Source organism: Pleurodeles waltl, chromosome 6, assembly GCF_031143425.1.
Source record: "Pleurodeles waltl isolate 20211129_DDA chromosome 6, aPleWal1.hap1.20221129, whole genome shotgun sequence".
NCBI classification, from domain to species: domain Eukaryota; kingdom Metazoa; phylum Chordata; class Amphibia; order Caudata; family Salamandridae; genus Pleurodeles; species Pleurodeles waltl.
In genome coordinates, this window is record NC_090445.1 from 610,184,067 (window position 1) to 610,328,245 (window position 144,179).

At 45.7% G+C, this 144,179-nt stretch overlaps 1 protein-coding gene across 1 annotated transcript; it reads left to right on the forward strand.

The window, feature by feature from the left end:
* Window positions 1-22,533: 22,533 nt before the first annotated feature.
* On the forward strand, window positions 22,534-91,982 carry LOC138300053 (golgin subfamily A member 3-like). The gene is made up of 5 exons (XM_069238895.1): window positions 22,534-23,369; window positions 36,731-37,338; window positions 38,262-38,415; window positions 60,304-60,412; window positions 88,150-91,982. Exons 1-5 carry the CDS (start codon window positions 23,043-23,045, stop codon window positions 88,407-88,409), a joined length of 1,458 nt encoding a protein of 485 aa, XP_069094996.1. The 5' UTR covers window positions 22,534-23,042; the 3' UTR covers window positions 88,410-91,982.
* The last annotated feature ends 52,197 nt before the right edge of the window (window positions 91,983-144,179 follow it).

A 144,179-nucleotide genomic window follows, 5' to 3' on the forward strand; every position in this document is an offset into this window, starting at 1 on the left:
TCCGCTGGGCCCTTCCTGTCAAGCACCGCTCCGCTGGGCCCTTCCTGTCAGGCACCGCTCCGCTGGGCCCCGCCGTCTCAAGCACCGCTCCGCTGGGCCCTTCCTGTCAGGCACCGCTCCGCTGGGCCCTTCCTGTCAAGCACCGCTCCGCTGGGCCCCGCCGTCTCAAGCACCGCTCCGCTGGGCCCTTCCTGTCAAGCACCGCTCCGCTGGGCCCTTCCTGTCAAGCACCGCTCCCTGGGCCCCGCCGTCTCAAGCACCGCTCCGCTGGGCCCTTCCTGTCAAGCACCGCTCCGCTGGGCCCCGCCGTCTCAAGCACCGCTCCGCTGGGCCCTTCCTGTCAAGCACTGCTCCGCTGGGCCCTTCCTGTCAAGCACCGCTCCGCTGGGCCCCGCCGTCTCAAGCACCGCTGGCACAATGACAGTGCCGGTTCTGTGTCGAGCTACTGTTCACGGTTCACTGTGCCCACCATGCCTCCTCCATGACCAGTGATCTCTGTAATCCACCTGATGGACTGTGGCTTTGCACTCCCCAGGATTGTACAGTGGGCAAACCACCCACTGTAGAGACTTGAGAGACTGTGGCTTTGCACTCCCCAGGATGTAACAGTGGGCAAACCACCCACTGTAGAGACATTGAGAGACTGTGGCTTTGCACTCCCCAGGATGGCACAGTGGGCAAACCACCCACTGTAGAGACATTGAGAGACTGTGGCTTTGCACTCCCCAGGATGGCACAGTGGGCAAACCACCCACTGTAGAGACATTGAGAGACTGTGGCTTTGCACTCCCCAGGATGGCACAGTGGGCATGGTGGCCCCTTCGTGGATCTGGCGTCGTGGACTCATGTGGCTGTGGCCCTTCCATTCCCCCTGAGGTGCCTGTAGTTTTATCATCAGATGCCCCAGCAGTGTTCTCTCCAACGGACTCAGGTCTCCTGTGTGGGCTTTGCCCTTGTGTTGATACACTTTGGCCCACGGACACTTGGCATTTCGTTAAATGTGCAGGACTAATTGCCTCGGTTTATCGATTGCACAAAATATTTATTTTCTTTTGTATTATTTTTATTGCTATTTGACCATGACTTAACAGAGGCTATTTTTTACGTAAATTTTGTTTCTCTATTTAATTATGTCTTTGCATTTTTCCGGGGGGTTTGGGTGGTGTCACTGTGACTTGTTGCTCTGCATTGGTGTGTACATAGTTTGGGGGGGGTGGGGGTCGCATATGTGTGTGCCGTAAGCTTTCCTTCTCCCCCCTCCCCTGTGTCGTAGGTGCAGTACTCACCGTTGTCGTCTGTGCCGGCGTTCGTACTCGTGGTAGATGAGCAGGTAGACGAGAGCAGGTAGGATGTTTAATTCGGGTTCCATGCTGTCCTCCTTCCTCGTGGAGTGCATAGAGGTGAGCGTTTTCCCGTTCGTAGTCTGTTTCCGCCGTGTTTTTATCGGCGGTGCTCCCGCCCCGGAAAAGGTGGCGGATTGGTGAGTTGTGATAGTTGGTGGTGACCGCCGCGCTGTTTGTTTGTCCCGCCGTGGCGGTCGGAGTGTTAAAGTGGCGGGCTGTGTTGGCGGTTCCCGCCAGGGTCAGAATTCCATTTTTTGGACCGCCGGCCGGTTGGCGGGTTGGCCACCGCTTTATCACCGACCGCCAGGGTTAGAATCACCCCCCTAGTGATTAATTAGCAAAACCTTAACATATAACTCTTAATACTAGTATTTATTTATTTAAATACAATCGGTCCAAAAAGTTTGGGCCATTTAAAATTGGTAAAAGTAACAATCTTACATAAGTATTTAAAATCCATTAGAAACACAATAACCCATTGTATTCCATAATAACAATCATGCAGGATACTAGTAAAATCTAGTAATCAACTACCATAAAAAATATTTCGAAAAAATCCTTATAACTGTAGATAAAATCTGACTAAAAATACAGCAATTTAACTGATTTGACGTAAAAAATATCTCTATAAGCTTATACAATCTCAATTTACTCTTACAATGGGCCACAAGTTCTTACTAAAATGCAAATGAGGTGTCGCATATAAATTAACACGTTCACAATGATAGCAAGGTGGTTAGCACGTTTAAAAAATAAGAGGAGGTGCAAAAATATATATATCTAATTGAAATCTCCCTCTATAAACAGAGGCTCACCCAACTCTAGGAGCCCTTCGCAGGATTGAGCCTACGGCGGATACACTAAGCAGCCGATAAAAATTTTGTAACTGAGGTAACTACCAGTGTGGATGTATCGTGTTTGCATATTCTAGTGGCATTTGCTCTGTCCAATAGTGATAGGCTTTTGCAGAGGGGTATAATCCACTTTCCTCTAGGGCTCTTATATGAAGGGCAAAAGAACAGTATATGCTCTATTGTTTCTTTATAGTAAGGGCAAAATATACATCTGTCAGTTGAAGGGTCGCTGGATGACCAGTGGGCCGTAAGGTTGTTGATAGGCAAGGAACCATATCTAAGCTGGAGATAAAGGGAACGAGCATAAGGTGGCATGGGGAGGTTCGTGTTTAATTTGAAGGAATTCCATTGTTAACCTGCCCATCCCATTTTGGCGCAGTATGTCTTCATTGATTTTTTCCCAATATCTTCTTTTAACAAGTTGTCTCGCATTATTGGGAATCAGCTCCGGGTGTTCCCAGAAATGAGGGAGACCTATTTTAACCCAAGCAGATTTCATCTCCTGGAGCCATTGAATTTTAGTCGGGCCCTGGGGAATGGCTATAAGTTCTCTCACCGCCATCCTGAATGGTTCGAGTTCAGCAGTTTTCCATAGACGAATCCAATAGGAAAGTGGTCTCAGGGGCGCTATGGATTTGATGCTGTTTAGTCCTAAATCGAGCCTAAGAGGAGTCATTGGAGTGCCCACCCCTAACCGGGAGACCTGTCTGAGGAAGTTGTTTTCTTTTATTTGTAAGATATCCAATCTTCTGTGCAATCCCCAAAGTTCTGCTCCATATAGGGCCACCACACGAATTTGGGTGTTATAGATCTCAGCAATTATGGTCAGAGGGGAACTCGAAGCCTTTCTTGACCTGCGCACTAGAGCCCCACCTCTTTGACTTAGGACAAGCGCCCCTTTATCAATAGCAGCCTCCCGTTTTCCTGTGGTCGATAATCTGATTCCCAGGTAGTCAAACTCGTCCACTTTCTCCTGCGGGACTGAGTTCATTTCAATTCTGCCACGTGGGTGTTTTCTTCGAGTGCTATATATCATAAGTTTCGTTTTTTTTACATTAACATGATGCCCAAAATCCCTGCAAAAAGTGCAAAATTGGTTTATCAAATTTTGGATTCCCATGGGTAATTTAGCTAACAAAATTGTATCATCCGCATAAATAAACAGGGGATTTTATCCCGAGCCAATTTTGGCGAGTCGTTTATGCAATTCTCCAAGTAGCGGATATAGTTATTGATGTAGAGCAAAAAGAGAGTAGGAGCCAGAACACACCCCTGCCAGACTCCTCTATTGATGGGTACAGGATCTGTCAGCTTGCCTACCTTGCCACATCGGATTTGTGCATAAGTATTGTCATGGAGTCGGGTGATGAGATTCAAGAGACCTGAGGGAACCCCCATGTTGGAGAGTGTTAACCATAACTTGTTCCTGGGTATCAAATCAAATGCAGCTCTCAGGTCTATGAAAACCATATACAGATCCCCCCCCCTAGGTCCACATTCTTCCATTTAATTGCCTGGAATATCAAAACTTGATCAATAGTGCTCACGGCGGGTCTGAACCCTGCTTGTAAATTAGATAAGGCATTAGATTCCGAGATCCATTCATCGAGGTGGCACAAAAGATATTTAGCATAAATCTTTTGAAAATTGTCCAGCAGACTAATCGGTCGATAGTTAGCTGGATTATTGGGGCTGCCTTTTTTTAAAGATGGGGACTATCTCAGCCCCTTTCCATGAAGGAGGGATAGGGGCTCCTGCTGCAATTGCATTGCAGATTCGATTAAAATAAGGAGCCCATACATCAGGTCGTGTCTTGTATAAGTCACCCGGAATCTTATCAGGACCTGGGGCCTTTCCCCAATTTAATGAATCTATTGCGGCACTTGTTTCAGCTAGAGTAAATGTAATCGGGGTAGCATCTTGAGTTATTAAAACTTTAGAGGTCCTGGGAGGTTCCTCGAGTGGTCCTGCGTATAATTGACTAAAATGCTCAGCCCAAGCTGCAGGAAGAATTGATGTGCCAGGTACAGAGACGGAGTCTCCACATTTTTCAGCTATTAATTTCCAGAATCTGGAGGTGTCATTTGATTTTGCGGTCTCCAGAATGGCAACCCATCTATCCTCTTCCCAATTTCTACGTGCCTTGGTACATTCGTTCATGTAGTCTAGTACAAAATCATACATTAGTACATTAATATTCCATTATTAGTCAGTTTCAATTGTCATCGTATACGTTTGTGGCCACTCCCCATGGGCACATTTCAAACACGCATTTAGTAAAAGCACATTAATATAATTTCTATGCAGCATCATTATGCAATGATTCGTAAACATTTCATGTTAATTTTGATTATAAAACTACACTCCAACAATCCCTCCTCTGATGACACTTGTCATCACACAAATCCTTTTCCTTCACAACATTTCACTTTCTTAGATCCTTCATTTCAATTTGTTCCCCCATTTTTGACTTTTCGTATTTTGCTTTGAATATTTTCTCCCTTTTCTTTTCTTCTCTCCTCATATTGCGGTTTGCCAATTTTTCTCTAATTCTTTTACTAATTTTACATGATAACCATAATCCGAATAAACAAGCTAAAATAATCAATATTCCCTCTATTATTTTTGCAAATATCCCATGCCAAATATTACTAAACCAACTTCCCACGTGAGCAAGTCCCTTTCCAACTTTTTCCCAAACTCCAGGTTCTTTCAGCTCCTTCAAATCTGCACTATCTCTTGTTAGGTTAGTAAGCATACTTCTAATCTTATTACAATTATCCGGAATATAAGCACAACAGTGGCGCTCATTAAGCATCTTACAGACTCCGCCACTTTTCGCTAAAAGAATGTTTAAAGCAAGCCTATTTTGAAGAGTCATAGCCCTATCCGCAGCAAGTTCAGTATCCATCAGGAATATAGCCCCTGTGAAGTTTGTCAGCATGTTATCCACAATAGTAGACAACTTTCGAATCTTGGTTTAAGATAACTCCCACTGAAGGAATTATTGCTCCAAATATATCACCCACGACAGCAGCAGCTGTCTCTCTTTTCAGTCTTATGATGCAATTCAGACACTTTAGGAAACTTCCTTAAGTCATCAAATTGGTAAATCTTTGGAAAAACTATTCCCAAATAACATGTCCCATACCATCCCTTTGGAAGACGGTAATAAGCATTAAGTCCACATATGTAATAGATCCCTGGGATCGCTGGATCCTGTCCATTTAACATGAACGTCCACTTACTCTGAAACAAAAACACATGTCTGCTCTCACTCGTTCCCACAAATAAAGTGTCATGTTAAGATTTTGGCCTATATATACAAAGCTTTCCTACGTGTAATGCATCTAAAGCTAATTTGCCTTGTGTCTTTATTGGACTATGAGCATGATCATTTGCAAACGTTCGCTTCTCTAATCCCTTTTCTAGCTTTTCTTTTAACGCTTTTCTTCAATCATCATTGTGATCTAAAAAGCTCTTCTCTACAGGCGTTAGTAAGCAGGTTAGATTATTGCGATGCGCATAAGCTGTACCAAATGTCAATGTGGGCTCAAAGAAACCCCTAACTATTTTTATACTATGATCTCTAGCTTCCTTACTCAAATATTCATTTATAGGCACAAAAGAAAACACTACATCTAGATTAGAATAAAAGTACTGAATAGATTCTTGATCATAAAACCTTGTTAACCGCTTGGGTGCCTTGGACGAGGTGATCTTGTCCAAGGCACCGGTTCCCGAGTGCCTTGGACGAGATCACCTCGTCCTGCACCCGGGAACTGGGGGGAGCGCTAGTGGACCCCGGTCGTGGATAGAAGGGCAATCATAGAGGCCTCCTCCCATCACGCTGGAAGCTCAGCTTCCAGAGCGATCGGAAGAGAAATGCAAAGCATTTCTCTTCCGATCACGTGGAGGAGGCCAGAGAGGCTTCAAAGGGAAGGAAATGAATTTCCTTCCCATTGAAGTCTCTCACAGCGTTTCAAAAGCCGGATTGTAAAGCAATCCGGCTTTTGACACACCCAGTAGACACCAGGGATTTCTTTATTTTTATGAAACTGGAATGAGGGACCGACCCCTTGGGCAAGGGTCGCTCCCAGGAGGGCAGAAACCTCTAGGCACCAGGGATCTTTTTTAAAAAAAAATTTTTTTGTTTTTTTAGAGGTGGGGAGCGACCCTTTAGGCAAGGGTCGCTCCCCTAGGGGGAAATTAGATTTAGGCCATTTCTGCCCCCCTTGGGGGTAGATTGGCCTATTTTTATGAGGCCAATCTGTCCCCAAGGGGGACAGAAAGCATTAGACACCAGGGAGTTTTTTTTTTCTTCGTGAATTTCACGCAAGGGAAGCAACCCCTTAGGCAAGGGTCGGTCCCCTGGGGGGCAAATTTATTTTAGGCCATTTCTGCCCCCTGGGGGGCAGATCAGCCTATTTTAATTAGGCCGATCTGCCCCCAAGGGGGGCTGAAACCACTAGGCACCGGGGATTTGTTTTTTTGTTGTTGTGTTACAGATGGTGAGCGACCCCTTAGGCACTCCCCTGGAGGGGCAAATTGTATTTAGGCCAATTCTGTCCCTTTTGGGGGCAGATCAGCCGATTTTAGGTCAATCCAGGGGCAGAAACAACTAGGCACCGGGGATCTTTTTTTGCGCCAATGTCATGCAAGGGGAGCTACCCCGTAGGCAAGGGTCGCTCCCCGGGGGGGGGGAGGCAAATTTTATTTTAGGCCATTTCTGCCCCCTCGGGGGCAGATCGGCCCATTGTTATTAGGCCGATCTGCCCCCGGGGGGGGGGAAGAAACCTCTAGGCGCCAGGGCACATATTTTTGTGTGCTTTTTTTTGTTTCTTTGTTTTTTTAGAGATGTGGAGCGACCCATTAGGCAAGGGTCGCTCCCCTGGGGGCAAATTGTATTTAGACCATTTCTGCCCCTCTTGGGGGCAGATCGGCCAATTTTTGTTAGGCCAATCTGCCCCCATGGGGGCAGAAACCACTTAGGCACCAGGGATTGGTGTGTGTGTATGCATGTGTTTTCTTTAGGGATTCAGCCCCGTGGGTAAGGGTAGCTCCCCATTTGAGCACATTACTGTTGGCCATATCTCCCCCCCATTGGGGGCAGATGGGCCTATTTTTGGAAGGCCCATCTTCCCCAAGGGGGGGGGGGGGCAGAAAGCCAACCAGAGGCCAGGGAAGTATTTTTTCCAAAAATAAGAGGGTGGGGATATGGCCATACCCCCACCCCAAATAAATGGGGCCAAAGTTGTTCTGCCCACTATTGGGCAGATGGGGTAATTACCCCTGATCCACACCCCGGGAGGCAGAAATTCTACTAGATGCCAGGGAATTTAAAAAAATAAAAAAATATTGGGGTGTTGGCTACCAACCAATAGGGGCCTGGTTACACCCCCACCTCAACTGAAGGGGATAACATTCTTTCGGCTCTCCCCCACACTCTAAAACATCTTATCCCACAGCAAGCAAGAAGACATTTGATTATTTTGGGTTTTAGTTTTACAATTGGACCATGAGAACTTGGCTTCCTCTCAAAATCATCCCACTTGGAATGGTGAGGGCTGCACTTTATGGACTTTGGGACGCTGCCATGTAGAAAAATCCACAAGAACTAGACACATCTGAAAACTAAACATCTGGGTGATTCCAGGGTGGTGTTTCACATGCACCCCGCACCATTTCTGTACCCACAATCCCCTGCAAACCTCCAACTTTGCTGGAAATCACACATTTTTCCCACGTTGTTGTGATGGAATCTTACGGAATCTGCAGGAATCCACAAAATTCCCACCACCCAGCATTGTCTCATCTATACCGATAAAAATTCTGCTGCACTTGTCAGCCTAAAAATGTTTTTTTGCAAACTGCCCTTTTGGACCCCCTTTGTTCCCCCTCAATATCGACATGTTTTTGGCTCTTTCCTTTCACAAGCACTTGGCCCACCTACACAAATGAGGTATCATTTTTACCAGGAGACTGAGGGGAACACTGGGTGGTATGAAATGTGTCCCAGTGCGGTGATCCCACACAGAAATGTGGGAAAATGTGATTTTTAGCTAAATTTGAGGTTTGCTGAGGATTCTGGGTAAGAAAACATTGGGGGATCCACGCAAGTCACACCTCACTGGACTCCCTCGGGTGTCTAGTTTTCAGAAATGTCTGGGTTTGGTAGGTTTCCCTAGAAGGCTGCTGAGCCCAGGATCAAAAACGCAGTTGCCCCCCTGCAAAAACAAGTAGTTTTGTAATTGATAATTTGGATGTGTCCAGATAGTGTTTTGGGGCATTTCCTTTCATGGGCGCTAGGCCTACCCACACAAGTGAGGTACCATTTTTATTGGGAGACTTGGGGGAATGCTGGGTGGAAGGAAATTTGTAGATCCTCTCAGATTCCAGAACTTTCTGTGACCGAAATGAGAGGAAAAGGTGTTTTTTTGGTCAAATTTTGAGGTTTGGAAAGGATTCTGGGTAACAGAACCTGGTCAGAGCCCCGCAAGTCACCCCCATCTTGGATTCCCCCAGGTATCTAGTTTTCAAAAATGCGCTGGTTTGCTAGGTTTCCCCAGGTGCCGGCTGAGCTAGAGGCCAAAATCCACAGGTAGGCACTTTGTGAAAAACACCTCTGTTTTCTGTGAAAAAATGTGATGTGTCCACATTGTGTTTTGGGCCATTTCCTTTCACGGGCGCTAGGCCTACCCACACAAGTGAGGTTCCATTTTTATCAAGAGACTTGGGGGAACGCTGGGTGGAAGGAAATTTGTGACTCCTCTCACATTCCAGAAGTTTCTGTGACCGAAATGAGAGGAAATGGTGTTTTTTGGTCAGATTTTGAGGTTTGCAAAGGATTCTGGGTAACAGAACCTGGTCAGAGCCCCGCAAGTCACCCCCATCTTGGATTTCCCCAGGTATCTAGTTTTCAAAAATGCGCTGGTTTGCTAGGTTTCCCCAGGTGCCGGCTGAGCTAAAGGCCAAAATCCACAGGTAGGCACTTTGTGAAAAACACCTCTGTTTTCTGTAAAAAAATGTGATGTGTCAACATTGTGTTTTGGGCCATTTCCTTTCACGGGCGCTAGGCCTACCCACACAAGTGAGGTACCATTTTTATCGGGAGGCTTGGGGGAACGCTGGGTGGAAGGAAATTTGTGACTCCTCTCAGATTCCAGAAGTTTCTGTGACCGAAATGAGAGGAAATGGTGTTTTTTGGTCAGATTTTGAGGTTTGCAAAGGATTCTGGGTAACAGAACCTGGTCAGAGCCCCACAAGTCACCCCATCTTGGATTCCCCTAGGTGTCTAGTTTTCAAAAATGTGCTGGTTTTCTAGGTTTCCCCAGGTGCCGGCTGAGCTAGAGGCCAAAATCCACAGGTAGGCACTTCGTAAAAAACACCTCTGTTTTCTGTGAAAATTGTGATGAGTCCACGTTGTGTTTTGGGCCATTTCCTTTCGTGGGTGCTAGGCCTACCCACTCAAGTGAGGTACCATTTCTATCGGGAGACTTGGGGGAACGCTGGGTGGAAGGAAATTTGTGGCTCCTCTCAGATTCCAGAACTTTCTGTCACCGAAATGAGAGGAAAAAATGTTTTTTTGGTCACATTTTGAGGTTTGCAAAGGATTCTGGGTAACAGAACCTGGTCAGATCCCCACAAGTCACCCCATCTTGGATTCCCCTAGGTGTCTTGTGTTAAAAAATGCGCTGGTTTGCTAGGTTTCCCCAGGTGCCGACTGAGCTAGAGGCCAAAATCCACAGGTAGGCACTTTGCAAAAAACACCTCTGTTTTCTGTGAAAAAATGTGATGTGTCCACATTGTGTTTTGAGACATTTCCTTTAGTGGGCGCTAGGCCTACCCACACAAGTGAGGTACCGTTTTTGTCGGGAGACTTGGGGGAAAACAGAATAGCAAAACAAGTGTTATTGCCCCTTGTCTTTCTCTACATTTTTATCTTCCAAATGTAAGGCAGTGTGTAAAAAAGACGTCTATTTGAGAAATGCCCTGTAATTCACATGCTAGTATGGGCACCCCAGAATTCTGAGATGTGCACATAACCACTGCTTCTCAACACCTTATCTTGTGGCAATTTTGGAAATACAAAGGTTTTCTTGATACCTATTTTTCACTTTTTATATTTCAGCAAATGAATTGCTGTATACCCGTTATAGAATAAAAACCCATTGCAAGGTGCAGCTCATTTATTGGCTCTGGGTACCTAGAGTTCTTGATGAACCTACAAGCCCTATATATCCCCGCAAGCAGAAGAGTCCAGCTGACGTAATGGTATATTGTTTTCAAAAATCTGACATCGCAGGAAAAAGTTACAGAGTAAAATGTGGAGAAAAATGGCTGTTTTTTTCACCTCAATTTCAATATTTATTTATTTCAGCTGTTATTTTCTGTAGGAAACACTTGTAGGATCTACACAAATGACCCATTGCTGAATTCAGAATTTTGTCTACTTTACAGACATGTTTAGGTGTCTGGGATCCAGCATTGGTTTCTCACCCATTTTGGTCACTAACTGGAAGGAGGCTGAAAGCACAAAAATAGTAAAAATGTGTCATGTCCCAGTAAAATGTCAAATTTGTATTGAAAAATTGGGTTTTCCAATTCAAGTGTGTGTGTTCCTGAAAGCTGGGAAGGTGGTGCTCTTGCCAAGGCAAGCCCTTTGTTGATGCCATTTTCAGGGAAAAAACCACAAGCTTCCTTCTGCAGCCCTTGGAAAAAAAAAAAAACTTTTCACTGTATTTTGGCTAATTTCTTGGTCTCCTTCAGGGGAACCCACAAAGTCTGGGTACCTCTAGAATCCCTAGGATGATGGAAAAAAAGGACGCAAATTTGGCGTGGGTAGCTTATTTGAACAAAAACTTAGGAGGGCCTAAGCGCGAACTGCCCCAAATAGCCAAAAAAAGGCTCGGCACAGGAGAGGGAAAAGGCCTGGCAGCAAAGGGGTTAATAATAAACTACAACTTATCCCGTAAGTTAATGGCAAACTATGATAGGTAACCCCTTCTTGTACTGACGAAGGAATTTTTGTGCACAGATAACAATTCTTCGCATCCATTGTTTCAACATACTCATTCAACAAGCGATAGAAAACATTAGTAGATAGTTTCCCTTTTGTGTTAGTTCCCTCATGCAAATATTTTGTATCCTGCTCAAATCTCTCCCATGGTGTTAGTGTAGCAGTCCCAGGAATTGTTGCATTTTTAGTCTCACTCTTATCCACCAATGGCATTCCCACAATCACAGCTATGATTACTATCTCACACACAACACCCAAAATAATACCCAACCACCTACAAATCCTACTTCCCTTATTATTATTTCTAGTGTTAATCATGATCTGTAAAGAATCAGAAAGCAGAACAATATAAAGGCAAACAATCAACTGAGGAAGGTCTAAAGTTCTTTTTTTTTTTCATCTCTCAAGTAAAGTCTTTCTTTAGCAAGTGTTTACAGCGTTTCACTCACTCCCAGGATCCTTGTCAAATCAGGTTAGCAGCTTGTCAAAATCGCGTTTTCAAGTCAATTCAGGTTAACAGTGTCACATCTGGTAATTTATCAGTCTCTTTTTCTCTCAGCTTTTCAGCTTTACTTCAATTTCAGCTTAACACAGTCTCTTATTTGTGGGCAACTTCAGGTACCATAATATTGACCTGGAACTTCATGATCAAAACAGAATGCCAAGAATTCTTGTTCCCACTCAGCTGATGTTGCATATGCCCACTCAGGACCTCTTTCTTTTCAGCTTTCGGTCACCCTGCAACTCTCCTTCACTCAGATCTTCCTTCCTTGTGGTATTGACCTCTTCCTCTAGTGTTTCATTTATGACCACTTTCTCTTTTGCAGCTTGGGGCTCGGGCCACTTATCTCCTTTCAGTGACCTTTTTGCTTTTTGGCTTTTCAGGTTGCTGTTCAACACCCTCCTCTTGTGCTATGGTGTTTTCTCTTGATGGACCTGCAATTTGCTCAGGAGGAGTCTGAACACCTTGACTTCCTTCTATTTCGCCTCCTTCGCCTTCCGGGTCTGTCAGGGGTTCAACTTCAAACCAGTATCCGTCTGCTTCTGGGAGAACCTCTCTTTGTGTCGGTTCCCCTAGTGCCTCAGTTGAGATAGGCTCACCGTCAACCTTTGGGATCTTGTTTGCTGTTTGAGTGACCAGGCCGTCCTCAACGGGCTCTCCTCCAGTCTCAGTTCCCCTTTGATTACTCTCCGGCCCTGAAACTTTCTTTTTCTGTAGCTGTTATTTTCGACAACTCAAGTTCCTCATCAGTTGGACACGTCACCTTCTTTGTGTGACTGGCATGGATCCAGTTTGGAATTCCCGTATATTTCACAGCAGTAGTAGTTGTCAGTATCACTTGATACGGCCACTTCCAACGTGGCTCCAAACACGACTTCCTCAAGTGTTTCTTGACAACAACCCAATCACCTGCTTTCAAATTGTGACCTGGATCATTTATCGGTGGCAGTGTGGTGGCTTCCACCTGGTGAGAGAAAGAGCGGACCACGTCAGCCAGACCCTTACAGTAGTCCAACACCATATCATTTGTTATATTCACAAGAGCATTTGCAGGCAGTACGGGCAATCTCATGGCTCGGCCCATGAGAACTTCATGAGGAGACAGTCCTGTTTTCTTGTTGGGTGTATTTCTCATTGACATTAGCACTAAAGACAATGCATCTGGCCATTTCAGATTCGTAGCTGCGCACATTTTCGCCATTCTCGACTTCAAGGTACCATTCATCTGTACCACTAGTCCTGAGGCTTCGGGACGGTAGCTACAATGCAACTTCTGCTCAATGTTCAGTGCGGCACACAAGAGCTTAACCACCTCGTTGTTGAAGTGACTTCCTCTATCTGATTCTAAGGAGATCGGAAACCCGAAACGTGGTATCAACTCCCTAAGCAGCAACTTTGCTACTGTGAGACTGTCATTCCTACGTGTAGGGTAAGCTTCAATCCAGCGACTGAAAATGCACACAATCACCAACACGTACCTCAGACCTCCACACACAGGCATCTCAATAAAATCCATCTGCATCCTGCTAAATGGACCTCCTGCTCTCCCAATGTGGCTCAAATTCACCACAGTCCCTTTCCCCGCATTCATCTGTTGACAGATGATGCACCTGTGACAGATTACTTCTGCTGCTTGTCTGAATTTTGGATTGAACCAATCGACTTTGAACAACTTGATCATGGCGTCTCTCCCAATATGTGCTTGACCATGGTAAAACCTTGCAACCTGTGACAAAAGACTGTTTGGCAGAACCATTTTCCCTTCATCCGAAACCCACAAATAATCAGGTCTTTGTACACATTGCATTTTAAGCCAAGAACATTTCTCCTCTTTGCTGGCACGTCCCTGCAACAATTTTAACTCTTCCAATTTTAACTCCTTGTGTCAACCACCCTCAATGCATAACCTGTGCATGTCTCATTTTCAGTTTCCGGTAACAATTCCCACTGATCTTTGAAAGATATACAGTTTAATGCACAAAACCTTGCGACTTGATCTGCATATCCGTTTCCCATTGACACAAAATCTTAGGATTTCACATGAGCATTGCATTTCACCACGGCAATTTCAAGAGGTAACTGAATAGCGTGCAACAACTCCTTAATTATTTCACCATTTTTCACTCAAGAACCAGAAGAGGTCATGAAACCCCTCTGTGACCATAGCTGGCCAAGATCATGGACAATTCCAAATCTGTATCTGCTATCAGTATAGATAGTGACTTTCAATTTGTCAGCGGCATGGCATGCCCTAGTAAGAGCAACCAATTCAGCCACTTGGGCAGAGTATACTCGTTTGAGCCAAGATGCTTCTAGAATACCAGTTATTGTACATACAGCGTATCCGGCCCTCAGTACTCCCACTGAATCTCTCAGGCATGAACCATCAACAAAGATAATATAATCATTTTCTTCCAAATTGGGTATCTTTAATGTCAGGTCTTGGTTTGGTGCACAGTTCTGTTACCTTAAGGCAATCATGTTCTACTTCCTCAGCATCATCAATATCTGTATTCGCATTGGGAAGCAAAGTTGCCGGGTTTAACACAGTACAGTGCTTCAAAGACACATTAGGCGACCCCAGTATAATCGTCTCGTATTTGGTCAGACGGGCATTTGTCATATGCTGGGTCTTAGTACGAGTCAACAAGATCTCGACTGAGTGAGGGACCATTACTGTTAATGGATGTCCCATCACTATACCTTCACATTGAGTGAGGCTCTGAACAACTGCTGCAACTGCACGCAGACAACCCGGTAAGGCAGCTGCGACTGGGTCCAAGGTAGCTGAAAAGTATGCTACTGGGCGGTTTGCACCTCCATGGACCTGTGTCAAGACAGACAGAGAACAAGCATCACGTTCGTGACAATTTAGGACAAAAGGCTTTGTGTAGTCAGGCATACCTAAGGCTGGAGCCCAGCACATGCACTCTCTCAATTCAATGAATGCCCTCATTTCTTTCTCTGACATAGTTAGGGTACCTGGGCCATCCTTAATCTCCTTGACAGTCAACCTCACCAAAGGCTTAGAGATAATCGAGAAGTTGAGAATCCACTGGCAACAGTAGCCCACCATTCCCAAAAACATCCTCACGTCTCCTTTAGATGTCGGGGTACTCATCTGTAATATGGCTGTCACTCTTTCTTTGGAGATTCTCCTTGACCCTTTCTCAATTATATGGCCTAAGTACTTCACCTCTTTCTGACAGTACTGCAGCTTCTTTGGGGACACTTTATGTCCATTCTTTCACAAATGATTCAGTAGGGCAATAGTATCATACCTGCAGTTATCTTTCGTTTTGGATGCAATCAGCAAGTCATCAATGTACTGTACTAGAGTCGAATTAAAAGGCAGTTCCAATGATTCCAAATCCTTCTTCAATATCTGATTGAAGATGGAAAGTGATTCCGAAAACCCTTGAGAAATTCAACACCAACTGTAAACCTTGTCCAAGAATTTGAAACTGAAGAGAAACTGGCTGTCCTCATGAAGAGGCACAGAAAAGAACGCTTGGGACGAATTCACAACCGCGAACCACTCTGCATCACAGGGAACTTGGAACATGATCATGGCTGGATTTGGCACTATGGGGCAACATTTTACCACTATCTCATTAATTTTTCTCAGGTCTTGGACAATTCGAACTTTCCCACAAGGCTTTCTCAGTCCCATTATTGGCAAATTACATGGGCTGCTCATCACTTCTTTTAAGACCCCTTGCTTCACAAAGTCTGCAATTATCTGTGTCACTTGTATGAGGACATCTTGTGCCATGTGGTACTGTAGTACCTGGGGAAACACGGAATTTGGCTTCACATCTACTTTGACTGGTTCTACTCCTTTTATCAGTCCCACTTCCTTTCCTGTCAAGTCCCACACCTTCTCTGTCACTGTTCCCTGTAATTTTGTTGGCAAATCAGTCACTGTGAACATCGGGAAGAAGCTTATCAAAGGGTACTCCTCATCTGTGGTCTCCGTCTCTGGCTCTGAGATCTGACCATCATCTCCTTCATCATCACTGTTTGTCTGCACCTCAATCCCTTCATTGGAACAGGTGATTGAACACCTCGTCTTACACAGTAAGTCTCTTCCCAGTAGGGATACAGGACTCGAATCACAGACTACAAACCTATGTAATCCCTGGAAGGTACCAATCTCAACCTGCACCAGATCTGTAATCTGATTCCTCAGGAGCTGATTTGCTACTCCTACCACCTTTATGGTATGCCCCGAAAGCGGCAATTCCGGAACCTCTGCACTTCTGACTGTAGAGCGTGTAGCTCCTGTATCAACCAGAAACGAAACCTTGTGACCCATCAACTTCACTTGCACGTAAGGACCCCTCTGATCTACTTCTAGGGACGCTGCAAGCCTGCACTCCTCACTATCTGAACAATCATCCAACCATTCATCGTTTATTCCATTCTCACCACGCAATGGGAACTGTTGTACTGCATTATTTTGACTCATTGTTTGGCCTGTGAACTGTTGAGGAAGCATCACCTGTTGCTGTCCCATCGGATCTAAAGGCAACTGCATTTGCTGTCTAGGTACCATGGGAATCTGCTGTTGTATTTGCTGCAACTGCGCTGGTTGGACACGTGGCATTTGCATTTGTTGGATAGGCTGGAGACCCTGCATCTGAACCATATTATTCTGGAAGTTCAGATTTGGACCCCTCATTCTTGGACCCCTCACATTTTGAAATGTACCAACATCATTGCCTTGTTGAACAACACCATCCTGCACCATCATTGGGCACTACCGCTTCCAGTGTCCCACACCCCTGCACGCATGGCATGGTGACATCTTTTTCATCCCTTGCACGTCAGTTTGAACCACAACAGTATTCAAGTCTGGACCACGGTTCATAAAACCTCCCTGACCTCCGCCTCTTTGCGGTTGGAACATTCCATTCCCTTGAGGTTGCTGCTGTACCATCTTCTGTACTCCATTTCCCTGCATCCCTACCTGAGCTGCCTTAATTTGCATCACCATCACCTTCTCTTTCAGCTTTCTCTGTTTCAATTCAATCTCATCGCTACAGTACTTCGCATACTGCAACACTTCATCAATCAGTTTCGCTTGCCAACAGATCAAATGATTCTTAATCATATGGCTTATCTCTGGCCTCAATCCTTTAACGAACCTGAACACAAGGTGATTCATATCTTTCGGTTCTATGACCTCTGTGCCACTGTAGTGTTTGAATGCCTTTAACAACCTCTCATAGTAAGCACGTATCGACTCTTTGCATCTTGTGCTGTTCGATCAATTTTCTGCCAAACAATATTCTGCAGTGACACCTTCTGCTTCAAGTACTCAGTCCCCTTAAAATAGTACCTCATCACCTCAGGGGACGGTGCACCAGTAACCTTATCCCTCGCCGGTTCTTCTGTCAGCCAATCCACACTTCTCTTGCACTCAAGCCACAAATCAGCTGGGACTATAATGTCAAACAATGTGTTCAAGTCTTCCCAAAGACATTTCGCAAGCTTCACAAACCTATCCGTTTGCTGATACCACTCTATTGGCTTTTCCCTCAACCTGGGATAATCATTTGTGAATGACAAAATGTCACCTCTAGACTATGGTACATGGACTACGACCCCTCCAGCTGTCACCCTCATCGGTAACATCTTTATTGTTCCCGTGTCTGGTGCAGCTTTCGCCTGCTGCGGTTCCAGGCAGTCACTTTTCCTCTTATCTCTCTTCTTTGCCCATCTGCCTTCCCACTTCTCTAATGCTCCCCAAACCTGAGCAGTCTGTAGAATTTCTTTAAGGTGTGCCTTCATTCCAGTGGATCTCATATGATCAAAATCTTTAGGTTCGAAGTCTAACCTATAACTCCTCTTTAGATCCTTTGTATTGTCTAAGTCTATGCCGTATTTGTCTGCCACATTCGCTAAGCTCTGGTGCACCTTAGTCACTTCTTTAGTTATTTTGGGGCACAAAATATCTTAATTCTGCTTCAGTGTATGATTCTAATCTGTTCACTCCCATAGTCCCTTCAACTAGCTCAGCTGCTTCCACTCCCTACCTCAGAAAATTCAGGTATTCCTCTCTCTCTGACCGCTCTGCTGTCGCAGGAGTAGTCTGTGGAGTGTTACGCTTGTCTAACCACTCAGTCAACTGTTGCACGGTTAAGCCTTTCAACAAGATATTTCCAGCCTGCATCATTGGTGTCTGTGACGTATTTTCTCCCAATACCTGTGGTGTCAGTAGATCCAAACCTCCTTGTCTCATTGTCTGTAAAGGAACCCCAATCGGACTGAAGTCCAACAAGGATCTAGATCCCTCAACTGTCTGTTCTCCCGGTATCATCCCTTGGGGACTTCCCGTGAACCCTCCTCTTATCACCTCTTGAGTCAATACTCCTTGATCACACACTAGGTTTTGCCTGTGCATATAACGGTACTGGCGGACCAATGGTAATCGGCAATGATATAGCGGCTGGTGCCTGTCCGTTTCCCAATCCCGGTGGAGCATTAACTCCCATAGCTTGATTCATTATAGGTGCTGTAACTGACTGCGGTCCTGCGACCCAAGTGTAATTCGGGACCACCTGTTGCTGCGGCAGCAATTGTGGAGTTGGCTCAATCTGCACTAATTTTGATCTTGTGTATACCGGATCAGGCGGCACCATCAAATTCAAAGTCGTTTTTAATACTGGGACATCAGGGTAGAGCCTCTGAATTGGTGCAGGCTGCAACTGTATCTGCGTCTCTGGTGCGGTGGATACACTAGCACCATTCTGTATCGGAGCTGATGTAATAACATTATTTGCGTGTGCTGCGCTTGTGGTTCCCTGATTTTGTGTTGGATTTACAGGACCTGCACTAGTCCTCGGTCTATTGTCGTCCATGGCATATGGTAGCGGTCGATCATGTAACAACTGATTAAGAAATTCATCATCATCTTAATAGTCAGCATCTGCCCAAGACTTCTGAATCTCCTTCTGCTTGCTAGAGCCCGTCTCTGTTTTACAAGTGGCCTTTCTTCCCTGTGTTTCAGCTTCTTGAGTTATTGCCGGAAACATCCGAACTCCGTCTATTATTTCCCTTCTCCACATCCTGGTCTCACTATCCCATCTAGCTTCTGCTAAGGTCTTTTCTGCTTTTCTCATTCTCCTCTCGAATTTCTGTTGCCTCTGTCGTATGGCCATTAATTCCCAAATTGCTAACGCCTCAAACTGAGCTGGTCTCGGAGGCGGCTTCTGCTCATTTAACGCTTTCCGCAAATTTTCTAGGACCCCTATATTAAAGGTTCCATTCTCTGGAAACGCCAAACACCCATCTTTCTCTGTTAATTTGCACCAATACTTTAGCCAAAGACATGGTGCGACTCCCTTCTCCTCCTTTACGACATAAGCTGGAGTATCCTCTGGCAGTGTAGGCTCCCCCACACTCGCAGTAATGTACGCATCTCCCCTCAAAGCACTCTTTAAAGCCTTGAAAACTTAATTTTTGCGTCTTTTATTTTGTTTAGAATCTAGTCGAAGTGACTTTAGTTCCCAGAACACTCTTCGCCTACCTTCTCAACCAATTGCCTCACACGGAAGGCTGCCAATCCGCGTGCAACCCCTCTCGGCAACTAACCTATCCCAGCACGGCTCCAATGACGTCACACTCACAAACTGCGGCTGACAAAGTCTTGTGGCTTGTCTTCCTCACTCCAAATCCACACAAAAACAAATGCAATATATTGCAAGCACTTTAACAACAAAACCCAAATTTGCCGGTTTACTACAGGAAGGGTAACACAATTGCTTCAGAACTTTACAGAGATTTCACTTGAAGCCTCGGCCGCTACTCTCTCCTTCTCAGATCCCACACTCGCAAGCAGAATTCAACCCGCAAATTCTACTCTCGACTTGTCAATGGTTCGTTCTAGTGCACTTTAGAACTTGCCAAATCTCCATCGAAGGTTTCACTCACACACTTTGACTCAAACTCGACTCGTCAACCACACCCGATTGACCTATTAAACCAAATTACAACATAAACCAAGTGTCTCATACACTTATCAATATACTCTGGAGTCTTAGACCACGCCGGGTCCGTACATTACCAACAACCGCGTGGATAATTTTTTAGCACAAAGCGCCACACTCAAATGAAGTTCGCCGACTTCCCTCCTCTCATACAGCGGAGTACGCCCACTCCTGCTAAAACATCACCTGGCCTAAAATTCTCACAAACCTCACAATTCACCTGCGATTCGCATAAGCTGAGCAAGCGCAAATTCTACGTCACACATACTTTTCACTAGAATGCCGAGAACATACCCAACTCACTTCAGCAAGCTCCGAGATTCCGGGAAAGTAATTTGGGACTTAGGGGCACATCATACCTCCAATCTGCATTATCTCAAAAACAATTCTAAAACAATGGTCCCTCATCCTAGGGCCCCAAAGGGCCTAAACCGTCCTCTGCTACCAGAACTGATAACGCGTCTCTTACTAGATGCTTTATTTAGACTGGGATTCGTTTTAGGCCAATGAATCTTTTGACCCTGATTGAAGACACTTTAGGACGAGACAATTAATCAACATGTCAATCAATAGTTCAATAACCTCATCAATATTCACAATAGCAAATCAATCAAATTAATCAATGACATCAATAAGAATTGAAGCACACCATGACCTTTCAGTCATGAATAACGACGCCAGATTTAGAAAATGTTATGATGTTTATTCCCTATTGATTACACTTCTACTAGCAAATTTATTCGTCTTAAAACTAGAAAACACATTAACACGGTTATAATATGACAACTCGAATAAGATTTCATCAAAGCAAGAACCATAAACATTAGAACAAAGCATAACGTCATCATGGATTAATCTTAGCAGAGCATCATTAGCGCATTATTTAACAGAGCATAAATTCCATCATTTGTCTATTTGCGTCCGTTTAGTGAATTCCTTATCTAACCTCAAATCAGCATTAGCATGTTGGGCTTCATGCAAAACAATGTAGCAACACAAATTTCGAAAACATCTATCTATGGTCTCTATCAAAAGAAGCAGTTGGTACCTAGAAAGAAAAGGAAAACAGACAATTACAATTTCATCATCATATAGTTACCCTCCGTAATGGGTCAGCTTACAGAGTCAGTCTTCGTCCTCAGGACAGCAGTTGATTCGCCATCAGCCAAGTAACACAGCAAAGTTCAGTAAGACGGGCAATAAGGGACACTTCCCTCATATGGAGAAAAAGTATGGAAAGGGTAAGGCAAGGGTGAGGATGGTTTGAAGAGTCAAACAGCAAAGTCTTTAAGACAGAGAATCATAGTAACAGCATGCAATAGCAAAATGGCTAGGAATGGCTTATTTCTCCTCGTGTTCAAGAATTATATCGATCTTGTTGTACAGTCCCATAATTTCCAATTGGGCAAGTTTTAGTGCACCACTATCTCCATCCAATGGTTTACTTGTCGCCTCATTAAAATTGTCACCTCATAACAGTTCTCACATAGTTGATTGGCTTCTGTAATTGACGTCTCTAACGGGTAGAATGTCAGGTACAAACTTGTAGTCTCTCATTCAGTAGTTCCATTGTCTTTACCAGTTCAGGGGACCTTGTACCTGTTGCAAGTTTACACTGTTGCATTCGGCAAGAATGTCTCCTTGAGCAAGTCGAGTCTCATGAGAAAGAATCTACTATGGTTACACACATCTTCTAGCTTCTGGAAAAGTACAACTACATGTCCTTCAGCAAGTCAGCACATTGCAAGTTAGAAAATCACATTTAATATGAAACCGGGCAGCTAGGCCCCGACTCATGCTAACTAAGGCCTAGTGATTAATTAGCAAAACCTTAACATATAACTCTTAATACTAGTACAAAATCATACATTAGTACATTAATATTTCATTATTAGTCAGTTTCAATTATCATTGTACACATTGTTGGCCACTCCCCGTGGGCACATTTCAAACACACGTTTAGAAAAAGCACATTAATATAATTTCTATGGCGCATCATTATGCATTAATTCGTAAACATTTCATGTTAATTATGATTATAAAACTACACTCCAACAGAAGTATGCTGCAAAGTTCAGCATCTTAAAGCTCTGACAAAGAGCTCCCTGCCTCCCTTCAAATGCGAAATAGCTTCTTGGGAGATGATTATTGTGTTAAAAATGTCAAAAGCGGACAGATGCCAATACCTAAAATATCACATCATCAAATAGATTTATTTTTTTGGGCCAGCACCCCTTCATTTTCATAGCCCACCCATGCTTCTGTACGGTCCTCCCAAACAAAAAATCCTAGAGCCTGGCCTGCACACAATAAATTTGGAATTGTCGGCATTGCATTGTTTAGAAGTTCATTCTTCAACTGCCTTTTACAACTTTGATCCCCAGTTAACTTAGATCCCCATTTCTATTTTGAAACAATAAAGTCGTTTTGATTTAATTGTAGTAACTCCCATGCAAACACAGAGATAAAAGAAGAGACCGTGCTAAAATGGCTGTACGATTGCCATTACAATGTGTCTTCTACTTTGATAGACGCCGGTGTCCTTCTTTTGTTTCCAACATCAAACTTTAATTAAAATGTAACCTGCAGTCTAAATACCGCATCAACCAATCCCGTGCAAGTCCGGAAGAGCCCAGGGGCGTATGGGTTGAGCTTTCCACTCAAGCCCCCGTCTCCTCCGTGTGGCTTCTCCTCCTTGCATGCCTCGCCACGTAGCCCTAAATCGGCCCCGCGCTATTGGTGGAGAACTGAGGGCTTGACAACCAATAAGTATTGCGTTTTGGTTTTTACCCTCTATGCCCGCCTCTCTTCACGTTTCCTTATTTCCTTTTTTGGCAGATCCATGGAGTAATTGGTGCGCGCGGAGCAAACTGTGCTCCACATTCGAAAACTTTGGACATCTTTATTATTAATTGTTTTGCTCGCACTTTATCTTGAAACAGATTACGGTGCAGAATCAGACGCCCTGTGTTACAAAGAACGGAGTGTATTAGCCGCATGATGCATGCACTGGTAACATTTTATCTGGCATTTTAGTTTGAACCTGGACATTTAGATTTATTTTCGCCGTTGCATCGCTGAATGGCAACTATTTTCTGGGATGCAGATGAGGCATTACTTTACATGAAAAAGAGTCGCAAGGCACTTTTAACATTTTCGATTTAATTTTTGTACAAAAAACCGTGTTGGATCTGTTTTTCCATCCTCTCTCTTGGTTTTATTGCTTAACTTCACGCGCAAATTGCATACTCCGTTGCTTAAGGTGTCAAGACCAGACGGTGCATTTTTTTAAGAGACAGCTTGACTCGGGTGCCAGTAGTCGTACCCATCATGTCATCACGGCAGAGGAAGGGAAAAGGTGGCCATGGGACACCCTACACGCGTAGTAGTGAGGAAGTTAACTCTACCCCGCAGCCTCTCCGTGAGTCTCGGAGCCCCTCGTCTCGGATTGCCGCTTCCTCTTCCTCTCGGGTTCAGGTATTGCTATGGCCTCTCCTGGCTCTGCTTGCAGGGGCCCTCGGGACACTTGCCTGGCTGCACCTGGCACAACGGGATGGGCTGCGGGAATTGCAACAAGAGCTGCTGTCGTTGCGGAACAGGCTTCCCCGGGAGCTGGAAGGACTGAAAGAGCAGATGCTGCGAGAGCAAGAGGACAAGGTATGTTTTAGGAATAATTCCGATTTATCCGTCAATACCTTAGATCGTTTGCATGTTTAGCTCTCCTTTCTCACCCTTCCTTACGTAAGTCCTCCCAGACTCTTCTGCACATGTTCTCCACCTGTCCAGAAAAGTTCCATCTCACGCCTTCTTTTCCGTAAAAGGCATATACACGTTGTTTCTTATTTATGCTCGTCCTCCCTTTTCTAGGCGTGTATGTACTGTGAACTGGTTCTGATTTTTTTCTGCCAGCAACATTAAACAGGATGGAACTTGTAGGTTTGTGTTTTCAACTGTGACATCCAAACGACAAGTCCGAGCATGCACATTCCTATTGGCTAAGTAATTAGGACTAGCAGAAATTCACTTTCATGGCAATGGTCCACTGAATAGCCAGGACAGTTTGTATTCATGTATTCAAGCACAATCATAAGTCATGTATGAGATACTAATTGTACATGGCTATCATATGCTCTGTAAAGAAATATATTCAGCTCTATAATGAACTTTAGGGGCGATGGAGAAAGCTGGAGGTGCGAAGGGCTTCTGTTCAGATTCTGTGCTAGGGCCCAAGTTGAGAAGAAAGACCTTCTTACTGCCGGTATGTGCCACATACACTGGTTGTGAATGGTTATGATATTGATGAGCCTAATCAGTAGGGGTTAAGTCCATGGAATATTTAATCTCTCCGCTCAAGTTTTCATTCAAACACGTTAAAAAAGGGCTGTGTGGTAGCCAAATATAGTACTTAACTGAGAATAGACACTCACTCACTGTTTGGTGCAGGAGTTGGCAATAGGGTTTCTGCAGGAGATGGCGATGGGGCTTAAGGTAGCAGGCATCAAAAAGTAGATCCTGAAGACTCATTGAGGGATTGACATCAATGTAGGTTTAGAGACACAGCTCAAGCAATTTCTGCTCTCAGCAAAGCCTACCAATTTGGATGTATGTTGTTCACCATGAACCAGAAGACATGCAATCTCATCTGGTGTGTTTGAGGGAAGAAATATATTTTTTTTAAAAATGAGGTATATGACCATGATACATAAATTAATGTTTCCTCACCAGCCCAGTACTCCACATGCCTACCCCAAAGTACTCGTATGGGTAGTTACAGTCATTGGAACCTGTTTATTTTTTTAGTATGATAGTGTTGGAACTTGTTTTGCTCAATGAATTACTCATAATGAGTTAATATAAGCTAAAATTGCACTGAAATGTTAAGGAGTAAAACTTGTTAATCGTCAGCCAGGTTCAGGATTAGCCAAGTCCTAGTTCCGACCACAAGTAGGGTTGCTAGGGTGCATTATTCAGATAGTGCTGTGTCACTAGTCTTCACTCGGCTGGGTGCTGAAATCAAGGAAGGGGTATCAAGTGTGGGTCTTGTGCACAAAATCCAATGTGTCTGCAGCCCACAAAGCCTACGTCAAGCTTCCCAAGGCATACCTAAATTGGGGACAACCAGTTGCTGTGCTCCATGTCTCACCTCCTGCTCTTGCTTCTCCAATGTATTAATTGGGCATGGTCTTCTCTCTTAGCTTACCTTCCTGAGAGCGCTTCTGGCTACTGCATCTGTCTATAGTCAGTCTTCAGTGTGCGCAGGATGAGAACTTTGGTCAGGCCGTGCATCATCACCCTATTCCTTCTACTAGTGTCTTCATTTGGCATTTGGTAAAGCCCCCAGAAGATGCTAAGCAGATTCTAGATACAAGGCCTGTTTTTTTCCTTCTCTGTGATAACTGCTGAAGCCACATATCCTGCTGAGCACAGCCTTTGGCACTGACCTTTAAACACCTGGATCTCTTTGCCAGGCATGCATACAGAAGCAAGGTTATATTTACACTGCCAGTCCGCTGACTTGTAACGGAACGGTCAGTTGCAGTTTCTGTGACGTCATTAATGTCAGTTGCAAAATGTCATCTATGGCATTGTGGGGGTGGTCGTAATCTGTGTATTGGAGGATATGGCTGCATATCTCTACAACGCTAGTGAATCTCAGTAGTTTTTATGTTGCATTATAACCATAGAATAATTTTAACTCATGCTTATTAGGGGAATGTGTATTTTTTATAACCTATGTAAGTTTCTTATGTGAGAAAATAACACCTTTAATCAGGTTCTTATCTTACGAATTTCTTTGGTTGTGTTATGATACAATTTCACGCTTGAGCAAAGTATCCAGTGGGTGTGTGTGTGTGTGTACAGGCTTTTGGTCATTGTCTCTAACATGTTTCCCTCCCCCTACAAACCTACAAAATGACTGCAACCTTTTACCTTCTGTACAGAGCCTTTAGCGCCTTGCTTTTGCAAGGCACTGAACCCATGAGTCTGTGGAAATCGAACCCCAGTAATCAACTGAACCTCAATAATTCAAAATCCCGAAATTTGTCTCTGATTGTGTCTCAGGGTCTCCTGTAGATATAGCGGGAATAGAGACACCACCCTCCAAAACATTGATCAATTAGCAGAGTAAATCCTAATAGTAGGCTGGACCACTCATTAATGGAGTTCAAGATCAATAATAGTTTTAAGGATTTATTACAGAGTTCTTAATATAAGTGATACAGGAAATTGTGGTAAATGCCATGTAGGCCTAGATACAAAACAAAAAAAATAGAATTCTGAATATTAATAATCCATATTCAAGCAGTTAAATCTCCTAAACTTTTAAGAAAAAAACTCAAGTAGAGTATTGATAGTATCTTAAAGAGAGGAGAAAATTCTCAAGCAAATTTGACAGTGTCTCGGGAGGAAAATGAGAATTCGCCCATGAACCCCCAAAACCAGGGCATTTTATACATCCATTATGCATAATAATTATTAAACCCGCAGATTCAGAATGACATGATTATTGGTAGAGCACATCGCATAAACCAAAAACAGAATCATCATTATAATACTCCTTGACAATAATGAATTTTCTAATGTAGAATACTTTTTCCATTCTCTTCCTCAGCAACTGCAGTCTAGAGATGTAAAATACACTATGAAACATTCTCAAACAAAGGCTCCTACATCATTATTCTTAAGCAGGCCTACATCGGAACTTCCCAAGGAAGTATTTCAATATGATACATCAGAAACGCATTTGAGAGCTTAATTCACAGTAGACACACTCTGTGGAAAGTTACTAACCACGTTAGCATTCCATGCTCCTCTGAATCTGTAGGAAGAGAAAGATTGTAATGGGACACTGACTGGGAGAGTGAATGAGCGGGGTGAACAGAAATCATCAGAAAATCACATTCATTTAATGTGGCATAAATATACCACCAGGGGTGTGGAATTTAATAAAATATCTGCTTGTCAGTGGGACAGGTTGCTTCTTAAATCTAATTGTCGTGTAAAAAAAATCTACTTGTCCCCTTGGTGCCAAGTAGTGCGGCATCAAATTAGGGCAGCATTGTCTTTATGTGAGAGCTCTGATAATAGCCTCTCTGATTATGCCACGGCTACTACTATAGCAGGGCTTGAATACTTACAATTTCAATCACTACTTTTCTTACTTTGCCACTTTTCCACAGATCTACAAACTGGGGCTGGAGGAAGCATTAAGTAATAGTTCCAGGGCAGGAAAGCCTTTAAGTCTGAAAACCTATTAATTTTCATGTTTTAAGGATTTTCACCAGCTCTTCTCTAATCTTTACCCATTATGAGAAAGGTCGGAAATTTACTCCTGACAAGGGCAGAAGTAGAAGTTCTTTCAGGGCTAGGAAAAAAGCGGTTAGCGGGAAAGTGAACTTATAAACTATCATTAGATTTTCACATGAGCAGATCTACACATGCACATTCGCTTGTGCTAAAATCCAGTTCACAAATATTTTTTAGAAGTGTAATTTCCTGGTCTACTTCTGTAAGTTCTTGTGAATTCATGAAAGCCACTAATTCAAAGACATATACCATGGGTGCACTTTTGTGACTTTCTTTAAAAATAGAGTCCTTAATTAGGTCTGGCGTTAACAAAGACATTCTGTTTTTATTAAACTTCTATTTCTCTATCTATCGGCTGGCTTTACTGTGAGAGATTGCATTTGCTCTTCCACAAGGAGCATATTGGCACACAAGGTAGTTTGTTCAGTGCCAGGAACTACTACGGCAATCAGTGGCGTAATGAAACGGGAGGGGGACCCCCTGCAAAGAACATGCCTCCCCCAGCCTCACTCAGGGCAGGTGCTGTGCTGAGGGGGCTCCTTCGAGGGGGGGCTGCGGGCCCTTTGTTACGCCACTGGTGGTAATGAGTGCTTTTTGAGACCAAAAACTTTTTTTTTTTTTTTCAGTGTTTGGAACAATGGTGAGGGCCTGGCAGCGCCAACAATCATAAAGTGTTACAAAACCCATGTTAAAACAAGACATGCATTGACGAAAGCAAAAGACTCATAAGAAATGTCGGATTGGTTGGCTTTGCCAGTGCTTGTTTATTTCCATGCTTCTAATAATCTTGTTGAAAATGGGTACACTGATTTTCCATTAGTAATATTTTTTTGGAAATACTAGCATAAATCAATACAATTGACTAAGTGACGCTTCAAAAAAATAGCACCTAAAATTTCCTACTTGCATTTTTTTCTGAACATTTTATTTTGAAAGCAAGGAGTCGTAACTCTTGCTCAAAAGATTCTGCAAATATTTGCATCTAATCAGAGAGCATTCTGGGAGCATTATACTACTTAGCCTCATATTGTTAAACTTTTCAAATGTGTGTACACTTTTTTTTTTTTTTTTACTGGAACCATTGTCAGTAGTGCACTGTGACCTTAAAACAATTATTTACAGCGCTCACCCTACTAATGAAGGCTTTTCATTAATGAACCTTAAGTACAAGTCGAAAATGGGCACACATATTACCTCACCTGCAGATAGCTCCCTTTTCTTTAAACTGGCAGCCAAAGGGTTTGTGCTGCAAGGGGTTGGGCCTACTTGTCCCAAGGACAAAATAAACATAAAAACTTGTTGTCATGGACCACAAACAATATGTCCCGTGCGCAACTATTTTCATCATCACAATGACTAATTCACAAAAATTATTTACCACCCAAAATCACAGATTTGAAATAGCTTCCACTCGTCCATCACGTTAGTGCCTGCTAGTCTTGTCCTTTACATACATACTTGTAGGGCTCTGGGTTTCAGGCCATATGCCCAACTAATTCTCACTTGAAAGCCTACAAAACTTGTCCTGCAGCAGAGGCCAGTGGAGCTAACTCCTTGTCCTGTCAGGTTCAGCACTCCGCTGCATGAAAGTGGTTTCAGCTGTGTCCATTTGGCCCTCTGTCAGGCACTGGTCCACCTTAGCCTCACTACGAAATTTTACAGTATTTACATTTGTATGACAGGCATCTACCTCAATTGTGGCCTTGCAGCACTTGTTCCTTGTATGATTAGTTGCATGTCAGAGAATTCATGGTTTGCTGAATATTCAATTCATAGCCTCTGTGTCTTGGCTGATCACGTGGACCAGATCCTACATGAAAAATGGAAGAGTAAGTGGATGAAGGTGAGTTGCAATGGGATAAGTATGCTTTCTTGGGTAAGGCCACAGTGTGTCCTTGGATAAGTATGGATGAAGAATATTCCTCATCATACTTGAATTGAGAGGATAGACCACATGCATAACTACCTTAAATATCTACTGGCCAGATGAATCCTGTCTGGCATATCAATAATAACACCCATATTCTGAAGTGGAGCAGAAGAAATATTTGTTGGGATCAAATACGATTCTGTGAGGGAAGTGGATAATACATTTGGAGGTAGGGAGACTGAGGAGTGACAGTGAGAGTAAACGAGATATGACAGAGTTGAAAATTATGATACACTGCTGGAGTGATTGTAGGTTGGCTCAGATAGACCCCTCCCCCTTTCTCCCCCCCCCCACCTGTCCATTCTCCTCGATGTCTGAAGTCAGACCTCTCCTGCAACCTTTTCCTACTATAATCCATTACCTGTGTGTCCGCGGCTCAATGGGAGTAGGAGGAAGGCAACACTGGGGACCTCCATGTTTACTCATTTCTTCACGCTCAAACTTGTGGGGTGCCTGAAGCAGCTATAAGATGCTGAAGGTTTGGTGCTAGCGCATGCCTAAACTATTTTAGCCTGGACTGGGCTTTGAGCACTCAGGACAATATCCTATGTTGTCTCGCTGGGTGCTTCGGTGACGTCCCTGTGCTATTTTTATAGCCAGGCATGTGGCCACACGTGTGGTTTGTTTGTAACGAATGTAAGCTGCAAAGTGTAGAACGGTGTCCCCTTGCCCCTTTGCTCCAATATTTCCAGGACAGCTGCAGCTGGACAGATTTGTAGTAGGAGCTTAACTTTGCTTGTACTGCCCTTGTTTTAGGCTCTGCTTCCAGTGCCTTAGGTCTTAGGCTGTGGGTCAAACATGAAAAGGAGTACAATCACTAAGTGATGCAACGGGATAGCAGCAGGACTTCGTTTATATGATCTTTGTGGAAAGGAACAGTATATTTTTCTGTTCCAGAGCCATAAAGCTTACCAAGAAAATTTCTGACTATGCCTAGTGGCTACTGGTTGCAAGATGTGACCTTTGGCCATGCCATAAACAGTCTCCCCATTCCTAGCATCATCTTAGCATATGCTTTGCCTGTCATGCACAGGTTTAAGGGTGTGCCCATTGGGTGTTTTCTTCGGGCATTCTGCTGCCATCAGTAACCACTAGGCATTTTGTTTGGAAATGTTTTTGTATCCTCCTTTAGCTATAATTTCTTATAGGTATTCAGTGGTGAATGCAGTTTTGAGACCCTCTATAAATGCCCCCCACTTGATCATAAAGCACATAAGTGAACATATTATGTTACCACAAAGTTTGATGAAAGAAATCATCTGCTCACCCAACAGAACTGAAAAACTATTGGCCCATCTCCCTGCTTTACTTTCCAGCGACGTTTCTCAAAAAGGCAGTCACCCAAATACCTGGAACACAACAACCTCCTGCTCTACCGTTGCTGAAAAATGCAATTTAGGAAAACGGTGAGGTGCCCTTTACCGAAACAGGTGTCTCACCTACAGTCAGAATAAGTAATGCATAACAATTAAACAGAGCACATGTGCCAAGAGGATATGCAGCCCTGGCTAGAATGTTTTTTTAGCAATGCAATTTGAAAGCAGCACAACTGAAGGGGAAACTAATTGGAATGTATGACCAAGCACATCTACCGCTGCACTTGAAAAATGGAATTTTACGCAGAGGACTTGCTATGTCTCTACTATAGTGGCAGCTATATCATTTGCTGATGAGTTCGTGAATCAAGAAGAATAATGTAATATGCCGCACACGTAATAATTTACAAAACTCTAGTAACAGGGAAATTCACAACATTTGCAATTATTTTCTTCCACAAAGCCTAGGAAAATGAAGCCCTCCCGTGATCGCCACTTTGACTGCCTGGATCGAGGTACCGTTATTTTAGTATTTCAGATTTGTGGGTTAGTTGATTAATAAAAGCACATTATCAAGGGCCGTAGGCATTAGGTTAGACCTCTGCGTGCATACAACGTCTTTAGCTATGGGAGTCCCCTGTTAGACCAGTTTCGGAACTGATATTTCAGGCTAATGCAGTTTAGAAAGTAGCCTTTTAACAGTTCGGTGGTGCCTCATGTAAATGAGGATTAGCCGACTGTGAAAATGTAGCTTAAATCTAGTTTACGTTATTGTCAGACAACCTTGGGGAAGCGCTAATTGACGGGTGTGCACCCGCCTGAGTAGGGTTCCCTTTGTCTATCTGACTTTCCGGCTACCGTGATAACACCTCAGTGTCCCCATTTCATGTCTCGGGGGAAAACAAAATCATAAAAATGTTACCAGACCTGCAGGTCTAGTGACTTGAATAATCTACCTGATCTAACAGTAATGCTCCTGACCCATAAACTGGTCTCAAATTGTGTAATCCTAGGCAACTATTTTATTTTTACTGAGCCGCCATTTTCTTCATTATGAAATATGTGTACAAAAACCATTTTGTTTGATTTAAAAGACTAATCTTTTGCTCCCTGCATATTACGAATCTAACCCTCATATATGGTACACTTTACCCCTTGCTTTGCCTCTTAGTTTACTAACAGCATTGTAATCAGCGGTGGGGATAGGAATGTTTCTTAGTTTGTGTTCCATTTTTAATAAATATATTACTAAAGTATGATGTGGTAAGGCTCTGCTATTTACAGGTAGAATATTTTCTATTAAAATGGCCACATAATTCACCACTGATCTGCAGTTGTACTGATAGAACTATGTAGCTTACAAACAATAGAGTTTGGAAATCTGGTTTCAAAAAATATTTATCATTTACACATCACTAAGTAAAGTGTTGTGATTTATTTTGATCCTATTTAAATCTTTGTTTCCATTACACTTCTGAATGACAGACAGTTGCTTTCCTGTCTGCTGATATATTTCAGAATATTTGTACTGTTCCTTTACAAGCTATTTAGATGTGCGTTTGGAGAAAACAGACATCCTACAACTAGGAAAGAAAAGTAAACGCAAATCTCCAGCTATTTGTAAGAAGTCATAAGTTGACATTTAAAGTCTCTGTTTGAATGTACATCAAATGTGACTAGGTAAAAAAATGTAAATGCATCTTTATTGTTTATTGAATGCATGAATTGAGCACTTGTTCTTTGCTAGCTCAAGCTTTCTCGACATACTGGGTCAGTAGGCCCTAAAAATACCTCACTCTGATAAATTCTGACTCGTCATAATAAATGGGCAGTAGATTTTTTTGGAGGCATGCATTTTCCTGAGCTTGATTTGTGAACAGCATTGTGTCCCCTCTTTGCCATTAAATTCATAATCTATTTCCAGCAAACAGATAACACAATTTTTAAAGGAGGGTAAGATACCAAACAATTACCCGGTTAAGGCACAACTAAATGAATATATTGAGGATCGGACAATTCATTCTCTGCGCTAGTCAGCTAACTAAACAAACACTGGCAATGGCATGGGTTTACAAGAATGTTATATGGCAATGTAAAGCATTACAAGTAAATAGCATGGGAATGAATATGAATTTTGTGTTTCTGTGATTGTTTTGACGTTTTTGCTGGTTGAGACAGATGGGTTGAGCAGCGGGTTCATTCTTCTTCTGGTGAGGAATGTACATTGCACCCTACCGTAGCCCGCAGAATAACTGGAGTACAGGACTTGGAAGTATACTTGGCTGTGCCTAGTTAGAAACTCCCGCCATGCCATGATTCAGTTAACCAAATAGTTCAATATAGTGTCTTCCAGTTATCTTTTATTGGCCATGTCTAGGAGGGAACAATCTGAGAAAAGTGTGTCTTGCTGGTTGAGTTATAAAAAGCTAACATGATGACTTACTACTTAGTGCTTCAGAGCACTTTGAGACTCTACAGACTCAGCAGCATTATTCATGACAATATCAGCATGTATAATTATGGTTTATTCAAGGTTTATAAAATTTTAGAAACTCACTATCCTTGTAATTAGTACAAAATGCACATTATGTTACCTTGCTTAAAACAAATTCCTAAAACTCCACTAACTTTAATAAAAACGATTATGTGTGCATGGTACGTTTATGAGATTCTATTGTATATATTGTTAATACAACTTCATTTGGTATAGTCCACATAAGCAACACATTCTCTCAGGTTGGAGTCTCTGGGCACTGCATATTACATGAGCCAATGTTTAATTCTGCGCATGACACGCTTCACCCATGGTCCTCTCTTCCAAGCCCAGTCATAAATCTGTGGTATGTAACACATGAATAGCAACATTTTGAAGCCTGTTGACAACAGCAATTAACAGAGTTTGCCTTATATTTAGAGAGTCAGGCGTGATCTTAGGTCTTGTGTCCTGAGTGACTTAGAAGCGCTTTCGATTTATGAAGACACAAGAACAGCAAAAAGTCCTTCAGTGGCCCGTCACACAGTTTGCTCATCTCTCGGCTTGTTGGAACTCGGAGAGCCTCCTATTGTCTCAATGTTACACACCCTGCAAGTCATGGTGTTCATGAAATTCTGCCACTCACCTTCTTCCCATCAGTGACTCATATGAGCTTCCATTCCTCAAGTGACTGCTTTGTCAAGTGGGATCCTACTGGGCTTTCAGTGAATGTGTGAAGGGTGGTTTGAGCCCTAGAGCTTAGACAAGAGACCTTTCTGTTGAATGGGTCATTGGCTAAAATACAGGAGCAATAAAATGTCAGTCCCATCCGGCCTATGACTTCTGCAGGACCTACACCACTGGGCAAGCCGATAATTGTATGGAGGAAGGGCTTCTAATGTACACAGAGATTGAAGCAGGGTACGGGTATGGATAGCAGAGCATCACTGAGGTTGCTGGGGAAAAGTGTTACTCCAGGGATGGAGGGTTGGTGGAAATTGGCTTTTGGAGAGGAACCAATACAGCTATTTACAGTTGTGACTTCTTCAAAAACGGCAAGTACCTTGAACCTCCTCGGAAGCTGGTATGGCCGCCGCTAGTTATCCGAATATTCTCTGCTAAACTAAATTCCCTTTTGTAATTCCGTTGGGCCTGTCTGCTTGTCATTACATGGCCTGGACGCTTAGGTTAACGCAGCTTTACTTTACAGTAAGACTGTCTCTATTAATAGTCAGTGCTATTACTAACCCCACTAAATAAAATTTCCATTGCCATTCTGGTATTATGTAAACCGCTATCGAGTATATCTAAGTATATTCAAAGTCCCACACTGTATATTTGTAAAGGACTTGTTAGTGACTTGTGATAACATTATAGTAAATAGATACCTTTAACTACTGTATAATACTTGATTGAAATGTTCGTATTACACTCTAGTTGTGGCAGCATCACTCGCCTGTGATAAGAGAGTTACATAGCCGCCTTAAGGTTTTAGTTCAGTACGGTTAAGTCGTGAAGCCTGCTGTTTGAATGATCTGAGGGCTAACTGGCCTTTCAACACCGCAGATTTCACAGTAATTAGATGATAAGAAGGCATGTATGGCAGTATATGTGTGGACTGCTCTGGTCCCTTACTAGAAAGCAGGCAGCTATCTGCAGTCTGCACACAATTTGAACTAAAAGCCCTTTTTTGAAAGCGAAAGAATCCATTCTTTAGATACCATAGATTTGCATTACGATGCTTCTTTCAACAGTACGGGTTCCACGTTGAACCTGCTCATCTTCAACAATGTCTCTTTCATAAGATGCCCAAGCAGTGCATAATTTGTAAATAAAAAGGTGCCGGTGCCCAAAGCCCTCCTCTGAAACACACGGCTGCTGCAATTACATGTGCGCACACGGAATACTGACGCAGGGTAATCCAGAAGCCATCTGGGGCCTCTTCAATCCATATAAAGCCACTCCCTGCCCCTTCAGCTCCCCTTTTCAGCCTTCTCCCTTTGTGACGCTTTTTCGTTTATCCCTTCTTCCGTCTTTCCCAAATGTGCCTTTTGCTCGCATCAAATGCTTGAGGCAGAAGAATAAGCCCGGGCCCTCAAAATGAAGTGCGGGTGCTGAGCACCGGAAACAACAAGCGCAAATTAAGCACTGTGCCCAAGCGACTAAAGAATTTAAAATACGATTAGGAAAAGCATCGTGGTGTGACAGCTGCCATTTTATTTGTTAGTTACCTTAGAGTTTGGTGACATTATTAAGTAACTCTTTTAAGCAAGTTGTCACAGAACTGAACAGAGCCCTGCTATATTCCCTATTATGATTATAATAATATTGTTGGAGGGAAGTTTATCGTGTGCAACATTTACAGCGGGCAGTTAAATGGTAGGGTATTTAGAATACCTACATTTTAACTGCCCTCTTCGAGTACATGGGTGATTTGCTATTGTGGGTGCCTGAACCCCAATAAATCACTGAACCGCAATATTTCTCCTCTGGCAGTTCGGCTCCAGCACCTGATGTCTTGACAAGTCACCGCCCTCAACGACATCAGGCCCAACAGATTAGCTGAGTAAATCACAGAGTGACTGAGACCACTCAATAACTGAGTTTCCGATCGATAAAAGGTTAATGGTGTTCTTGTAGTCCAAAAGGTCTTTGGCCCTGACACATCGCGAGTTTTCTTTCAGCACTTGGGGTATAGTGATCATTTTTATTTGTGCCTGTGTCTGCCATGCCTCGCTAAGGAGGGCGGGCATTCCGATCCATTGACCCAGCGGCCTTTGGCACTTCATTGTATTACAGATTTCCGATGGCAGAGTCTTTCCGAGACCTTGCGGACCCTAAAGCCTTCACTTGAAGATGGAATTGAAATCAAAATGCCAAAAAATCTTGATTTGGGGATCGGCCTTCTTTCCCCATTGATCTGCCTGCGCTTTGCATTCTCTCCCAGCTCAGAAATGTTCATAATTAGATTTCCGTAGTCCACTGAAGGATGGCTGTTTCCAAACACCCGAGTTACATGATATGATTATCTTGTTATGCTTGGTAATGTGCAAATGGCCATTGCATGTAGCATTTGACTGAGGAGCTCTGGCACCTCTTATTTAGTTTCCCACAGCAGTAACGCTTAAAGGAACAAACTGCACTACACACACTCACATCTACACCATGACGCACGTATTCCCTACCCTAAGCTGTCATCCGGCATCTCTTTCAGGATCTCTCTTAATACACCCCTAGCCTCTTCCATTTTCCTTCTAACCCCACAGTTTCCACTCCGCCCAACACTTTTCTGGCCTTTTTACCTTATGCAGTTCAGATCAGTCCATGAACAGCAACTTTTTACATTTCTTAACCACTGCTCTTTTTGCCTCCAGCCCAAGCTTTCTGATCAAGCTGTTCTTCAAAATTGGCAACCACTCATTACCTTATCTGTCCCGTTCATCCACAACACAGTCCCTCTGCCTTGCACTAACAATGGCATGTTCATAAGGCTATGCTTTTTTTTTATCCATTTACTCCCCCCCGTACCTTCCTTCTGGGGTTCAAATTGGAGTTAGACACCTTTTATTTAACAATAAACATTCCAAGTGACACTTGTCCCAGTCTAAGTACGACCAAATCTCTCATCCAGACGTCTGCATAGTTAAAGAGCAGATTAAATTCACCCACCTCAGCACGTGCAGCCTGCTTGATATCCTTTAATCAGGATTTTATCCTCAGTACTTACAGCCCCCTCAAAGTCCCTTGATTTCATCAGAGCAACTCATCACAGCCTTCTATGTTCTGTCATTCTTCTACATCATTCTTTGACTTTCAGCATTATGGACCACACCCGTGCCCCCTCCGATCTCTCTCCATTTACCAGCTAGTTCACTAAATCGATACATTCAAGAGATGACTCAATGATGCTACTGTATACAATCCAAGCAGAAATTCCGTTGGAACCTTTTCCTTTGACCTGAATCTAAATAGGTTATTGTTTCTTTTTCAGGTGTCTGAGTCGGTTGCTCTTGAACAGAGGCTTTCAGAGATGGAGGGAGCCTGGAAGGTGTTGGACCAGAAACTGGAGGAGGTAACAGCTGAGGTAGAGCAGACCTTGGCATCTGATGCATTTGGCAAGCTGTCTGACCTACAGTCCCAGGTAAAGAAGAGTCTTGATGATATCCGGGAAGAGTTTCCCTCCAGCGGTGACCTGGCACAGCTGGAGACCCAAGTGGAGCTCATCAGGTCCACCCACATGGAGAAATTGGCACAGGACATAGCCCAGATTCTTTCAGATCACTCTGGGATGAAGGAGAATCTCACCTCCCTGACTGCCTGGTACTCTAATTTAGTTGTCTCCATGCAAGCGAACAGCCAGAGCCTGCAGGATCTGCGCCAGGACATTGGTGCTGTGAGTGACAGCCTGGAGTCTAGTCTGGAGTTCCTGTCTGAGAGAGTGGGAGCCCTGGAAAGTGGTTCTAGCCAGGCGTTGCATGCAGTGGAGATGCTGCAGTCTCAGCTTGAGCGCAGCAAGGAGGATTTGGCTGGGCTGAGGGAGGTGGCAGCCAACCAGCGGCAGGATCAAACCACAGATTCACAGCAGCTGGAGAACATCAGGTGGGACACCCTTCTGACCACTTTCTGAAGACAGGAGGCAGTTGCATGTTGCATGTTACGTGTCTTTAGTGGCTTTTATCCAGTGTTCTGACACTTGTTGCAATTCAACCGATGTATCGCTATATTGAAGCTTTCCTCTGCTATCCAAATTCTCTGCTGTCCAAACAGCTCTTTCCTCACGCTGAGTCAACAGCACTCTATGATGTTCTAGGTACCTGTGTCATCACCTGCAGTGCCGCTTGCAGTTCCAGCACGGGCACACCCCATAGCTTATTATTTGATTTTGAATATATTAAGCAGTGTGGTATCATAGTATTCATGTCCGAATATCGTCCGCCATAAATATGGCATCCCAAGTGTTGTCTACAAAAATATTTCTCTATCGGAGTTAATAACAGAAAATCTACCCCGAGTCGGGTAATATTTTTGCAAACAGTATTTAGAGCACAATATTTATGTTAGATCACATTTCTGTACTTTATTCTAGGATGCAGCTGCTGTCTAACAGGTACTTTTCCAGTTTTTATCTGCTTGCTAAATGACCACAAGTAACTCTGTCTGAATAGAGATCCTTCCACATGTTTGCAACGACCACAAAAAGGAGTGACCATCCATCTAGGGGTGCCAGGCACCTCTTCTAGAAACTGTAGTAACTGCTAGTTCTCCAGGGCTATTACTACATTGTTCCCTACGATTGTTCTGTACACTTCATTAGTGATCCTTACTGTGCAAATACTAAAACGTGCATCTATTTTCTGCTCTCTAGAACCTACTGATAGTTGAGTGTTAAGGCATTGCTCAACTCTGCGTTTATCCCACTAAAGCTCCAGGTCACTCCTCTGTCCAAAGTTTCTTGCACCTCCATCTTGCTCTCTCAACAAAACAGCGTAGTTGTCATTATTAATACATATCTGTATTTTCAGGGAGATGATTAGGCAGCTGGATTTGGAGAAATCGCATACCGAGGAAGAGGTGAACTCCATCCGACACAGCATTGCGGACCAAAAGCGAGAAGCCCAGAATGAAGTGTCAGTGCTTAACTCTGCCCTGGGTGTGCTCCAGACCCGCATGGCACAGGTACCTGTTGCTGAATTACGCCACTAGTTAGTGTCACTGCAAACCCTTGTTGTTATTTCTATTCTCTCTTTTTTGCCCTATCCACATCCTTTTTGCAATTGCACTCTATTAATTCTTGGTGCTATCCCTTTTTATCAATACTGTTTCCTGGGTGCACTTTCTTTCTGCATCCCTTAGAGTTAACATATTCTCTGCTTTCTTATCTGACCTCTCATGTACTGTACTCTGTCATGTTCTTACCCAAGAGATGTGCTCCTTATCACCTGTTTTCCATATCCTGCTTTCAGTGCTCTTTCCTTCATATCTTTACCCTGTGCGTTGTGCCTCTTGGCTTCATACTCTAGCATTTGTGTGCGTCTCATGCATACTCCCTTTTACGGTCTTTTAGGTCTGGCAGGACAGCGCACCTGTCACTAGGTCGCACATGCTCACCAGAAAGATTTTCAAGGCACACTGTGAATAGGGTGCTTTGCACAACTCGTGTCTTTTTTTTTTTTGTACGGGACAGCCATTGCACAGAAAGAGTAGCAAAAGCAAGATGCCACCTATTATAGCCAAAGTAATCAGAAATCCCCCGAAAATTCTTGAAAATATTGAGTGTATGGCTGAAGGTATTAAGCCAAATCTAGGAGAAGGTGTGAACGAAACCAGAACCAACAGCCTTAAAGAAGTGTGCGATACCAGAAGTACTGGATGCGTTGAATATTTGTCCCACGAGTTCCTCAAAGTGTTTCCAAAAATTTGTGCTTAAAAGGGACTGAATCTCTGCCGATGACATCACAACTTGAAGTGCTTAGGTCTCGCATGCAGATGTAAGCGCCACTTGTTTTTGAAACAATAAAAGCCTTGAATCTGCTCAACTTGTCAAAATTCACATCAGAAGTAGCAATAAGAGGTCAAATGTCTGCTACTCCTCTTTGTGGTGTAGAGTGAAAAAGTACATGCCTGCAATGTGATAATTCCACAACAGCTCTCACCGTTAAGGAGCAGATAGCTGCCATTTGAGAGCACATGGAACCCAGGTCTAATCAAGGGAACTTGAACTCCCTTCAGAGAACAAGCCAAGTTCGCTTCCGAGGCATTACATGCCCCATGCAAGGACAACTGTTTACAAACCATTGAATGACCCACAGAAGTCTTGCATTAACTTCTGCTAAGAAAGACCTCTTTCCTGCCATTGAAACATTTGTAAGAAAAGGGAAGCTCCCACACCTCATGTATGTAACTATCTCCCAGCCTTTCATATCTACCTACTGGAATGTGTTTTTGACAGGATGTGAATTGAAGTGTTGAAATAGGCAGATTTATAACCCAATGTGTTAGCCATTCAGCAGATGGTATTTCAGCCACAGTAAAAGGCAACTTTTCTAATTTCTTGATGTTCAGAATGATGTTAGTCACTTCCTTCTTAGCCATTATTTGTTGTTGTCACGTTAAATTAAATGTTGAAAACAACTTTCCTTGTGCTAACGTGTTGCCAGGGTACACAACCTGCTTTCAGTGTTTGTAGTGTCCAACCTAACTGCATAATGGACCTTAGCTGACTGTGTCCGTGGTGTAAAGATATCATGTCACTCTGTACTATGCCTATTGCAGAGGATACAATGTTATTTAAAGTGCATTCCTGTCGGACAAGGTGTTAATATCATTATCTACAATAGCTAATGCGTCCTGTAAATGTTCCCAATCAATTTACCTTATCCAGGCAGCCGCTTCTGGTTGGGAACGTTTCAAAATTTCATCCTATACTGCATATTGGAAGCGTTTTCTGCGTTGTCTTCTGGGGCCTAACAGGAAATCCTGCAAATCTGTATTCTTAGACAGGACTGAGGTGTTTATTAACAGCATTTAGTGAGGAACCGTTCAATGATTGCTGGCATAATTTCCCTACACTATATGTTGTCACTATATCCAAGTGTTCCGAGGAGACATAGCTAGGGTCTGGCCTATTTGTTCTAAAACCCCCCGTGGAGTTTACAAAACGTGTATGGCACCCATTGGTGTCTATAGGCCGCAATAACCACGCACCAGGACATGAAAGTAATATGTTTAAATGTTCCATTCCAGAGCTATTCACCTAGCTGATCTTCAGAAGCATTTATATACTTTTGCCATTTAAATATTTTTGCAGGGGCAGGAAAACTGGGCACATTCAATTCCTTAATTTTTGCTAACCCTAATCAGCTCATTTGTTGTACAGTTTCATTTAAAAATATCATTTGAACATGTATCAGACATGCTGTAAATAAAGCTTCCTTTCCCCTTATTTGCCAATTTTTAGTTCCCCACACACTTTTTAAGTCTATCAACTTCAACCAGTAATCATAGCCTTTTATATCTAACCAGGAAACAAAGGAATCGGAGTAAATTAATTTTGTGTCTGTCAACAGGATATGTTGATTTTCCATCACTGGCAATTTAAAATAATACGACTCGGCATTTTTAACATTGTGCCCAGAGCAATGTGCACATTTTTCAGTATACGTTTTGGAACCCCCCACTGGTGGAGTCGGACAGTGTTCCTACTGTGTGTAATTAAAAATAGTTTTCGGGGTACATGCTCTGTAAATGAAATGATGTCCATAATAATTATAACAGAACATATCTCCATAATTTTCTTTGTATTGATACACATCTTCATTTTCAAATTCTGTATAATACTGCAAATCAGACATCATAGAATCAACTGTTTTCACCTCCCAATTATCAGAAACCACTCGGGTGTAATTACATCGTTCATGGAAAGTTAGAAAACATATGGAATGTGAATGACCTCTGTCTGGCCATATATATCAAATAATACTTTATCCCAAACAATCCCATCAGGAATTGGTATAGCAGAAATGTTCACTAGGGACAAGTCTCTGCGGACTTGGTGGGAAGAAAAATTTGGTTTTAAGATCTCATCCTCCAATTATACTGTAGAGCCTTCAGAAAGGTAATGACTATGTATAAGTAAGAAAAAAACAATGACAAACCCAATCCAAAAGACAAGAATGAAATAGTTAATTTTGAGCCAAATTATCAGGATATGTGCTCTTGACGGTTCTGTTGCAGTAGAGGCAGATGAGTCCGTAAAAGCGTCCTTGATGTCGGCAAAATATCCAGAAGCACTTCTTGCAAAAACTGGAGCCGTATTTGGAAGAGGTGAACTTGCAGAAGACTTCCTCAATGGTTAATAGTAGACTATGCCATCCATTTGTGTAGAATTTGGATAAAATCAATCAATATTATTGGTGTTATTTGTTGTAGAAGTTATTGGAACCAATGAAGGCTCATTTTCCAACCTCCCTAAGCTCGGAGAGGTGTCAGCGTTGTGGCTTAAAACCTGTAGAGGAACATCCTTGTCTGTAGTGAAAGGGATTCAGGTACTACCCAGGAGTCCCCTAGTTCTGCTGAACAGGATCGGCCATATGGTGTAGCTTGACATTGTCAATGGAGACGAAGCAAATTTCTTTAGAACCAGGCAGCGGTGGTAAAATGACAGTTCTGGAACCATGCATTTCCAGGACTGGAACTTGTGCACAGTAGGAAGGACCAAACTCCTTTTTCACAGCAATTTGTTCACGCACTAGATCCCCAACTTTTGGAATCCAGCTGGCAGATGTTACTGGTACATCTCTTATTCCCAACTGACAGATGCGTTGTTGTCACTGAACTGTTGTAAGTCCTGCAAGACAGTGAGACATTCATTTATGTCAAAAGGTGATTCTGCCACCTCCACACCAGGACCATCATGGTCTGGAACATACATTTGTGTTCTGAAAAGGCATTCGTATGAAGTACGCCCTCCCAGGGACCTTCTGGGCAGATTAAGTGCTCTCTACACCTGCTCCTTACAGGTGTGTAAGCCAACTACAACCCATGCCTAATACTCTGGCTGTTAAGGGTTGCTTTATATCTTGGTTTTGTCGCTCTGCTGCACTATTTCCCACAGGATGAAATGGAGACGAGTAATGCAGTTGGACCCCTAATGAAGCCATGGCGTCCTTGAAGGCCCTTGAGGCAAAAGCAGGGCCCTAGTCCAAGTGGAAAGCCGCAACAGCATATGTGCCGATAAAGACTTGCAAATCTTTAATAACAGTTCGAGGGTTAGCTGAGCATTGTGGCCAAACCCATAGAAATCTGGAGCATGAGTCAACAGCAACTAAGATGTATTTGTATGCACTATCAGGTGTCAGGGGACCACAGTGGTCCAGGGACACACATTGTAATGATTTGTTGGAAATTAGGAGGGGTGTCTGTGGTGGGTGTTTGACGGTGGATTCTTTTATTTGCTGGCAGAGGTCACAACAAAGAACATACTGGTTGGTCTGTTTGTAGAGACCTGGCCACCAATAACGTGCTTGTAACAGTGAAATTGTAGCCGCAACACCAGCATAGGCAGAAGCAACCCCCTCATGCGCTGCTTTGATCAATTCTGGTCTTTGATCTTTATTGGGAATAACACGATTTCCCAACCCTGGTATAACTGCTAGGGCTGTATTGAGGCATGGTATGTGGTAGGAATATTTAGCAGGATATGCTTTTGGTAAGGGTGTGCTGTCAGCCTTAGCTTTCACAGCTGCCAGTGTTTCAGCATTCACTTTCATTCTGGAACGAGTTACTGCAGCAACAGAAGCTGTAGCTACTGCTGATTTGATTGCTTCATCAGCCAAGGTGTTGCCTGCAACGTGTATGTACAACATGGACGTTGGGTAGTGTTTCTTTCAGATACACTACTTTCCCCAACAGAAGTTTGTGTTTAATTGTGTTTCCTTTTGAATCTCTGAACCCATTCTAGTGTCAGTAATGCAGATATTCATTGAAGGACTGGACACAGTAGTACGAATCACAGACAGTCAGCGTCATCTGCTCAGGATCCGTATGTTCCAGTGCCATCACCAGAGGCTTTAGCTCTGCAAGTTATGAAGTGCAGTCCCCGTGGGTCTGCATGTAAGTGTGTTGTGGATGGAACTTGACGTCTTTTATGTAGCCACTCACGACTGTGCAAGCAGCGGAATATTAATGTTTAGTGCCTATAGCTGGTTGTGCTGAACCATCAGTGTACACAATTGTCTGATATTGTTCAATAGGCAATGTGTTTGCTGGAACTGGATATTCATATTGCAAAAACTCTTGTGTTTGTAACTTTGACTCAAAAATATAGTCTACATCAGTGGCTGTCAGAGACGTTGCTCATTGGATCCAACGTGGATGTAATGCTTTCGCGTTAGGAATGCTAGCTTCAGAAACAACCTCATGGGCTGGGATGGGGGATACGACAATTATATCTTCCCCTGGGCCAGAGGTCTCTCTTTAATGACAGCCATGTGAACAGCAGTGAGAATTTTCTCAATGGTAGCAAAGCGTTGTTCACCTGTAGAGTAAAAATTTGTATACAATTGGGATGGTCTCACCCTCATTGAATGTTAAGTAGGTGAAACCAATGGCACGAGCAATTACTCTGATGACCAGGTGTTTTTTGTTGCCCCTTGTATGTAGGTGTTTTGTTTCAAGCATGTCTTTTTGTAGTGCTCTGAGAATGCATGTATGTTCAACCATCCAGTATTTGCTGGTAAAGTCAAGACTTAAGTCATATAATGGTTTAATGCGTTGTGCATAGTCTGGAATGTATGTTCTGCCCAAATTTAAAAAGCTCAATAAAGACTGGAGCTTTTTATTGTTTCGAGGTTGAAGTTGTGCACATTTTTCTAAAAATTGGGACGCGAGGCTCTTGGCTTCATCCAACAGTTCGTATCCCAAAAACAGCACACTAAGGAAGGCTATTTTTTAAATTTTTTATATTAAATTTGTAGCCATATGTGGCAAATCCTACAACAATACGGGATACCCGTCTTATATGTTGCATGAGGTCGTCATCCGTAAGGTAGATATCATCAACGTATGACAACGCTTCTGGGTAAATGTCGTGTAAAATAGATGTAACACAAGCGGAGAAGAGTCCTGGACTGTTCCTGTACACTTGTGGGAGTCAGCAGATTTTTTTCTGAGAGCCTAAGGCGCTGAAACGTGTTAAGTCCCTACTTTCAGGCCCTATGTTTTGGCAGAAGAACTTGTTGGAGATATCCAGGGTCGTTTTGCATTTTGTACGAACTATATTGTTCATAAGTGCTGTGCTGTGTGCATTTTGTAAAGCAACTGTGCGTGTATGGCTGTATCAGTGTCCGTAGTCTAAGACTATTCTATCTGAATGGTCGGGTTTAGCGACAGGGAACAATGGATTGTTCATTGGTGAGACACAGGGTTCAGTTACACCCATGTTCTCTAATTGTTTGAGGATTTCCCTCATGGGTGCTTTTGCTTAATGTTTTATTGGATATTGGGTTTGAGGTTGGGATTTAATTGGAATTACATGATGGGGGAATCTTTCTCCCACCCTATGTGGTTGCGATATAATGCAGGTGCCTGTGCCACTGCCTAATCAGTGGCGTGTATTTCCACAAGTTTTCTGGGAACAAGGGGCATGAAGGATTTTTCAATAACCTCTTCTCCATATGGGAAATCACGGAAACATTCTGGCGGCCAGTCTTTTTCAGCCAGTAAAATATCATAAATAATACCGACGCGGTCCCAAAATATAGCGTCTATTGTGCGTTCAGTGTTTCCCTTTCATTCTATATTTACTTTATACACCCTGTCGGGCGTGGAGACCTGAATGTCCACAGTCTCAACTTGTAAGAAGTCACCCGTTGCTTTCATCTCCAGATGCTCTTGAAGATCCCGGTGAACTATTATGACCTCTCCTGGACTGTCTAGCAGTGCCAGAGCCCACTTCCTGTTCTTCAGTAAAGCCCTCTTCTTGAGTGCAGGGGTGTGGAATTTATTAAAATATCTACTTGTCCACAGGACAGGTTGCTTCTCAAATCTACTTGTCCTGTAAAAAGATCTACTTGTCCCTTTGGTGCCATGTAGTGTGGCGCCAAATTATGGCAGCAATCTCATTATGTAAGAGCTCTGATAATAGCCTCTCTGATTATGCCAGGGCTACTACCATAGTAGGGCTTGAATACTTGCAGTTTCAATCCCTACTGTAGCAATTTCCTTATTTTTCCACCTTTCTGCAGATCTGCATACTGGGGCTGGAGGAAGCAGTAAGCAATAGTTCCAGGGCTGGAATGCCTTTGAGTCTGCAAACCTACTAACCTGCATGTTTTAAAGATTTTCACCAGCTTCTCTCTAATATTTTCCCATAATAAGAAAGGTTGGACATTTACTCTTGACAATGGTAGAATTAGAACTTCTTCCAGGGTTGGGAAGAAAGTGGCTGGAGGGAAAATTAACTTGCAAATGCTCAATAGATTTTCACATGAGCAAATCTACACATGCGTATTTACCCATGCTAAAATACAGTTCACAAATATTTTATAGGGGTACGACATATACCATGGGTGCACTTTTGTGACTTTCTTTAAGAATTTGGGGCCACATGTAGGTAGGTTCAGATTTGCGACCCGCAAATTGCGAGTCGCAAATCCGAATGTAGGATGGTGTCCCTGACACCATCTGTGATTCACAAGGGCTTCGCAAATGCACACGTCATGAATAATCATGAGGTGGGTCGCAATTTGCGACCCCCTTGCGAATGGCGGCCTCACAGGGATGGTGGCCTGCTGGAGACAGCAGACCATGTCTGTGACTGCTTTTCAATAAAGCAGTTTTTTTTTGTAATGCAGCCCGTTTTCCTTAAAGGAAAACGAGATGCATTACAAAAACGAAAAATTAAACGTTTTCGTTTCAGTTTTTCAGAGCAGGCAGTGGTCCGTAGGACCACTGCCTGCTCTGAAAAAATGTTTACAGTGACATTCACAATGGGGAAGGGGTCCCAGTGGGACCCCTTCCCTTTTGTGAAAGTGTTAGCACCCATTTGAAATGGGTGCAAGTTGCGATTGGTTTGCGCCCGCGTTCCCAAAACAATCCTACATTGCACTGCGAGTCGCAATTAGGAAGGGAACACCCCTTCCTAATTGCGAGTCGCGAACCCGTTTTGCGATTCGGTAACCAGGTTACCGAAACGCAAAACTGGGTTTGTGCATCGCAATGTGCTTTTTGCACGTTGCAAACAGCGAAAGTCGCTGTTTGCGACATGCAAAAAGCTACCTACATGTGGGTCTTGGTCCCTAATTAGGTCTGGTGTTAACAAAGACATTTTGTTTTTATTAAACTTCTATTTCTCTCTCTTTCGGCTGGCTTTACTGTGAGTGATCGCATTCTGCTCTTCCACAAGGAGCATATTGGCACACAAAGTAGTTTTGTTCAGTGTCAGAAACTACAGTGGCAATCAGTGACGTAACGAAACTGGAGGGTGCCCCTTTGCAAAGAACATGGAGGAGCCCCCTCTCCAGACTCACTCAGGGCAGGTGCTGTGCTGAAGGGGCCCCCTGGAGGGCGGCTGCGGGGCCTTTGTTATGCCACTGTTTTTTTTTTTGCCAGTGTCTGTTACAATGTTGAGGGCCTGGCAGCTCCCACAACAATAAAGTGTTACAAAGCCATGACAAAACAAGACACGCATTGATGAAACTAAAAGACTTATAAAAATATGTCAGATCAATTGGCTTTGTCAGTGTTTGTTTATTTTCATGCTTCCCATAATTGTGTTGAAAATGGTTACACTGATTTTCCATTAGAAATATTTTTGGGAAATACTAGCATGCATCAAAACATTTTACTAAATGACACTTCATTTGCATCTAATCAGAGAGCATTCTGGGAGCATTATACTTAGCCTCATAGCCTAAACTTTTCAAACGTGTGTATACACGTTTTTTTTTTTTTGTACTGGAGCCAACGTCAGTAGTGAAGTGTGACCTTAAAACATTTATTTACAGCACTCACCCTAATAATGAAGGCTTTCAAATAATGAACCATAAATACAAGTCCGAACAGCATTATCTTTTGGAAACGCATTACCTCAACTGCAGAGAGTTCCACTCTCTGTAAACAGGCAGCCAAAGGGTTTGTGCTGCAGAGGGTTGAGCCTACTTGTCCCAAGGCCAAAGTAAACATAAAAACTTGTTGCCCTTGACCCCAAACAAGATGTCCCGGGCGTCGGGCGATAGGAATTCCACATCCTTGTGAGTGGTATGACGTATTGCAACTGCTGCACTTTTTTCTTTTTAATTTTGGGTTTTTGCTGGGGAAGTTTCACTTTTTTCTTAACAGAAACTTTGGATGAGCGTTGTGAGTCCTTTTTTGGTTTCCCGTACTCTGTTCGCTGCTCTGACCACCCACCTCTCTCACTGAAATCCTGAAAGGAACAATATTGGCGTGTGTCAGTATATTGATACCTGTCAGGCGTTTTTATATTCTCTCTATTTCTAAGATTATATCTATTTTGAGGGGTCTCCGAATGCGGAGATTCTCCCCTTTCTTTTTTAGGTGTTTGTTTTTATCCCATTGCTTAGGTGCTTGCTTAGTAGAATCCTTATTAGATCTACCTTGTAATTGTGGTTTAATTGGCCCGGCCCCCAGACTATCTCGCCCAGTGCTGGAGTAGGTCTCAGCGATCATCTTTGGCAGCTCGCGTTCTTGATCCTGTACAGGAACGTCCCAGAGACGCATGCACACCGCTAGTGCAATTGCTTCCCCTTTAAGGTTACTTAATATAATTGAGGACACAGTGGCAAAATTGCCCATTAATTGCATCCCCAAATCCAGGGCCAGGGCAGCCCCGTATTCATCTTGAATTTGTTTTAACACCTCCAGAAGATTTACAAGTGTTGCTGTACCCTTTGCGGTAGTGTAGAGCTTGGCAAATACTGTGCCCCATGCATTGCAGTTACCTACAGTGGGAACCATCCCAAATGGCAAGCACACAGTGAGGATTCTGTGTTTATCGTGAGGACCTGTATGGGGGAAGACTGCTTCCATCGTATTTACTTTTTGAGCTAACCAAAACAAAATTTCCTCCCGCTTGGTGGGTACCTTACCAATGATCAAATGGACAGTTGCAGGTTTAATGCTTGGCGTAACTGCATGTGGTTGCAGTGGGGAGCTTGTCTTGGGTTAGTATTTAATGTTTGCACTACAAACTGTACTAACAGTCTGTATATTCAAGTGAGCTCTATATATAGTGGTGAACCTCAGCTACCGCTAAGGTTGCTGCTTCAGGATGTGGTGTGTATGTGGCCAATAAATTCCAGGTCAGGCTGTCCTTGCTCAGAGGACCTAACATGTAATATTCTATGTGGTAGCGCGCCATCAAGCCAATTATTATGGTCTTGATAAGATAAAGGTATTTCTAAATATGCATAAGCTCTTTATTGTGCAGGTATGTTTGCAGGTGTCTAGTGTGAAATGTATTTGTGTTCCCATCAACTGCTGGAAAGGTGACCCAAGAATAAAATGTTTCTGTTCTGTAGACTGGATGAGCCTCAACAGCAAATGTGACTTGATCTCCCAACCCCCCACTCCGTTAGGCCATTTGCCAATAAGTGCAGTAAGAGGCGGTCGCATGTTTACTGCAATTGCTACTCTTTTCGGGTTCGTCATGGTCATGGTAATTGTAAAAGAGTGTTTGTTCAGAGATAAGGACACCAAGTGGGGATTGATCATCTTAAGGTTCAAGCTTGAACAACCTGCAGCGTTAGATAGGTACTACCTACTTAGCTGAGGAGGAAATCCTCAATTACACGGATGTCTCCGTATATAGTATCGAGGTGTCTTTATTGAGACTGAGATACTTAGGAGGATCCGAAAAGTAGTTCCTGACCAAACGTTGGCAGCTCCATGTTGTGTTGGTTCTCATTATTCTAATGAGGCTACTGGATTTGGGTGGCAGAATCGCATAGATCGTGGGGTACTAAAGTATAATTCCACACTGTGTGACACCTGTCGGCCTAATCCGGGTTTACCGGCTAACTAGCAGCGCCTCATCTCTGCCCAAAAACAGGATGATTGTGGCAACTGGGCGCATGACAAGAAAGACTCCCCAGGGGAATCGTGGTCAATCGGATCTCACCCCTTTCTCTCAGTTACATTAGTCTTACACAGGCAAAGACAAACAGAGGCAGAGTATAATTCAATAGGGATTTGTTGAAGTAACTGCATCTTAGATAAAATGGCATGTATTGCAAGAACTAGGATGATAAAACACAAACAAATTGTGACAAGGAGAGTGAAACACAAAAACAGTCCTATCATACTGTCACTAGGAGTCATATATAGTTCTACCTAAGCTATGTTAGAGCACATCATAATAAGCCCTAATCCGCCCTTCAGTTTCCCCCCTGGGAAGACATCATCCCTCATACCTGAGTAAGGAAGCCTGTAATCTAGAGAGACACTGTCCGCATGTAGGCCAGGGGTTCAGAGGTCTAAGCAAGCAGCTTTAGCGAGGCAATCAGCATGCAGTCGTGATCATCTGGCTGGAATCTCCCTCTAACGTCTACGGGACAAAGAGTGTTTTTATAATAAAACAGGTGACATTCTAAGAAAGGTTCCCCACGTAGGAATATGTGTGTTTCTCTGAATGTTAGAGACTTCTACCGGCAACCCTATCTGACTGCAGCCTTGAGGAAAGCACAAAGTGAAATGCATGTACCATTGAGAACGTAATGCTTTCCTAGGCGAAAGAACAATTAGATAGAGAAAAATAAAACAATATCGCAAATGTGGCTATTGCTATAAAAATAAAACAATGCTACTGGGCTAAAGTGCACGATGGCACACCTAGTTTGCTAGAATAACATGTCTAAAATGTGGTTAAAATAGCTATACAACAGTATCAGCATTTGCCCGAGTTCAAGTTTAAAAATCCTAGATTGCTTACTAAGATGCATAAAGATCTACCATTACCAGGGAGCAGAAAAACAACCCAGTACAGTTGTAAGGGCTGGGTCATGTCTTCAACCTAAGGAAAATGTCAACTTGGATTTCCAAATCGTCAATAAGGAGTGAGAGTTATAAAAGCACCTTTAGTTCGAAGGAAGTGTTAATCATAAGAGAAAATAAGCCCATATCAGATTTGCAGCAAGGTTTGCATGGATTACTGCGGCCCTTATACCAAGAGACCATTTAGAGTGTGCCATGAGCCCCATCTAAAGGTAATGGATTAGCTAGTTAGCGAATCATTGAAATCAGTGGGGGGATAGCGCTCTTACAAGTTTACCAGCGAAAGGGCGGATGTAGTTCTTGTCTGGATTCCTTGGCACTCTCCACTGATAATTCAAGGCATATTCTGATGGAGAGGTCGAAGTACCTGAACTTGAGGCTACTGGGCTGGCCTGTGGGTAAGGAGTAATCTTAGTAGAGGGTCCCCAGGACACCAGTTGTAAATAACTTCAGTTGAAAAAAGTGGGGGGAAAGGGGCGGCAGGAACTTCTAGACGCCCTTGTAATCAATTCTTTAACATAAACATACAACATGGGCCTAGCTGTTGCTTATGACTGGATGTTTTTCCATTCTGTTCCTTTTTGCTTCTAATTTGGTGGTTTTCCCACCATTTGTTGTGTTCATCCCATCTGAGGAGCATTTAAGTTTTATCCTGCTTTTGAATGATTGAGTGTATGCTTCCATTCCTGACATCAGACTGTATTCCTTTTACATTTTTCCCTGGTATTTCAGCTTTAGCACTTGATGTACTGTTCCTTCTCTCTAACTTTCTCTCTCATACTCTCTCTCACTGCCTCCTTTCCCTCTCACACCACCTCCACTTCCTCAGTCGCCTGTTATATTTCTATTATTTTCATTATCACCTGCGATATTTCCATTACCATCCCTTCCCGCACTCCAGACATCCACATACTGCCTTTGTATCACCCTCCCCTGCAATGTTCTCCCTGCTTGCGGCAAACATCTATTAACATCGGCAAAGTCATTTGCATTAACGCGGGCATCCTGCACTGTTGTTTTGTATAGTTTCATGATGGCTACAACTTGTTATTTATCTTGGAACTGTATAACAATAACATTTTGTTTACCTATTGCTATGTCAATCCAAGATGACTGTCATGTCTACAGGCAAAGTGGTAGTCATCTTGGTACTATGTAAAATAACAATCCACAATGGTTGCATGCCACTCTTGGCTTTTCCAGTACTTGCACAGCAATTCTGTAAGCCATTGCAAAGCCAAAATAGGTAGTGAACAAATATGGGCAAAGTACGAACGTATGCCTTTGTCAATGCTTGTTTTTATTAGTCTTCCCCTCTTTCGTATCCGTCTTGGCCCCCACTTGGTTCGGCTTCGCTGTCAACAACAGGCCCCCCAGTAGAAGACCAGAAGTCTGGATCATGTCATGCACCTCTCTAAGTTTCTGCTCATGGAATGGGATACAAAGAGAAAAGAAAATCTACTTTTACAGAGGTGGGCGATGTTTTGTGCTCCACTACCAGTTATAAGCTAGCCCGAACAGTGCTAGTTTTCGTGGTGCATGCTTCATTTACAAGAGCAACCACAAGACCAGATCCATAGACTCAGAAATAGTTGAGCTGAAGTAGTTGGTCCAACTTATAGCCTAGCCATGGTGGGGAGGACAATTCTGGTTTCCAGCACATCACGCAAAACATACAATGTAGGTAGGGATGGACATATCTTTCTGTGTGTAGTATCTCATATGTCCTTCAAGTGACTTTTGTTTTGTTTCCTGTCTCAGTTTCCTTGTCATGTACTTGACTGGGTGATAGTCTCACTGGAGTGGGACTTCGAGGCACACACCTTACAATGAAATATGCAGGAGCCGATCTCAATTTCCAGTTACACATTTAGCTATTTAACGTTTGCAGTAAAGCTCAACCTTTCTAAACTTGGCAGCTCGATGCAAAGTATGATAATATTCCCCCTTTTGAGGAAATTCCATTTGCTTTTGAGATGTAATCTAGATATAAAATTGTAGTAATCATGACTACAAGCGTAAGTAAGGCTTTTAATCAATATATAGACCGCTGCGATGTCGCAGCTACCGCCTCAACCGTCCTCTTGACTCCGTGTGTCTCGAGCTCTCTCTATCACAAGCTCGAGACGTAGAACAGGAGTCACGAGGACACGGCAACACTACATTATCCTCTTCCCTTACAAATGAGTAAATAACAATTTAACCATTACTCAATAAGATAACAGTCTACAGAAAAACAATAACAACAAAATAAATAAAAATAAATTTAAAGATACAAATTATGAAGAAAGATGAAACCAAAATCATAACTCAAATACATGTCACGGAATTAATGGTATCTCAAAGGTTTCACTCTTTGTCTGCCACTCCTGCGTACATAATGTTCAAACACTACTTTATCAACATCCGTTGGATTCGTTTCATCAGTAACTGGTTCACTGTGAGATGGTTTGTTCAGACATTCCATAGAATGATCAGACTTACACATTTTATTAGGAATTTCCTTGACTTTAACTACCCTGTCAACATTCCACCAATTCCGCAAATTAACCCTAACAGCATTACCACATACTTTGTCAATTATCAAGGGTTCTGAAAATCTCTTTTCTCCTTTCTTCCTGTGAACAGGAAGTTTGATTCTAATCTTGTCCCCTACTTCAAATTCATGGGAGTAGACCCTCTTTGATAAATCAAAGTATTCCTTCTGCTTTAATTGTGCCCTCCGGACATTATTTCTGACAGTATCATCAATTACACTCAAATCACTTTGTTTCACCCACTTAGACATCCAACCGGGACAGATCCTTGAAGATGGTTTCCTTCCACGCAACAGTTCAAATGGAGAAACACCTGTAGAAGAATGGGGGGTTGTGCGATAAAACCAAAGCATAGTACGTACAGAAATTCGAACATTTGACTTGTTAGTAATAGCCCATTGTACACAATTCCCCAACACTCGATTCATGCGCTCTACAAGGCCATTGGTTTGAGGATGATATAGTGAACTCCTTATGTGTTTAACATCACCTAGTAAAAATTCTTTAAATTCCTGACTAACAAATTGCACACCATTGTCAGAAACAATGGCCGAAGGGAACCCCTCCCGTAGAAATACATCTCTCAAGAATTCAATTACATTTTTTGATGAGGGTTCACCTATAAACTTGATTTCAGGCCACTTAGAATAGTTGTCAATTAAGACTACAGCAAATCTACATGGACTTGGCAAAGCATAGAAAGGACCAATAAGATCAATTCCCAGCTTTTCCCACGGCCTAGCGGGTAGTTCAATAGGTTGTAACGGTGGAGTCCTCACCTTGAGCTCCTTTTCACAACTGTTGCAAATCACACATTCATCCACACAGACATCAACACAATGGTCCATTCCAGGCCACCAAAACATTTCACGTAATCTGCGCTTGGTAAGTGTCCTGCCCAAGTGTCCCTCATGCGCAGCAGCAACTATTCTTTTCCTCAGGCTCTCCGGGGGAACAAATCTCTCACCCCTCATCAGAACGCCATCCTCAACTGACATTTCACCTGACACCTTGACAAAAGTTTGAAATTGAATAGGTACATTTCTTTCTCTGTGCTTTCTCTGTGCTTTGCACGCGTGGGTTCAAATCCCATCCTCGTCGCCAGAAATACTTGTAGTAATCATGACTACAAGCGTAAGTAAGGTAAAGATCTTTTAATCAATATATAGACTGCTGCGATGTCGCAGCTACCGCCTCAACCGTCCTCTTGACTCAGAGTGTCTCGAGCTCTCTCTATCACGAGCTCGAGACTTAGAACAGGAGTCACGAGGACGCGGCAACACTACAAAAATGTTTTTATTTTGTGTGTACAGACTTTGGAGTTCATACTGCGTGGCCTGTGGCCAGAAAGACTCAATTGGCCTCATTATATTTGTTGCATTAATGCTCATCAGGGATGAGACTGTTGTCTCTGCACCTGACTGCACTGGTGTAGATGTGCTTTCGTGCACCGCTGTCTTGTTCAACAAAGTGATTCGATTAGTGGACAGGTCGTGTACGGATGCCCCGCAGTCATCTTGGGCACCTCATTCTCACTTCAAGGCATTTATAAGCTGCGTCTCCTTCCCAGTTGCCTGCTTGTGGGTGGCATGGATTTCCAAATAAAGGACGGTTCCCCTTATTACTTCTACTTAATTGAACATTCTGCTGTCGAGGGTGAATCTTTCAGGTGTCAGTGATACTGGAATTTCCTTCACATCAACACTATGCTCATGCACTTCACATAACTCATCAAAATACTTGTGCACATACTATTAACTCACTAAAGTGGAGGTTACGGCAACTCTAGTCTAAAACCATTTGTACTTTTAAAAATGGCAGTTGTAATTCAGGCCTGATAATGAGACTTCGGCCCTGGAGAGGTCATGAAGGCATTCCAAAGCTGAAGAATAGGGAACATAGGAAAAGGATATTTTTTCTTCAAAGGCAGGCTCGGTCTGTGAGCTTTAACAAAGATGTGTCGTGGATCTGAAAGAAAACAGGAGAGGATCTGAGCAAAACAGAAAAAGAAAGATGTTTAGAGCTCCCCTATCATGCGAGTTCTGATCATAGACCGAGCCCAGATAGTAGACCAACAGTAAAGATCTTCCCAAACAATTTGCTTTGTTTGTATTGCTGCATCAGTTTGAGATTACGCACTTCTGGCAAGGTCTATCAAATTTTTTCACAATTTCACCAAACACATTTAACTGGAATTCATTTAATACAGCAATGTTTTTTCTTGCACGAAAATCCTGTGCTAGGAATATCTTTTTTTAACCTCCTAGCTGCTGGGCCTTATTCCTCTCCCCTCCCCCCCAGCTAAGGCTGTCATAACTTTTTTGTCCACATAAGCTATCCATGCCAACGTTGCGTCCTTTTTTTCCATCATCCTTGGGATTCTAAAGGTACCCAGAGTTTGGAGGAGGAGACCAAGAAATTAGCCAAAATACAGCTAAAACTTCGTTTTTTTTCCAAAAAAATTTGAAAAAAGGTCTGCAGATAAAAGCATGTGGTTTGTTTCCCTTGAAAATGGCATCAGCAAATGGTTTGCAGTGCTAAAATCGCCATCTTCCCAGCTTTCAGGAACAGGCAGACTTGAATCAGAAAAACGCATTTTTCAACACAATGATTTGCATTTTACTGTGCCCCATGTTTACTATTTTTTGTGCCTCCTTCCAATTAGTGACAGAAATGGGTGTGAAACCAATGCTGGACATTTCTGAAAAGTAGACAAAATTCTGAATTCAGCAAGGGGTTATTTGTGTAGATCCTACAAGGTTTTCCTACAGAAAATAACAGCTGAAATAAAAAAGTATTGAAATTGAGGTGAAAAAAACAGCCATTTTTATTGACGTTTTACTTTGTGACTTTTTCCTGCGATGTCATATTTTCAAAAATAATATACTGTTACGTCTGCTGGACTCTTATGGTTGCGGGGATATATAGGGCTTGTAGGTTCATCAAGAACCCTAAGGTACCCAGAGCCAATAAAGGAGCTGCACCTTGCAATGGGTTTTCATTGTATACCGGGTGTACAGCAATTCATTTCGTGAAATATAAAGAGTGGAAAATAGGTCTCAAGAAAACCTTTCTATTTCCAAGATGGGCACAAGATAAGGTTTTGAGAAGCAGTGGTTATTTGCACATATCTGAATTCTGGGGTGGCCATACTAGCATGTGAATTACAGGGCATTTCTCAAATAGATATCTTTTTTACACACTGTCTTACATTTGAAAAAAAATGTACAGAGACACATGGGGTAATAACGGTTGTTCTGCTATTCTGTGTTCCCCCAAGTCTTTTGATAAAAATGGTACCTCACTTGCTTGGGTAGGCCGATTGCCCGCGACAGCAATAGATCACACAACGGTCAATGTTGGTCCTTACATAAGGGCAACTGTTGACCCTGGGGTGATCCATTCCTGATGCAGGCACTAGGTACAGGCACTCAAGTGAGGTAGCGTTTTTATCAGGACAGGTGGGGAAACACTGGGTGGTATGAATTTTGTGGATCCCAGCATATTACTGTAGTTTGCGTGACAGAAATGCAAGAAAAAATTTAGTTTTCATTCAACATTTCACCTTTGCAGGGTATTCTGAGTAAGAAAACTTTGGGGGATCCACACAAGTCACACCTCTGTTTCCAGAAATGTCTGGGTTTGTTAGGTTTCACTATATAGCCGCTGAGCCCAGGACCAAAAACACAGGTGCCTGCCTTACAAAACTAGGTTGTTTTGTGATAGATAATTTTGATGTCTCAACAGTACAATTTGGGCGGTGGCATTTGGAGCTGAACTAAATTGGGGAGCTCCCAAGAGAGCACTCTCTCTGTGCTTACCGCCGCATGCACCTGCTCTCTGGGTTGGGCTAACCCGCTATTATCCCTCTGCACAGGCTGTGCTTGCGAAGGGACAGCAGGACTGTCCTCATCACCTCCCTCATAATCACTGGTAGAGGAGTTATCGAATGGAACTCCGACTGAAAAATCACTCCCAGAGTCTGTGCCATTGCCCTATCCCTCAGATGCTGTCTCTGTAGCTGCTGTCTCAGTCTCTGATCCTACGTCAGAGCTGTCCTCTATATCCTGAGCGAGGGCTTGAGCAGCAGTCATCCAATGAGATGCCATCTCTGCTACTGGCTAAACTTCTGCTCTAAAACACTAGCCTACGTAGACCATCACAAAATTGCTGGTGGGTGTGTGATATGTGCAACAGTAGAGGTCACCTTACCTTTGCTTCTTCCCTCAATCAGCACGTACTTTCAAGATACAAAAAAAAAGACACACTATTACTTTACCTTGTCACATACCAATCATCACAGTCTTTAGCGCCTCTAGCGCCCAGTCCAACAATCATTATTGGTGCTCCCACTCCCATGACCTCCTCCTCAGATTCCCTCACTACCACCCAGCAAAAGCGCCCTTCATCTCTCCATAACCCCCCCGCACATACATTTCATTTGTATTATAGCGCAGGTAATGGCTGACTTTACTAATCTACTCAGCTATTTACATAAAATACAGATTTGATTTTTGCAGTAAGCATATAAACCTTCTGCCCTACTTTATGGCATCAAAACTGCCACTAGACAAAAGTCAGATCCTTTTGTAACAGAAACATAATCACAAACCTTACTTTACTTTTTTATTGCTGCCTAAAAGCTACAGTTGAAAGACGTCAGTTGAAATATGTGCTTTACTTTGAAGACTCAAGCTTTAACTGCAAGAGAACTGGTGGCAAAGAGATAGAGATATATATATATTTATAGAGAGAGAGAGATCACTTTTATATGTGGGTGTGGTTTGCAGCCCCCAGGGTAACCACACGTGTTGACAAAAGTGATATATATATATCTTTATATATCATTGACACCTCCTGCTCCGTAAGGGGCCACAGACCCTGCAGGGCGGCATGGGTTACTGGGGCGAAGCATCCCACAGAAAATATCTCCAAAAAAACGAAAAGCCCAGGCACCAGTCCATGTTAAAATCCTAGCATTTCTGAGCAGCAAGACAAAAAATCCTGACGCGTTTCGGCAACAGCATGCCTTGTTCACAGGTAAGTAAGAGCAGGTGTGAGTGAGCCAGTGCTTTTTAAATACACAGTCATGTGACTTCAATAACCAAACTCCAACTCCCATAATGCACAGTTCCATATAAATAACTTCCTGAACTGGAGCGCTTAATTTCCATATAGCTGCAATAGCGTCACAGGCACTTCAGTTCACCATATAAATGTTCTTGTGTGCATTAGGTATCCATTACTTGATAGTCCACTTGCTTTTACAGTTGCTGCCCAGCATGATAACAGCTATACAAGGAATACATGAAAAGTAAGAGGAGAGGCACACTGTCTCCCTCCTATCCCTTGCTCACCTCCATCACAATATATTTCTCGGATAAATGCCTTGTTTGCATGAAGGAGAGCGGGTCGGGCCCCTTCCATAAAACTATCATTGACACCTCCTGCTCCGTAAGGGGCCACAGACTCTGCAGGGCGGCCTGGGTTACTGGGGCGAAGCATCCCACAGAAAATATCTCCAAAAAAACGAAAAGCCCAGGCACCAGTCCATGTTAAAATCCAAGCATTTAATAGCATTTCTGAGCAGCAAGACAAAAAATCCTGACGCGTTTCGGCAACAGCATGCCTTGTTCACAGGTAAGTAAGAGCAGGTGTGAGTGAGCCAGTGCTTTTTAAATACAGTCATGTGACTTCAATAACCAAACTCCAACTCCCATAATGCACAGTTCCATATAAATAACTTCCTGAACTGGAGCGCTTAATTTCCATATAGCTGCAATAGCGTCACAGGCACTTCAGTTCACCATATAAATGTTCTTGTGTGCATTAGGTATCCATTACTTGATAGTCCACTTGCTTTTACAGTTGCTGCCCAGCATGATAACAGCTATACAAGGAATACATGAAAAGTAAGAGGAGAGGCACACTGTCTCCCTCCTATCCCTTGCTCACCTCCATCACAATATATTTCTCGGATAAATGCCTTGTTTGCATGAAGGAGAGCGGGTCGGGCCCCTTCCATAAAACTATCATTGACACCTCCTGCTCCGTAAGGGGCCACAGACTCTGCAGGGCGGCCTGGGTTACTGGGGCGAAGCATCCCACAGAAAATATCTCCAAAAAAACGAAAAGCCCAGTCACCTGTCCATGTTAAAATCCAAGCATTTAATAGCATTTCTGAGCAGCAAGACAAAAAATCCTGACGCGTTTCGGCAACAGCATGCCTTGTTCACAGGTAAGTAAGAGCAGGTGTGAGTGAGCCAGTGCTTTTTAAATACAGTCATGTGACTTCAATAACCAAACTCCAACTCACATAATGCACAGTTCCATATAAATAACTTCCTGAACTGGAGCGCTTAATTTCCATATAGCTGCAATAGCGTCACAGGCACTTCAGTTCACCATATAAATGTTCTTGTGTGCATTAGGTATCCATTACTTGATAGTCCACTTGCTTTTACAGTTGCTGCCCAGCATGATAACAGCTATACAAGGAATACATGAAAAGTAAGAGGACTTTTCGTTTTTTGGAGATATCTTTATATATATATATATATATATATATATATAGATCTTTATATATATATATATATATATATATATATATATATATATATATATATATATATATATATATATATATAGAGAGAGAGATCTATATATTTTTTTAATAGCTGTATGGTTTCCTTGGGGGCCATAGTGGCCCCCAGGAAAACCATACAACTATTAAAAACAATTAGTGTCCCCATAGTGGGTCGCCCTGCTCACGGGCGACCCGGTGTCAATTTCATTTTTTGTAAAAAAAGATTTAAACCCTGGGGGGTGGGGGAAGGGGGTGCGCCCCTCCAGGTGTAACCTACATTTAAAAAAATATATATATATGCTGTGGGGGGGATTGGGGTGTGGCCCTTTTTCAGAGGGGGCCGACCCCCCCAAGTGAAATCCCTGGTGTCCAGTGGGGTTTCCTGGCCCTTGATCGCATCTGTGAAACCGGTTCAGGAAGGCCTCATTCAAACAAGGCCTTCACGAACGTCGGGGGACCGTTTGGGTCTGTTTTCCCCACTGAAGCAGGAAGCAGCCACAGACAAAGTGACGTCAATGCACCTTGTGGCGCGCTGACGTCACAAAGGGGTGGGTGGGGGGATGGGAGAGACATGGAAGGTCTTCTGTGTCTCAGTTTTTTTTTGTTTTTTTTTACATTTGAAAAAATCCTTGGGTGCGATGCACCCAATAATTTTTTAACCCCCTCCCTTGTGTCGGCCACTTGTCGTGACCCGCACCAGGGAGGTAGTACGGGTGTCGGCCAGTGGCCGAAGGCCGCACTGAAGTGGTTAAACAAACTATTACATACATGTTGTTGCAAGACAAATAAAATATTGAGCTTTGCAAGTGCAGTTTATTTGGCGGGAGGGAACAATAGTATTAGGTACTCAATTTTGGGTTTCCTCATGCTTCTCCACATATTTATGCATTTGATCTCAACCATCCTTCGACCTCATAGTCTCTGTCTCCCTAGGTCGAGTCTGGTGCTACCAGTCAGAATGTGAAGCTGTCGGAGGCCCTGGAGCTGGAGCTGCAGAGTCTGAGGAAAGGGCTGGACAAAGTGGATAGCGGCATCCAGCAGTGTAAGTGGAGGAGGTAGTCTGGGGAGATTTATCCTCTGTAAGTAGGTGAAGTCCATCACTTGAAGGTATTGCTGAAAATGAAAAGAAGAAAAGTGCAGTTTAAGAGAGATTCTAACGCTTTCTATGGAGGTCTCTGATCGGCTCAGCCAATCTTAAAAGAAGTTGAGTTTGTCCGATGAATACTATTATTGGCCCGCCTTTTATGCTCAGTAAAAGCATACAGCAGGATCATGTAGCAGACTGATGACTTTGAGTTTGTTTACCTCCCCACGATGCCTATCAGTGGGAGAGGCCAGGCAGGTGCTGATAGTTTTACTACCCCAATAGTTTGTGTTTTAGCAGTTTTTAACAATCCATTCTCTTTAGGCTAGAATCCATAATTGTGGAGTTGGAAATTATTGGCAATTAAAACCCTACACAATGTGCAATAATGCTGACTACACTAGCAAGCATTGGCGAAGGCAGTTGGTCTCGCCTGTTGGCCCTGTTGACTTTGCCAGTGCTGTGTGGCAAAAGGCAAAATGCTCCTTTTTTTCTTGACTGATCTGGGATGTCGGACCCCACGTAGGTAGATTTATAAAAAAAAAAAAGGGCTTTAGATGTAGTAAAGAGCCTGGCAGCAAATTGCAAGTAAATAAATAAATAAATGTATAAGATTCACAGAACCATTCATTTCATTGCATCAAGTCAGAGAATATCTAAGGTTTAGTATGCATTTCCTGTCTGCAGTACCTGCTTGGCCAGCACAGTTTGCAGATGATAGTGTTGATGTAATTTTCTTCTCTTAGAATCTACGCAGCTAGCAAATACTCTTAAACTTCAAGAAGATAACACCTTAGTGACCTTAGTGATTGGTACCAAATGCCTGCTAACACCACCACTGGGTCACAAACAACAAAGGTACTATGTCCAGTTAAAATCATTCGCTCATTTCATTTAAGACCTATCATCCACTGTGTGAGAATAGGAAACAAGTCACATTGCATAGGTGTCCAAAAGCCACCTATCTGTGACACCTACTTTTGGAGGCATTATACTTTGCATTCTGGGTCCTAGAGATTTGTTTTTTTTTCTATTAGTTGTATGGACTGAAAAGTCCTATCAGTCCCATCAGTAAACCTGCTATGGGCAGACGTGCCAGGTCTGGCAGAAGCAGCCACAAGACATTGATTTTCTTGGCAACTAGGCTCATGAACTAGTAAAATGAAGCACAATCTGACTTCCAGCTAACTCTTGTGCCGTAGCAATACAAACAATGTAAAACCATCAGTGGGGAAGGGGAACGAGGAAGCAACGCGACGGGGGTGCAACAAGAACGGAAAAAGTACCTCAGTACAAATGCGAGAAGCAGAAGGACACTAATAAAGAAATTAATCAGTACTTGATCCATGCTCCATCGAACCAATGATTTTCTGTTTTCACTTGAAGGGAATACTTTTAACATAAGAATTTTATTGCCAGTAGAGATGCCGAAGTTCACATTTTAATTCCTGGTCCTGCATTCAGAAGGGCCAGTGCTGCTCCTTTTAAGAGTCTAGCCTGCGCTAGCTTGCACTAGCGCATGCGTATCACTAGTAAGAGACTGTTGTATTAGAAAAGTAATTGGAGCCCACCCATTGCTTTTCGTTTGTTGGATTGCGTGGCACTCTTCTTTACAGCTTCGTAATTGGTCACAGCTGGCATATCATCATTTCCGTTCTGTCCGTGGAGCAGGGACCAAGCACTGATTGATTCAACTCACTCAGTGCCGTCCACTGCTCTTGGCATAATTGAGGAACTATTTTCTTCTTTTAACTTCTAATGCCCTGCAAACAGAAGGTACATGACTGCAAAAACATGCCCAGCAGGACAAACAAAATTGCAAAGTTGTATTTTATAAAGGTAACTTTTTTATTTTTCCAAGTCTTCTTTTCTCACCTTGTACTCATGTTTTGTTTTGTTTTTGCTCTTCAGCGCTGTTCTCAATGGAGGACTATTATCTTGTTCTAAATATTGCAAAGTAACATTGTTTCTTATGTGTAATTTTCGAAATTATGCTTTAACATGTAATCGTGCAGTACGCCTCAATCCATCCCACTCCAATCCAATCCATCCCACTCCAATCTGCTCACACCAATCCACTCCAGTCCATCACACTCCAGTCAACCCAAACCACCCCATTCCAATCTGCCCCCCTCCAATCCAAAACAAACTGCCCTCCTCCAATTCAAAACTATCTGACCCATTCCAACTTACCATACTCCGATCCAAAACAATCTGCCCTACTCAAATCCAAAACAATCTGCCCCACTCCAATCCAAAACATGCTGCCCCCACTCCAAAACAATCTGCAGCACTCTATTCCAAAACAATGTGCCCCACTCCAATCAAAACAAGCTGCCCCATTCCAATAAAAATATCTGCCCCACTCCAAAACAATATGCCTACTCAAGTCAGCCCCACTCCAGTCCAATCTGCCATACTGCAATCCAATCCACCTTACTCCATCCCAACCCACTACTCTCCAATACTCTCCATCCACCTCACTCCAATCTGCCCCCCTTCAATCCAAAACAATCTGCCTCACTCTAATATAGCAATCTAAATCAACCTGCCCCACTCCAATCTAAATCAACCTGCCCCACTCCAATCCAAAATAGTCTGCATCACTCCAATCCGCCCCACTCCACTCCAATCTGCCCCACTCCACTCCAATCCACCCAACTCCAATTGAATCCGCCCCACTCCAATTCACCTACTCCAATCCAGTCCACCCTTCTCCAGTCTCTGATCACCCCACTCCACCCCTCTCTAATCTGCCCCACTCCAATCTAAAATAGTCTGCCCCACTCCAATCCAAAATAGTCTGCCCTACTCCAATCCAAAACAATCTGCCCCATTCCAATCCAAAACAATCTTCTCAATTACAATCCAAAACATTCTGCCCTTTCCAATCATACAATAATCTGTCACACTCCAATCCAAAACAATCCGCCAGACCCCAATCTGCCCCACTGCAAACCAAAACAATCTGCCACACTCTTATTTCAAAACAATCTGCCCAACTCCAGTCCATCCCACTCCAGACCACCCACTCTAATCCAGTCCACCTCACCCCAGTCCTGTTCACCCCACTCCATTCCAGTTCAACCCACTCCATCCCAATTCAGCACACTCCAATCCACCAAATCCACCCCACACCAATTCAGTTCACCCCTCTCCAGACCAATCCAGCCCACACTAGTCCAGCCCAATCCAGTCTATCCCTCTCCAATCCAATCTACCCCACTCAAATCCACCACAATTGAACCCACTACAGTCCAACCCACCCTACAACAGTCCAGCCCACCCCACTCCAATCCAACCTAATCCACCCCACTCCAATCCACCCACCTTTGACTCCAATCCAATCCATCTTAATCCAGCCCAGTCCAATCCAGTTCACCTTAATCCACCTCACCTCACTCCAATCCACCCCACACCAGTCCTATCCATCCAACTCCACACCAATCAAATCCACCCCAATTGAATCCAATTCATCCCACACCAGGCCATTCCACCCCACTTCAATCCAATCCACCCGTCCCAGTCCAAACCACTTCACTCAGGCCACCCCACTCAGTCCACCCCGATTAATCCAATCCACCTCACTCCATTCCTCTCCACCCCACTCCAGACCACACCGCCACAGTCCAATTCACCCCACTCCAGTTCACCCCACTCCAATCCAATTCACCCACTCAATCCACCTCACTCCAATCAAATGCAACCCACCTCAATACATTCGATCTTACTCCAATCCTCACTACCCCACCCCACTCCAATCCAGTTCACCCCATCCCACCCCACTCCAATCCAGTTCACCCCACTCAGTCCAACTCACTCCAATCCACTCCACCACACCCAGTCCAGTTCACCCAACTCCAATCCACACTATCCAGTCTACCATACCCTACTCCATTCCAGTCCACCACATCTACTCCACCCCTTTCCAATCCACCTCACCCCACTCTACACCAATGAACCCCACTCTACTCCAGTCATACCCACTCAACCCATCACACTCTACTCCAGTCCACCCCACTTCACTCTAATCCATAGCACTTCACTGGACTCTAATCCACCACACTCTACCCTAATCCACACCACCTCAGTACAGTCCACCCCACTCCATGCCAGCCTACTCCACTCTATTTCTCCTTAACCCTCCCCACTGCACCCCATTCCAAACCACTCCAATCCATCCCACGCCAACCCAGTCCACCCACACCAGTCCAATCTACCCCACCCCACACTAATAAAATCCACCCCCACTCAATCCATTTCACCCCCACTCAATCCAATCCACCCCCACTCAGTCCAATACACCCCACTCCATTCCAATACACCCCACTCCATCCCCCCTCCAATCCAACCCACTCCAGTCCAGCCTACACCACTCCAGTCCAGTCCACTACAGTCCACCCTAATCAAATCTAGTACACTCCAATCCAATCTACCCCACTAAAAAAAAACATTCCACTTCAATCCAGTCCACCACACCGCACTCCATTCCAACCAACGCGACTCCGATTCACCCCAGTTTAATCCAGTCCACCTCAATCCAATCCACCCCAACCCAGTTCAATCCACCCCACTCCACCTCACTCCAGTCCACCCCGCTCCACTCCAGTCCATTACACCCCTTCTCAATCCAGTTCACCCCACTCTAATCCAGTTCATTCCTCCCCACCCGACCCCAATCCTATCCACCCCACTCCAATCCAGTCCACCCCATTCCAGTCATCCCACTTTACTCCAGTCCACCCCAGCCCACCCCACTCCACCCCACTCCATTCCACCCACTCTAGTACAATCCACCCCAGTCCAGTTCACCGCACTCTAGTCCACCCCACTCCAACCCATCCAGCCTACTCTGCTCCAGTCCATCTACTCCAGTCCATCTACTCCAGTCCAGTCCACCCCACTCCTCTCCAATTAATCCAGTCCACCCCCCTCCAGTCCATTCCAATCCTCCCCACTCCAGTCCAGTCTAAAATGCCTCACTCCAATTAACCCCACTCAAAACCACCACAATTCAACCTACCCCACCTCAATCCAATCCATCCCACACTAGTCTTATCACTTCAGTCTGATATACCCACCCCAGTCAAGTCTAATCACCTCACTCCAATCCATTTCACCCCATTTCAATCCACCCCAAAGCATTCAATCCACCCCACTCTTCTCCAATCCAATCCACCGCACCCCACTACCTCAATCCACTCCAACCCACTCCACTCTGTTCCACGCCACCCCACTCAGTGCCATGACACTCTGCCACTGAATCATTGAACTTTACTCTCCTCCACTCAACTCTGACGCTCTACTCCCCCTACTCCACTCTACAATACTCTACCCCACCACTCCACTCTATGACACTCCATGCTACTAACTTTTAGCCATGCTGAACAGCAGCCACACTAAAGTCCAGCATGGCAAAAACACATTGTCAAAGCCAATACCTCTTGTATAGGCAAGGCCTATTGGCTTTGCCAATGCTTGTTCTGCTATTGCATATTGAAGAGAGCATGCTTATATTGCACACATTGTTTACTGACCTTAAAAAGGGTTATGTTCCATATTTCAGACAGGCCAAGCGTTTATATTGCCACTTTGTTTATGAGCGCAGTACTAGGGAACTCCCACCTTTGCTCAGTAATGCATATTTGGGTAAAACTTAAGGCTGCACCCACAGGCTTCACCTGTGGATAAGATTAATTTAAATTATGCTATATAAATCTCCCTATAAGTATGCATAACAAATATTTTGTGTTTGTGCCACAGACACCGTGTGAAGCTTTACTTGGAAAGAAGGTAGAATCCAATGCGAAATGCCAAGAACAAGCATTTAAATAGAAGAGAGGGTGCGTAACCAAGTTGGCGGCTGAATAAGTTGCTCAATGCACACCTACGTCACCCGGGCCCATTAAAACTGCACTTCCTGGAGGTTTCTGCTCACTGGCCTGATAGTCCTAGGAGATGCAACTTTTGTGGATCTGCGGGGGCAGCTTAGCAGCTGAAGGGGCTCCCGCTTTGCCGGTGCATTCTAGGATGGCAGAGAAATCCACAGCCTGTGACTTATCCAAGACACAGTGGATCTCTTAGGGGCATCTGGGGTCTGCTGCTGCCAACACCAGCACACCCTGAGGCAGCGTCCGCCGACTGTACTACTGGCGGTGTTCTGCTCTATGCAGCCTCAGAGAGGCCTTATCAGGTGAGCCATATTGACCTCATGCTGGGCGGGAAAGGCCTGGCCCCGCATTGGGGCTGCTGCCAAAGAATCTCCTGGGCTGGACGGCAAACACTCACCGACGTAGATCGCTTGCATTGCCCAAGCCAGCCACTGACTCATCTGACTCATCTGTGCCAGCTGGCTGCCACATGTTAAAAGAAGACTGCCCACCTACCGTGAGCCAGCCAGCTCCCACGTAAGACCGCACGGCTGCCCCCACGGCGCAATTTCACTTTGCATCACCGTGAGCTCGCTGCGACCTATGCACCAGCACCCTGGCACAGGGAGCGCCGTATTTCATGGGGGAGGGGCAAGAGACAAGAGACTTCCAGGCACCCCTAAGCCTTTGGCAGACCTGCAGAATTAAGGGCCTACCGAACCACCAGTAGGTCCATCCTTACACAACCTGCTGGTGGCCAGGTCCTGGAAGAGTAACCTAAGGCATTGATCTAGGGCCTGTAACCACTGTGCCCTTCTGCGTGGCTCACAACCTGAGGAGGTTTTGTTGGCAGCTGCCACACATTGACACCGCGCCAAGAGCTAGCTACCTACTACTGTGCAGGATCTCGCACACACGGTGCACGCAGCAGCCCTTCTCTTCATGATTCTAGGTGCCCAGGTGACAACTACAGCCCTACCTGGAACTGGCCAACGAACTCTTGGACCTGGGCCCGCCGCTCCAGCCTAACAGACCTCCCAAGCATCTGGGTTATTACACTATAGATATAGGGAAAGAGTGGGTTGGGGGGACTACACCCTCTTGAATTCAAATTGGGACACGCCTATGGTCTGGCTCACAATGCCCTCCACTCTTCAGACCATGGCAACCGCAAAGAACAAAAGAGACCAGTTGGCCCATGAGATGTTGACCTGCACCACTCCGTACCACGCCAGGGAGGTAATATCCTCAATCCAATCCCTCGCCTGGGAGGAACAAGAGGAAACAGCAACCTGGCCCCCGTCACGAAGGGCTTTCTGACCTACCTCTTCGACTCTCTGAAAACCTATATTCAGGACCTGAGAAGAGACCTCTCCCAAGAACTGCAAGACCTCCGGACAGACCTGACGTCAATTGGCAAAAGGGTCTTCACCTTAGATGACAACGAGAGTAACCGTGACAAAGATATAGAACTACTGCACCAGGAAATCGTTCACCTACACAAGCAACAAGACGACCTCAGGGCCCAGGCGGAGGATCTGGAAAACAGGTCGCGGAGGAACAATATCCGCCTCAGGGGGGAACCTGCTGGCGCCAAGTGGTCAGACATCAGAAGATACATGCAGGTTCTCTTTCACTCTATACTGGACTGAGAAGACAACTCTGACCTACAGTTATATTGTGTGCACAAGTTTGGCCAAGCTGGGAGGCACGGGGCTAGGGCTCCGGACATCTTAGCCTGTGTACATGACTTTCAAATGAGGAAGACATCCTGAAGGCGGCAAGGAGCAAACAACCCATCCATTATCATGACCATTTTGTTGTCCTCTTTCAGGACATTTCTCTCCTTACTCTGCAGCGCAGTAAGGACTTTAAGCCAGTAACCGACTTCCTATTCTCCCACGAAATAACTTGCAGCTGGGGGCTCCCATTCCAGCAGGCATTCCGATTGGACCGCCAACTCCACCAAATCAAGACCCTGCAGGAGGCTCAAGGTGTGCTCGTTTGGCTAAGTACCTGTCCCCAATCGGCCACCTCTGCATTCCCAGGGGCCCAGGTTGCAAAAAGTGGGCCGGTGCCAAAAAAACAAATGACCAAGTCTGGAGGAGCAAGCCCAGGAACGGCAAGCAGTCTTGGCCAGCCTAGCCTCAAGCATGAATAGATCTGCTACATAAACACTGTCCTGCAAACCTGCCTCATGACTCCACTTGGAAGTACTGGTCCTCCTCTTGACTAGCAGGGCCCGCTGCAGTGGGGGACTCTTACAATTCTCATTCTCCTACCGGTTTGTTTCAGACTTACGGTCTTTGACCCTACAGCACATCATCCTTGGACTAGGGTTTTGTTCACATTTAGTTGGATTAGGATTTTGTTCACATTCAGTTTAGACTTGGTAAATGTTGAGTGTTGGTTTTAACTACTCTTCCTTCTCAATGCCTGGTCTTCCATCTGGGCCAGACAGCCTACTTCTGGGTTCTCACCTGTTCTGGGTCCCACCTAGCTACATGCTACATCATGCTGCTGTCAACCTTACACTGCTGCACATCCTTACTTCTTGTAGTTCACCTGGAGGTTAGAGTCACAATCATCAATGTCTGAGGCCTCAACAACCCAACCAAGTGCACTGCTGTCCTATCCCAACTAGAGAGTTACAGTTACAGGAGTGACATGCCTCCTGCAGGAGACTCATTTACTTCCTAGGGATGCCCCCTGTAGGGACTTGGAATTTCTATAGTTCCAACCAGGACATATTGTTTGGGGTCAAGGGCAACAGGTTTTCATGTTTATTTTGTCCTTGGGACAAGTAGACCTAACCCCCTGCAGCACAAACCCTTTGGTTGCAAGTTTACAGAGAAGGGAACTGTCTGCAGTTGAGGTAATATGTGTGTTAAGCAAATGTTAATGCTGTTCAAATTTGTATTTATGGTTCATTAATGAAAAGCCTTCATTATTAGTGTGAGCGCTGTAAATAAACATTTTAAGGTCACACTGCACTGCTGACAGTGGTTCCACTAAAACAAAAATGTACATGTTTAAAATGTTTAACAATATGAGGGTCAGTATAATGCTCCCAGAATGCTCTCTGATTAGATGCAAATGTTTGCAGAAGCAAGAGTGATTATTCTTTGCTTTCAAAATAAAATGTTCACAAAAAATGCAAGTAGGAAAAAAATGGTTTCGCTACTATGAAATTTTAGGTGCTATTTCTTTGAAGCGTCATTTAGTAAAATTTGTTGATGCATGCAAGTATTTCCCAAAAATATACCTAATGGAATCTCAGTATAACCATTTTCAACACGATTTTGGAAAGCATGAAAATAAATAGGCACTGGCAAAGCCAACCAATCAGACATTTTTAGTGAGTCTTGGTTTCGTCAATGCATGTCTTGTTTTGACATGCCTTCTGTAACACTTTAGTGTTCTGAGATCTGCCAGGCACTCACCATTGCAGCAAACACTGGCAAAAAGAAAAAAACTTTTTGGTCTCAAAAAGCACACATTGCCACATAGCGTAACGAAGGCTCGGCACCCTCCTCCAGAAGGCCCCCCTCTCTCACTCTCTCACAGCACCTGCCTTGAGTGAGTCTGGAGGGGACCCCCCCCAGTTTCATTACGCCGCAGATTGCACAGTAGTTCCTAGCAATGAACAAAACGACTTTGTGTGCCAAAATGCTTTTTGTGGAAGAGCAAAATGAGATCACTCACAGTAAAGCCAACCGATAGAGAAATAGAAGTTTAATATAAACATCTTTGCCAGACCTAATTAGGGACCCAATTCCTAAAGAAAGTCACAAGAGTGCACCCGTGGTATGTCTTTGCATTAGTGGTTTTCATGAATTCACAAGAACTTACAGAAGTAGACTAGGAAATCGTACTCCAAGAAAATATTTGTGAATTGTATTTTAGCACAAGCAAATGTGCATGTGTAGATTTGCTCATGCGAAAATCTGTTGAGCGTTTAAAAGTTCACTTTCCATCCAACCACTTTATTCCCAACCCTGGAAGAACTTCTACTTCTGCTATTGTCAGGAGTAAATTTCAAACCTTTCTCATTATGGGAAAAGATTAGAGGAGAGCTGGTGAAAATCCTTAAAACATGTAACTATTGCTTACTGCTTCCTCCTGCACCAGTATGTAGATCTGCGGAATGGTGGCAAAATAAGGAAATTTCTGTAGTATGGATTAAAATTGCAAATATTCAAGCCCTACTATAGTAGTAGCCCTGGCATAATCAGAGGCTTATTACCAGAGATCTTACATAATGAGATAGCTGATATAATTTGTTGCAGCACTACATGGTATCAAAGGGACAAGTACATTTTTTTTAGAGGACAAGTAGATTTAAGCAGCAACCTGTCCCATGGATATGTAGATATGTTATTAAATTCCACACCCCTTTCCCTACATGCAATCTGAATGGTTCTTCTGACAACTTTGGTCCTCCAATGGGGAGGGATGCCCATTCTACTCTCCAGCAAATTAAAGGTGAGATTCTATCTAAAATATCTGAAATCAAAGGCCGACTGCTAGCCTACAGATTCCGAATATAAACCTTCCACTTCACCCTGGCGAGCGTTTGCTCTCCCAACAAATGCCAAGAGCATTTGATCACTGAGGCCCTAGCCCAGGTCCTTCGCACACCAGACACAGCAATCCTATTGGAGGCGATCTGAACCTGGTGATGGACAATGTGCTCAAAAGATCTGGTCGTCAACCCTTCGATTAAACGGGTGCCTTCTCTGTCCCAGGGTTAGAATGGTTGACAGACTGTGGTCTAATTGACTCGGCAGCCCGGAAAACCTATGCTTGCATAGATTTCTTCCTAGCCACCCCTACTTTCCACTCACTAACCCACAACACTTTCATTGCCCCTAGAGCGCTCTCTTATCACTCGCTGATGACACTTGTAGTACATTTTGACATTGCCAAACAGAAGCCCTCGCACTGACTGCGGGATAGACCACTCCAATTTCAGTCTACTCTAGACTCTATCCACAACACAATTAGAGACTATCTTACTTACTAATGTCAACCTCCCTCTGGGAGGTGCTGAAGATAGTGGTTAGGGGGAATTCATCTCGTTCTCAGCGGCTGAGAATAAGTCCTGCAGGGAGAAATGGTGCCAGTTGGAACAAACAATTCTAGAATGAGAAACCACTCGCAAACGCACTGGCGCCGCTAGGGCCTGAAGGGAGCTGGAGAAGGCACAAAGATAGAGCTGAGTATGCCACGGCTAGACTGAAACACAAGTTCCACCTTGGGAGTAACCGCTCTGGCCGCATGTAGGCCCATAGGCTGCACGCTCATGCCACCTCCATTCAGGCCATACAGTCTTCCCTGACTGAAGAAACACATACACATCATGTTATCGAAGCTGCCTTCCAGTGCTTTAATGGTGCTCTGTATGCTGCCCCTACTTTCACCTCCATTGACTATACAAAGTACCTGGCAGGGAGCGTTCTCACTCCCCTCGGCCAACTGATGCTGAGGCATTGGAGAAACTAATTCACATTGATGAGGTCGACCATTGCCCGGCTGAAGCTGTGGAAGTCCCCTGAGGGCTTCTCTTCACACTTTTACAAAACGTTCTGCCCTGAGCCAGACCCTTTCCTGACTCGGCTCTACAACTCCTTCGCTGACACAGGCAGAATCACTAAATCCATGCTAGAAGCCACCATCACGTCATCCAAAAGCCGGGCAAAGACCCAGCAAACTTACAGGCCTATATCTCAACTCAACATAGATGCCAAGCTTTTTACCAGTATCTTAGCCAATCGCCTCAACCCTTATATCCCTGTCCTGGTGGACTCAGATGAAGCAGGGTTCATTCCCACCCAACATTGCGGAGATAACACTGAACATATCCTGCACGTCCTAGACAAGGCACATAGGTCTGGGATGGAAGCTCTGCTTCTGTCAATTGATTGCGAAAAGGCATTTGACAGAGTCCAATGTTCCTATCTCTTTGCCACCCTTAGTTATCTGGGCTTCGGGAATAAGTTCAGACGTTGGATCCAAAATGTTTATAGCACACCCTCTGCCTTGGTGAGAGTGAACAGGGGTATCTTCCCTACTCTTTCCCATATAACAGGGGACAGCGGTGCCCACTCATCTTCACTCTATACATGGAGCTTCTTGCACAGTGGATCTGACACAACACAACCATCACCAGCGTAGAATTCAGTGGGGCTTGCCAACTCATTAGTCTCTACGCTGATGATCTAATCTTAGCCATCACCGACCCGATGACCTCACTCCCTGCCCTGGTCACCGAACTCCATGCTTTCGGGGCGATCTCAGGCCTCAGAGTCAATATGCAGAAAACTCATATAAAACCTTTCAGTGACTCCTCCTCATGAGAGTAGCCTACGCTCCCAGTTCCCTTTTGATTGGGCACCAGAACATATCACTTACTGGAAGATTAAGATAGCACGCTCTATATCTCTGACTATCACCCTTAACTACACAACCCCATCTTCGCAAACACTGGCTGAATTAGAAACATGGCGTAGTCTCTTTCTATCCTGGATTGGTCGAATAACAGCAGTTATACCTCCTTCAACACACCCTTTGACCCTACTGAGAAATGCTCTCCGAACTCTCCAACCTGCACTCACTAAGGTTATCTGGGACGGCAAACTGCACTCGGCTCTCTAAAAACCTGCTACATGGCCTGACCCAAGAGAGGGAACTGACAGTACTCTGTCTCTTGCGATACTTTCAAGCCTCTCAACTACGCTTCCTAGTAGAGTGGAGCTGTCCACTCTCAGAAAATCACTGATGCTTTATGGACCAAGCTATAGCAGGATCCATTATCTGGAAAGAACCATGGCTTCCACGCAAACATAGAGCATGGGGACTTTACTCCTCCTTAGTCACCAGAATTGTTTTTTAGAATATGGGACGCTGTGGCGACTAAGGCTGACTTGACTTCCTTTCCCTTCCCCATGACTCCAATCATTGCCAACCCGGACTTTCCCCTTGGAATGCACCAAGAACAGTTCAGTTGATGGCGGGAAGGAGGATGTAAAAGGGTGGTCTCTCTCTTTGACACCAAGGTGTCATTCCGTTTGAACAACTGAAAGCTGACTACAAGCTGATGGTGGCTGACGATTCCAATACCTGCAGATACGGTACTGGGTTAATCAACCAGAGCTCAAATCACACATGCAGAGACCCCTTATAGGATTTGAGAAGTGGCTGTCCAAACAGGCACGGACTCCCAGATCAGCAGGTCATGCCCGATTGGAAGTGGAGCTCTGTAGAGCACTCAAGGATAAGGAGTGGGAATACATACACTACAGGGCTTATCACTCGGCGCATAGCATGGCTAGTGTCGAAAGAGTCTACAAAATCACCACATACTGGTATCTCACCCCTGCAAGGCTCCATACGTGGAACCCAGTCAGATCTAAAGAATGCTGGAGGGGTTGCAGAGGTACTGGCACCCTGCTTGACCTTCTCTGGCATTGCCCAAAACTTGAAGGGTTCTGGGAGCTCATCCTAGATGATATTAATCGCACTTTCAATACGATGATTTCCCTGTTTTCTGCATACACTATTCTGTGTTTACCTAATCTCTTAACTTTTCCACTCTGATCCTCAAGGGACCAACAGATGGCCTTAGCATTAGATGCAGCACACCAGGAAATCCTATCCTTATAGGGAACAGAGAGAACTCCAGACTGCACGGCCTGGCTTCACAAACTTTGGTTCCTCTTGGGGATGGAAAAGATCTCCTTGGTGGCTGATCAAAAGGGGGTGGCTTATGCTACCACTTGGGCACCAATCATCACCATATTATCCTTAGAATTAAATGAGCTTACTTGCCCTGCTTATTTAAAACTATTCGATTACTCCCCCAGAACACAACACCGTCGTAATAATGCCACTCTACATTGGCACACTCACTAAAGAAGATCCCTAGGTAGGATCACATGATCACAGGCCATAGCTATAGACCTTATTACAGTTACACCAAAAGGAATGAAGAGAGTGGGATTGGGTTTATGGATGTTACTGTTTTTGGGTTCTGTTTTGTTATAATACCTGTGCATCGTTGCCAGCCCAAGGGTTTTAGGCTCTTGCCGACTGTATTTACCGCTCGCTGTTGGCCCCCTGGTTTGTAGGCGTTTAGCTGTGTATGCTCCTGGCTACCTACATAGGGCCTCAAATGATAATAATAAAGATCCATAAATACAAAAGAGGACATTTGAGGTCCTGGTTTGAAGTGTAGAGGAGAAATAGAGCAGAAAACCAGGCTAGAAAATTACAAGAATTACACTGTTGCCCCAAAGAGTCAATTTGTAAAGAAGTAGCACTTCTAGTGATGGAGTGGTGGTGGTGATGGTGTGGGGGGGGAGGGGGGGTGGAATATATGTACCCAGTTCTTTTGTTTCTGTCACCTGCCTTAAAGCACCTGAAAAATGAGTAAATGGCCAGGAACTGGGAACTCCCTACATAGGTTTGTTTACCGGATAATGGCAAAAAATCTACAATAGAAAACTAAAGCAAACAAAGTAAGGAACACATGCACTTTCAAATGTGGATCGATTTGTCTACAATGTTGATAAACGCTTGCACTCCACTGGGATTTCTGATGGCTTTTAGGTTCCTCAAGACCTGGTACTTTAGCTTGATTAGCAGTTGCATTTTTTGGACTTGTCCTTAATTGGCTTGATCTCTTGATCGATCGTTGCTGTTCACCAATGGCGACATTGGATTGCTGGGCGATTTCTGCCAAAATACTTCCTTAGTTTATTCGCTTGATGAAACCTTTGGGAGAAATGTATACTTTCTCTCAAAGGGGATACTAGTTATGGTTCTTCTGTACCTCATCTGCACTACGAGCTGGCTGCCTCATAGTCACACCGCTTTTCATTTAATCTAATGCCAGAAGGCCCTCTTACAAGCTCTGCTCAAATTTCGCTGCCTATCCTGATCGAAGCTACTTTATGAAGCTGCACCATTGGCCTTTGGTGGAGATACATAGGTTGTCCTGGTCAGGTGCAGAGGCGGCAGTAGTTCTCCTGGATGATGTGCTGAGTATGGTGTAAGCTTTTCTGAAGGAATCATTCAATTAAAGTCCACTTAAATTCTTAAGTCCTTCAGAACAGTTGTCAGAGTGTCCTATGGAATTGCTTTGCAGGCTAAGTCACGCTAAAAAAATTTGTCTCCCATCCAGAACCTTTCCAATCCAGAAGTGGGAACAAATAGCCTTTATAGGATTGGTTCCTTTGTAGTTAATAGTGGAACTGTTCCTGTTGATCCGTTTCTAGTTAGGCTAGGACATTAGGAAATAAAGGATGTGTGTGTTGATAATTGAACAACGACAATTGGCAGGGGAACCTAAGTAGTTGATAACTTCTAATCATTTAGCCAAGTCTACACCTCTTTGGCTACTGTAGGACTCACTAGTCTCCAATAGGTGCTGCTACAAATCTGTCACTTTCCTTCTAGAAAGCTTGTTATTTGGTCTATTTCGTTCCTATCCCTTTCGTAGTTGCTTGTTGGCTTATTCTTAATTTCCTCACAGCGTCATTTATTTGCTCATTCATGACTCAGTACTTTAGCCCATGCGTACTCCATGATGTTGGGAGCACGGAAAATCCTAAATTTATGTAATTTCCACAACTCTTAAGATACCTAGTAGGGGATCTTTAAAACAAGCAGGGGAAGCAGAAACCGCAATTGAAACATCTATAAGACTTTGTCAAAAAATGTGAGAATTCTCTGGAGTCAATAATGAAAGTTGTACTTGGAATTTAAAGGTTTTAGTTATCAAAACTTAAGTTTTTAAATCTTTATTTGTCAAACACGTTACAGAACATTGCATAAAGTGTGTCCCATAATCAAATCCCTTTTCTATTTTCTAAGTCAAAAGTATATTGAAGTTTAGTTACTCATGAAGAGCTTTCTCGAAACAGAGCATACAAGGTTTTAGCAGAAAAATAAAAATCAGAGAATATCAAGCAATGAAATATAAAAGAGTAAAAAGAAACAGACGTCTGAGAATCAGTCTGGGTACTCATAAAGAATACAGTATCAGGCTCTGATAGATAATGTTCTAAGGCAGAGTGCAAATCTGTCTGAGAGTCGAAAGGCTGAGAGTTTGTCTATTCCCGTGGCAGCATCTCTCATTGTTCTTTCCCTGGTACACTTTTACAATAGAATACATTAATACGAGATGGTAACAAATGTTTCAGATAAGTTGTACATTCAGCCATGACTGATGATGCCTGGGTGATTGGTTTCTCTAGACCTACTGCTGTTTTCATTTTCGGTGTTTTTAGGTATTATTTCCTCTGGGACTGATTGATATCATACACAGTTACTTTAATATGTGTGTCATTTTTAGAGAGCTACATATATTGACTGGGTCAAACAATCAATCACTCATGCCCATGAATCTCCTTGCTTGGAACCCTTTTCCACAAATATTATCGTGGATGCACTGAAACTGTACTAAAGCACAAACACTGTCAAAGGTGTGATACAACAACTCACGTCTGCCCAAAGTACTTAACACCCCCCAAATAACTTGAAGAATTACCACCAACAGTGGTCAGAGACATTGCTGCACAACTTCACATCCTAGATCAATGGGGGACTCCCAACAGAATTTGTGATGCTAATGGCGTATGTCCACTGAACATAAGTGCAAATTAAGTGGTGTAACAGCAATGTGCACATTCCTTCTGAAGGACTTCACATGTTCTACTTATGCATGCCAGTGCTCCTGGGTGAGCTACATTCACAGTATATACCAGTGCAACAGAACACCTTGGCATACTGTACTTCCAAATGTAAATGTTGTAAACCTTGTAAAGGCACACAATAAAATATTTTCTACCATTCAGAATAAGAATTCCGGGTGAAGTCTCCAATGAGTTAATCCCTGGAGGTTACGGGAATATCAATCCTTAACAGCATTGAGTTTGCCCGGTAGATACTTCGCTACCACAGAGACTCGATGTTGAAGGCAAAAGTGCCAAAAATCCTGGGCAAGGAGACAAGATTTGGTTCCACCCAATTTGTTGACATACCGAACCACATAAATGTTGTCTATCTGCAGAAGGATGCAACAGTCCATCTTCTCTGGGGAGAGACTCCATGTTGCAACGAATCACAAGGAGCTCCAGACAATTGATATGGAGGGAAAGCTCTGATTTAGACCAGAAAGCACTCGCACCCCTTCATAGATCATGCCACATATTGCATCCAAGCCTCACCGGCTGGCCTCTGATTCAATATTCATTTCTGGAGGCGAGCCAAGGATTGCTATGCTGTTTCAGGCCTCCGTGTGATCCAACCACCAGGATATTTCTGTCCTAGCCTCCTCCGACAAACTGACTTGCTCCAAATAATTGAGACCCTTGCAGAGGTGTTGATTCTTGAACCATTGTGGGGCTTTGTAGTGGAGAGGGCCTGGGAAGTTGGCTTGCGTCAATGATGCTAAAAGCCCTGCAAATCTTCCTAGCTATCTCAGTGATATTGTCTGTTTGCACAAAGCAACCTTCTAGTCCTTCTTGACATTCAGGCCCTTTCGAAGGGCAGGACTAGCTGCGCTAAGACTGAGTCCACCTGAAACGCCAGGAATTCCAGGCACCAACTTCTGAACATTGACAATGAAACATAGATCTTGAAGGAAGAGAATCGTCCATTTGAAATGAGTCAAGACCGTCTGAGGACTTTAAACCATAAGAATGTTGGCTCCGTTTGCTCCAAGGGTCTCTACCACTGGCCTCATAATCCTTGTGAAACACCATAGTGCGGAGAATAGGCCAAAGGAAAGGACTCTGAACTCATAGTGTCACCCTTGCCACAGAAACTGCAGAAAACAATAATGAGGGGAATGCATTGGGATGGTTAAATTGAAACGCACCATCCAATTTCCTTCCTGGAGGATGTCCCTCCAGAAGATGGATGTCCTCTGTCTTGAAGTGTGGGTAGCCTAGCCAAGCGTTGAAGCTTTTCAGGTTGAGAACAAGATGTGACCCACCCACTTTCTTATCCACAAGAAAGATAGGAAAACGGTTCGGTTGAGGGATGATCAACTCTATATCCCCTTTCTCTAGGAGAGTCTGAATTTCTGAGGTGCTGAAATCTTACTCTTGTTGGGAAAAATACATGTCTTTTGGAGGGGAACCCTGGAAGGGTCTGTTGTAAAACTCCAACCTGTACCCTTGTACAGGCTCCAGAACCCATGAGTTTTTGGTTAACGTTTGCCAGTTGTGTAGGAAAAGACTGGTGCTGCCCCCCAAAGAGACCTATGAGAGAGGAATAAGTCTCACCTGTAGAGGAGGTTCCTTGTGCTCTTCTGTATCACCTTCTCCTGAAGTGGTTTCTGCTGCCACGGGCAGAGTAAGGGGAGAAGGTGGAGTTGTCTGAGGGGTCTTGTTCACCACCTCTACCTCACTGGTTGTACTCACTTTGTGGGAGTTGGTAGTAACCCTTCTGGACGCACGCCCCATGAAATGTCCAACACTGCCAAAAAGGGATTGTATTTTGAGAGACCCGGGGGCCTTGTCAATGATGTTATATGTTTCAACAAATTTGGACAGCTCATTAAGGAACAGAGCCCCAAGGAGGAGACCCTGTGGCACTGGACCTGTATTCCAACAATGCCTACTTATTGAATATCGGATCAATCTTCATAAGTATGAAGCGTCTACGCTCAGTGGAGATTGCACAATTTGCATTGTCAAGTTGACACATGGCTCGTTGAGCCAACCCACTAAGATGTCAGGATCGATGCGGGTCGCCAAATCCTTGGCCTGGAAAGCTAAATCTAGGATCTTGGTGAGGGGGCCAGTGACGTCTTATAATTTATCCTGCAATGGCTCCAGGCATGGTCCAGTTTCTTCTTTGGATCCCTTAAATACTTCTTGAGGAATTTGACCAAAATGGGTTCCACTGCAAGGGTTTTGGTCATCTTGTCGGGAAAATCCAGTCTGGGGTACTCAAAGCGCAGTTGGGGCCCTGGCATCCTTATCAAATCCCTGGTGGATGTGGGAATGAACATAATCAGCCACTTCTTGCGGTGGAAGCTAGTTGGTGGAACCGGGGTGGATGATGTCCCCCGGTTCAAGATCAAGCATCTTGGGATGCCTCTGGGACTTGTCGTTGCGCATCTTGCACTTACGTTTGATGAGAACAGGCTTGTTGTTACCTGTTAAGTAAATAAAAAAGGGGAATGAGACTCTTAACTGGCTGTGTAGCAACAAAAAAAGAGGACATAAGATAGCATTTTGGAGGTATAGAAGGCTGTGGGCTCTGTGATTGGTACATGTGACTAGGTGTTCATGGGAAATGTAGTTTTTCTGAGTTTAAAGTTCTGATAGGCCGCTGTACAAAATAAAGTAAAGAAAGAGAAGCATAATCAAAGCCTCTGGTCCTGACATAGAATATACATAATATTGTTGTTTCTTAGCTGGCTAGTGTGGTTTGCACTCTTAACTCTTTGCGTTTAAGTCTGTTATTTCAGCAGTTAAACAATCTTGCATACGTAGTTTTGCTTATGCTTTGTATTCAGACAAAAGTCAAATGATACTCCTGCAAAAAAAGCATTTAACAAGCTACACTTTGAATGTAACAAGTAACTTTTTGCCCAAATTACACTTTTAAAATAACTTTTAAATTAACTTCTAATAATATCTACAACTATCTCTGCATTGTAAAGTAATGAGGCTCGCAAAACTATACTACCTTACTTCCTCCATAATACAGTTATATTTTTTCAATATCAAACACATTTAAATAAAAATGATATGCTTAAAAATGATAACCTTCTAAATGAACAGTATGCAGTGAGACAGATCTTTGCATACAAAAGAAGGAAAGCGCATCCTGGATAGTCTAAGTTCACCAACGGACCATTTAACAAGAGATGTAGGAGTGATTTTTGTTGTTTTTAAAAAAGAAACCAAAACCATTGTAACTCCTCACTAGACCTTTGACCCTGTCACCAGGCAGGTCGCTCCCCCCATCTGCCACGCAGCCCCCTGTGGGTTGAACCTCCGTTGCCGCTTTTGCCGCCTGACTACTTGCTCCCTTTTTTCTGTACCCCTGCGCTTGGCTTCTGTGCCACTTCGTTTTTTCATTCTGTGCCCCTGTGTTTTGCTTTCTGTACCCCTGTGCTCGGTTGTCCCTCTCCCGCCGTCTTTTCTTGCCGTTTTTTCCCCGGGTTTCCCCCGGGTTTTTCCCTTGCTGCTGAGCCCCTGCTGCCCCGCCCCCTTCACTCCCATTGGCCGCCCCGCTCCCACCTCCCAGCTGCTCCTCCGTCCCTCTGCCCTTATATGGAGGCCACAAAGCGGTGGTAGAGAGCGACCTTTGACCCTGTCACCAGGCAGGTCGCTCCCCCCATCTGCCACGCAGCCCCCTGTGGGTTGAACCTCCGTTGCCGCTTTTGCCGCCTGACTACTTGCTCCCTTTTTTCTGTACCCCTGCGCTTGGCTTCTGTGCCACTTAGTTTTTTCATTCTGTGCCCCTGTGTTTTGCTTTCTGTACCCCTGTGCTCTGTTGTCCCTCTCCCGCCGTCTTTTCCCGCCGTTTTTTCCCCGGGTTTTTCCCCTGCTGCTGAGCCCTTTCTGCCCCGCCCCCTTCACTCCCATTGGCCGCCCCGCTCCCAGCTGCTCCTCCCTCCCTCTGCCCGCCCGTCTGCGCCCGTCCGCGCCTGGACCGCACCCAGCACCAGAACCCCTGGAACCCGCACTCCCTGCAACGCCAGACTGCACTACGACGCAAGCACCCTCCACGCACTCAACACCGGACGAGACCACCCCTGCTACCGGGCCACCCCGAAACACACCCAGGGGCCTTTCACCTGCCGGAACTGCAGATTCACCAGCATCCAACCCTCCACACCACCAGCCAGAGAACCCAACCACCTCCGCTGCATCCTCCTCAACACCCGCTCCGCTCGCAAGCACGCCATCGAACTTTGGGACCTCCTAGACTCCACCGCCCCCGACGTCGCCTTCCTGGCGGAGACCTGGCTGAACGCCACCTCAGCACCAGACATCGCCATAGCCATCCCACAGGGCTACAAGATCTCCCGCAGAGACCGCACCAACGGAGTGGGAGGAGGAATCACCATCATCCACAAAGACTCCATCAAAATCTCAACGAACACCGATGACACCCTCACCACCGCCAAGCACATGCACTTCCAGATCCACACCGACCCCAACACCACCCTCAGAGGAACTCTCATCTACAGACCTCCCGGACCCCGCCCACAGTTCAGTGACACCATCGCCGACCTCATCAGCACCCACGCCCTCGCTTCATGGACTACATCCTCCTCGGGAACCTGAACTTCCGCCTCGAGAACAACAACGACGCCAACTCCACCGCCCTGATCGACAACCTCGGACTCAAACAGCTCGTAACGACACCCACTCACACCGCTGGACACACGCTCGACCCCATCTTCTCCACAAGCCCCCACGTCTCCTTCAACCACACAACCGAACCACACTGGACCGACCACAGATGCGTCCACTTCACCTTCAGAAAACACACCACCGCACCCAACAGCTACCATGCCGCTACTGGGGCAAGGTCACCGAGGACCAACTGACTACCGCCCTCGCCCTGAAACCACCCACCGACCCAGACACCGCCGCGACCAACCTCACACAGTGGATCAACGACTGCACCAACACCCTCGCCCCTCTCAAGACCTTTACAACCAACCACACCAACAAGAAAGCCGCCTGGTTCACCGAGGACCTCCGAATCTCCAAGCACACCTGTCGGAAGCTGGAGAAGAAATGGCTCCACGACCGAACACCAGACAACCACACAGCCCTCAAGAGCGCCACCCGCAGACATCACCAACTCATCAGGACCGCCAAGAAGACCGCCTTCAAGGACCGCCTAGACAACAACGCACACAACACCAAAGAGCTCTTCAGCATTGTGAAAGAACTCTCCATCCCCAGCTCCATCACCAACGACATCCCGCCATCTCAAGACCTGTGCGACTCCCTGGCCACCTTCTTCCACCGCACGATCACCGACATCCACAACAGCTTCAAGCCCGACCCCCCCCCGCACCCACCACCGAGTCCACCACCCCTGCGACTACCACTCGCACCAGTCGCCTGACCGTCTGGTCCAACGTCAGCGGCAAAGACACCATCAAAACCATGAACTCCATCCACTCCGGATCCCCATCGGACCCCTGCCCTCACCACGTCTTCAACAAAGCCAGCGCAGCCATCGCGCCCCACCTCCGGAAAACAATCAACTGTTCCTTCGAGACAGCAACCTTCCCAGAAAGCACGCCGAGATCAACGCCCTTCTGAAGAAGCCCAAGGCGGACCCCAAGGACCTCAAGAACTTCCGGCCCATCTCCCTGCTCCCTTTCCCGGCAAAAGTGACTGAGAAGATTGTCAACAAACAGCTGACCCGCTACCTCAAAGTCAACAACATCCTGGACCCTTCCCAATCGGGTTTTCGCAGTAACCACAGCACCGAGACCGCCCTCATCGCCGCCACTGACGACATCTGGACCCTGATGGACAAAGGAGAAAAAGCCGCTCTCATCCTCCTGGACCTATCAGCAGCCTTTGACACGGTCTGCCACCGCACCCTATCAGCACGCCTCCATGACGCCGGTATCCAAGAGAAGGCCCTGGCCTGAACCACATCCTTCCTCTCCGGCAGAACCCAGAGCGTACGCCTCCCACCCTTCTGCTCCAAAACCACCAAGATCATCTGCGGCGTCCCACAGGGATCCTCCCTCAGCCCGACACTGTTCAATATCTACATGGCCCCCCTTGCCCACGTCGCACGACAACACAACCTCAACATCATCTCCTACGCCGACGACACCCAGCTGATCATATCCCTTACCGAAGATCCCCACACCGCCAAAGCTAACCTCCACCGAGGAATGAAGGCCGTAGCCGACTGGATGAAGGACAGCAGACTGAAGCTGAACTCAGACAAGACGGAGGTCCTCATTCTCGGACCCACCCCATCAGCCTGGGACGACTCTTGGTGGCCCACGTCCCTAGGCACAGCCCCGGAACCCACGGACCACGCACGCAACCTGGGGGTCATCCTCGAATCCACTCTCTCCATGACCAGGCAAGTCAACGCCGTCTCCGCGTCCTACTTCAACACCCTCCGTATGCTCCGCAGGATCTTCAAATGGATCCCCCTTGACACGAGAAAAACCGTTACCCAGGCCCTCATCACCAACCGACTCGACTACGGGAACGCCCTCTACTCAGGAATTACAAACAAGCTCCTGAGACTACTCCAACGCATCCAGAACGCCTCGGCCCGACTCATCCTCAATATCCCCAGCCGCAGCCACATCACACTCCACCTGAGAGGCCTGCACTGGCTCCCCGTCAACAAAAGGATCACCTTCAAGCTCCTGATCCACGCACACAAAGCACTGCACAACACCGGACCCACCTACCTCAACAACCGACTCAGCTTCTACACCCCCACCCGAAGCCTCCGCTCAGCCAACCTCGCCCTCGACACAGTCCCCCGCATCTGAAAAACCACTGCCGGCGGCAGATCCTTCGCCTACCTAGCCGCCAAGACTTGGAACACTCTCCCCACCATCCTACGACAGACCCAGGACCTGCTGGCCTTCAGAAGACTCCTCAAAACCTGGCTCTTCGACCAGTAGCACCCCCCTCTCCCCAGCGCCTTGAGACCCTCACGGATATGTAGCGCACTTTACAAATGCAGTGATTGATTGATTGATTGATTGACCACAGCATTGTATCAAAAGTCGTTCAATCGTGTATTTATCTGGAAACGGTGTGTAATCCACTGAGTAATTAGTAAAATATTTTAAGCAACTACTACTCAGGTGTGACAGAAGCCAGAGGTGGGGCTCTCCTACATGTTGTGGTTATGCCCAGTAATTACTGAATACTGGACACCAGTAACCACTGACCTGACAGAGATAACTGGAAAAGCAGGATGTTTGCAGCCAAAGTTTGAGACCTCATAGGCACTGATGGGAAGAACGAGGGAAAAAAATCCCGGTGTAGGTACCAGTCCTGCCAACCTATGAACTTATTTCACCATGTGATGAGGAGGTGGGGCCTTGGAGCAGGCGAGACCCCTAAAAAAAAAACAAAGAAACAAGAGAAAGCGTCTCTGAGGTTGTGGCCGATATCCAGGAGTGGTTTCACACCCCTTAATGGACATTGGGTGCTCATAGCCTCCAAAGACGACTTGGAATTCCACCTTTGTACAGTGGTTTCCACCTCATTTTCTCTGCCACCATGTGATTTTGGCTCCTCTCTGGTTGACCTGGTGAAGGTAGCCAAAATCTTGTGATACATGGTGGCATCATGTGAGTTGGCAGGTATGAGGTACGGAGAATTCGCCTTAGAGCTGGCCACCCAGGCTAATCGTTACCCATTGGAAATCAAGGTAACACCTGTGATGGAGTGCGCAGAAGTAAAAAATGTTACGGAGAAAAGTATGGCGGCATATAACGTAATTAAAACATAATTTAGGTAAAAAAAGATTATTTGCTTCTTACATTCAATGTGTCATTTTGCTGCTTAGAGAAGCATGGAGTACTGTTACCTGCATACAGTTACATAAATGTGCCCCCGTTTATCCCATTCAGTTCAGATCACTCTTTAGCTTTGGAAAGATCATCTAACCATTCATCCTCTCACTGTAGTCTCACATAAACTCTGTAAAGATGGAGTTCAGTTCTTAGAAGAACATGGCTGGGAGGGGCATAGTAATTGCTGCAAAATAATAGCAGTTGCAGCAAGACCATCTTTAACAGTGCAGTCCTGCCCATTGCCGACAGCTGTCACTCTTTCCAAAAGGTAATATTACCCTTTAAATGCGCCACTGCTGGTGTTACATTGCATTCTTCTCTGTACACCTGGTTATCAAAATGCATCGAATTTCCTCGCTAATGCGATATTTTGCAGTACTGTTATCCGCTCCATGTCCCTTTCTCGTAGTGGAATATACATGATTTCCCCAGTTCAGTCGCTGCCCAGACACATTGTTAGGTTGCCTGAGTGTCTCTGTCAGATGGTTTGTCCCTGACCTGGCATCCTTTAAGTACATCTAATATATTATCTGCATAATTATATGTTTGATTCCTGACACCCTTAGTCCTAGCCTGTCACTAAGGCTTCAAAATATGTTCGCTAGCAGCTCCATTGCCATCATGAACAGTAGTGGGGGCAGGGGCTATCCTGACTAGGATGCATGCCCCATCCTTAACTGGGCACGCATCTGAAATCACAGGACTTGTACGGATTCTAGCTGTGGAGTCAGTGTATAGTGAAATCACCTCAACACAGTTAAGAGATAAGTCCAGTGGGAGACCGCCCTTACAACGCTGGCATTACAACTCAATGCCTTTACCACACATCCTTTAGTATGCAGTGCCTATACCACGCACGCCTTTACTACGAAATAAGTAAATATTAAGTAACCGTGTGTATCTGTGTGTATCATTTAAGGTGTTTTTAGGGTTTAGGGGTGCGTCCCATAACATGATAACTGCACCTTGATGGTCATCACACGTGATTTGGAAACACTTTCAACATAGGATCAAAACAAGGACAACACCCTTCGAGCCAGTGCTTTAAATGGGAAGGTACTCTCCGGTACTTAGAACTTGCACCTCTTTACTTTGAAAGGGACATTTCCTGCAGTTCTCAGCACTGCTGCAACACATTCAGTAGGAGAGTACTGTCACTTCTCCCAGTAAGAAATAGGTACCCTAACGAAAATCACTTTCACACATTCTACATGGAGCAGCTTGCTACCCATGGTGGCAAACACTTCAGCGACCCTCATATTTAGTAAGAGCTATATAGATGTTGCAATATAATACAATTCCATGACAGCAAACGGGTATAAAAATATTTTACTACTCCCGATAATGTCCCTGTACACAAGTAAGCAATTTTATTAAACAGGAGCACGAGTACAAGTTTGCAGATACTTTTGTCCTTACTATCCACAAAGTGGAGGTGTAGTGGAGGATTGTTTTCTTTCCAACATTTAACTTAGAGGCTCGTACTGTATTAGTGAAGAGCAGTTTTTCACCACTAGCGACACAATCTCTGTATTTTGAGGCGGAAGCCATAGCCAGATAGAGACTCCTTACATTCAGAACTCTGCTTCAGGACTCTCTATCGGGGTTTCTGTTGACGCGGTTAGTTATGGGTGTGTATGGTCAAACATGTATCATGGCTGCCTTGTCAATTTATCCCTTTTAGAATGGTGGGCAGTTTGCTGTCCATGCAATGTGCGATTTTCGTCAGATTTGTTTTCATTGCTTATTATTGAAATGCCTAGTATTTAAATGTTTGCAAATACTACGCTTGGAGATCATTAAGTGTTGTGTATAGGTTTGGAAAAGATAATGTTTTAATATACTGCAGCATCAACGTCAACAAGAGGCAGAAGTTACAGCTTTTGACTCCACTGACTTTCTCAAAAAGAAAAAAGATAACTTAACCAAACTTGAAATATTCAAAACTGCAGCTGAGAAAGAAATTAAGGGAAGCAAAAAATGCATTAAATGCACAATGTGAGAAAACAGTGTGTGTGCTTGTGTGTTATGAAGATACCATAGTACCGTGGTGGTTAACCTGTGCTCCAAGGACCCAATGGGATTGATGATGCCTACTCAGGGGGTCTGAAACTGTTTTACAGAATTAAATAATATTAAAACAAATACATTAAATTGAATGCACGCTATACAAATAAAGAAGCAAAGAAATTGGAAATTGTGCCACTTTTCTGAATACGATCCTCAATTAAACTGCGTATTCCAATATTTAGGAATTTGTTTGATGTGTACTTATTTTTGTACTTTTGTGTATTGTTTTGAGGTTTAAATCATAGAAATTGTTTAGGCAGGGAGTCCCCGGTTTCCAATGACTCAGCGGGGGTCACTGGATTCCAGTATTAAGTGGGGGTTCACAGCAGTCAAAAAGTTAAGAACTCCTGCCCTAGTAAGTGCTGGTTTGAAGACCTGCCAGCGCTAAGCAGGTTCTCTCCATCATTTCAGTGTTAGCTTCCACCAGTGGTGATGCAGTAAAGGACTGTGCCATTCTTCTTTATCATTTTTGGAATCATTCTCTAAACACACAGTTTGCAGGATTCGTGTTTGTTCGTTTTACCTCTGACCTTGCGTGCTCCCTATCGTACTATATAGAGAATGTGCAGACGTCAGACAGAAATTACTTCTATAATAAGATATTCATATAGTTAATGTATCACTATTCTGGTCATCTACGTGCTTTGATATCCAGTTAAGTTCTAGAGCGATATTTGTGCCTTACAAGTGGGATACACAAAGTGGCCATGTTCCTTAACGCATTACTCTTTGTGACATTGTATCAAGCAACCACAGGCCCTCTCTTAGCTAAACCAATGCACTCATTTTTGCCCAACGTGCATCCATTGCACTGCTAATGAGGGATTTGCTAATTCTAGTATTTGCTGCAGGCCTGCCTTAGAAAGTCACACCTTCTAGGTTTTAGTAAGCTCCACAAAACAGCAGTGCTTCTAACCCCACCTTCACAGGACAACCTGTGACTTTTCTGCTTGCGGCCATGTGTCATCAGTGGCTCATTGCATTGTCTGTGTTATAGAAGACCGGGTGGGCCTTCTGATGGAGACTGACTAGTTTGGTATTCGTGCCTCTGCAGTTCCAACAAGGGAGCTGAAAAAAGAAAAGGACTCTGGCAGGCCAGATTACGGTAGAGCTGTAACGGAGAAAGCATGTCATTTATTTTATAATATGTTTTTTCCCATACAGTAACATTGACCTATCTCTGTCCCACACAGGTCTCTCGGGAGAGGTGCAGACCTACTGCGAGACTCCAGACAACTGCGGCTGGCCGCACCTGCGTGAGGTGAACTTCCCCCACCGCGTGCTGACTGAGCCCACCATCACCCTGGGGGTGTCCGGCCTCAGCGCCCAGGGCTCCGTGGGTGTGACCGTGAAAGCCATAGACATCACAGACGCTGGCTTCAAAATCCAGATCAGTAACATCGGAGACCACCATCTATCATCCGTCAGGGTGACCTGGATGCTGTGCGCATGAGAGTGACCTCAGATCTGCGAGAACGAGGCGGCTGAAAGGGCGGGAAAACCACTGTTAATAGAGAGTAAATGGAAAAGGGGTACCTTCAGGGAGAACGTTGAATATGTATGCATTTTTTTTTATGAGAGCAATGCGGTACTAGAATTTTACACCTTAACACAGGATATTGTTTGTGCACCACTGTTAATTCAGTAGCTGTGCCACACCGGCTTATAACACGGACACCATTCATTTTCATTTAGGCAAATCAGTTTTTATGTATACTGGTAAATGGCCAGATTTCCTATCGCTTGACTATGAAACAAAGTTGGGAAGCACAGTTTGTTCTAATGCACTACCTCTTGATATTGTTTCATGCACAAACTTTAAGGTTGGGTTGCGTTACTTTCTCGTTTCCTGCACCACCATGATGCTCCACGATTGTTTGTAGGAAGAAGAAATTACAATTCAGTTTGAATCCGAGGTCCCCCTTATAAGGTGGATGATTTTAATTCTCTCAACATCTGCCAGAGGTGAAGACTGTGTTACCAAAAGCCGCAATTCTAGGAATATTAATTTCAGCCATATTGTTTCAATCGAACGAGTAGTGTAGCAACATTCCACTCACTGGACCTTTGACATTAACGCTAAGTAACAAAGTATCTAAGAAGGAAAAAAAACAAAACCTTTATGTGCCTTATGAACAAGTCTTTGTGTCATTCAGGAGTGCTGTGTCTAGGACACTGTAAGCACAGTATTCCGTGTATAGTGTTTGAACAGTAACCTAGTATGGAGGATTTATTAATGTCTTAAATGGGCTCTTTTTGCAGGGTCCAAAGGAACCAAAATATCGTTTTGTAAATTTTAGAGTTTTGTTTGAATTGTATGTCTCATTTCTGTTTTTCCTCATCCCACTATAACAGTCAGACCAAACATTAGTGTTCATTTTGCTTGATGAGTCAAAGCAGTCTCAGGGGATATTAAGATTGACGTAATTTGTCGAACATCACAAGCGAAGCAGCTGGTTGTTCGGAGGGTGCTGGCAGTGGAAAAAATAGTACCTTCCCCCTCCTAAATTTATTAACAGCTGGTGTGCTTCTCGTGAAAAATTTAACATGATATTAGATGTGATAAAATGGCTCCTGACCCTTAGCCAAAGTGTTCCTGCATGCCTGTCAACTGAAGATGTAATGACACCTTTGTGTTTGGGACACTACTCTACAGCGCTAGCTGTGTTCTTTTTTTCTGAACTTTGTTTCGCACACACTAAGTATTGGTGCTTCTACAGATGCTCTGTCTTTCGCACTCTTGCTTGATGACTGGGATTCTGTGCATCAGCAGTAAAGGCGTTGTGTTCTCTCCAATGCCTGTGTTAGGCATCCGTTGCACATCGGTGCACATCCGTTGCTTTTCTATGACATTCTTGGGTGTTAAAGTTTTAATAGGCTATACTTCCACTTATGTTTTTATGGATTGGGTTACTGGTTGCGACTTATGAGATTTGGATAGGTTGAAATGTTTGTTAGTGTAATATGATTGGGAAGACTGTGATAACCCTACTGAAGAGACGGTCAGCTTTGGGTCTACCTAAGTGGTTATTGTGTAGCCCCTAGAACTGCATTTATCTATAAGGCACAGGACTATGGGTGCAGATCTGTTTTTTTGTACAGACAGCCAGTCGAAAAATTGAATCAAGGCATTACTCCAGTAATATTTTTTTTTTTTGCACCTAAATTGAGATTGACTCCTGTAGCTGACTTATTGGTCTATTGTTGAGGAGTGTTTACTGGCTTAGGGGGAAAAGGCAGACTACTTCATTGAAGGAAAAGCTCATATTTTATTTTTTTGACATTTGCTCTAAACCGGTTCCAAGAAAAATTGTTTTGGAATAGGATATGATCAGTTGCAGTTGGATTTTCGTACTTCAGTTGGTTGATATCTATTGTGCAGGACAGATGACTGTATGGAGATTTAATTCCAGGCTTTGGGTTAGCAATGTGCAGTCTGTAAAGAGGGAAAAGGACACCCCAGCACGGCCATATTCACCTAGTTTGTAGATCTAGACGTAAGCTAGCTAGGAGGCTAGACCTGTGTGTATCAAAAGCCAGCCATAGATAACAGTTTTTAATTCTTCCAAGGCCAATAAAATAGATAACACTGTTTTGGGTGCCTAGAATGCTATTATTTATAACCGAGAGTTCATTGTGAAATGTATATTGCAGAAGTGGTCAATATTACAGAATTTCAAATTGCTGCCTTTGAGATTTCACAAATTGGAGAAACAACTCCGAGAAGAAAGGAGTCTTCTGATTGCTTAAGGTTGTAATGAAAGCAAGGACTGCAGTGCAAAGCATACTGCGAAAGGACTGCATAGGCCAAGGGGTGGTATAACATGGACCACTTTAAGACCATCAGTAAGGAGCGTTATCCATCAGTAGTTGTTGTGAATTTGTGCCATGCTGCCATTGATGTTATGGTGGATCCAGACTGATTTTGTGTTTATGCCACCTGAGCTTAGAAAGGCTTTAGTAGACTGACAGCGCTTTCACTGTGGAGCTTGGATGAGCAGAGTTTACTGATACTTGACAGGCTTTAGTTGGGACCTTTTGAAAAAGGGGCCAAATAAGTGTGGGTCCAAAATACCTTGGAATGTTTTAAAAGTACATAATTCAGCAAAATTGTCAGAAAATCCTCATTTGTTGGTCTTGTATTTGTAAATCATGCCCAAATACTTAAGTCTGTAATGCTACTGTACTGATCACAGATCATGAAATGAACGTACCATGTGTTCACATTTATCAGTCTTGTGAAAAACATTTTTGTGGCTCTGAGGCTAACATGTCACAATTGGCAGTTTTAGCACAATGGAATAATAGAAACGGCGAAGCACAAAGATTGTGTTGTAAAATTCTTCGTGTTAGCTTCTGACAAGTCTACTGATCTCTCTGCAGAATGGCAAGCACAGCACTGATATGCAGATAATATTTGAGAGATATTTGGTGATCTTTGATCTCTTTGTCCTGTAAGACAAAAGATGTGGTAGCAGTTTTAAAGCAAGAACAACATATCTTCAAAATTAATCCTGACATTTCTGAGCATCGGCCACTACTATCCGGCTTGCAGGAGGGCTCCAATAGTGGTTCGTCTCGGAGAGGAAAAGACTCCTATAGTTGCTGTCTGTAATTTTGGCAATGCCGTTGTGATTCCTGAAGATATTTTTGTGTGACATGCCTCTCTCCAACGCCCTTGATGTGTATGGATAAGCACCTGAAGGTTTATTCAGCAAAAAATGAATGACGTGGTGCAAGTAGTTCGACTCTCTCTTGAGTTGTGTCCGTTTGTCATTGAGGAGATATTCGCTCATATTCACGGTACAGTCACCAAATTGATGCTTCTGCTCTAAACAGTGTTTCTCAGTCAAATTGTTTACTTGAAAATAAAACCTATTCAATATCTCTTGAAATTTTGCTCCTGCAGTTTAGGCTTTCTAGCTTGAACGGTTAGGCAACCAGCTACTCAACCATTACTTTGTTCATATTTGCATTTGGGAATTTTTTTATTAATATATTTTAAATAAAAGAAAGTCCAAGGCGATGAACGTTTTTGTTGTCTTTTTGTAAAGAAGCAAAATGTTTAAATGGAGATATGTATCATGTCTAATCTCACTCTTTTATTTCATTCAGGCAAAAGTAGCTACTTTTTAAAAGTTGGCTTATTTTTTGCTTACTGACATTCCAAAAGGCACATTTGTAAGAAAACTCAGCCTTTTTGTTGTTACTCCTACTTTTGGTGCACTGTTTTGGCTTTTTTGTTTCTGTGGACAGGAATAAAAGACCTATCAAATTATTATTACCTATTGTCTTTATATCTGTTTGCCAGTATTCTTTATGTTCTATCTGTATTCAGCCGAAGTGCATTTCAAAAGGTATACTCATTTCTGTTTGTACCTTTTGTTGGTCTCTGCATGTCGTCTGCTCCTTCAAAAGACTGCTCAAGCAATCCCCATGATAGAAAAGGGACCTTTTTGGAACTGCCAAGTGAGGCATGTGTGTTTGAGAAACGTGACTTTTGGTAGAGACTTCCAACCAGAGGCTCCTCCCCTTGTGAATTTCTCCAGGCACCAGACTGAGTCAGGAAGATTTTAATTGCAACTTCGGCAAACCTTAGGTGGATTTGTGTGGCTATATGCTCAGTCCGTCCTGCCCCAAATGAGACATTGGGCCACTATATCGGCATCACCTCCACATGCTGATCTTGGTTCCATTCTTTCTGCGCCTTCAAATGTGGATTCAGAGTTTGCTACCTCAAGTCTGTCAGAATTCTCTTTCCAAAATTCTTCCAGTGTGCAAGGAACATATCCTCTCCTAAGGCCACATAATTCAAGTGGTTTAAGGATTGACATAAAGAGATGTCAGTGACGGACACCTACATGGTCGGTCTGGGCTCCACACACTACTCAGCATTGTGTGATAAGTGCCCCAAGATGAAAAGCATTGACGGAAGTTGAAAAAGTCCTGATCGAAGTCAGTGGTGCTTATATGCCCCCACTCCATGGGCAATCTTGGGGCCAAAAATCTTCCAAATCAAGATCCTCGGGTAAGTCCAAACATGGATCCCCTTCGCCTGGCCATTCCCACCACTCTGTTGTGCCATATCCCAGGTACTAATGGGCTGCAAACCTGTCTTAGACTCTGAAATCAGTTCCAACGTTCCTTACAATTGGGCATGATGTTCTGGGACCCAGAGCCATGCCTCACCAAATTCAGGAATTTAGAGAAGAGTTGGATCAGATTTTGGTATCCCTTCAGATCAGGGGGTCTTCAAACTGGGGTGTGGGCCCCCGTGGGGGAGCTTCAAATTACCTGGGGGGGGTGGCACCAGGCTCCGGCTAAGAGAAGCATTATGCTGATAACAAGGCTTTGTTTTAAGCTGAAAAAACTTAGCAGCAGTACTCTGCTCTGTAAAGGGCCATCAGTAACATGTTTTGACATTTATATTCAACTGGGAGTATGTGTCAAAAGGGAAGGGACTCAAAATACTAATCAAAACCCCCACTCCACTCTCTCTTCTAGTAATCACACTATGGATACTTTTACATTTTAGTAAGGTCTGCTTGACTAGAATAGTATGTTTGGAATCATGTATTTGATTGCATTTTCAAAACAGTAACATAACATAACAACAATGTTTAAATAAGTCTAGTCATATTCAAACATTGCCAGTTTGATAGAATAATTGTGAAAACTTTGGAGGCAGGCCCGATGATTTTATTTTTCACGGGTGGGGGGACAGCATTAAAAAGTTTGAAGACCACTGCTCCTGATCCTTCAGGCATGTCTTTGGGACCTAAGGATCTGAAGTAGCCTCCAGTCTGGTTACCGCTGGTGGATCTGCCCTAGATGCCAACTGTTATCGTTACAAAGCTGTTCCAGCTTCAGGCTCAAACCTGATTCCTTACATGGTGCCGCTTTTTACACTGCAGCCTGGAGAATCCGCATCAACACTACCAGAAGGGGAGCCAGTAGTCCTTTCAGACTCTAAGGTGAATCCAGAGCAACTTCCATTGACATCACACCAACTTCACATTTACCTCCATTCTGACCCTGAGTCACTCTTTGTATGCCACCATGAATTCTGAACTGATGATAGCTTAGATACATTCATTGATGCTGGCCTTCATTCTCCTCTTCTTAATGTGGTCACTGAAGAGTTTGCCTCCATTTCTACGGTGACAGAGAGTTGCTGATGTCTTGGACTTAACCTTGCTTACCACAGAGGTAAAGTGTACAAAAAAAGTATACAAAAAATGATAGAAAGTGGAGATAAATTGATCCAGTAGCACTCATCTTTAATGATATTGTTAGAAATGGGGTTTCTGGTTGGCTAGGGTATGCACCTCAGCCAGGCAGAACTTACCCACTATAGTCAGGGCAAGGGAGTTACACGTCCAAGATAACCCCTGCTCATCCCCTTGCTAGCTTGGCACGAGCAGTCAGGCTTAACCCGGAGGCAATATGTAAAGCTTTTGCACAACACACACCACACATGTGATGCAATATCCCCACCACAAAGGAAACACAACACCAGATTATATGAAAATATACTGTATTGTACACAACGCAATTATCAGACCAAACATCACATAACAGTACTATCCTGCTACCTTAGCAGTTGTCAGAACGTTACACATTAGTTACTCTGCAAACTAGCAGTAGTCACACATAACACACAGGTTACCCAGTATTCTGCAACATAAGCAGCAGTCGGGAAACACGTTATCACATTAGAACACTTGTCATAAGAATATCATAAAACGCCCATAGTAGGAACATTAGAAAACATATGACAAGTTATGGAACATATTAGCAAGTCATGTTCATAAAAGGAACATTTGCCCATATATGTAAAAGCATCATAGAACAGGTAGGCAATATATCAATCAGCCAAAGTCTGTAGGAAGAACTTGAGATTATATATATGGACCCCTTTTAGGGAGTACCTGTTTTGATGGTAAAGGCACCTCCCGTGCCTGATGAACAAAGAAGGTGAAAAATGGGGCCCCGGCACTCCTGTGCGCAAAACGGGGGCCTACTGATAATTCTGGGTGAGGGGGGTGGCACACACCCCATCAGTACTCCTAACGGGCCCCTCCTGGGGACTGTGATTACTGGGGGCCCCCCGGGCCTCCACCGGCCATCACGAGGGGGGCCCAAGTCAGGGAAATCCTCAAGGGAGGAGGGGGGCGCCACGCACCCCCTCCGGGTTGAAAATGGGCCCCTCCAGGGACCCGCGAACTCCTGGGGTCTCCCCGGGCCTCCACCGGCCCTCACACGGGGGGGGAGACTTCCAAAAATACCACTGGCCCACAAGGGGGCTAACAAGGGAGCCGGCGGCACGGGCGAGCCTCCGGTGAGGCTACTGCCCGGCCCCCAAATCATAGGAGAGCCTTTCAGGGCTTGGGCAGGCGAGGGAGCGGCGTCCTCCTCTCCCTCCTGCTCTGATGACGCTCTGGCCCAAGGCTGGGCCTGCCGGTGCCCCGGCTGGCTCTGGATTCTCCAGCTTCGTTTTCCCTGTGCCCTGGGGGCACTAATAAGCGCGTAACACTCGCGATTTGACCAACAGCATTCCCGGGGCTGCGGTGGTGATCCTTGGGGTTCTAAATAAAGGCAGAGCGCTTTAGGGAAGCGCGACGGCCCTTTTATAAACCCGGGCTGCGGCGGTGACTTTTGGCAGAATTAAAGCGCTTTTCAAAGCGCTAGGCACATCTAAAGCCCGGGCTGCGGCGGTGATCTTTTTCCCAGCAATTAAGAGAGTGCCTTTTTCCAAAGCACTCTGGGCAAAGATGTAAAGATCGTTGCAGGGGTCAGGGGCCACAGCACCCTGCCCCTGGGAGCAAGCAGGACAAGAAGAAGCACAGGGCTGGTGGGCCCAGCTACAGGCCAGCACAAGGGGTGCAGATGGTTGCAGTTCCTCCTAGTGACCAGGCAGGTCACAGGTCAGCACAACAGCAGCAGTCCAAGGTGGTTTCCTGGTGAGTCCATTCATCAGTGTTCTGTGTCCAGTTTCAAGTTCCAAGAATGTTCCAATTGTGGGGAAATGTCCCCTGTACTTATAGTCAGTTTTTACAATGATAGGGAGAGGAGGATCCACCCAGTTACAACTAGTTCTGGGAGTGCCCCCACTCTCCTTTCAGCACAGGCTCCAAACATCAGTGGGTGGTTAACGACCCTATTGTGTGAGGCCAGGGCACAGCCTTTACAAATGTAGGTGTGCCCTGCCTCTCCCTCCTCTCAGCCCAGGTAGATTATTCAGTATGCAGATGCACCTCTGTGACACCTCCACCCTCCCTGTGTACAGGCTGTCTGAAAAGTATGCACAAAGCCCCAACTGTCACTCTGCCCAGACGTGGATTGGAGTCGAGCTGCAAAACACCAGAGTCATAAGTACAGATAAATGTGCACTTTCTAGAAGTGGCATTTCTGTGATAGTAATAAAAAATACACCCACACCAGTAAGCAGTATTTATTATCACCATCACAACCATACCAAACACACCTACGCTACCCCTCATAAATCAGACAATACCCCTTACACATAAGGCAGGGCATTTCTAATGCAATCCTATTAGAAGGCAGCACTCACAGCAGTGAGACACCAAGTTAGGCTGTTTGTCTCTACCAGGACAGGCCATGCAATATGGCACATGTCCTGCCTTTCTACATACATGGCACCCTGCCCATAGGGCTAGCTAGGGCGTACCTTAGGGGTGACTTACATGTAGTAAAAGGGGAGTTCTGGGCCTGGCAAGTAAATTTAGATGCCAGGTCCCTGTGGCAGAAAACTGCGCACACAGGACCTGCGCTAGCAGGGCTGAGACAGGTTTAAAAGTCTACTTCAGTGGGTGGCGCAAGCAGCGCTGCAGGCCCACTAGTAGTATTTCATTTACAGGCCCTGGGTATAGAGATACCACTGTACAAGGGACTTATAGGTAAATTAAATATGCCAATTGGGTATAAGCCAATCATACCAACTTTAGATGGAAGAGAACCTGCACTTTAGCACTGGTCAGCAGTGATAAAATGCTCAGAGTCCTAGAGCCAACAGCGAGAGGTCAGAAAAACCAGGAGGAAGGAGACAAAAAGATTGGGGATGACCCTGCGTAAGGCAAAAAGTCCAACACAACCCCCTACCAGCCAAAAGCCAGGGGAGAACAATCAATACCTTGATGTACTTCCCTGATTGGGGCGATAGAACAAGGACCCAGGCTCACAACAGCAGGGGCATGTTCCAGTTCTGCGCCTTCCTGACTCCACTTGGATCTCTCTGTCAATGCTTCCCAGGCAGCCTAGACCAACCCACGGGGGTTCTCTAGCTGCCAATGGCCAGAACCAGGCCCCAGGCCATCTAGGAGCCTCTGGTCTCTGAAACCATAACGAGTGGGGGCGGTAGCCCCAGGTGCCAAGCAACCTGTCTCCACTCCACTTCCAATCAGTTCAGGGGCTCTACCCTGCCACTGATCCACCAACCTAGGGTCCGCACCCATAGGTTCTACAGGGGCTAGAGGCGAGGCTCTCCTTCCTCTACCCCTCCGTCTAGGATCCCGCCCTCCTCTCCTAAGAGGGGTATCACCAGAATCCACACTTGCCAGGGTGCTGGGTACAGCAGCCCTGCACAACTCTCCCGCCAGCTCAGGATCACTACCTGGCGACTGACCACCCAACCTAGGGACGACACCCTTGGGTTGCTCCGGGGTCTGGGGCGGGCTACCCCTCCCTGAACCCCAGTTACAGAGTCCTGCGTCTCCCCACCTCGGGAGAAGCCACCAGAAGTTTCGATGGGGAGGTGAGCACACTAACCGCCCCCCCAACCAGGTCAGAGTTTACCCCCTGAACCTGTCTATCTAGTCCAGGGACGACACCCTTAGACTGGACCATTGCCCAGCGAACCAGGACTTCCTTGGGAGCACACCTACCCCCTACCAGATCAGAGCTTACCCCCTGAATCTGGCAATCCAACCCAGAGTCACTACACTGCGGTTGAACCACTGCCTGGCGCACCAGGACTTCCTTGGGAGCACACCTACCCCCCCCACCAGGGAAACACCTTCCCCTAGGGCCACACAAGAGTCTGGCTGGTGCAGGTCTCCTGACCTCTGCCCATCTGACAGAGTCTGGATTCCTCCCAGCCCATAAATGGTCTCACCAAGGTCATACCTGGGGGGCTCTGCTTCCAGAGCTGACCCCTGGCCCTCCAGGTTCTCCACTGGGGCCCACAGCCCCCTCTCAGACCTATGCCTGGATTTCCGCATCCTCCGCTGTAGAGCGAGACTACCAGATACCAGGACCGGCGGAACGCTATCACCAGCCACCCGCCTAAGTCTTAATGACAAAATGGGATTCTTCTGAACAGCTGGCCCTACGGCACAGGCTAGGCTCACCTCCTGGCGTTCACTCATGGAACCCTCCAGGACCTGGGACTGGAGCTCGGGTACCCTGGGCCTCAGCCCAACCCCATTCCCTCTCCTCTGAGACTGGACATGGGGTGCCTTACTCGCACCAATACACTGGGACCTAACTGGGACACAAGCCTTTCCCACCACACCTGGTTGGGAAACACCTAGACCACTTTCATTAGGAACACCACCTAATGCCACACCAGACCCTCTGGTACGCAACCAGAATTCTGCCTCTTTTGCAAGCTCCCTGGGGTCAGAGAGCTCACACACTGACAAGTGTTGGCGTAACTCTGAAAAACAACAACGAAGCAGGTGCTCTCTGACAATCAGATTAAACAGCCCTTCAAAATTGTTTACTGTGCTACCCTTCACCCATCCATTTAGTGCAATGCAGCAATCCTCCACAAACTCCTCCCAAGACTGGTGGGACAGTTTCTTACCACCCCTAAACCTTTTTCTGTATTCCTCAGGGGAAAAACCATACTTCACAATCAGTGCATTTTTTACAGTGGAGTACCCCTCCCTGTTACTCTCTTCTAGAGTCAGTAGGGCATCCCTCCCCTCCTCAGGTATAAAGCTCCCTAGGCCAGTTCCCCAATCCTTCTCAGGGATCCTGCGCTCTACCAGAGCCCTCTCATATTCCTTTAACCACTGACGTATGTCACCCCCCTCTTGGAACCTAGGTACCATATCTATGGGTATGTGAGGAACATCTTTGCTACAGCACTGTACATTGCTGCCACCACTAGACTCCACCTGCAGTGCTGGTGAGTCCAGAACCTTCAGACTGCGCTCTAGAGCGAGTCTTTCTCTGGCAAAGGCCCTCTCTGCCTCTGCCATCCTCTCATGTACTAAGGCCTTCTCTACCTCAGCCTGTCTCTCCTCAACAGCTAGGCGCGCTAACTGCAACTTCAGGTCCCTCTCTTCCCACCTATCTCTTAGCTCACAAGGCGTCAAGGAATGAGAGGTAGCCCTGCTTCTTACACTGGACCCAGCAAGGGACTCCCTATCACTGGGGCCTTCCCTGTCAACTGGCGTCCCCCACCGGTCATTCTCACCCTCCTGATCAGTCTCTCTTCCACTCTCTAGGGATGAGGTCTGGGAGCCCTCCCATTGGGAACCCTCGCTACACTCAGGATCCTCTGGGTACTCCCTAAGCACACTCCCTCCCTGGGTATATGTCACAAAACTTTCAAAGAAATTCAGAGATCTCCTGAGGTCCCCTTCTACAGGCAGCCCTCTCTCTCTACAGAACCCCTCTAATTCCTCCTGCGTGTAAAACGGCAGGTCCTCTAAATCAAAGGTGTGCCCCATCTTGAAAAGGTACAAATAACTCAACTGTGACAACCACAATACCCAAGCGTGAGAGCTGAAAACAGGAAAAATGACCAAAGAGAGAAAGTTAAGAGAAGCCAAACATGTGATGGTCTAAACGCAATCCTTGTAGTGAAATAATGAGTCACAATGGTATTGTGCAAGCGCAAGTCCTATCCTCACCGCTGACAACCAATGTTAGAAATGGGGTTTCTGGTTGACTAGGTTATGCACCTCAGCCAGGCAGAACTTACCCACTCTAGTCAGGGCAAGGGAGTTACACGTCCAAGATAACCCCTGCTCACCCCCTTGGTAGCTTGGCACGAGCAGTCAGGCTTAACCCGGAGGCAATGTGTAAAGCGTTTGCACAACACACACCACACATGTGACGCAAAATCCCCACCACAAAGGAAACACAACACCAGATTATATGAAAATATACTGTATTGTACACAACGCAATTATCAGACCAAACATCACATAACAGTACTATCCTGCTACCTTAGCAGTTGTCAGAACGTTACACATTAGTTACTCTGCAAACTAGCTGTAGTCACACATAACACACAGGTTACTCAGTATTCTGCAACATAAGCAGTAGTCAGGAAACGCGTTATCACATTAGAACACTTGTCATAAGAATATCATAAAACGCCCATAGTAGGAACATTAGAAAACATGGCAAGTTATGGAACATATTAGCAAGTCATGTCCATAAAAGGAACATTTGCACATATCGAGGCCATCACGAGGGGGGCCCAAGTCAGGGAAATCCTCAAGGGAGGAGGGGGGGTGCCACGCACCCCCTCCGGGTGTAAAACGGGTCCCTCCAGGGACCCGCGAACTCCTGGGGTCTCCCCGGGCCTCCACTGCCCTCACACGGGGGAGACTTCCAAAAATACCACTGGCCCACGAGGGGGCCAACAAGGGAGCCGGCGGCACGGGCGAGCCTCCAGTGAGGCTACCGCCCGGCCCGCAAATCAAAGGAGAGCCCTCCAGGGCTTGTGCAGGCGAGGGAGAGGCGTCCTCCTCTTCCTCCTGCTCCGATGACACTCTGGCCCAAGGCTGGGCCTGCCGGTGCCCCGGGGCACTCCTCGGAGCGATCCCTACCCAGGGGCATCGCTAGGAGCACGCTTGCTCCGGATTCTCCAGCTTCGTTTTCCCCGTGCCCTGGGGGCACTAATAAGCGCGTAATACTCGCGCTTTGACCAACAGCTTCCCCGGGGCTGCGGCGGTGATCCTTGGGGTTCTAAATAAAGGCAGAGAGCTTTAGGGAAGCGCGACGGCCCTTTTATAAACCCGGGCTGCGGCGGTGACTTTTGGCAGAATTAAAGCACTTTTCAAAGCGCTAGGGCACATCTAAAGCCCGGGCTGCGGTGGTGATCTTTTTCCCAGCAATTAAGAGAGTGCCTTTTTCCAAAGCGCTCTGGGCAAAGATGTAAAGATCGTTGCCGGGGTCAGGGGCCACAGCACCCTGCCCCTGGGAGCAAGCAGGACAAGAAGAAGCACAGGGCTGGTGGGCCCAGCTACAGGCCAGCACAAGTGGTGCAGATGGTTGCAGTTCCTCCTAGTGACCAGGCAGGACACAGGTCAGCACAACAGCAGCAGTCCAAGGTGGTTTCCTGGTGAGTCCATTCATCAGTGTTCTGTGTCCAGTTTCAAGTTCCAAGAATGTTCAAATTGTGGGGAAAATTCCCCTGTACTTATAGTCAGTTTTTACAGTGTTTACAATGACAGGGAGAGGAGGTTCCAGCCAGTTACAACTGGTTCTGGGAGTGCCCCCTCTCTCCTTTCAGCACAGGCTCCAAACATCAGTGGGGGGTTAACGACCCTATTGTGTGAGGCCAGGGCACAGCCTTTACAAATGTAGGTGTGCCCCGCCTCTCCCTTCTCTCAGCCCAGGAAGACTATTCAGTATGCAGATGCACCTCAGTGACACCTCCACCCTCCCTGTGTACAGGCTGTCTGAAAAGTATGCAGAAAGCCCCAACTGTCACTCTGCCCAGACGTGGATTGGAGTCAGGCTGCAAAACACCAGAGTCATAAGTACAGATAAATGCGCACTTTCTAGAAGTGGCATTTCTGTGATAGTAATAAAAAATACACCCACACCAGTAAGCAGTATTTATTATCACCATCACAACCATACCAAACACGCCTACGCTACCCCTCATAAATCAGACAATACCCCTTACACATAAGGCAGGGCATTTCTAATGCAATCCTATGAGAAGGCAGCACTCACGGCAGTGAGACACCAAGTTAGGCTGTTTGGCACTACCAGGACAGGCCATGCAATATGGCACATGTCCTGCCTTTCTACATACATGGCACCCTGCCCATAGGGCTAGCTAGGGTGTACCTTAGGGGTGACTTACATGTAGTAAAAGGGGAGTTCTGGGCCTAGCAAGTAAATTTAGATGCCAAGTCCCTGTGGCAGAAAACTGCGCACACAGGCCCTGCGCTAGCAGGCCTGAGACAGGTTTAAAAGTCTACTTCAGTGGGTGGCGCAAGCAGCGCTGCAGGCCCACTAGTAGTATTTAATTTACAGGCCCTGGGTATAGAGATACCACTGTACAAGGGACTTATAGGTAAATTAAATATGCCAATTAGGTATAAGCCAATCATACCAACTTTAGATGGGAGAGCACCTGCACTTTTGCACTGGTCAGCAGTGATAAAGTGCTCAGAGTCCTAGAGCCAACAGCGAGAGGTCAGAAAAACCAGGAGGAAGGAGGAAAAAAGATTGGGGATGACCCTGCGTAAGGCAAAAAGTCCAACAGATATCATCACTTTTCACTGGAAATTTGAGTATATTCCAGAGTCTTTGAACAAAATTACAAAATATCCTGTTTTACAGGTAAAAAAATGACAGACACTAAATTACGAGATATTTGCGGTGTCCATATGTTCCTTGTCCTTCCTTGACAGTAACATAGAAGGGATTTATGTAAACCTTTTTAAGTACATAATCCACCAGGAGGTAGTAGCAACGAGAGGGGATCACCCCCCCTAATTATTCTACCCCTTCACAAAAGATTAAATCTGTTCAGAAAATGAATTATTTTCTTGTACTCCTCCGAACTAAAAGTTGATGCGTTTCGGTATTAATAATATGTGAAATCCTCAGGACAAAAGGCAGACAAGAGAACATGACCCATAAAGCAGAAACGTATCACTACTCATGATACATATCTAACAATTATATACATATATATACACATATTTAAACATGTATTTACATAGGCAAACTTGCCATAGGAAGTCATAATAAAAACTCATAGGGTACCACAGTACCATGCATCCCATTAACCTCCATCTGGCCCACCTACAATGATGCATGTCATGCCTTGGTGTGTCAGAGTTACAATTTATATACCGTCCCATGCTACCATATTTTTATAGACACGTGTAGAAAGAAATTGTGCCAAACCCCTTGATGAGTTAGCAACCTGCAGACCTATGTACATGCATAATGCTGTGTAAAAATTACCACGTGTAATTCCACCACAATCCGCATCCAGTATATACTATGTAACCTTTTCCATGTACATGCAGGATATACATGCAACATCAGAAATGCAGAAAATCACAGCCTACTCGATAACTGGGCACAAGGTTCAAAAGTGTAGCTGTACAGGTAAACCAAACACATAGTGGACAAATCTCGGTTATTTTACAATGCCGGATTTGTAGATCCATTTGGATTTACAGGTGAGATTCTTCTGATCTGCGTGGCATGGAGTGGGTGTAAAATCCCTCTTAAATGTTTTTGGTGCATGTGTCTCTGACTATTACTCGATTTCTCCTGGGTGCACATGCCTTTAAAACACTGAGAAGTCCATGATCTATCATGTTTCTAAGGACCTAATGAAGATTGAGAAGCCATGGGAGAGTTTCATAGAAGCTAGAACAGAGAGCAGCATCACTTGCATAACTGGTGCTAGCCTTGGGGATGCTCCACTACCAAGCTTTTACTGCTCCGGGAATGCCCTGTTTCCTTTACTCCCTGGCAAAACTGGTATACTGAAGGTGGTATAGCCATCGTGCCAGTAATTACTACTTCTTCTTGGTACAAACCTGGGTCTTCCTTCTGTTTCCCAGCCATAAAATATTTTCCTCTCTGCCTCATTGCTTGCTTGCTTCTTTGTTTAAATGTTATTCGCAACAGTATACCAATATTTTGTAGGCGGTCATGGGTTATACTTGTGTTGGCAGTCACAGTTTGTGCTTTTAATCTATTTCTACCTGCCTCTCCTCAACTTTGCCCCCACTCCTTTGCACATGGATTTTACACACATTCCCTCATTGTCTTTTTTCATTCTCCCCCTTGTGCGCATCTGTAATCAGACATTCTCATCCTTGGAGCATAGTATTGACAAAATATGTGGGTATTCATATTTTCTCAATATACACCCCACGATTTGCACTCATGATACCAAGCAGAAGTGTCTCTTTTAAATACTGCCTTTGGTCTTTCAACTTCTTGCTTCCTCCCCACTCCACAGACAATGCCAGAGCAGAGATTCCAACACCATGGGGGTCATTCTGACCTCGGCGGTAAAAGCCGCTTACCGCCGGTCAGAAGGCCGCCACAATACCGCCGCGGCCAGCCGCCACGGACATTCTGACCCACAACTGCAAAACCTCCGAAAATCCGCCCTCCACTGCAGTCCGCCACATCAGCGGCCAGCGGTAAACTGGAGAAGACCAAACCTCCACCGCCACGCCAACAGAAATACGCCCATCCCATTATGACCCGCAAATCCACGCGGCGGTCATTCAACCGCGGTATTCCATTGGCGGTACACACCGCCGCGGTCAAAATACACACACCTTTACAAACCCCTACCACATTGGACAATTTGAAAGGCACACACCAGAAACACATACACCCACCACTCCCACACATCCAATACCATATAAAACACACACCCACATCACCCACAAACCCCTACCAACAAAAACCAGAGACGAAGGAGAGAGAGACACACATCAGAGAATAGATAGCCAGACACACAGAGGCACACCGCAACATCACACATACCACATAGAAGCACAAAGCACCACACACCAACACACACATCATCACATACACCACCCCACACCTCATACACCCCACCCCATGGCACCACAAAGGCACCCACGCTTTTCGGACCAAGAACTCCGGGTCATGGTGGAGGAGATCATAAGAGTGGAACCCCAGCTCTTCGGCTCACAGGTCCAGCACACCACCATAGCGAGGAAGGCGGAGCTCTGGCAGCGGATCGTGGACAGGGTCAACGCGGTGGGACAGCATCCCAGAAATAGAGAGGACATCCGCAAACGATGGAACGACCTACGGGGAAGGTGCGCTCGATGGTCTCGCGACACAACATCGCAGTGCAGAAGACTGGCGGGGGACCCCCACCCACTCCACCCGAATTCACAACATGGGAGCAGGAGGTACTCAACATCCTGCATCCTGATGGCCTCGCTGGAGTACACGGAGGAATGGACTCTGGTAAGTACAAGGCCAACCACTTCACCCCACCCCCAGCATGCTAAGCCCCACCCTCACCCCCAGCCCCCCAGCACACATCCTCCCTGAGAATGTCTCCCCAGCACAACCCACCCAACACCAACCCCTGCATGCCACCCCCAAACTATGGACACCCATCACCTAAGCATGACCACTGCACATACCCATCACCCCCCCCCACAAAACACCCTCACAACACCTCCCCCAAGGGAATGCCAGCACTGGGGGACAAGGGCACCTATAAAACGCAAGCTAATGCACACACAGAAACAATAACCATACCCTCTTACCCCATGCAGGACCCGAACGACAACACACCGGTCAGGAGGGACCAGAAATGTCCATCCCACCCCCGGAACAGGCCACTAGTGATGACAGCAGCTCTGTCGACCTGGAACCTGACGACCAGCCCGGACCATCGGGGACCTCTGGGCAGTCGGTTCCCCTCACCCAGACACAGGCCACTGCAGACCCAACCCCCTCTGGGAACAACCGCACAGCTCCCACCCAGCGGGCCCATGCCTCTGTCTCTAGGACAGGTCAAGCAGCGGTGTGTCTACCACTACAGGGCCCCCAGGGTAACCCACCAACCCTACAACAACAGGGACCTGGGGGCAGTGGGAGTGGGCACACCGTCCAGGGGACAGAGGCCCAGGGAAACAGGGCAACTCGGAGGGCTGCTGTGCGACGGGGGGGGGGGAGGAGAGGCCCAGGGAACCCACTCTCCAAGAGGCCCTCACCACCATCATGGCTGCCTACCACCACTCACAAGAGACGATGGCGACGGTACTGGCCAGGTTCCTGGAGATCCAGGCACAGCAGGAGCAACGCTACATGGGGTTCAGTGAACAACTAACCAACATCTCAACCGCTATGGGGAGCATATTCCAGGCCCTGAACCGCATAGAGGACACGTTTCGGGACCATGTGGCATCACACCGGGCCCCTGTCACTACCCAGGAACAGGAACAGCCTACCACCTCCGCCGGCGCTAGTGGACAGGAGGCCCCACCACATCGACAGCCCCCCAGAACCCCACCTCCTGCTGAACAACAACCGCCCCGCAAAAGGAGCCTGAGATAAAAAAAAACGACAGAGTAGGATGTCAAGTCCCCCGCCAGCATCACATACCCCCTGAAGTCCTCCCACTGTCCCACATGGCCACCCTGTCAAACCTTGAACTGCCCCTGCTCCATCCTGCCACAGGCGTATGGACAATGCACCTGTGAGACTGAGAACTGGACTCCGCCATGGACATTACTCCACCCCCACCCATCACTGTTTCACCATCATGTACCAATATCTATGCACTAATAATAAATCACATATTGCACTGAAATCAATCTGGACTCTGGCTGTCTTATTTACAAATGTATGTCACATTACATATCAATTACGTATTGTGAACATTGTGAATTACACATACCGAGGTAACTTAGCATTAGTCCATGGGCCAACCAAGCCGAGGTCACGCAGTGGCTCATACAGCACAGAAAAGGGAAGGGAAATTCAAACATCATGTCCATAGGTCTGGGGGGAACCGACAAAGTTGAGATGCAGGAGGCTTTCAGGAAATGTAAAATGGCATGGGTGATCATTACCTGTGTGCTACTGGAAATACTTTGCTATTACTCTGTCCCTGTTGTCTGTGTCGTCCTCTGAGTCTTCCTCCTCTTCACTCTCCGCAGGCTCCACAGCTACTTCAACACCACCATCTGCACCATCCTCCTGCAGGAAAGGGACCTGACGTTGCAATGCCAGATTGTGAAGCATACAGCAGGCCACGATGATGTGGCACACCTTCTTTGGTGAGTACATCAGGGATCCCCCAGTCATATGCAGGCACCTAAACCTGGCCTTCAGGAGGCCAAAGGTCCTTTCGATGATCCTCCTAGTTCGCCCATGGGCCTCATTGTACCGTTCCTCTGCCCTGGTCCGGGGATTCCTTACTGGGGTCAGTAGCCAAGGCAGGTTGGGGTAACCAGAGTCACCTATTAGCCACACACGTTGTCTCTGTAGCTGCTCCATCACATAGGGGATGCTGCTATTTCGCATCACATACGCGTCATGCACTGACCCTGGGAACTTGGCATTTACATGGGAGATGTATTGGTCAGCCAAACAGACCACCTGGACATTCATCGAATGATAACTTTTTCGGTTTCGGTACACCTGCTCATCGTCTTTTGGGGGTACCAAAGCCACATGGGTCCCATCAATGGCACCAATGATGTTGGGGATATGTCCAAGGGCATAGAAATCACCCTTCACTGTAGGCAAGTCACCCTCCTCTGGGAAAATGATGTAGCTCTGCATGAGTTTCATCAGGGCAGACAACACTCTACTCAAAATCTTTGAAAACATAGGCTTAGACATTCCAGATGACATGGCCACTGTGGTCTGGAATGACCCACTTGCCAAAAAATGGAGGACAGACAAAACCTGCACCAGAGGGGGAATCCCTGTGGGTTGGCGGATGGGGGACATCAGGGCTGGCTCCAGCTGGGCACACAGTTCATGGATAGTGGCTCGGTCAAGTCGGTATCGTAGTATGATGTGGCGTTCTTCCATTGTCGACAGGTCCACCAGCGGTCGGTACACGCGAGGATTCCTCCTTCTCATCGCAAGTCCCAGCGGACGGTGCCTAGGAAGGACAACATGGAGCACAGAGTCAGCCAAACCACAGGTACGTACAGACAGCTTGCACAGTTAAAGAATGGCAATGGGTTGAAAGGCGTGTATGTGTGGCAATGCAAGGCCTGTGTGTCGCATTCAAAATTAAGCCATGTAGGCCCTTGAAATGGCGGCTGCCTGACCTGTGAAGTGGGACAATGGGATGTGAGGTCAATGCGCTGGCGGGGCACACCGTGGCGGTAGGCGGTCGAAGACCGCGGCGCAAAGCCGCATTGGTTAACATTGAAGCCTATGGGTTTCAGGAGCCAATGACGAAGTGCGCCGGCGGTGGCGGTACGCACCGCCGCGGGCGTGACCGCCATTTTCTATCTGCTTAATCACTCGAGACCTGATCATCCACAGGAGAGGACCTATACTGCAAGTGCTGCTGTGACCTCGGTCTGGAAGATACAATGGCTGCTGCGACTGGGGAAAGGGCCCCTGCCTTCACGTCTGAAGAGTTGGAGAAGCTCGTGGATGTTGTCCTCCCCCAGTATGCGGTACTCTACGGTCCTCCAGACCAACAAGTGAGTACACCGGGTGCACATGGAATGGGCTATGCCTGTGTGGATTGGGGTGGATGTAAGTTGGTGGGGTGGGGGGCGAATGAGGAGTGCAACGCCCGACAGATGAGAGCATGTGCCATATGGCAAAGTTGGTGGGGGGGGCCAATCACATCTAACATGCAGCTCATTGATGATTTCCACCTTTCCACCCTGTACATGTCAAATAGGTCAGCGCCCATCAGAAGATCGAGATTTGGCGTGCCATCGCCAAGGAAGTCCGGAACTTGGGGGTCCACAACAGACGGGGCACCCACTGCCGCAAGAGGTGGGAGGACATCCGCCGCGGAACAAGGAAAACCGCAGAAACACTGCTGGGGATGGCCTCCCAACCTAGGAGGGGTGCCAGTCGCACCATGACCCCCCTGATGTCCCGGATCCTGGCGGTGGCTTACCCAGAATTGGATGGGCGCTTTAAGACATCACAGCAGACACAAGGGGGTGAGTATCAGCACATTCTCCTATCTTTATGCGCAGTGGAGGCATCTGGGTGGGGGAGGAGGGCTGTGGGTGACATTAGGCCAGGGCGCTTTCTGTAGTGTAGTCCTCTCCCTTAGGCATGGCCCTGTGCCCCCAGCCCCCACCTCTGTAGGGTGACAAGTACAGCCATTGAAGGTCCTGCATCTCCCATGTGCGCGTTTGACGTCTCTTGGCCTGTTGTCCTAGTCAGTAGTACTGAGTAGTGTACCCCGAATGCGCGGCTTAGTGCATTAGGCTCCTGTGTCTGTCCTCTCCGCCAACGGTGTTGACATTGCATGCACTCAACCTGGTCTTCTTTTTTCTCCCCCCACCCTTTCTCTTCATCTTCTTGTGCATGTGTGCATTAGCATCATCAGGCGGAGGAGATTTGGCATCGGAGCACGAGGGAGCTGCAGGACACAAGGCCCCGGTGGGCCCAGGAACAGACACCGAGGGCACCATTGATCCGGAGGGCGAGGGGAGCACCACGACGGGGACCGCTGGTGAGAGCAGCGACAGCGACACGTCCTCGGACGGGAGCTCCCTAGTGGTGGTGGCAACATCCATGCCCCCCGCCTCTACAGGTACAGCCGCCACCCAGCGCACCAGCCCCGCCCTCCCAGCAGCCCCTCAGTCTTCGCTCCGTGCCGGTTCGCCCAGGAAGGCGCGCGTCTCCTTCGCCCCAGGCACCTCAGCCCCTGCCCCTGTTGCCCCTGCTGCCCTCAATGCGGAGCTCATTGACCTGGTAAGGACGCTCATTGTTGGGCAGACGACCCTTTTGAATGCCATCCAGGGTGTGCAAAGGGAGGTGCAACAGAGCAATGCGTACCTGGAGGGCATTCATTCGGGTCAGGCTGCCCATCAACGAGCGTTCACTGCTCTGGCCTCAGCACTGACGGCAGCCATTGTCCCTGGTTCCAGCCTCCCTCTTCTTACTGCCTCCAGCCTTTCTCTGTCTCCTGTCCCTCAGCCTATCCCATCCACACCATCAGACCAGCCTGCACACACCTCAACACCCAAGAGCAGCTCATCCAAACACAAGCACCACAGATCCCACAAACACTCACCCAAGCAACACCCAGATGCAGACATGCCAACAGCCACTGCCACCCCTGTATTCCCCTCCTCCTCGTCTCCCTCCTCCCTCCCTGTGACGTCTACACTCACACCTGCATGCACCCCAACATCAGCCAGTGCTTCCATCACCACCTCACCCTCCAGTACAGTCCACACTCGTGCAGTCACCACCCCCACTGCCATTTACACGTCCCCTGTGTCCTCTTCCACTGTGTCTGTCACCCCCTCTTCCAAGACACACAAACGCAGGCAGCCACCCACCCAACAGCCATCCACCTCACGACAGCCTACAGCACCAGCACCTTCACCCAATGACAGCACACCTGACTCTCCTACAACCACCTCCTCTACCTCCACTTCCATCTCCACTTCTCCTCCCTTTTACCTTGGCCCTAAAAAACTTTTCCTGGCTAACCTTGACCTCTTTCCCCCCCGATGAGCTCCCCCATCCATCTTCAAAGAGTCCCAAGAGCACCGCAGCCACCACCAGCCCAGCTTCGGGTGTCACTGTTGTGCATGGGCTCTGGAGCCCACCCTTTGCCAGCAGTGACACATCCATCAGCAGCAAGGACACGTCCAGCCCCCCCCCGGCAAGAGGACTCGCAAAAACAAGGGCCGCCGTGCGAGGACCGACAGGGCTGCCCCCAAGGAGCAATGTGCGGCCACTTCACCACCCACACCATCTAGGGGAGGCAAGGGCCCGAGAGCCCCATCAAAGGAGCGGAAGGGCAGCAGGAGCGCGGAGAAGGTGGACCCCACATGCCACATCCCAGCTGGGAAGGAGGACACTAAGGAGGCCAGGAGTCCGTCCCCGAAGGGTCCAGAAACGTCACGGTCCCAGGGCGACTGAGACGGGAGTCCAGGCCAGGTCTGGCTCCCTTGACCTGCTGGATGAGCACCGCTGAACCGGGCCCGCGGTGCAGAAGAGCACCGCTGAACAGGGCCCCGCCGTGGAGATAGGCACCGCTGAACAGGGCCCCGCCGTGGAGATAGGCACCGCTGAACAGGGCCCGCGGGACTGAAGAGCACCGCTGAACAGGGCCCCGCCGTGGAGATAGGCACCGCTGAACAGGGCCCGCGGGGCAGAAGAGCACCGCTGAACAGGGCCCCGCCGTGGAGATAGGCACTGCTGAACAGGGCCCGCGGGGCAGAAGAGCACCGCTGAACAGGGCCCACGGGGCAGAAGAGCACCGCTGAACAGGGCCCCGCCGTGGAGATAGGCACCGCTGAACAGGGCCCCGCCATCTCAAGCACCGCTCCGCTGGGCACCGCCGTCTCAAGCACCGCTCCGCTGGGCCCTTCTTCTCAAGCACCGCTCCGCTGGGCACCGCCGTCTCAAGCACCGCTCCGCTGGGCCCTTCTTCTCAAGCACCGCTCTGCTGGGCACCGCCGTCTCAAGCACCGCTCCGCTGGGCACCGCCGTCTCAAGCACCGCTACGCTGGGCCCTTCTTCTCAAGCACCGCTCCGCTGGGCACCGCCGTCTCAAGCACCGCTCCGCTGGGCCCTTCTTCTCAAGCACCGCTCCGCTGGGCACCGCCGTCTCAAGCACCGCTCCTCTGGGCCCCGCCGTCTCAAGCACCGCTCCATTGGGCACCGCCGTCTCAAGCACCGCTCCGCTGGGCCCTTCCTGTCATGCACCGCTCCGCTGGGCACCGCCGTCTCAAGCACCGCTCCGCTGGGCCCTTCCTGTCATGCACCGCTCCGCTGGGCACCGCCGTCTCAAGCACCGCTCCGCTGGGCCCTTCTTCTCAAGCACCGCTCCGCTGGGCACCGCCGTCTCAATCACTGTTTATGGTTCACTGTGCCCACCATGCCTCCTCCTTGACCAGTGTAGACTGTCATCCACCTGATGGACTGTGGCTTTGCACTCCCCAGGATGGTCCAGTGGGCAGCCCACCCACTGTTGAGACATTGAGAGACTGTGGCTTTGCACTCCCCAGGATGGTTCAGTGGGCAGCCCACCCACTGTAGAGACATTGAGAGACTGTGGCTTTGCACTCCCCAGGATGGTACAGTGGGCAGCCCACCCACTGTAGAGACATTGAGAGACTGTGGCTTTGCACTCCCCAGGATGGTCCAGTGGGCAGCCCACCCACTGTAGAGACATTGAGAGACTGTGGCTTTGCACTCCCCAGGATGGTCCAGTGGGCAGCCCACCCACTGTAGAGACATTGAGAGACTGTGGCTTTGCACTCCCCAGGATGGTACAGTGGGCAGCCCACCCACTGTAGAGACATTGAGAGACTGTGGCTTTGCACTCCCCAGGATGGTCCAGTGGGCAGCCCACCCACTGTAGAGACATTGAGAGACTGTGGCTTTGCACTCCCCAGGATGGTACAGTGGGCATGGTGGCTCCTCGTGGATCTGGCGTCGTGGACTCATGTGGCTGTGGTGCCCCCCCCTTCCCTTCCCCCTGAGGTGCCTGTAGTTTTTACATCTGATGCCCCTGCAGTGTTCTCTCCAAAGGACTCAGGTCTCCTGTGTGGGCTTTGCCCTTATTTCTCAAGACTTTGGCACACGGACATGATGAGTTCGTAGGATGTGCAGGACTTGGTACTTCAGTTATACACTGATGTGTCTGTAATTAGTTTTGTTGTGAATATCTTTCATGGTTGTACGATAATTTTCTGGAGCTTTTCGGTACATAAATATTTATTCCAAATTGGATTATGTCCTAGCATTTTTCAGGGGTGTTTGGGTAGTGTCACTGTGACTTGTTGCTCTGCATTGGTGTGTACATAGTTGGGGGAGGTGGGTGGGGGGCGCATATGTGTGTGCCCGTAACCTTTCGTCCTCCCCCTCCCGTGTGTCGTAGGTGCAGTACTCACCGTTGTCGTCTGCGCCGGACTTCGTACTCGTGGTAGATGAGAAGGTAGACGAGAGCAGGTAGGATGTTTAATTCGGGTTCCATGCTGTCCTCCTTCCTCCTGGAGTGCGTTGTGGTGAGCGTTTTCCCGTCCGTAGTCTGTTTCCGCCGTGTTTTTATCGGCGGTGCTCCCGCCCCGGAAAAGGTGGCGGATTGGGGAGTTGGAATGGTGTGGGCGGTACATTGTCTGCCGCCTTGCTGTTGGCGGTGACCGCCGCGCTGTTTGTTTGTACCGCCGTGGCGGTCGGAGTGTTAAAGTGGCTGTCTGTGTTGGCGGTTCCCGCCAGGGTCAGAATCCCATATTTTTTACCGCCAGCCTGTTGGCGGGTTGGCCGCCGCTTTAACACCGACCGCCAGGGTTAGAATCACCCCCCATGTGTCATAGGGCTGAAAACTGGCCCAGTTTGAGCTAATCTTTGTTTAAAGATGTCAGCAAGCAGGACCATTAAGAGATCCACAATGACGTGATAACTCTTAACGACTGAGTAGGACTATATTCCAAAGGGAATAGACAGATCTGTTTTTCATTATGTACATTTGTATTTTTAAATTAAGTATTTAGTTGTATGTGAATTGAAGTACTCTTGCTTTTTAAATTAGAGAACTGGCAGTACATTGATTTATTGACTTAAGTGTTGTGTGCTTCGCAGAGCATTTATTTAGTACCCAACATTACCTCTCAGAGTAAACATCCCGTGTGCTTTCCCTCATTACCCTGAAGGGCAAGTGCTAAAGGTGTATAGTTGGTTCTCAGTCTGTTATAGACCCCAAATATAGAGCACTTTGGAAGTCTTTCTTTACATCCTAAGGATCAAAAAGTATTTTCTTTTAATCTACTGTTTCCAAACCGTGACATAAATCCTTCTGAATCCGAATATTTGATTCTAATTTTAATAACTAAACTTACATTTTAGTGACCCATTCTAGTTAGATGTTCTTTATTGGGGTGAAATGCACTGAATATTAATTACAGAGAAGACTGTCGCGAAAAACAAAATTAACTACTGTGGAATTCAATACAAGAATTACAATTTTGAAAACCATTTTGAATCATGAAAGCATTTTAATATTTAAAATGTTTAAATAATACTCCTCCAAAATGTTATTCCCAGATCCTCTTTGATTTTGACATGGAGGTTAACTCTATAGTGAGGCACTCTGATTTGATAGTTTCTCATGTCCCAACCAGGGCAACACCCCATGTTTGGGGGTCATCTTACCAGGTGGTTTGGCAGCCCACAATACAGTTTCCTCATGTAATGTCTGGCAACAGATATCTGTTCAGTGTTCTAAGAAGACTAGGGCATAATTTAGATTATGCCAGAGTAATTGGAGTAATTTTGGTAATTCGGCGTTACTCTTTGACGTGGAATTACTCATATTGAATACTCATCATATAATTAGGGCGAAAAATCCTAGTGCAAGAGCATGTTTAAAAATGCATCCTCGTGTCTATTTTGAATGCATAGGTGCATTTTGCACTAAGAAAATAACACCAAATACCGGGAGTACACTGCGGGAAAATCCTACCCTGAACCCACATTTAGCGAGTGGAGGCTCACGCTGGTGAAATGTGTTCAGTTGCATTTAGTGCTATTTATTAGTGCGAAAAGGAACCCTTTCATCCAAAATGGACATGTGGTGACATTTTTGCACTAAGATATATAGCCATAAATACAGAATTCCTCTTCTTGCATAATCTCACGGAATTCTTAGTAATTCTGCATGATTATACTACACAGAATTACGCTAGTTAGGCACACCCCTAATAGTACATAGATGAGGGTTGATCCCAGGCAACGAAAATAGATGGGTGTTGAAACTGGACCCTATGAGGTCCTCTGTTTCTGTACTTCACCTGCTGAAGAAAAAAAATAACTTCACAAGCCCAGGGAAATGCGACTGTAATGGGAGCCATGCTCACACCCCATCACCAAACATATTTTGGCTGCATCTGGACTTGATGTAGAGTGTACTGGACCATAACTGTTGGTAGGGATGGGGGTGTCCTCATGCTCACTTCTTGGGCCTTAATCAAGTTCACTGTGTGAATTAAGCCTGTTTCAAAGCACTCACAATATTCTCAAATACGGGACTAAAAGTAGGTGGAGATTGCAAGGCCTTTTATCTGGGGCCTGTGGCAGTAGGCAGTGGATACCATTGTTTTATTACAGAAATCCTAGAGCCAAAGATACTATTTCATTCCAATTGAATAACCAGATTATCTGCTTTATACTTTCGACTCTCCAAGGCTGTCCACTTATCAGTTTATCTTGTGAATAGTTTTATTGCTTACACCCCAGAATAATGTGCTATGCAAACTGTTAAATGCATATTATGCTGTCTTCTGATTTTATTCTTTGTCACATAAAACGTTTTGAATGGTTATGCACAGAGTTCTAAATCATGCGTTAGGCCACACCTTAGTTACAAAGGCCTTGAGGAATTCTTAGAGACGCTTTATAATCCTGGCCCCTTCCCTACCATTTCTATGTCACTTAAAGTACTGCTTCTTTCTCTCCTATGCTTTGTATTTCCTGCCTGAAGATCTCTAGGCATTACCTCTTTCACTCTCAGCAGTCACTTTGAACATCACTCTTAAATTACCTGCTGATGAGTTTCCATTAGTGTGTGCGTTATTGCAAGTTGAAGGAGGTACTTATACAGTAGCATGACTGTCATCTGTGATCTCTCCAGTAAATAATTAATTTGTATTCTGTAACTCACCAAGAGCCCAACTCCATGGCGATTTAGTTTTCTCTAAAACATTTGAGGACTCATTTGTACTGGGTAAACCATCTGACAAATATTGCCTGTTATCTCTCATTTACAGGACTTTGCTACTACTGCCCAACTGACTGAAATGTCAAGAACTCGTATAGCTCAATTAGGGGTCTCAAACACACAAAAAGGGATGGGAAGTATGTTTGCAAATAGTATAAACACTGGCAGTCGCTTAGGGCAGCATTCCATCCTTTTGGTCTTTTGCCCACTGTGCTATCTCACATTAGACCCACCCATACACAAATAAGCCTTGGTTCAACTCCTATGGGGACAACCCACACGAAACTGCCAAGCCTGGTTGAGAATTAACTAGAACACTATTTAGACCTCATCAGTCAGATGCAGCTTTAGTCCAGTGGCTCAGTGAACACCGAACCCACATCTGTGAATACCACAGTCACTTAGGGTAGCATTGTAACCCATCTTTATTTTGTCTACCATACCACCTCAGGTTGGACAGCCATATGCAAATCAGCCTTGGTCCTATTCCATTAGGAAGAGTCCATCCTCAAATGCCAAGACAGGCCCTCTATGAACCGCAAAACAAGCAACCCAAGACTGGTTTAGTCGTAGTTGGAGCTCATCAGTCGCGTGCAACTTAATTCCAGTGGACATTTCTAAAATGATCCATAAAACCTAGGGAGGTCAGAGAGGGTTAATAATCCAGCACCTGTCCTCACTACATAACATAAATCACATACAAAACAAGCATTTGCAGTGCAATGGGTCTCGCCTTAGCTCGAGTTTGAGCTATTAGTGTTGTAAATTGCTAACTGAACTTTTCTTGCCACATAAATTGAAAATGAAAAGTAAAACAGTTGACATAAGCAAGCCGATTCAAAGCGCCACGGCCGCCATTAGCGTGAAGGAGAGACACAAAAGGAAAAAGAAGTTTGCTTACAGTCAAACGTATCGGCAATCGTGCAGTTATCCATGTAACAGGGATGATGGCCAAGGGAGTAACAAAACTGTCCCAAGGAGGGACAAACATATAGCATTTACCAATGAGAACAAAGGATTTTTCAATGGCAAGCCTATGAACATGTAACAGTGGTGGGCGTGCGGTGAGCTTGGTTAAAAGCCCACAGAGATTACAACACGTCAGAGCGATAGCGCGCTCGACCTAATTTTTTTTGCTGTTTCTAGGAAAAGCAAGGGACCAGCCCAACATTAGGTAGTGGACCCATCCAGATTATCTGGGATAGCTCCTTTTAGGAGCACAGACCCTCACCCACTAATGAGAGCATGCTTTAAGATCAGGTTGTGCCCCCCCCTGCGTTGGGCAAGCACTGCAATGCACAGCGGGCCCCTTGAGGGGTCACTGCCAGAGATCTTTCTTCCACCACAGAACACATAGCTGTTTCAGCTGCTTGTAATCACCTAATTACTTTTAGGATGCCAAATGACATATGTATACATGTTTTGTCGAAGAAATAAGTATTGCAGCACAATATCATTTACAAGGACTTTTACACGTGCGTTTAGGCGCAGTGAATAACAGTTGCAAAGTATGTTGAATATTAATGCATGTCTTTATATTACCACTTTTTCCATGCTCATGAAGTTTTGTCTTTTTCCATCTTCACGATGTTGTAAATGTCAACCTTGAATATTAGAATGCAGAGGTTCTGTAATGTGTGCATGCGTCTCTATGGTATTCACATACTTAAGTGGAATTTGACAGTTATCCTTAACATAACAACTTTGCAACATACACAACTGCAAGGCAATAAAGAAGACAGTGTCAAAATTCCAGGCATACTTAAAGATTTAGAGGCACAGGAACTGATCTGAGCAAGTGAGTTGGGCTGGTAATTTGGGGACACTCCTTATAAATGACTGCTCTCCGGATAGTATGTGGATGCATAGCAGCTGTCACTCTGTAATATACTTTTTAGACTTTGTCAAACACACTAGAGCCGAACCACACACAATGTAGTTAGCCACTTATCACACCATTATAAATCAGAGACCAATGTGCCAGCCACCTAAAGTCATTGCAGAAACACGTTTGACCAAATGAAAATGATACTGAAATGAAAAAACTATCCACACCTCTTAAGATATTTTTCAATATGTAAATGATGTATACGCAGGTCCATTAGAATTATGCATCTGCTGCTTTTTCCACATAATTATGGGTTTGTTGCATTTGCCACACAATTGATCATCTGCTGCAAAAACCACAGATTTTATGCAAAAATTTTGTTTCTAGCTTATGCGGATCAAAACTTTTTAAAATCGTTGTGATGTATTGCTGAGCAGTGGAAGGATAGCCGCTCGCTTTTCAGTTGCTTATTACTGTATTTGGATGTTAAACTGGTACTAATGAAGTGAAACCTTTGCCCAGACAGCATCTGTAAAAATGTCAAAATTCTTAAATCAAACCATCATATAATGCGCTGCATAATTTGGAAAAATGTCCCTTTTTTGTCGCATAACTTGATAATCCTTTGCTGCAAAGTTTGTTTCTCCTCTCCTACATTATGTCAGTGGCTAAGTGTATACTGTAAATATGAGACTTGCTGCCTACACAACGTTTCAGAGCTGTTTCGATCTGCTGCAGGAGAGCGCCACCTCAAAAAACTGTATTTTTCTAATCAGAGTGCAGGAACAAATTACATTTTTTAGGTCTAGTTACAGCCACCTTTGGTGTTAAAAGATGTATCATTACTAATTATTTTTTTAAAAATTTGACAGGCTTTTTGTCCTGCCCACCAGAGCAGCGTTCCTCTCTAACTAAATGCTGTTACGTATTCGGTGTAACACCTCCTATACCACACATAAAGGATGACTTGCATCTAGAAAACATGTAGGGTCATATTTATGGCCAAGTCACGCAGTGCGGCATAGCAGGTCACCTTGCTGCGCTGCACTGTGTGATGGGGGAAGGACATAACTGTGCCATATTTAAGGTAATATGGTGCATTTTTGTCCTTTCCCCTGCACTGGCACAAAATGGGCTGCCTAGCGCAAAACACGCACCCTTGTACCATGGTGGAAGGGTGCCTGTGTTGCATTCAGGACTGTTTTTGTGCAGGAAGGGGTACTTTCCTGCACAAAAACAATTCCCCGAGGCTTTAACCTCTTTCTATGTGTGCTGTACATAGACAAAGTTAAAAACGAAGAGAAATAAAGCTATTTCTCATTGTTAGGCCTCTCCTGGAGAGGCGTTGGTTTTTGGCACATTCACAGGTTTACCTGTTCTTGTAAATCTAGGAATGGGTCAGAATCCATCAATGTTGCAAGGGAATACCAACGCAACACCTATAGAAATGCCTCCCTGCAATGCAGTGCAGTGTTTTGCGCTGTGTTACATTGCTCGAGATTTATGAAGACACGCAGGGCCATGAGAGCTGGCCTTGTGTGGCTTCATAAATCTCATTTTTCATTTGGTGCAAGAGCGACGCAAAGGGGATCATAAATGTGTCCCTTATTTGCCACTCATACTTATTCATGAAATATGTGCATTCTGTAGAGAAAGCAGGGGTGTTTTATTGTTTTTCCCCCATTGCAAAAGTCTTTCTTTAAATATTTTATTTAAGACTCAAGTGCATACCTGACCATAATCCATTCTTTTGTTTGTAGGCCAGGGCACCTGTACCCATGATGGCTGCCTCAGTTTTGAGACTCACAAGGTTGTTACGTTTGGGCCGTACCACTTGTGTGGGCCCTGGTTTCTTTTGGCCTGTCTGTTTTTCCCATGTCATAAGGTACTGGAATGGTAGGCCCCTGAGGTAAGGAGGAGAAGAAATAAAGATCTGTGTGTGCTTCGTGCCACAGGGCAGATAACCACCATCACACGTGTGTGCATATGTATTAATAGCGGTGTTGGGCCTTCACCATATGCCGTGTGGCGTCACAACAATCTGGTGACCAGGCGGTTGTGAACCCGCACCTGGTCCTACTGTGGACTAACATGTTTCTGCTGGTGCGCAGTATACGGAGGTCGGCTGGCACCTGACCCTCCGTGTCTGGATGGTGTGGTGCATGGTTGGCGCTACCAATGCTCTGAGGCACAGCTGATGACTCCGCTACATGGTGAATGGCTGACCCCCGGTAACCCTTCCAACACTGGCCCACACAATCGTGGACAAGCCTCCACAGAAGGCCCACCCTCTGTTTGCTTGTGCACGTCTCTGAGGACAGAGAGCTCTACTTCAGGTTGGGCAGCATCATAGCTGTTCTGGATGCCGCCCGATTGCTCAGGGAGGGCATGTAAACCTGCAGGCTTCGCGCTTGGCGTGTGCGACGTGCGTCTGAGGCGAAGATGAGCTGGGTAGCCGGCCTCTTGCTGGGGCTCACGGAGAGTATGCAACACACGCCCAGGGTGTTGCTGGAGGACCAGGGGGAGACTTCCCAAGACACTTCCTTCAAGGTGTGTCTCCCAGGAGGGAGCACACCCTTAATGACTGCTGCACATGATACTGAACGGAGGACAGTTCTCCTGTAATAACAAAAGGCCCTGCCTGGACATGAAGGTAGGAGGGCAAGCAGGGTAAAAGAAAGGAAATAAACCACAGCCAGAGCATCACTAAGAAGAAAGAATATTACAAAATAAATAAATAAAAAGGACTCCAGCCAAACAAGAGCCCCTCACCGGCCGCTGCTAAAGGGAAGAAAAGAGTCACTAAACTCAATCCTGGAGTGCATGGGACAAAATCACTAGACGGAACTGCCAGTCAATCTAGTCAGTTTCTGTGTCAAGGCCACTAGAACCGTTTGTAGCTGATGGCCCAAAGTCTGCTCAGGCCGCCCACTCGAAAGAGTGGCTTGAAAGACTGGAAACCTAATTTGCAGCCATAGCACTGGACAATGGTCGATGGCGTCCCATGCTGTTGCACCTAGGAGGTGCCATGATCCACAAGATCAGCAAAACCGTCGGAAAGGAGGGACCGCCTTTCACCTATCAGACATTAAAGTGGTCCCTCACTGCACACTATGAACCTCTGGCAGATCCGGACTACGAGAGGTTCTTTCTTCGTTAGGCACGTCAACTTCCCAAGGAATCGTTAGACATGTTCGATGCAAGACTACATGAACTGGCCAGCAAATGCACCTTCTCCAACACATTGGACGAGATCAGGGCACAGTTCATTCAGGGATGCCACTCCGTGAAACTGAGGGAAGGCATCCTGCAGTTCCCTGGCATGGCCATGGTGGACATCCTCACCATGGGGAGATCCAAGGAGCTCTCAAAGGTGCGAACTGCATACATGGAAGCTGCCTTGCAAAGGCTAATAAAGACCAAGCAGGTAAATGTGGTGGCTACTACGTCTACTGACAAAAGAAAAACTTGCCCTAAAAATAAGACTACGCCCAGAATCTACTACACGTGCGGAAGAACATATCCTCACCAAGGACCCTGCCCAGCCCAGGGGAAGTGGTACACCAGCTGTAACAAGTTCAATCATTTCTCAAATGTGTGTCGCTCCACCTCTACACTCAAAGGTAAAAAGACCAGAGGTGTAAACTGTGCACCAAACACACCTTCTCCTAAAATTGCGGGAGACATGGATGATGATGAAGAGGATCTTGAAGGCACTGCACACGTTATCAATGCCATGCAGCCAGGGAAGCTCCCCTGGAGGAGAATCCGAAGATGCAACATTTTAGTAGCTGGTTAGGAGGTGTCAGCCCTCATTGATACGGGCACGTCAATAAACATCTTGGCACACTCGGTCCTTAAGAACCTACCCATCCGCCGACCCTTCGCCCCACCAATACTCAGGTCTATGCTTTTGAATCATCTACTCCACTATTCCTGGCAGGAGTGTTCATGACAAACATTGCCCATGGTCAACAAACGACAAATGCCAAAGTGTACGTCACAAAGTCAGGATGTGATATGCTCCTGAGTTTCAGGACAGCGGAAAAACTACATCTGGTTTTGTTTCCTTTCAGCGTGCACCTAGGAACGGTTGAGGACCTAGGCTGAATTTTCTCAGATCTCCTAAGGTATTGGGTGCCTTAAGGGGAGAATGGTCAACTTCCACATAGATGAGTCAATTCACCCAGTGGCCCTGAAACACTGGCAGGTCGCATTTCACCTGCACCCCAATGTAGAAGATGAGCCATGGAAAATGTAATAAGCTGATAGTATTGATTGGGTGGAAGGGCCAACACCACGGGTCTCCCCTATAGTCGTCATGAGAAAGTCAAAGCAGCCAGGCGAAGTGAGAATCTGTGTTGACATGAAACTGCCTAAAATGGCCATCCGAAGGGGACGCCGCCTGACTCCTACCATTGACGACATCGTTGCTGAGGTGAATGGCTCTTGTTGGTTCCCAAAAATCGATCTCCGGGCAGGGTATCATCAACTGCTGTTGGCCCCTGAGTCTTGAGCCATCACCACGTTCTCCACGCATGTGGGGCTCCACCAATACAAATGCCTCAACTTCGGTATCTTGAGTGCCGCCGAGGTCTTCCAAGATATCATCAGGGGAGTGCTAAGTGGTCTAGAAGGGGTCGTCAATGTCAGTGATGACATTCTGGTGAAGGCTCGCACCGTAGAGGAGCATCTGGAGAGGCTGCGAGCCACCTTCACAATGCTATGAGACAATGGGTTGACCCTCCATCGGGACAAGTGTGCCTTCCTGCAGCCGGAGATTTCCTTCTTTGGGTTCCATTTTTCAGAGAAAGGAGTCATGCCTGACCCTGACAAAGTCAGGGACATTCTGTCCGCACCTGCCCGCACCTCAGTCACTAGAGTGCGGAGTTTCTTGGGCATCATCACTTACTGTGGGCGGTTCATTCAGAACCTTACCTCCCTTACGGCCCCTCTTCTAGACCTTACCATCAGACGCCAGCTGGGACAGGGGTACGGCCCAAAAAGCAGCTTTTCAAGCCATCAAGAGTGCATTGTCGGCCCACACCACGCTGGTCTACTTTCCCCCCGTCCAAAGACTCCGAGCTTTCCATGGATGCCAGCCCCACAGGGCTGGGAGCTGTGCTGTCTCAAAATCACAATAGTTAGAAATAGGCCTAGGGGGAGCACAAACCATATACTAAGAAAGTGGAATGCGAAAGTCGGTCTGCCACCTAGGCAAGTGTAGTGTGTAGAGGGGAGCTGGGAGTACTAGAAAACCCACCCCAGTGACAAGGAAAACAGGAGTAAATCACAGTAACTTTACCAGAACACACACAGAAATGAGAAGAAGAATTATGCAAAACCCAGAAGAGACTTCAAGACACCAACAGTGGATTCCTGGACAAGAAGACCTGCGTAAGGGGACCAGGTCCAAGAAGCACAGAAGAGTCCAGGAAGAGCAGGAGCCCCTGCTAACCCGGATGAAGGTGTAAAAGAAGAACCACCAGTGAAGAAGAAAAGTCAGCACTGCACCCACGAAGACGAAGTCGGGTTCCTGGAGGGTGCACTTGATGTCCTATGCCAGATGGAGGATTGCAGTTTGGTTTGCATTGTCGGAGTCCACCAAAAAGCCTTGGCACACACAAAACTCGCAGTTAGCGAACAATGGCGCTGCCTGGGACCAGGAAGGACCAGGTGGACTCTACCCAGGAGGGGGAGTTAGGGAGAGCCCTCAGCAACTCAGGGAGCCCACAGAACACTAGGCAGCGCACACAGGAGTCCCACAGCACAGGGACAGGAAAGTTGCAGAAGAGGCCCATGCAGCTCTACGACAAAGGCTCCCATGCCGCTGGAGAACCACTCAGGAAGCTGTGCGTCACAGGATAGAGTGCTGGGGGCTGGTGCTACATGATGCATGAAGGACTTGGAGAAAGGATGCGAACAAGCCTTGGCAGCTGTAAAACATGTGGTGCACAGGGATACTGTCTTGCGTGGAGAGGCAAACTGTTACCTCCACCAAAGTTGGACAGTTGGAAGAGAGAACCATCAGGACCACTTCAGTCCATCACCCGTGATGCAGGATCCATACAGCTCAGCAGGAGGGGGGATCCACGCAGCAGGTCATCGTTGCAGTTGGTGCCTGCAGAAGCAGGGGAGTGACTCCTTCACTCCAAGGGAGATTCCTTTGCTCTTCTGATGCAGGCTGAAGACGGGCTGTCTTCAGAGGATGCACAACCGGAAACAGTTGCAGTTGGGGGGTCACCATGCCAAGAAAGAGGATACTTTCCTACAGCCCCCACCCAAACGAGGGACAATAAGGTTAGCCTTGCCCAGACGAGTCTTCATTGTCTAAGTGGAAAGATCTGGAGGGATCATCTCCATTGGAGTGGTTACTCCCAGGTCTATGTTCCACTGTAAAGTCCATACACTGTAGGGAAATGGACCACCTCAACTATTTTGGGTTTTCTCCTTTCATTTGCTTAAGCCATAAGAGAGGTTTGTGGTCTGTTTCAACAACGAAGTGAGTACCAAAAGGGTATGGTCTCAACTTCAATGCCCAGACCACAGCAAAGGCCTCCGTCTCTATGGCTGACCAACGCTTTTCTCCGAGGGTCAACCTTCTGCTGATAAAAGCTATTGGTTGATCCTGGCCCGCTATATTAAGCTGTAAAAGAACTGCCCCCACTTCTACTGCTGAAGCATCAGTCTGAACTATGAACTTCTTGGAGTAGTTTGGGCTTTTTAGAACAGGTGCAGAGTACATGGCCTGTTTATGTTCCTCAAAAGCTTTTTGACAGCTGGCTGTCCATAATACCTTGTCAGGCATTTTCTTGGAGGTGAGGTCGTTAACAGGGGCAACAATGGAGCCATATTTCTTAATGAACCTCTTGTAATACCCAATGAGACTTAGAAAGGCTCTAACCTGGGTCTGTTTCGTAAGGGGGAGTCCAGTCCAAAATGGTTTGGATCTTCCCCTGTAGTGGCTGAATCTGTTCCCCATCTACTAGGTGTCCCAGATAAACCACCTTCCCCTGCCCTGTCTGGCACTTTGAAGCCTTGATAATAAGACCTGCTTTTTTGCAGAGCCTCCAAAACTTTCCATAGGTGGACCAGGTGGTCATCTCATGTGGAGATAAAAAACAGCTATATCATCTAGATATGCTGCACTGAAGGCTTCCAGACCTTGGAGGGCTGTATGCACCAATTTCTGAAAAGTGGCAGGTACATTTTTCAAACCAAAGGGCATTACTGTGAATTGGTAGTGCCCTCCAGTGGTTGATTATGCTTTTTAGGTTTAGCATTTTCTGACAACTTAATCTGCCAACAGCCTGCAGTAAAGTCAAATGTGATGAGATACTTTGCAGATGCCAGTGTATCTATGAGCTCATCTGCCCTGGGGATTGGATGAGCATATGTCTTGGTTACTGTACAGAGTGTGGTTTTGGGACCAGCACCACTGGGCTAGCCCAGGGTCTATCTGAGAGCTCAAACACTCCTAGGTCAAGCATCTTCTGCTTTGATGCAATCCCTTACATGATCATGTTGCCTGTAGATTTTATTCTTCACAGGCAGGCTGTCTCCTGTATCAATGGCGTGTTCACACCATGTGGTTTGCCCAGGTGTAAGGGAAAACAGTTCTGAGAACTGCCCTAGGAGATTTCTGCAGTCTTCTCTTTGAGACTGAGAGAGGCAATCTGCTAAGACCACGCCCTCAACTGAACCATCAGCTGCAGGATAAGAAAAGAGGTCAGGGGGAGGGTCACTCTCTTCTTCCTGTCCCTCATCTGTGGCCATGAGCAGGGTTAAGTCAGCCCTGTCATAGTAGGGCTTTAGGTGGTACACATGAAGTACTCTCAGAGGACTGTTTGGAGTGCCAAGGTCAACTAAGTAAGTGACCTCACCCTTTTTCTACACTATGATGTGTGGTCCACTCCATTTGTCTTGGAGTGCTCTTGGGGCCACAGGCTCTGGAACCCACACTTTCTGCCCTGGTTGGTACACTGGAGGACAGCATTCTGGTCATGCAATTGCCTTTGCAATGCTTTGCTTGCCTGAAGGTTCTTACTGGCCATAGTTATATACTCAGCCATCCTTGATCTGAGGCCAACTACATAGTCCACTATATCTTGTTTAGGGGTCTTGAGGGGTTGCTCCCAATCCTCCTTCACAAGAGCCAATGGATCCCCTAACAGGGTGACCACAGAGGAGTTCAAAGGGGCTGTAGCCCACTCCTTTTAGGGGTACCTCCCTGTAGGCAAAGAGGAGGCATGGTAACAGGACATCCCATCTCCTCCTGAGTTTTTTAGAGTCCCATAATCATGCCTTTAAGTGTTTTATTAAAACGCTCAACCAACCCATTTGTTTGGGGATGGTAAGGTGTAGTGAATTTGTATGTTACACCACACTCTTTCCACATTGCTTTTAAGTATGCAGACATGAAGTTGCTACCCGTGTCTGATAGAACCTCTTTTGGGAAACCCACCCTGGAAAATATTCCCACTAGGGATGTGGCCACTGCAGGAGCTGTACTGGTCCTAAGAGGTATGGCTTCTGGATACCTTGTGGCATGGTCCTCCACCATCACCAGTATAAACCTGTTTCTAGAAGTAGTGGGAGGGTCAAGGGGGCCAACAATATCAACCCTTACCCTTTCAAAGGGTACCCCAACCACTGGCAGTGGGATTAAGGGGCCTTTGGAGTGCCACCTGTCTTGCAAGTGGCTTGACAAGTGACACAGGAGCAACAAAGATCCTTGGTATCTTCTGTCATGTGAGGCCAGTGAAAGTGAGAGACCAGTTTGCCCAGGTTTTACTTTGTCCCAGATGTCCAGCAAGGGGAATGTCATGTGCCAAAGTCAACAAAAACTCTGTATTGCAGAGGGATGACCAATCTCCTGGTGGCACCAGGTTTGGGTTCCCTAGCTTCTGAATACAGGAGGTTGTTTTCCCAGTACACCCTGTGGGTGCCAATGGCACCCCCTGCCTCTTCTTTGACAGCTTGCTGTTTCAAATACTCAAGTGTGGGGCAAGTCTGTTGTGCCACACTTAACTCCTCCATGGCAGCCCCCCTTGCACCTAAGAGTTCAGCTGTGTCACCTTGAAGTTCTTCAGGTGTAGGTTCTGTCCAAGGAGTTGACTCCTCCTCTTCAAAGAGGGAATCATCAATGGAGGAGGGGTAGGGGATAATTTCTTACCCTTCCTAGCCCTGCTTTTGGGAAGCTCTTGGTCCATAGTTTCAGGATCCACATTTCCCTGTTCCTTTTGCTTTTTGGCCTGAGCCCTTGTCAAAGCAAAGATATGCCCAGGAATGCCGAGCATGGCTGCATGGGCCTACAACTCTACTTCAGCCTTCAGCCCAAGCTGAAGTCTCCAAGCCGTTCCCTAGTAGACACTCTACAGGTAGGTCTGTTGACACCACTTTTTTAGGACCAGTAACGCCCCCAGTTGAGATCAACAACTGCCATGGGGTGTCTCACAGTATTGTTGTGGGTGTCAGTCACGTGGTACTTATGACCAAGCAGGTGTTGCTCAGTGGCCACCAGTTGTTCAATTGCCCTGGTGACAACTGGCACCTGTGTCACTGTAGGCCTCAACCTGAACAACATTTATTAGGGCTTGTTGCTTGTACTTATCCATATTAAGGGGACAAACAACAAGGGTGGCAAGGTCAATGCCACCATCAGAGATCAAAATAGCCTCAGTGGTTTCCCTAACTAAACCAACCCCCTCTACGTTTCCAAGATTCCGCCCTGCTGCTCCCTATTTGTAGTACTAGTTTTCCCACCACCACTGCTATTGCTAAGGGAACTAGTTGTAACAGTGGGGGTAGTGGCGGTGGGAGGTTTGGTGCTTTTCTTAGGGCAAGGGCTGTCTCCTACCCTATGGCCTTTGTTTCTACAAATATAGCACCTAGGCTTTTTATTCTGGTTGTGGTGAGAAGAGGATTTAGACCCACCACTATTAGAGTTTTATGGGCCTGATGAAGACTCTTTGTTTTCATCTTTGTCTCCACCTTTGTCATGAGACTTACCATCTTTCTTCTTGTCCTTGTCACCCCCTGTATGAGCGTTTCTGCTCACCCTTGTTCTGACCCATTTGTCTGCCTTCATTCCCAGTTCTTGGGGAGAGGTCAGATCTGAGTCTACCAAGTATTGGTGCAACAAGTCAAACACACAATTATTTCAAATATACTGTTTCTCAATTACACATTATTCAAGCCCTCATAGTCAGACACTTTGCTGCCATTTAACCAGCCTTCGAAAGCTTTAACAGAACGGTCCACAAAGTCAACTCAATCCTGTGAGGCCTCTTTTCTGGTCTCCCTGAACTTGATCCTATAGTGTTCAGTGGTGAGACTAGGACCTTCTAAGAGTGCTGATTTTACAACATTGTAGTTATCTGCATCCTCTTCTCTGACAGTGGAGGGAACCTCTGAATTTTACAGGCACTCTCAAGTGCAGCAAACCACTTTTATATCTCATCCCCCACCTTGTATGAGGGAACCATTTTGTGCAGTTTTCTGGAATCCATGAAGTCCCCCCTTACTCTATAATCCCTGAAACTGCTGCTGCTGCCACTATGGGGTGCTAACCCCCAACCCTGGCCTCTCCTTACCAACTACCGAACCCTCCCTGTCTAGGGCTAGCTGTTGCAGCCTCAGCCTGGCCACCTCCAGTCTCAGCTTTCTGAGCTCTCTATCTATAGAGCCAGCCCCTGGAGTTGTGCAGTGTGATCCCTCAGACACTGAAGTCACATGGGAGTGTGGAGCAGTGGATCTTTCCCTAGTCTTTGTGATCCTAGCTACTTGTCCTCTGGGTGCAAAGGGAGCCCTACCTGAGTGACTTCCCCTCCCACTACCAGGTACACTAGTTGGTCTGCTAGGACCAAGATCCTTTGAAGAACTCTCCCCTGAACCTGGAAGACTATCCTCTATCTCAAGGGGCTTACAGCCTCCCTCTTCCTCCTGGCTACCAGCATGCTCTTTGTCATCCTGAAGAAGGAAGCTCAGAAGTAAACTCTTATTAGGATTCTTCCCGGTGTCTAGCTTCCTCTCTGAACACAGCCCCTTCAATTCCTTGAAGGTCATGCCCTCATAAGAAGAGTCCATGACCTCAGAGCTAGGTCCAGCTGCAGACATGGTGTTTGTGTTAAGGTGGTCTAGGGTGTACCTAATGTACCTAACCTCTAGTCTCTCAGAAAGGAAGTTTAGAGATTAGATTCCTACACTAGGTACTATGTATTGTCTCTAGTTATGGAGTAGTCTTTCTTGTGGAAAGCACCAGGTGACAGAGTGAAAAGGCAATTGCAAGTACTTATCCCACCGCTGCACCACCAATGTAGGAGGCTGACCTGTGGTACTTACACCAGGTCCAGTTATCTCTTATTAGTATAGTGTAGGCAGTGTCTAGAAGCCAGGCTCTCTAGAGGTAGCTGTGGATGAGCAGCCAAGGCCTTTCTAGGAGATATGCAAAGCTCCTGCAATACCACTGTAGTCACACAGTACTCACACACATGAAAGAAAATACTCAGTATTACAAAAATAAAGGTACTTTATTTTGGTGACGCAAATACCAAAAATCCCATAGAGACTATACTTCCTTAGGAGGTAAGTAATACACAAATTATATATGCTAGTATGCAGAAATAGGCATAAAACAGTTAGAAACAGTGCAAGTAGTGAAAATCACAATAGTTAGAAATGGGCCTAGGGGGAGCACAAACCATATACTAAGAAGTGGAATGTGAAAGTTGGTCTCCCACCTAGGCAAGTGTAGTGTTTAGAGGGGAACTGGGTGTACTAGAAAACTCCAAAGGTAAGTACCGGAACCCACCCCAGTGACCAAGAAAGCAGGAGTAAATCTCAGTAACTTTCCCAGAACACACTCAGAATTGAGAAGAAGAATTATGCAAAACCCAGAAGAGACTGCAAGACACCAACAGTGGATTCCTGGACAATAAGACCTGTGTAAGGGGACCAGGTCCAAGAAGCACAGAAGAGTCCAGGAAGAGCAGGAGCCCCTTCTAACCCAGATGAAGGTGTAAAAGAAGAACCACCGGTGAAGAAGAAAAGTCAGCACTACACCCAAGAAGATGAAGTCGGGTTCCTGGAGGGTGCACAAGATGTTCCATGCCAGATGGAGGATTGCAATTTGGTTTGCATTGTCGGAGTCCACCAAAAAGCCTGAGAACCACTCAGGAAGCTGTGCGTCGCAGCATAGAGTGCTGGGGGCTGGAGCTACAAGATGCATGAAGGACTTGAAGGAAGGATGTCAACAAGCATTGGCAGCTGCAAAACACGCAGTGCGCGGAGGTACTGTCTTGCGTGGGGAGGCAAACTCTTACCTCCACCAAAGTTGAACAGTTGGAAGAGAGGACCGTCAGGACAACTTCAGTCCACCACCTGAGATGCAGGATCCACGCAGCTCAGCAGGAGAGTGGATCCATGCAGCCGGTCATTGTTGCAGTTGGTGCCGGCAGAAGCATGGGAGTGACTCCTAGACCCCAAGGGAGATTCCTTCACTCTTCTGATGCAGGCTGAAGACGGTCTGTCTTCAAAAGATGCACAGCAGGGAAACAGTTGCAGTTGCTGGCGGGAACTGGAGATACAATGTTGCACAAGGAGTCTTGCTTTTTTGTTGCAGCTTGTAGAGTTCCTAGAGGGTCCAGATTCAGTTTCTTCAGCAAGAAGTCGAAATTAAGGACGCAGAGGATTCCTGCTGGAGTCTAGCAATCCAAATCTGAGAAACCACCCAAAGGAGAGACTCTAAATAGCCCTGAAAGTGGGACTGGTCAGCTAATCAGGTAAGCACCTATCAGGGGAGGGCTCTGATGTCACCTGCTGGCACTGGCCACTTGGATGCTCCCAGAGTTCCCTGCCAACATTGAATCCAAGATGGCAAAACCCAGAGACACCTTTGGAGGAGCTCTTAGCACCACCCCGGGGTGTTGATGGACAGGAGAGTGGTCACTCACCTTTCCTTTGTCCAGTTTCGCACCAGAGCAGGGACTGGGGGGGGGGTCCTTGAACCAGTGTAGACTGGTGTATGAAAGGAGGGCATCAAATGTGCCCTTCAAAGCAATTCCAGTGGCTTGAGAAGGCTACCCCTCCCAAGCCTCTAACACCTATTTCCAAAGGGAGAGGGTGTAACACCCCTCTCCCAAAGGAAATCCTTTGTTTTGCCTTCCTGGGCCAGAGCTTTGCAAGCAACAGGAGGGCAGAAACCTGTCTATAAGGTGGCAGCAGCTGGGGCTGCCTGGAAAACCTCAGAAGGCTGAAATGGCAATACTGCTGGTCCTCTAAGGAGCCCAAAGAGTACATGGGATCATACAACTAATGCTTGCAAAAGCACTGGAGTATGATTCCAACATGTTTGATACCAAACATGCCTATGTTCAGAGTTACCATTATGTAGCTGGACATAGGTAGTGTCCTATGTCCAGTACAAGTGTAAAATGGCATCCCCGCACTCACGAAGTCCGGGAAAATGGTCCTGGAGGTCATGGGGGCACCTCAGCTAGTGCAGGGGTTCCCTCACGCACAGATATTTTGCACCTTGCCCACAGGGCTGGAGAGCCTGCTATAGGGGAGACTTATAAGTTACCTGGTACAGTGTAAATGGCAGTGAAAGGGTGCTTGCACCTTTTCACGTAGGCTGCAATGGCAGTCCTGCAGAAGCCTTTACATGGGCTCCCTATGGGTTGCAAAAGTTATGCTGCAGCCCATAGGGGGACCCGAAGCTCCAGAGTGTCCCCTTAGCACAGTAAAAGGGTGGCAGGCTCCTGCCTGGGTTCAGGTGAGAAGGGACCCCCTGCATGGATTTTGCAGGGGGACCCTTACGTTTCATTGCGCCACTGCTCCCGGTATTCTCATTTCGGAGCCATATGTCAGTTCTCCTCTCACTGCTCCCTTCTCCCCACAACCAATCTTTCCACCTTTCCCTCACTATACTCCTACTGCTAAAATGGATGTGTAGCTTTGCCTTCGCTGCTATGCTGCTCTTTTCTATTCGGGCCACTGGGTGTCGCTGCCCTTCACTCAAGAGCTGCTGCGCCTCCTCTTCTCACAGACTCGGTCATGATTTCTCTCCTACACTTACCATTAGGAATCACTGCCCTCCTTTCCACGCGTCTCTTTTCTCTTCGCTACTGGCCCCTTCCATCATACCAGTCAGGCATTCCTTCCCTTGTTCTCTTCAATTGTTTCCTCCTCCCTATTGCTACTACCACGAGTAAATGCTCTCCTCCCCGTCACCCACCACTGGGAGTTGGGATAGCATGACAGTCCTTCCCTTGTCGGCAAAACAAATAGGTTTTACAGGCAGTGCACATCAACCAATTCAAACATAAAGAAAGGAAAACGTTTAGACAACCAGCTTCACGTGCTTGAGCAGGGAAGCTTAATTGCCTGGAAAATAGCTCAGCGAGCTAAGTGCTCCCTACTAAAATCTGTGCAACCTGAAAGTCTTGGGTTCAAATCCTCCCCCTCTTGCTTTGGCTTTCATTTCCCTCAAGTCATTGAAAGAAGTACCATTCCGTTGGGCACTAGTGACAGCTGCTACTTATAAGAGCAAGCCCCAATCTCTATTATTTATGTTTAGGTGTGAAAACTAAACACGGGGCATATTTCACACTTGTCATCTCTCTTTGTCTTTATTTATATATCAATTGATGCAAGAGAGACGTGCAATTATTATCTACTTCAGCAGCATTTCTGCTACGTTTCTGCCTCTGTCCTGGAGATTTGGAAAAATGGCAATGTTCAGGGTTTTCGGGTGCATTGTAAAATCAAATCCGTATAAGGAAGTTTGTCAGGGAGGCTCTGACTATATTCAAAGATCTGCTGTCTGCATTACCACACATCTCACGTCTTGCTTTTTTGGGGTGCCTCTCGCAGTAGTGTCTTACACCTTTTTATACAATGAAATGGAGTCTTACACCCGGGCACCATTTTATGTAAACATCTATTCTTTTAAAACAAAGCTTTAAACTCTTACTCTCATGGTGACCCGGATCTGGACTACGTGTCTCATCATGAACGCTTTATTGGAATAGTTTGATTTCTCTCACTCCTCCAAAAATGACTCTGGCAAAGCTTTTTTAAAATATAGACAGATATACTTTCTCTGAGGTAATGACCCATGTAAACAACAGATGCAAGATTTTGTATTTTTTCTTCCTGTTCTGTGTGTTTTTTGTTTCTCTTTTGTGCCTTTGGTCATTTTTGGGCAGCAGCGATTCTACTCTATATGCTATTTTATTGCTACATTTTTAGTATTTAATGTCTACTTTCTTCTTTTGTGCCTTGACCTGTTAAGTACTTAGACGAAGTCCGTCTTTGTGTCTGGCTGCCTTGGTAACACTAAAGTAGCTCTCAGGACACTAGGTACACAAGGCCGGAACCGTCACTCTTTATCTCTTTCAGCAACATCCCAGAATTAATGTTACTTTTGTAATGAACCATTACTTATCGGTAAACTTCACTACCTGGATAAGGTCCTCCTTGTCCCAATCATTACAAAATGAGGCAGTCCCGCCTCCCGACAAGCACCCTAACTCACTAGTATTTTTTTTATTTTTAATAACCAAAGGCTCCTCCCACCCACCTCAATGCCTGTTAGTAACAAGACCACACAAACTACAGAGGGGGGAGAGAGGGGCATGAGTGGGATGAGGGGGACCTTAATTGGGTTAATGAAGTTTACCTTTAAGTAATAGTTCATTACCCCCTCATAGGATCTCCTTGTACCAGTCATTACAATATGAGGACTTTCATCCCTAGACCATCAACAGTCTCTAAGGGCAGCTCACTGAGCAGTCAAGCAGAGGAGGACAAATTCTTTAAGAAAACATCCCTCAGAAACTCAAGAATCTTAACTGGATCCCCCCTTACTGGATCCATCCAATGAGCCAACCCACACCACTTCCCAAAGGAGCGCCAGCTTTTATTATAGGACTTAAGAGTAGAATCTTTACGGGATGGCCAAAAGAGAAAAGCACCTCATCTCCAATGCCAAGTGCTCTAGAACCAAGCCGTTAAATTCAGATGAGGGAGACAGGGCAATGACAGAACTGAAAATTAAAGTGGGGACAGAATCACTGGCAACCTAACAAAGTTGCCCCAGGACAGCTGAAATCAAAAGAGGGATCCAGAGGGGACAAGGTCAAAATGGGGTAATCAAGAATCACTAACACCTTCTCCAACCAAACCGTCTGCAGTACCCTGGGGTGGAGGGGAATTGGAGGGAAACGCATACAGAAGACCTGAGGGCCAAGGAATCGAAAGGGCGTCCACTGTCCTATATTGTGGACAAACCACCTCCAAGCATAACCTCAGAAGGATGTTCACCCCCTACTTTTTGCTGTCAGATACTGTTTTGACCTATCAGTATACTGAGGCCTGCTAACCAGGCCCCAGTACCAATGCTCTTTCCCTTAAATTGTATGTTGAATTGCATAGGCCAATTGGCAAGCACCTTACCACCCCTGAAAGTCCGCATTAAATGGTACCCAGGTCAAGGGTGGTAAAAGGGATACCAGGGCTGCAGCACTGATTGTGTCACCCTTGAGTACCCCAAGTAAAAGAGAGATACTGCAGAACTTCCATGTCAGCCTGCACGAGCAGCCTGCGGCTTGAGTGAAACTCTGCCCACACAAGGTGCAGGCAGAGTCACTGTTATTGCCCATTGGACAGGTCAGTCACCCCTAAGGCAGGCTCCCTCTAGCCCAAGGGGCAGAGTGCACTGGTCCATGAATAAGAGCATTTATACAATAGCACATATGCCCCCATCCTGGTATTTAAACTGCAATGCTGACATGAGTAACCGGCGGTCTATTGGATAACATGGGCTGGCATCTGACCAGTGCTCAGACGTCCAGCTCTGCAATGGCCCAGACGAATCCTGCCATGTTTGGTATCAATCACTGTGAGTTGTAACCCTGAAAATGATGGCTATGTTTAGGATTAAAAAGCAGATGCCCAGGTGGCACCCTTAGAGGTTGCCCTTCAAGTTCTTCAGTCCTGTACTGTTTGGGTAGGCTCTCCCGAGCCGCTGCTGCCACAGACAGACGTTTGACCTCCTGCCGGTGGTGCTAGCACCTTTGCAGGACGTAAGATAAAGGGCCTGGGCAGGAAGGAGTTCACACCTCCTCCCTCCCAGGCTGGGTAGTGAGATTAGCATCAGGGCGGTGAGTCTCAAAGGCTCCCCGCCTTTGATATGCCCAGAGCTGTCACCCAGTGAAGGACAAAGACCTCTCCACCTTTCCTAGCCGGGCAGGTGGGACATTGGCTATGGAGGTGGTGTGCACCTCCCTCAAACTACCCACATCTTTAAGGGTGGGCTAGGAGGTCTGCACGGCAAAGGAAGGGTTCTGCTAGCTTGGCAGACCCCAAGAATAGTGGATTCTGGGTAGAAAGTGACATACTTCCCACAGGAAGTCATCACTGCAGAGGCGGACTAGCTGCAGGGACAGTAGCCCATTGGCCACTGTCCCTCACACCCTTAAATAACCCCTAAACCAGGATTTAAGGGGCTCCCCTGGCACCAGAACTTAGAAATTACCTCGGCAAGAAGAAAGAAGCACAAAGAGATGTCTGCACCAACAACAGGACCTGGACCCCAGGCCCAGCGCAAAGAAGAGGACACAGAGTGATCTAAGGAGACCAGTATGGGAACCGAGTACCTGACATGTGCTGGAGGTGAAAACTCATTGGTTCCGACCAGGGGTACCCTCGTGGACACCGAAACCCCATGAAGATTGCCCTGACTGGTGGCACCTGTCCCCTGTAAAGTGGAGGAGTAAAGAAGTGTTGAGATCGAAGAACTGACGCCTGACAGGCTCAGAGTGCCTGAGTCCAAGGAAACTCAGTGCCCAGCATCTAAGGAGTGGGATGAGGTCCATGGCAAATTTCAAGCCTCTACTCCCCGCCAAATGACCTCCAGCCACCAGGAAGCTTGTAGATCACCCTTACAGCTACCAGGGCTTGTCTGTCACCTGCTGGGGAAACCGATGGCCACACGATGTTCTACGACTCCAGAGCCCCTCCCAGCATAGGGACTGACGTCTCCAGCGACCCCCCCCCCCTCCTGTGGATTTGCAGCATGAAGGCAGTGACTTAGACTGGAGCAGCAAAGCATCTTTGGCACGACCTGCCCAATGATTAACAGCTATGAGCTACCTCTGCTCCCAGAGCCACCGGATGAGGTAGTGAAGTCCAAGGACCGAATCCTGGTCCTGGCCCCCAAAAGACCTCTACATCTGAAGGGCAGAGTGTGAGTCCACCCCAAGTCCAGTTTTGCAACTGAGTGCAAAATGCACCAGCCACTGCGGACCGTTCAGCACCAAGGACTGCCAAGTCTCCTCTGCAATGTGGCTCCCTGGGCAAGGTAACAAAAGTCTGACTGTTGAATCCTGGTCTAGGTCCCCGCACAATCTTAAATTCTTGTGGGTTCACCACAACTCACCCTAGAAGTGCACCGTGCTATTTTCCCCATTGACTTCAATGGAAGCCCTTTAAATCTGCAAAGGGCTGTAGTTTTTAAAGACTTAAAAATTCACAACTCCGATTGTACAAAATCTACAACGTTAGTTTTGGTGTCTAAATTAAGATTAAAATCTAATCTATTTTTCTAAATGGGTGTCGGATTTCTGTCAAGTCATGTCATTTACTTATCGTCCATGTTTGTAATATGAAATGCTTTACACATGTTCCTCTAAGTAGCCTGACTGCTCTTTGCCACACTACCAGGACTGAGCTAGGGTTTGCTGTGAGTAATTTGAGGTCCACTACTGGGTATTGTGTTAGGATTCCATGGTAAGACTACCTAGTCATACCTTATAATACCTTCACTTTGTTACAGTCAAGGTATGGAAATACTGAGAACCCCCCAAAGCTGCAAAACACCCACAGCCAGAGCCAATACCTTGGTAAAGATTCAAGAAGTGTTGTGAGGTTACTTTAGAACCTTAGGAAGACACATTTATTTTAGCCTAGGTCTGAGGCCTGTGCCCTCTCACCTAGTTACTTGCAATTTTATTCCTCTTATTATTTTAGTAAAGGCATAATGTTAGTGGCAATGTTTTATTATTTTATATCAGTTGCCCTTCCACATAGAATTGTTATTCATCTTTCTGCACAACATCCGATCCTGTGCTCACTCCAAGGCTACACACAATAGTTTACCGGTTACTGCCGGTCCAGAGACTGCGATGTCTACCTGACAAAGACAAGACGTATTAACATGTCTGAACAGTTCTTAGAACACCACCATGTTTTATTATAAAACAACAAACTGTCTGAAAAAAAGGCAGAGGGGGCATTCCAGCCTGCTTACCATCTCACGCTGCACTTTTTTTGCAGTTTCTGCTCACACCTCGCACTTCCACTTTCATTTACGTGCGAGGACTGCCAGCAGACTAACAGACCTCTTCATTACCTCTACACGGGTATGGGGATTGGGCTTTCTTCCCAGGGCTAGATGGGTGGATTAGGGCTAACACTACTATCACTTTCATGTAGAAACTTAGTAGTGTAGGTAGGGATGTTAGGGACACTATTGTTACAAATATGGTGGGACTCTTCCTGTGTTTCACTTTTCTTGTCACCGTCGTAATAGTGTTGTGTTTCATAATTGCAATTCTTGCCTTTTTACGTCTAATGCAATTGCTTCAATAAAACATATATTTAACCAAGAACATGCTTCTGTTTTTTTTTTACATGTATGAAACTAGCATATCTGAGAGAAAGGGGTATGATCTGTTTTACCGCAACTTCACTGAGACGTTTCAGTGTCATTCGATAGACTGCCACAAATCACTTTCCACCTCTTGGTATTGGTAAGGTGCTGCTAGCTATTCAGAAGGGTTAGGCCAACAGTTGTCACATGGTGTGAGAACAGACTCAGTCCCTCATACTTGGTGGTGCTGCTGCACAAAAATCCAGTTGTTTGTTTACCACAGCGAGAGTCTACAACAGAAGCAGGTGAGAGACTGAATGGTAACACTTGAAACTGGAAATAAATGTTATTTACCGCAAACCTCCGAAACCTCTAGCTTTCTGCATGGATAGAGATGTGAAAACAAGCTTGACTTTCACCAACTTGTTTAGATTTTTTAAATCCAAGATTGGCCAGAAGGAATAATCTGGGTTGCAGGCTAAAAAAATAATGAAGTAGAACCCCAGTCCCTCCTCAGCAGGCAGAACTCTGATGATTGCCCTCTTGATGAGCAGTTTCTCCACCCCTAACAACATAGCATCTGGTATTTGAGAGTCCTTTGACAATGGAGCATCTGAAACTGGCCCACTGGAGGAAGTTCAACAAAGGGAATATGATCAACTTGGTTGATGATTGAGAGAACCCACTGGTCTGACATCAGCCGGATCCACTGATCCAGGAAAACCCAAAGTCTGGCCCCAGACTTTGGGACAGGTATTTTAACTTGCTCCCTGGGCCTGTTGGCTCAGGATTTATTGGCGAACATGGCTGCCTGGCCACAAGCTTGGCGTCAAAAGGGATGTGAAGAGGACAACACTGCCTGAAAATTCTGTTTGTGAAAAAAATACTTCTTCTTTTGGACTGATTGAAAAAGTTTTACTATCTTTTTTTTTCCCTCTGCTATCTCTGTACCATAATGTTAAAATTCTCTCCAAACAACTTAGGACCTTCAAATGGTAGTTTATGGATTCAAGATTTTTGTGCAGATTCAAGACGCCATGGTTTAATCCAATGGGACCAGCGCCCTGCCACAGCAGCTTCCAAAGAGAAGGAAAAGCCCACTGAGTATCTAGCATGACATCTGAGAAGAACTGAGCCAAACCCTCGTTATGAGCCAGAACAGGTGTCGGATCCCCTGTTCCTGCAAGCAATCAAATAATCTCTCAAAGCCCTTAATGAGAACCCACAATGCATATCAGAATATGTATAGGCTCTTAATTCCAAAATTATATGATACGTAGGCCCTCTTCAGAGCCACCTCTACCCTATTTTCAACAGGATCTGAAAGAGTCACCTCATCAGATGACAGAGGACCACGCCATAGAAGATAAAATGGAGTTGACCTTTTGGAATCTGCAGATATTGATCCTCAAATTGAGCCAAGAGATATTGTTTGCTCAAAAAACAGAGAATACCCTACTTATTTACCTCTTTCCATTCCTTAGCAAGGATCTCCTTAATAATGTCATGCAAAGGCAAATCGTCCACCACCGAGGAACTGTACTGGGGATAAAAACCATCACCTCAAGGTTGTTTGGTTCAAGACCAATGACGTCGCAAATGTATGCCAGCATTCCCAGAAAAAAACTTTCCCCAGCACATATTTGCATTTAAGTGAATTGTCCAAGACTTCTTAGACCTCACCCTTCTACTTTTTTGCCTGCCGTTCATTCAAAGCGGTCTGGACCACATTATTAATGAGATCCTGTAAATCAGTTCTCGAAATCTGCAATAAATCACCTTCCTCCAAATTGTGGACACACTTTCTCCTTGTAGATTTCCCAGGAGCAACATCAGACTCTTCCGCAAGCGCCATACTGTCAAACCAAAGCAGAAAATAAGAGGTGCTACGTGAACCACTTCCAATTTATACCTGTTTCCAAGCAACCCAGTATCACAAAAAACAAGGCTTAGTATGCTTAATAAAAACGGCCTGTCGTGTTCCCCGCAGCCACGTACTCAACGTGACCCAACCGTGGGGTCCAAATACCCCAGCAACACCCAGCACTTGCTCGGCCCATCCACGGACCGCTGGAAACGTTCCCCGCTGCAGCCATCCACATCCATGAGGATTGTGGACGCGCACGGTGCAGAAACATACATTCGGCCCTTAGTAAGTGCATGCGGCATAAAAGTGCATGCGGCATAACACAACCTGCAAAATATACAGAGGAAGCGAAAACAAGCATTAAAACTTCTGCGTTCTCTTACCTGTTGTTGGATAGGAAAACAAGCAGGCATGAAGGTGGGTGAGAGGGCCCTTTATTTATTAAAAAATTAAAAAATATATTAGCATCCTAGGGTGCCTGACGGGAGGCGTGGGGGCGTGATGACTAGTACTAGGACGTCCAATGAGGGGGTATCCTGGCTCGAGCTAATAAAAACATTGAAAATGATCAATTAATTTTTTGGTCTCAAAGTACACATTGCCACAGTAGTCCCTGGCACTGAAGGGAACTACTTTGTATGTGTGCGTCCTCATTCTCAGTGAAGCAATGTCTGAAGTGAGCTGACCCATTGCCTGGTGCTGTATGCTGTAATGGGATAGATTACAATGTGATTGACAAAACAACAGACCTAGGAATGAACAGGGCTGGCTGGAATTCCCTGTAAGTCTTTTATATATGTAACTTTAGTCAAATCAAAAGCTTACACCAGCCCCCAAAAAACGGTAAGCTGACTGAGAGGAAGCAAGTGAAGCTCTAAGGCAAGGAATTCACCATGGGTCAGACATCAGTGCAAAGTATGCGTTGGTGAATGTTTTGCAGTGGAAAGTCCTAGAACCTGAAAAATTGATATTGTGATAAAAACAAAATGGTTGACATTTGCAGGTGCACTTTTGCAAATAATTAATTACTACAGTTTGTCATCATTATGGACATTTCCTTGAAATCACTCACCTTTTTAATTTTTTTTAAAAACTAGCAATTTTTCTAAACTCTTTAAATGTAGATATCGGTGCAAATTAGAGTATTTATGAATCATGCATCAAACGTTCCAGTGAGAATCAGTTTCTTTGATATCAGGCTATACGATTAGGTAAAACAGTGTGTTGTGTTAGGTATTAAGTAGAATACTTTAAGTAGAATACTGGGGATGTTATAGCAGGAGTGGATTCTACTGTTGGCTTGGGAAGGAGTGGAGTTTCGGAAGGAGTGGAGTTACAGCGGTGACCTGCACAGTGAGGGGGCCCGCGGGAGGCATAGAGCAACGCTCTAGTCTTCCCCGCGGGACGGTTCGGGGAAAGGAAGTGACGGCGGGACAGGGGATTGGGAGTAAGGTAAGTGGGGGTGGGTCTTAGGGGTGGGAATAAAAAGGGTTGGGGGTGGAGGGACCGGCCTCTTTCCGCGCGGATCCATCGTGCGGATAGTTTGGCCTCCCACCCACCCGGCAATTGGAAGAAGAGTTTTGAAGGATGGAAGTTAGAGGTAGGGCAAAAAAGGGGGGAGGTTTACTTGTCAGTTAGGGCAGGTTGCAGCAGAGAGCGAGCAGTAGATGGGGGAGGGTGGTGAGCCAGATGCGGGCTTGGCCACCCTTCCAGGGAATAAACAAGCAGGTGAAGGCTCTGAGTGGGGGTACGCACGAACCAAATGGGGCATGAAAGGAAAAGGGGAGTGCGTAGGGGAATGGAAACGAAATAAGGGTTTGAAGGGGAAGGATGAGCGAGGCAGATGTTAAAGGGAGGGCGTTAATAAAGTTACGGTTTACGTTATAAAAGTTAAGGTTATTTTGCTTATGCAACCCTGTCCTAATAAATGACCTTTTACACTAAGAATACAGCTGTCACTGAGTTATTTCCCGAACCTGTTTTCTGTTAAGGCATATCTTAATAAGGATATCCACATCGCATGAAGAGATACATGTGTGTTCCTGTTGGTATATATCAAACATAACACACTGCTGTAGCCCAAACAACAGCCAGGTACGTCAATTCAGTCTGTGCAGAGTCGTGGCACTGATATTTTTTTACATCATTTTCCAGCAACAGTAGGGTTCTCAGCTTAATGTTCTGTTTTTCCAGATACAAACCTATCTGTCAGCCAACAACCACACTCACCTCCTTGTGACGCCGACTTTAACATCTAACAGATTCCTGTGTTGGCCAGCCAAGATTAGTATGGTTTTATTTATTTGCAGAAATAGGGGCCATCTTCATTTTTTTTTTTTTTTAACTATTGTCATTGGTGTGTCTAATGTTGAGAACAAATCACACTAATAAACTCTCATTTTCTGGGCCTAGCTTTGCCCAACTTGCTGATATGTTTAGTGCATGCGCACGTTCTAAATTTTGTACCAGAGTATAGTTAATAAGACCGTTAACGTTTCTCTGACGTATTTCCAAAGTATGCTTAACTGATCAGAGTCCGAGATGAGGCACGCATTATTGTACAGGCTATGTCCCAGCACAACAACGCTTGTTTTTCACTTTTAAAAACTGGAGGCTTGTCAGATGAAACCTTTTTATATACTACTGATGTGAAGTGCTTGTTTCTTTAAAGGAAGGCTTTTAGATGCCAGTCTCAGTCCGACAGAGTAGAAAAGTATCTTCTGCCCGACTCCTAATGCTAGAGCGCTATACCACACTACAGTGCCTAAATCCCAGACAGGCAGACCGAGGTTTGAACCCTGCGCACTTTATCCTTATTACTAAGAAAAATTCCATCATCTGTAAAAAATAAAAATAAAAAAAAGCAATCTTTTGCTGAACTCATATTCAGATTCAAAATATTTGACAGAAAACCTTACGAAGACACAGGCTAAAAGGCAATCAACTGGCAGAAGTTGCTTTTCATGAGTATCATTGAATTATTGATTAGCAAGCATTCATACGCTTTTTAGCCATTGGTTGATTATAAATGTCATTCATAGAGTAGTTGTTCCCTACCTTTTAACTTTTGTGGACCCCCACGTTATCATGACTGGAAACCGGGGACCCCCACTGAATTATTCTTGGAATCTGGGAACCCGCAGACGAGTCATTCCTGGAAGCTGGGGACCCAGACCTAAACATTGGCAATGATTTGAACCACAGAGCAATACACACAAAATACAGAAACAAGCATTCCATCAAACACACACACAAATGATAACATTTTATTTAATTCGCCGACAAGTAAAATAATAATAATAATACTAATTAAAAAAAAATTATAGGAAGGTTGGAGCTTTTCTCGAGCAATTTAAATGAAGTCACACATTATACATTGTATATTCTGTTTGATGCACCTGCACTGCCGCCACAAATCAATCTGAGGATACTAATTTGATTTTAGCCTCCAATTTCAAATTCCTTGGCATTTACATTACGTTTTAAAATTTTCAATTGTATGTTTAGCCACATTATTTATATACATTTTATTAATCTGGTAATATTAGTTAATTTTCTAGGAAGTCACGGACCCCGAGAGGAGGCTTCGCAGACCCTCAAGGGTCCCCGGACCAAAGGTTGGGAACCACTGTCATGGAGCATTTCTTCTTTTGCACGATCAGTTGTATGAGTCTGCATTTGAAGAAGTGAGCATCACAAAGCAGGATCCTGACACTGACCCTCCAACCAGATAAACCAATGTTGTGATGACTGGGATAGGAGACATTGGGATACCGCCATGCTCTGCACACAGCTTTTTATTGTGGGTACAACATCTGTGGCACCCTGGTTCTCTGATTGAGGTTTGCTAGTACAACAAAGAAATAGATGTGGGTTAAAGGTCAATGGACCAAATGTATGAAACCATTTTGCAGTTCAAACGCTATGGTAGGCAAAATCACAGGGCTTGCAGATGGAAAATTGTGCTTTACCATGTATTATGCCCAGTCTGCAAAGCCTTTCCAAATTGCAAAATGGATTTTAAGGCTTGTTCTGAATCATAAATAGGAGGGGCGTGAAAGGGGTGGCCTCACTTTTCGGTCAGTCACATTGAGATATACATTAAGTTGTGACTGCAATTGTGGTTACAAACTACTGAAATGTGCCCAATGCCCCAAAGGAGGTAGTAACCAATTCGTAAAGGGGAAGGGACCATCATTGGACAGCTTTCCCTTTGGGAAACATGGCGGGTGGCCTTGTGGGGGGAGGGGGAGAGGCAGTTGTCAGCAAATCATGTCTGCTCCCCCTAATACTTCGTAAAGCAGGATATTTTGAAAAACAGCATCAGTTTCTTTAAGGAACACAAGCTGCTTTCGAAAAAAAAGATCCTGTTTTGGAAAAACAATGCAGCAGTAGTGGTTTGCTGTTCCTTACAGATCATCATCCCTGTGTTTCTACCCAATCACTGAGGGTCGCAAATAGCATAATACCTAATTAATATCCATTAGGAAGATCATGCTTTGACTCTCTTTGCGTGGAGATTTTCTGATATAACCTAAAAGTAAAAAGCTCACATCGCAAGATTAAAGATTGGTAGCAAAAAGTTAGTGCACAATTATTTATCACTTTTTGTGAGCTTATGTGAAAAGAACTGTCTCGCATCAAATCGGGGCAATATAGGTAAAATAAGTATTGGCAAAGCAAATATGCCTGGCGTTGGTTGCCGACCTTCACTTTGCCAATGCTTATTTTGTTTGTGAATGGGATTTGTATAAAGGCACGCATTCTATGAAAATGAACATTGGTTAAAAGCCAAAAATTATATATTGTTTAGGTGAAACCACAAATTGCACCAACTGCCCCATTTACTACAAAGTACTACTTATTCTGCAAATGTGGACATTGTGCAAGAGCAGAATGTGTCACTCATAGTCAGTGCCACATGAAAGCAAAATGTGAATGACCTTACAACACTAATGGATGCAGAGGGCTGACTGAAAGTCCTTGTAAGTAGGTAAGTAATCTATCTATCTATCTATCTATCTATCTATCTATCTATCTATCTATCTATCTATCTATCTATCTATCTATCTATCTATCTATCTATCTATCTATCTATCTATCTATCTATCTATCCATACACTCACACCCAGGTTTAGGCGGAGACCAGTGACACTCTAAATCTGGCCACATCAAATGTATGTTTTCTAGAGCTCTGCTAGAATTCTTGAGCATAGGATTAGCACAGTG

What these genes read in the sequence shown, in the direction of transcription:
- LOC138300053 (XM_069238895.1), top strand. Translation starts at nt 23,043, where the DNA reads ATGTCATCACGGCAGAGGAAGGGAAAAGGTGGCCATGGGACACCCTAC. An exon ending in TCCAGACCCGCATGGCACAG is followed by an intron (nt 38,416 to 60,303) that starts GTACCTGTTGCT and finishes CTGTCTCCCTAG; the next exon opens with GTCGAGTCTGGTGCTACCAG. An exon ending in GGATAGCGGCATCCAGCAGT is followed by an intron (nt 60,413 to 88,149) that starts GTAAGTGGAGGA and finishes TGTCCCACACAG; the next exon opens with GTCTCTCGGGAGAGGTGCAG.